General features: G+C 39.7%; 1 protein-coding gene across 1 annotated transcript; it reads right to left on the minus strand.

The window, feature by feature from the left end:
- Positions 1 to 43,250: 43,250 nt before the first annotated feature.
- LOC139220783 (cadherin-18) lies at positions 43,251 to 97,881 on the minus strand. The gene is made up of 11 exons (XM_070852626.1): positions 97,651 to 97,881; positions 86,347 to 86,641; positions 82,472 to 82,591; positions 72,426 to 72,593; positions 71,067 to 71,254; positions 70,068 to 70,321; positions 65,621 to 65,757; positions 62,715 to 62,836; positions 60,334 to 60,451; positions 51,159 to 51,410; positions 43,251 to 43,785 (listed from the first exon to the last, which is right to left on the minus strand). The coding sequence occupies exons 1-11, from the start codon at positions 97,879 to 97,881 to the stop codon at positions 43,280 to 43,282; spliced, it is 2,391 nt and encodes a 796-aa protein (XP_070708727.1). The 3' UTR covers positions 43,251 to 43,279.
- Between the last annotated feature and the right edge of the window lie 46,298 nt (positions 97,882 to 144,179).

Raw genomic sequence — 144,179 nt, forward strand, 5'->3', positions numbered from 1 at the left:
AATAAATACTCCAAAATTACTTGAAATTGCTTTAGCTTTAAAGGAGCATTCTAGCAATTTAGTATATTGCTTTTCCCCACAACTGGGGGACTCACAAAAAGAAATTGCCAAAACGAATGCAGCAGAGATTTTGAATTGTAGTTCCTTGTATAGGCTAAATTCTAAAAATGTTGGACCATACACTTCCCGCTATCCAAATCACTAGCATTAGACCCTCCAAGGTAAATGCACTAAACTAAAATGTTCAGTCTTCATCCTGGAATCTCTGCTTTTGGACCAACATGGATTAGATGGCCTTTAATACTGACTACTTAAGACTGAAAGCTCCAGAACTGCTGCTAAATGGACCCTGGTTCCTGAGGTTTTGTTGGCTGCTGTGCTGAACTTTGAAAGTCATCCACTGTACGGCCTCGATTTGTGATGCAAGCTTTCCCATAGATATTTGAAGTCTGCAATCCTAAACCAAAATAATCACTAATGTTATTTTTTCATACTTGATAAAACTCTCCAAGAGCCACAGAGGACATGACAAAACTGTTTTCACAGACTCAGTAGGGGTCTTCATGTCAAGACCCAAACAATGATCTTGACTGGCCAAGTCAGTCAGCTGAACTCAGTTCAGCATAGCATGTGTGTCCTACCAGTTTGAAGACAAAAAGCTCAAAGCAGTCAAGGAAGATACTACATGTCAGTATGTCTATGTCTGCAAGAATTTACAGCCAAAGATTGAAATGAGAATTGAATTTTTACTTTATTTCCCCATAACTTGGGAACTATGCATTAAAAGAGATCAACTTTCTACGTAAAGCCCCTAAAATCAGAATCATTTATTCATTTTAAAATCCTTACATCTGTCCAAATACTTACGGCCTGCTCTCTATGATGTGATTATGCCAGAACACCAGGCAGCCGGGGGGGTGCCATGTTATGCATGTGTGTTTATATTGCATTTCTATGGCAGACACTCTCTCATTAAACAATCCTCCCAGCAAAAAGAGCATTAACAGTATTTCACCCATAAAACTTTTTAGTACTCCAACTAACAACATATTACATCTCAAATCACAGATTAAAATGCCACACACGGTTCCTACTCTTGAAGTTGAAAAAGTCTGCTAGGTATAATTTCATTTCATTTAAAGCAGTAAAAACAGAGAGAGAGAGAAAGAGTTGCAGCCTCATAAATGTAGATGGCAGCTAGACGGTAGAAAGCGTCGCTGTTAGCCTGTGGAAAACCCTGAGAACAAAAGCATGAGCATCCATCAGGCTGCCGTTGAATAGAGCTCCCTCTGGGGAACCAGGGCAAACAGGCCTCTCTTCTCTCTGTGTCTGCTGCAGCTCTCGCTACATAATAAGGATAAGCCCTCCTAGCTATCCGACTGTGCACGCAGAGTAAACAATTACGTCTCTTTTTCATGTGAGGGAAAGAGCTGGAAAGCTTCAGTTGGTATTCAGCTCCCACCTGGTATTTCTGTGTTAAGAGATACAGAGTATTGGATCGTCACCATGACCTTGCTGGCAGAGATCTCTTGAGCTCTTACATGTCTCACGACAGCAGGAGTAACTATATCCGCTGCACACAGTCATAGGCTAATTGTAGATTTGAATCTTGAGCCTGACCAAATGACACTTGGAACTAGGAATACCAATTAGGCGAGCAGTGAGGACAGCAAAGGGATTTGGAGCAGAGAGTGTTTGAGAAGCGTTTGCTGAGCAGCTGTTTGGACTTTGGACTTTGTTTATACGATGAATAAGTCATGAATGTAGAATTATCCGGCTGGTTACAGTGCAAAAACAATGTGGAGGCAGTTGGTGGTGATGGGAGTGTAGGTGTGAGGCACAAACATTAATGAGCCAGTGGCAAGTGAATAAGATGAATATACAAGCGAAGGATGGGAAAGATATGAAAGGTTGTATTAAGCGGTTTAGCTATAAGCCCTACTGCTTTACTCTTCCCTCTGCAGGGTGCTCCAGTGTTCAGAGAGACTATCTCGTAAGCAAAAGGTTGCAGGTTCAATCTCTGTGGGAGCCGAGAAGGCCCATCATCAGTCAATCATCAGCAGGGTGCTTGAGCGAGGCGTTGGACCTCTACCTGCTCCCTCTAATTGTACTTTGCTCTGGATAAGAACACCATCTAAGTGCTTAAAAGGAGAATCCACCCCTGAATATCCCTTACACTGTTATAGTGGGCTTAGTGAAAGTTCAATCAGGAAGACGACTTCATTGATGAATTATCCCTTTCCTGCTTTAATTCGAGCAACAAGGAGACAGAACCCCTTTCGTTTGCATCATCCAATCTGCTGAGCTTAAGCGGATCCACTCCTTCTCCCACACCCACTGGAGAATTAATCACGAGTCAATGCACTCTTTATTACTTTAAAGTGGCCTGTTCAATATGTTGCTGCCTTTCTAGGTGTTGTTTGGGATGTAAGTGTATCAGCTCCTGTGTGGAGGTTCTACTTGGACCCCCACTAAGAAGACAAACCATTATTTTCATACGCTACTGGAATTTTCAACTAAGCAGCTTCCACTTTATTCAGCCCAACATTTTGAAAATTTTTAATCACAAAAGGTTATTAATATTCTATATCTAGTCCTCCCTGATTTAATTAAATTTAGATGTTGTTTCCAGCCAAAAAGCTCTGGAAAACTGAGTTTCTGTGACTAAATGCAACTCATCTTGTCTGCCTTGCACTGTGGCATTTGAGGCAACTTTTGGCAAAAAATTAGCATCCCCTCCTCACTGATCACGGCAGATGTTGCCCTACATTTGCAAGATAAAAAAGCGGCGTGAATAAAAAGAGGCCTTTGCTCTTTCACACAGAATCTGACATGGACAGGTGACGGTTTAGACAGATGAAACACTGATATAGCTGCAGTGGAAATGTCTGTTAGATCATGTTTATCTAGTGATTTTTGTAGGGACAGCACACAATTAAAAGTAATTGCACCAGAAGTAGTTAGCAGCTAATTTATATCCGTTGCCCCTGTCATGTGTTGTCATGCGATTCATATTTGGCCAGTGATCGAGGATAATGCAGCAGGGCACACGACCAACAAGTATTAGTTTTAGTTGTTCAGGGTGAATCTCACCTTAAAATACTAGCAGATCTCTGTCAGTTTTGATTCCTTGCAAGATAAAATACTCGTGCCTTCTGCACAGTTGCCCCCAGATTTTATTGCAAGGAATATGGCAAATTGTTGTTTGAGTATCACCTTTCTGTTCCCTCTGCTCAATGGCCTCGGAGCTGAGCTGAAAAGATGAAAGAACAGCACGTGTGTATTCTCGCTAAAGATTGACTTGTGAGGCGCAGACTGCGTTGTCTCCCGGCTTCGGCAGAACTCCCATGGGTTTCCCATTATTGTCAGTTTCTTCTGTGTGATAGTCAGTTCTCCAACTCTGACTAGGTGGCTGGAAAGAAGACGAGCCACCACAGAGCCAGAAGAGACGGGGGATGAAATGTGAAACCATTTTGGTCTTGCACACAGCGACCACTTTGACCTTGTTAGGGACCAGACATTTGAAATATTCTTTCCATAAGTCTTGAGTGCTGTGGGAATTTGATTTTCTGTAGAAATGTTATTTGATAAGCATGTTGCTGAAAGACAGAGAGAATCATTTGCTACTCTTGTTTGCCATGTCTAAGGAAAGAAATGACTGATTTCTGGCTTTGAAAGTCATATTGCGCACTCACACCAGCAAGGTTGATTTAGCTCTGTCAAAATAACAAGGCCTCAGGCCCCAGGCTGCATGTTTCCCTGGTTTTAAAAAAAAGGAAAGTCTGTGTTGGAGCTGTTTTTACTCAGACCACAACATCAGAGTGTTGTTACTGCACACACACACACTATGCTGTGAAATGGGGCATATTTCTCTTCTGGCACCCACAGCAACAAGGTAACCTGTCATCAGGAAAATGATCTTACAGGTATTACCTGAGATCAAGCCACATGTCTGGGGTTTATCTCGGTGGAATGAGAATCTGGACATTCTGCTCTCTATGCGGTCTGGTTCATTATTCATTAAAGTGTTGGCTTCTATGAATGCAAACAGGTAGTCAAGTTGATTTAGTGTCAAACAGGATGGCATTAAGTCAGCTGAATTAATCTGGATAACTAGTGAGTAATTGGAGGATGCCAGAAATGTGAAGTGACCTTTTCTGTTGAAAGATATTTTGTTTTCTGGAATAGTGTGACTGGTAGTCTTGATTCTGTTGAACCACGGCCACATCATGACGATGATTCTGAGCACTGCCTTCCAGCCAAGCACTGCTGAATAATTTCAGTGTGCAAAGAATGACTGTTAGAAGTGAAGGTATTGAAATTTTTCTTACCTCTTCAGGAAACCGCTGGGGCCCATGGTTAGGTTAATAAGCTTTTGAGACTGCTGTTTGCATTTTGTCTTTCAACAATGGCCATTGGTGCCTTTTGACAATGACCAAGACCTTTCATTATATAATCCACGTTGTTTCAGTTGTCTCAACATAACCAAACCTTAAGTATTTTATTGTTAAAGGCACTGGCAAGCAACATCATCTTGGAGGCAAGGTTAGAAAGACAATCAGAAGATTAGACAATACACATATGGATTGTTTTGAAATGCAAGGAACAGACAACCATTTTGTCAGTTCTAACTGGTTTCTACTGTGATTGATATCTAATGAGGCCTTGTTTCATCAAATTCCTTCACAATACTTGGCAAAGTTTAGACAAATTGCCGTCAAAGACAAGTCTGTCTTTCCCCTCAAAGTTAGAACATATTTGTTGCCTGATTATTGGCGTTACCATCTAAACATGGGGCTTTACAGCACCCAGTCCTCTGACACAGACAGTAGATTACCCAGGTTATATCACAACATCAAGTAGGCCTAGTTTTACTACTCCTGCAACATTATTATTAATTATAAATTAAGGAGAGAGTAGTAAAAACCTGCTTCTGATTAACACTGATAACCCCACAGAAATTGTACTTTGTATATGTGAATAAAGCAAAGGTCAAGGTCTGTGTTGAGTTTGTCTACTGGAATCTTTCAAGCTAATATATCTGTCCCAAAAGGATTCCTATTTGTCTTTGCGAATAATGAAAGGCCGGAGATTGAAGTAAATATAACTGTAATTTGGTCAAGTTTTACTTTTTACTCACTGGTCACTGGTATTATTGATGACGAGCGTATGTGACACTGTATGTTGTAACCCACGCTGCGAAGCAGAAGTCAGTACGTGTGTCCGATGCTCATGTTTGGTAAGAGAATGTTTCTTTTCTTGATTAGCTACACAATCGTCTCTCACCCTCTCCTGTCAGCAGCAGACAAAATGATAACCATAATCATAACCATTCTTGGGCTTTCATGCATTTTGCTTTCTGTAGTCTTGTTTTTGGTGAAGCCGGTGGTATCTTGAGCTAGAGTTTAATCTCATCAAATGCCGACAACTGCGACTTAGGCGATGGTATGCAGAGTTCTTTTTATCTCCTATCGAGGGAGAAATATTATCCATATTTTATGTTTACGGAGAAACGGGGAAATAAATTGACAGAAGAGCAAGCGAAGATATGAGATCCAGTGGATAAAATTAACATGTGCAGCATTCTATGGAACCGACTTGTCAGACTAATCGGTATATTTCTACATAGTATCATTAATTTCAAAACAACACAAGGCGTCTCAGGTATTAGACAAGTCAGGTGTGTTAGTATGCCAGCCTTCAGGTGAGAATGTGATCAAAAAGTAATTGCAGTCAAAGATAAGTTCCACAGCATACATTTCCAAGGGCTGCTGTTTACATAATTGGTTTACACAATTTTGTTTACGATATTATATAATAAAGGCATTAGAGAGCAGAGAGAGAAGGGATGTGAGTGCCTGTTCCACAATAATGAGGCGACGTGTTAAACTGGGAAACAAATTAATTAAATTCAATCAAATAAAGTAGAAATAAGTGCACAAGTTATGAGTTCTGTTTAAAATGCGAGCAGCAAAGACCTGAAAGCTGCGTGAGGGTTTTTTTCACGGGCAGTCTGGCACCTGGCAAAAAATGTTAAGAAACATGTTGTCTGTTTCCTAAATAAGAGCAGTTTTGTTTTGTGCAGAAAAAGCCATAACTAACACCCTGCATCATTTAGTTTCAGGCCCCTCATTTGGTAACACAAGCATGTTATTAGCAGCACTAAGCGTGTATAACAGCATAATGGACATGAGTGTCTGATAAGGAAAAGGATGCATGTAAGTAATATAAAGAGAAGCAAAGTAAATAATGTTTTCAGGTTTAGTGCTTTACACACGTACATTACAATCAAAAGACAGACTGTATGTGCACAGAAAAAGGGAGGGAAAGAAAATACAGTAAGTTTAAAATAGAAACAAGTTGAAATACGATTCTCAATGAGATTATACGACACGATTATCCTGAACTGAACAGGAGTCAATGTTTCCGTGAGTCTTTAATAACCAGACAGCAGAAATGTTAGCCTGACAGATGCACTTCTGAATAAACCAGGCTGTAAAACTTTTGACCTAAAGTTGCACTAAGGAGAGACATAAAGATTATCATTAATACTGTATGAAACTGAGATAGAGCTCCGAAAATTCAAACATTCCTTTGATCTCAGGAGCAGGGTTAAGGTCAGGGCTTTATACTGGAGAGAAAGAGGGAGTAGGCAAGTGACACTTTATTATTATTATTATTGTTATCCTTACTTTATTCTACTATATAACTCCAGTGGTACTAGCCTAATAAATATTGGGATGAGGGCGCAGGCTGCACATTATTACATAGCTGCTTATTCTTAATATCAAATCAATCCAGAAAAACTGAACCAAGGGGGAATAACCTCTTTAAAATGTGTTTTTGTTCTTGTAAAGGCACCAAATCAAAGCTGTAGAAGAAAATATATATAATAAGTCAGTCCTCCAGTGATTGTAAACACAATTTTAACCTTAACATGAAAAACAAATAAGGGGCAACAAAAGAAAACAAACATCAAATGCACACTCTCCTCATTCCAGTATGATAGTGTTTTATTCTAAATCAGCGGTACTATTTTTCAATTCAGAGAAGAAAATCTTACTCCACAGTCTTTGATGTTGGGCAAACCGTACACTACACAACTTGTGCATGGTCTGATGTGTGTAAGTCAGTGGGAAATACACCCTCAAAACAAAGCAATTTCTGGGAGATCACATACCTGGAGCCAATTCCTCCCCACTAAATCTATTCAAGATGAATAGTGTGTGTTTGCCCAATTGGAAATGTTGTATAAGCCCATATAGTTTCTCTGAAAGCGATGATAAATTTCCATGGTTACTTCACCAAACAAACTCCCGTCCCAGCCTTCCACTGATTGCCCAGCTGTATCAATCCAATTGAGATGTTTTCCTCTTGAATTTGGCTGCTCTGCTGAGTTGTTGTGACCAATATTTTAGCTGGCCTGTACTTTGTGTTTACTGTGAAGCAGAATCATTGGAATGTAAATGGGTGCATTTACTCAGGTACTTCCAGTTACTTGGTGCTGCACTCAGCTGCTTGTACTTCCACTACATTTCAGACATAACCTCATTCTTTTGGCTCCATCACATACATCTGATAGCCGGAGTAACTAGCAACTTATCAGTGGAAGATTTCACATTCGCCACATTACTACAGATTAAGCCAGTGTTTCTCCACCTCGTCAGTTTGTGACCCTGCAGAAAAGTTGTAAAATAGTTGTGGCTCCTTGTCACGTTTCATATGTCTGAGTTATTAGCGGCTCCACCAAAGACAGCTCTCCCCTCTAAACTGCTCACATATTTTCATTTAAATAAGTGCTCTAGGCTCAAGAAAAGGTACTTTTACTTTTAATAATTTAATTCAATAGGAGTTTGAATGAAATACTTTTACTTTTTATGGTGTATTTTTACACTGTTGTATGGATACTTTTATTTAAAAGATCTGAATACTTATTATTACAAACAAAATTTAAAAAAAAACATGATGGCAAGCCTTCTACCCGAACATGTGGGGCTTGCCAGAAGATATAAATTCTTATTTTAATGCACTACCATCACTGCAGTATTAAAATGCAGCCCTGTTCTCATCAGCATAATTACTCTGCTGTGGATAATATATGTGTCCTTTGCCCTTTTACTTTAGAGGAAGATTATATCATGCTTGATGCTCTGACTTTATTGGATCATGAATTTTGAGCTCTAATTGTGCATGCCATTTTTTAATTAGCAAGTTATTATAGGAGGTGGCATTGCAGATGTGCGTGGCACTCCTAGTCCAGCCACAGAGTTAATGTGTTAAGGCGCAGGGAATGACATCTCACACCCCCAGCTAGAATACCTATTTTGGTGGGCTGACAATGACGACACACCCCGTGCACAGCCACTTTGGCAGGTCTGCTAATGTTTTGGTTGTTAGCGATATGGCTTTGTTGAGCAGATGAGACCATTATACTGCCGTGGCTCAGTACCGCACTAACTCACGTTACCAAGTTGAGGGAAGAGTCAGTGAACTCTGCTATGATCTCCCTGCAGTCAGCTTTAACTCTCACTTTCTTTTTTTTTTTTTTTACAAAGAGTAGGCAAAATAATATGGACAGTGATTTCTCTTACAGCATGCTTTCATTGCTGTTTATCCCTGAAACCTAATTTCACAAGCGGCTCAGTCTCAAAAACGTTTAATAAAATGAGCATAAACTCGGAAAGAGCTTATGTGTGGGCCCAATTTGAATATGATGACCCTCTACCAGGGAAGGATTTTGTGAACATTGCAGGAATTATACACGAGGTTGAGTTTAGCAACAAAAGGAGTTTTGATAAATAAAACTTTTCCTGTTAATTACATATGCAGACATGCAGTTTGGCTTATAGCATTCTTTTACATCCCTTAAAACTACCATTTCTTTTTATATACATCTTATTCTATTCAGTCTTTTAACTTTTTTTGTATTAATATATGTTTTCTCTATTGTGCCTCCAGCCAAAGAATTTCACACGAGTGTACTTGTACAACCGGAAACATTGCGAGTCTTGAATCACTAAAGGCATACATTAAGACAGAAATCCTCATTCCACCCATGATCAATCAACAGGAAAGTAAAAGTGAGAAGAAAGTCTGCAAAAACTGTGCCAGCATACATGTGGACTAGTCATACCCTGCATTTATATTTGGCTAAAAAGTTTTAATGACTTCTGCAAGTTCTGGGTTTTTTTTTTTTTTTTTTTACAGTGTATTGTAGTTTCGTCACGTAGTATAATCTCTATGAAGACAGGAAAGTCAGACTGTCTTGAGAGAAGAATAAACCAGTTTCTCCTCACCCATGGCACACAAAAAATATTATTTCTTATTATTTCTAATTTTCAACATAGAGCAGCATATGGTATACTTGAAATGCAGCAACAGATCAAGTTATTTTTACCGTAAAGGTGCCATGTTGCTTCTGTCAGTGCTGCAGCGCTGTCGCAATATAAGAACAATTGTATTAAATGGTTCTGCAAAACCCAGTGACCTCCATTGACAACATTCTTTAACAAGAGCAAGATTTTGAAAATTAAGATTTTCCGCAATATCTACACATGGAAACTATGTATAGTTAAGGTTGTAATGAGATTAAGTTAATGCAAACGTGACTGTATTGTCGATATATAAGGGGTGTGAACTCTAATCTTTTCACCGTGACAATGTTCACACCTTGACTTTCCTCACTAGACAGCACACCCGCTTCTCTCTGTGTTGACACTGAATTTAAATTGCTGGCTGCGGCGTCATCTAATATGGATGTCATTTTTGGCAATACAGGTCTGAAGTGTTGATACTCTACGTGCACTGATGCTGCAGGCAGCTATATACATTTTCATGACACTCAGCAGTTCACTCGCTTCCAGTGGACATTGTATGTACATTGTATGACCAGGTGCCATCATATAGTGCCTCAAAGTAACACTATGTACTCTCAAAGGCAAGCTCTCAAACCAGTCCAACTGTGGCAGATGAACATGATAAGCAGGGTATTATCAGCAGACACACTCACTACATTACTTTCAAAGTGTTTCTACTTGCCTGTCAAATGTGCAAAAGCACTAGGCAAACAAGATTAAAGTGGTTGGAGTACTATCTAGCAACCATTTCTAGGAATTATAACAGCGACTGATATTATCCAATAGCTCGCTGTCTGCAAACAGTTAAATGACAGAAACACAGTAATCAGTTTTCATCATTTTCCTGAATCACTCCTTCCACATTTGGTTTTGAATACTTTCAAGGTCTTGTTGTAACACAAACAGTGTTATCCCTCCATAGTCAACTGAATACAATCAAAACGGTCCACAGTATAATTTCAATTGAAGCACACATATTTAACTCAGCAGTTCAGTCTGGCTAACAGTGCTGCTGCTGCTGCTGCTGCACAGTTTCAAGTTATTCCACGATCATTTTGTGTTGAAGAAATTCTCTGCACGAAAGGAGTTACTTGCACATTAAGACAGACTCTACACAGAAGTTTCAGATATTCAGTCAAAAACATTTTTTTTCTTGTCTGAATTTTGATAAAACGCTGAACCATGGAGCTTATTTTGCATTCCTGTTAACCAGAGGTGTTCCAACAGCAGTGAAATTAACACCAGGGAAGGTATTGTGCTGACAGAGTCACATCAAACAAACACCCCATGACACCTCGGAAATGTCAGTATAAATGCTGCGGTGGCGTCTGTCAGCTGAAAACCTGGGGAGACGATACCTGTCACACTGGATTTTTGGAGAATTGCTGTCACTGGAATCAAGGGGTACACTATCTTTGTGATGAATGGCACAAATGTTATTGCATGTTTCACCATGAATGAAATGAATAACACAACAGGTAATTTTTTTGGAAGTCATCTTATGAAGTACAAAGAAGTTTTGAGTGAGACAAAGAGGAGAAATATGTTTTTGTTTTCACCAAACCCATTTTAACTCTCAACATGCAACAAGTAGAGGGGAAAACATACATGTGTGTCTTTTGTGTGTGTGTGTGTGCAGCATTTGAGCTTTTTTTATAAGGCGATAACTTCGCCCAGGGTGATATACCCTCAATTATCACATTCTGAAGAGTTGGTAATTGAATTGTATCACCCCTCAACACATAAATTAACACCTTTTGTGATTTGTAAAGGACAGCGGTAAAATCATTATTGCTGATTAAATTATCATTGCATATTTATTTCTCAATCAAAATTGGTTATATTTGATATAAACTGCTAAAATCAACTGCGTCTCCTAAATATATTGTTAAAGCACATACATGTTTCTGTGAATATCTGAGACTTCGCACTGTTTTCTTTCTATCAAACATTCTTCACTTAATCAGTTTTACTTGGTAATACAGATACATCCCAACAAGCTGTTTTATCCTTCTGAATTACCTGACCCTGGTTACATCACGTCGTTGTACCTTTTCGTTGCCTCTCAAATGTGCAGCGGGGGGGACTGATTCCCCCTCCTGATGAATAAATTAATCCTGACAACTTCCACATCAAAATGTCTCGATGTGGCTGGCTTGCTGGCTCTCTAAAGAAGTGTGCACATGGCTCACGTGAAGTCCTAATGCTTGTTAATTCATGTGAAGGAATTACCAAAAGCCAAAAAAACCCCACAGCACATTAATTATTCAGACATGCTTAATTGGTTAATTTCGATGGCAGGGATCCGTATCTGCCAAAATTACCTTTTTATATAGCGCTCAAGTGTGTTCTAATGAAAGTGTTTAGCAAATGGCTTCTTATAAATCAGCATCACCACTTTTCTATTCCTCTCAGTGATTGTGAAAAATCCAATCAACTTAACTTGACTTCCATGTAAACATTAAATTGTTTGAATGAAACACCTGTTTCTCCTTGAATTAGCTGCTGTGGATGCATACATCTGTAGGTTCGACATTGGCCTATACTTTCAACGCCAAAAGGATGAAAGCTTCCTAATTATTTATTATAATTCAGCCTGGGCTTTAACCAGGCTGTTCTCAAAGCATTAAGCTGTGTGAAATTAAACATGATCAGGACATTTCTCACACTTTAGCAATATACTGTAGCCAATGCAATAATCACATGTATTATTGAGCTGATTGCTTTCTAGTGTTTGGCAATATTCCCAGCTATTAGTTGTCATGATATGCAGCTGTGCTGTCAAAATTAAGGATGAAGCCAGCTCTTGCTAAGATCTCTCAGCTTGTTTTTACACCTAAGGTGTTTGGTGCGGATAAACTGGTGGGTTTGTGTGAAAGCTACAATTCAAACTCTGTTGTACTTTGAGCAACAACTTAAAATCCAATGCGGGTTTACTTCCAAGCAAACTGACGTGGTCAATTTATGGTGTGAATGCAAAGCACACCAGCCACCGGATTGTGACATTAGTAGGCGTGTGTCAATAGTGTTTAAAAGAAACCCTTGGATGTTTGACCTTCACTGTTGTACGTGCACATACAGAACTGTGTGCTGAGCTTTAATCTGAGGTGTTGTTCCTGCCAACAGGATCAGCTAGTTTTCCCCAATATGCAACTTACATATTCATTTGATTCATTTGATCAATGTGGGAGTAGGAGTGGCTGTAATTCTGAATTTTTTTTTCCATCAGGTAAACTTCATCATAGACACACATTATCACTGAAAGAACAGTATTAGGATTCATAGCAAAGTATTGAAATGCAGATATTATGCAGAATAAATATGGTAACGGGTGCAATTTGACGTGTCAGTACAGGTATTTCTCCTTACCCATTAGAGTGAGGAGATGTTAAATCAAAGGAATATTTTAGCAGCTCTTCATTAAAAAGCGAGTAAATGTAGCAACTACAGTCTATTTGACAGCAGCCTTCTCGCTGTATTACAGTGCAAGGTGCCGCTTTTTCTTTGTTTCTAGCTCTCTGTCATTGTATGAGATCTGAGATTTGCACAGTAATGTACTTCATTTTGATTCAGGTCCATGTAGTGCTGCTGTTTTTCGCCATTCATTTCAATAAATATTGTTGATTTTGTCCACCCACCTTTGAATCTGATATGGCCAGCAGACAGTTCTTAAACTTAAAAGGCTAAGCTATAAATTCAGCCCCAATCTCCTCATCCCCCACCTCTAACCCCTCTGAATTAGAGGGAGGACTGAGTTCAATGGGCCACTGAATTCTAGGGGCTTACAGTTAGCCTTTCGATCTCTGCTACAGCTTCATTAACCACTGACTACAAAGGATTTCTTCTCTCTGGTGACTCATGGCATGATCACCAGCCCCTAGTAGTCAATATTTTTGTGTGTGTGTGCGTATCTGTGTGTGTGTGTGTGTGCGTATCTATGTGTGTGTACGTGTCATGGCTTTATTGTCCTCATAGCTCATTAAAGGTCTCCTCTGAGGGATGCAATGGCAATAACCACTGCAGCAGCAGGCGAAGCGTCTCCTTCCCCCTGTCGACCACCATGACGGCAGGATCGATGGTCTCCGTGGCCGGGGTGATGACCACAGGGTCACTCATCACATCAGGCAGCTGATAACGTGGGAGGATGCAATTGTGGCCACCTGAATGGGTTTTTAATTCAAGCTTTTTATTGGAAAGAGCACTGTGGTATTGCCCTCCAGAAAATACTGCTCAGTCTGTTTTAGATTGACCTTGGCGCAGGGGGGTTGAAGTTTCTTCTTCAAATCTTTTCCAATTTGTACAGAGAAGCTCAGGATGTACAGTAATTGTTTGCCTCGAGTGCTATGAATCACAGTCACAGAATTTGAATTTCAGCTGGCAGATCCACAGGGACAGTGAGACTGTGTGAGAGTGAGTGAGCTCGTAAAGCTATACCAAAATGTTGATAGAAAAAGCTCTATCCCTAAATAATAAACACGATGATAAGCATGCAGCTCCGTGAGGCTGAACTTAGGCAAAGCGGTGCTTTTTAAACATGCATATGTTTAGCAGGTGTCATTTTTACCATGTTTGTTGTCTTAGTTTAATATGTTAACATGATAATATTTGCTATTTAGCACTAATCACAAAGTAGAGTAGAAATTCAACTGGTTTATCAGGTATTTCGTACCAAAGTATCGGACAAATCAAACTCTGATGATGATGACACGACGTAAAAAGTCGTAGGATTACATATCACAGCTCGTCCTGACGGTGGATGGGGACCACCGAAGTCGTAAGGATTCATCCTCTGGGGATCATGAATATCTGTAAGAATTTCATGCAAATCCATTGACTAGTTATGGATGGAAAGATATTTTAATGTGGACCAAAGTAGGGAACTGACAGACCTATATTCCCATCCCTAGAGTCATGCCAGCATAGCTAAAAACCATCTTAAGGCAATGATAATCTTATTCCCAGTGTAAGAATATGGGATAAGCTTATCTAAGTCTTAAAAGGCTTTTGGGAAACTGGGCCCAGATCTGTTTTCAGCACAATGTCACACAGTAATTTGTTGATTCCACCAGCGAGCACAAAATGGAAATGTATTCCACTTTGTGGAAATGCTTGGCAATTACATCAAATTCCGCATAATATGAATAAACACTTTGCTTATACGTTCTCCAAGCAGTAGACATCAAAAATAGTAAACAAAGCAGGACAGGTATGTGCGCTCCCTCTGCAGTCTCCAATTCAAAAAGTACAAGAATAAAGAACATTGTTAGTACAGAACCTAACTCTGTTGAGACAGCCACGTTTAGTAACACAGTCAGCTGTTTCCTTTCGCTGCTGCCCACAAGCTGAGGACTAACCCAAGAGGACATTCTGATCTCGAGGGCATATGTGTTATGTCACCTGGAAGTCCAGCTTAAGATGATTATGCACAAAAATGTGCAGTCCATCTTTTAAATAGAAAGAAGTGCTTGTTTGTTTGATGCAGTCTGGCTCTCGTATGGACTGAACCAGTGACTAATTAATTAGTGATTAATATTTTCCAGCCACCAGCAAAGAAACACACACACACACACACACACTGATTTTAGAATTTCTCTATTCTTTTGATAGTGTTTGGGAACAATCTTGTACTTTCCTCCCATTTGTGTTGAATGTGTGATATTATGTCAATTATTGATTTCAGCCAGCATGAGAAGAAAGCTGCTAACTCCTTTAGTGACAAGTCGAAATGTGTACATTTGGAAATGCCACATAGAAATTACTGATTGACAGTCAGTCAGTGTTCATCCTCTATCTACAGTCCCTGTCATGCTGCTCCTAGGTGCTCATATGTATTGTACATGTGCTAAAGTGGAAATAGTGTGTCAGGAACTTGCCATTACTGTGTTCCTGCTGAGTTGTTTTTAAAGGTTCTCTATAAGTGAGTTTAGCTTCTCAAGGTAAAACAAACGTGCTCCTCACCCCTCCCACTGCACCGCGCTGCACCCCGCGGTCTGGTCTCTGTTTTAACTCAGTAGCTTGGCTCGTTTTGTGCTTGAATTCACTGTGCTACAGTTTTGCAGCCTTACATGCACTAACATGTATGAGTGGCCTCAGCGACTAAACAAATGGCAGAGAAGTTTGGATTACAACACACACATAGTGAGTATAGAGTGTATGTTGGTTCTCTGCTCAGGTTGCCTTTTCTCCACTGTGTCTTTACCTAGCGAGCGGTTGTTTAATGCTCTTCTAATTATGTGAGCGGTTTTGAATTTTGTTCTGGGATGTAAATTTATGTGTAATATGTTAAATATTGCAGAAGAGATTTGATAACGATCCACTCGGATTCAAACGTTGTGAAGTTTGAACATGTCAAAGGCTTTTCTGTAACAATGAACATTGGATTTCTCCATTATAAAAGCATCCATAGGTAAAGCAACTATTACCTTTATGAACTGTTATGTCTGGGCCATAACCAGTGACATGTCCGTCTGCACATTAAAAAACTGTAGTCTTAATTATCCAAGGTGATTAAGCACTGTGAAAGGCTTTCCAAACGCAGTCATTATGCCACATTCAAATTCAATCAACCAGCAGGCAAAGGCTATTACAGCCAGCATGGATTTTGACTACTGATTATATGCTTTGATGACTTCAGTCCTCTCGCCTGTGCATTACTTCAGACAACTGGAAGGAAGAAATCTGCTATTGTTACTGCTCCCTTTATCACCTGCTGGAGCAAATATCCCCCACCAACCTTATATTTTGCGATAATGGACTTCATGGGGTTGTGCAGTTTTTGCTTATGGATGAGGCGAGTTGCATCTGTATGGTGCCCAGTGGAGCTTTCCTAATACAGGAGCCATGCTATGATTGCATCTTTGGTCCTGAGGACGACGTTCAAAGTCAGATGAGACTGAACACGATCTGCCAGCCCGGATATTTAACTGTGAAACAGAAAAAGGCTGACACAAACACACAGGTGGAATGCATGCAGCCTCATGGTCGGCTCGCCAGGATTCACCAGTGCTACTCACAAATAATGTTACTTTAGATATTGGCGTGAAGTGAATCCCGACATGGCACTTAAAGCCATCATGGGTGGAAAGTCATGGTGAGCCAGTCAGAACATGAAAAGTAATAATCAATGGATAGAAGCTTTTCATGGTCCAGCAGTGAGCGATTTAGATAACTCTCCAGAAATAATTTTATCAAAATGCCTCATCTGAGCCGCGGCTGATTTGCACCTCGCCATTTTAGTGGATTTGATGAACCCAACATGTAGTACATTATTCCCATATTAAAAGATCTAACTTTTACAATTGGAAACTGTGTCAATTACGTTCTGATCTAATCAAGAAAGAAGTTAGAGACTACCTTTCATTTGGATTGATAACCTCCTTTGAAGGATGCACAGAAACAAAGCTCTTATCAGTCACATCTGCTACACTTTTTCTCTGTAACTGAGAAGCCCTGGTTGTCTTTGATGTGCTACAAGAAATAGGTTCATAATAAAGGAATGCCATGCCAGTTTAGAATTACTCATCTGCTCTATGTGAAGGTTATTTAGAGCTGAATGTGATAGAAAGGGTAGAAAAAAGGACAATGTCAGTGTCATGTGTGCTTTTGTGTAGATCTAGGCTAACAACACACCAATCTCCAGCTGTGACATTGCATCCTAAGCACAAAAGTGTCCTGCCATTATTGCCATTTTCTCCAATCAGGACACAATTATTGAGTACCACTTGGATTCGATACAATGAAATGCACCGACAAAAAGCTTGATGAGTCTATCAAAAAAAAAAAAAAAGAAGTGGGCAGTAATTTTGTGTGTAAAAATGTGTGTGTCCTAATCTTATGTAATCTACACTGCAGTGCTACACAGCAGTTCTCTTTATCCCTGGCTTTAGGAGGCCCACATTGTGTTGTCAGAATCACATGGATACAGGGAACAGAGTGCACAGCGCTAATCCCATTTTTGCATTTAATTACCCACTACTTCAGAATGCTCACTGCACCCTGGCTGCAGAACTGTTTGCAAAAACTAGGAAGTCGAATAGCACTCCGCAGCACACTCTCCCCAAGGGAGAAGGGCTTGGCTGAGCAATTGTTCACACTCCTCACATACGTGTCACATTAGCATATCTGGCTGCCTGCACAGACATTAAATGCAGGTGAAGCACAACCAGGGTATTATCACTTTGTTTATAACACAAAGACAGTGTGTGCGTGCTCTTCCCCTCACTTCATTTCCCACAGACAACATCAGGCAGCATGCTTTGCATACTCGTTTTTTTTTAATTGCCTGCTAAGATTCTGGATTCTGACCCATAATCTCTGTTCTCAGCTGCTTGTAAGCCATTTTTCTTTTGTGCTGTCTTTTATATAGATGTGTTGTTTTGCTATTGCTCGTCAGAGTGTTCGCACTACACTCTGCAAAATGAACACAGATGTTTATGTGCCAGAGTATCATGTTAATTTCAGTGCTGAGTCAATGAAAGTGGATGAATGATGAATGAAGAGCCGAAATGCTGTCGTGTGTTCATTCTGAAGACTATACTGTATCTAACATAGTCTTTTATATCGTGAGCACAAAACCAACAGCAATCATGACATTATCCTAAAAAAACTGCTTTTGTATCCAAGCAGAATAAGTAATAAACCTCAATATTAAGTCATTTTTGCCTGGATATATCTGTCATTCTAAAAATTTGCATGACATGTGCAAAAGCTGTGAAATCGTCCATCAGCTCAAAAGGGCAAAGGGCTAATATGACAAATTTATACGACAAAATTACCTCCATGGACAACAAAGAGACCTGGAACTGGTACTGAATAACACATCAAAACTGAAGTAGTGAAAGGTGGTTAACAATTTCATATCCTACAATGATCCATTTACAAAGCCAGCAAAGTAAGGAACAGCACACAACCTGAGGCGAGCATTAATTCAGGACAACATTTAAGGAAAAAACAAGCTCCCACTCTTCACTGTGTGTATAAACACCAACTAAAATCCATCCATGCCAAAAAGAGAGAAAAGCATCTTCTCCCTCCTTTAAAACCAACAGACATTCACAACATTAGCAGTGTGATTAGGCTATTTACAGTTCTCAACAGTGGCAGTCGGAATTTACCAACAACTGAAGCTAGGAACATCTAATTAGTGGTGACACCTCTAAACACGCGGGCTGTGATGGCACGCTGATTAGCACACCGCTGACATAGTGCAGTCAGGCTTCTCTCTGCCCGCTGTGTTCCCTTACACTTACCTGATAATGCAATGAGTCATTCATTCATTCATTCATTCATAGCACCTGCTAACACATGTAAACATCAGGCCATTGCCGCATGCTTCTTCTTCATCACTTAGGCAGGTTTCACACAGGTTAATCCACCAAGGGTTTTTGTTGTGGAGCTACAGGCTTGTAATAGGATCTGGGGGAGCATCTGGGTGTGCAGCAACACTCTGAGCTGTTAACTTGTAGGAAACAGGGCGTACCTCAGCAAATCGTCTTAATGGATAATGCTGGATAAAGAAAGGGATAACATTTTCTGGTAACGCATTTACTGAAAGTGAAATTAAATTGGACGAGTTGCTGTATTTGATATGCTGCTAAAAGACATTCCACCCTTGGATTTAGACATCAACCTGTGATGTTAAAATGAAATCCAGGCGTCACTGTGTTTTGTGATACAAATCCCAGAGAACATGATGTATTCTGTATTGTGGCTTTAGATTATCTTTATTACAGGCAAGAAAAAGTGTGAATGGAAAGAGAGCAAAAACAAGATGTGCCATTCACGCTTGTTTAAATTTTAAAAACGCTGAAGTGGATATTACTTTTGATACAATACCAATGAAAAGATTCAAGCGGTGGTTCTTTCACCTCTGGTGCTATTATCAGTCGGACAATCCTGTCTATTCTTCTTTCTTCCCCTTTGCCATCTCTGCCGTTTCTTACTGATTCCATCTCCTCGTCATCGTCCTTTTCCTTCCTCCTTCCTTCTCCTCCTTCGGTAGGATAAAGAGCACTACAAACTAAATGCAAAGTGTTTTATCTCACAGTCCAAGTGAATGATTCTGCCGAAGTCGTTACTGACTTAGACGTTAGGATTTTGAAAATATGTCAACAAAAGTCAGAGGAAAGGGAATTATACTGAAATTATGTATAATCCCCAGTCTGTTTGAACAAGCACAGAGCCATTTCTTCTCTTTGACTGACTGAAAGACAAAACAGGCTGTAGTAATGGGGAACTACGCACTTCACTCTGTGCATATGATCTCATCCTGTGTGCATTCAGGAGACTGTTGTTATGGATCCTTACATGGGAATGTCAGAATTCCATTATGGTAAACATCTCTCACTGCCTGCCCATTCTCACAAATATGCACACACAGGGATAACCGATCCCTTCCACCATCCACACAAGCAAACAGCATCGATCGCAAACACACAGACGGTACATTTATGTTAAAAAGAATACTGACCTATTTTAGACAAATACATATTAGGCTCCAAGTCAAGCATCATTAGTATACTGTAGCTGCTGTAACAGGACTGATACCTGTGTTATAGTGGTATGCACATATAATATACCTTGCCTGTGGTAACGCCTGATATCTTCTACATTTATGATCCCAAAAGGGTAAAAATGACTAAATAAGTAAGTATGTAAAGATTGACTTCACAACAAAAGATACTAAATGCCTGACAGTGAAAGCAGTGACTTTCAAACAGGCAGGATGTTAAACACAAAGCAACAAAATAGAAAAGGATTTGTGGTTGACAGCACTTGTGATGTCATTTAAAGTAGGTTTTGTCACACAATGACAATGCTCCAACGGCAGGGTTGAATTTATGTGAACTTAATATTTTGTTGATCGGAGCCCTTCAGTGTACCAAAGGCAGCATGAACACAACATTCAAATATGACAAAGGGCCTGATGCTATGAAACAAACTATTGTGATTCAAACTACTGAACTGCCCTGTTTGAGGCAGATAAAACTTGAAGTGGGCCAGTGTGTACTTCACATGTATGATTTGGCGAAGAGATTGAACCATCCACAATAATAACACTGCTATTTTATTCTAAATTAGCTGCAAGTTATTCAAAATAATGTCTTTGTCAGCTTGGAGATCAGAAAAATGATCATGGCAGCAGCCCGGCATACATGTATCTCAAACACACACATTTCTGTGCCTCGCTGTCTCAACTAAATAACCCCCATCACTGACATCTGCCTGTTCCATATCCAGCCGTAGATGGCTCACCATGCTTTCAGCACAGCAGACTCTCCATCCAGCAGCATGTGTACATTCTAAATGTATGCTATGTTTATCAATTAGACTCAGGTAGATGTCTAGACGGGGTCAATAAGGCCCTGCAACATGCTGACATTAACGGTGTAATTATACCTTAGATGGATAATGGCTTATTTACAAAACCCAGTCATTGGCGGGGTCACGTTCATTCCAGATAAAGCAATTTGCTTTGATAGACCCTCAGAAGCTGCTTGCGCATGCAAATGGCAGCATTCATTAATATGTGACTTCTCTCTGCGTGGCAGAGAGGCTATTACCACCAGACACTGGGTGCCATTACCAGCCAGAAGAATGGATAGACCTTTCTCTTCAGACTATCCGTGGTTGATTTTATTAATTTGGGTCCTTGTTTGTGGGAGTGGCGTGCTTTTCTAACAACCCTCTCCAAGTTGATAATTGGCTGGAATATCTACTGCAGATGAGTCCCTCTGCTGAACTATTATGATGTTGGGACTGTGCTGCCAGGGTAGATGCGGTAATGGTGAGGGCTGTGTGATGGAGTGCAGGCACACACTGTCAGTGTCGTTGACAGGAGCTGAGATGGCCCCCCAGACTCAATGACTCATTAATCATGGAGTGTGCTGAAAGTGGGATGACAGAAAGCTAAGAGTATACACACACACACCGAATCAACAGCGTAATGAGTCCACAGGAAAGCACTGCACCTATGTGCTCCTGTTGATAGTGCAGCAGAAGTGCAAACAAGCCCACATTTACTTGATAACATTGTTGTCAGCCTCAGGTTGACATCAGTATCAGGAAGAAGCTCTCACTAAAGCTCACAGTACAAATGTTTTGATTCTGTGAACAGTTGTCAGATGAGGGTCCAAGTGCAGAGGAGACGGCAGAGTGTAGCGCCAGTCACTTCATGTTGCAAAAAAACTAACTACCAAACAGAATGTGATAAGGGAATGGTGAATTCATGCAGCCAATTCAGTCAGTTACACATTCATCTATTGACACCAGATGTACTCAAGGCCAAGTGATCAGCAACAAACATGAGAATGAACAATTATTACAAAAACATCATCTCTGGCTGCAGCAGCTATACAGGAGTGAGTACGGTGAACTGTTGGCACTGACAGCTGGTCAGCACTGGAGTGTGTAGCCTTGATGCATACATTTTCTTATTTAAATCAGGCGAGCTGAAGCCGTTATAATCAAAATGCTAGTTCTGCTACTGACCACAGCATATCACAACACACCCACACCAATGCAGCTCCTTGACTTTTTATTAACACGATGTTCTTTCTCAGTCTGAACGCCTGCTAATTCTGCTGATATGTGATGATTAATTGACAGTTTATGTAGTCTTGAAGGGATATTTGGGGTTTTTGGAAGTGGGGTTGTATGAGTTACATTTGCATAGTGTATACTTACAGTATACTTACAGTATCAGCTTAAGCTTAAATACTTAAGCTTAAGTATTTACAATATTTTCACTGCTTTACATTGCTGTCAGAAAGCCCTCCTCATTGGGGAACTGAAGCTGTTATGTTGCTCTACGCTTAAAGCCGCCAGACTTCATTCACAAAAACAGCAATTAAAAATATCGAAAATATAAAAAAAAAATTCTGTATATACATTTTGTATGTTGGAGTTATTTTCAAAAAATCTAAACTATCCCTTTAATTGTTGCCATGTTACCGGTGTGTTTTCCCCATCAGCATTACCTTCATTATTCGTGATATCATCTTGAACCTTGCAGTGTATTGCATATTACAGATTTGCCTGAATGATAATACGATTACTTGTTTTCTTTACAGCAGTCGCTGTCACACCTGCAGTTTTATCCCTCCAGCAGCACTAACATGAGCCTGTGCTGTTTGTTTCTGTATTTGGCATGATATGTTCCACTCCACATATGTTACCACTTACTGTATATGTAGAATAAGACTTAAACATCTCAGGATTCACAAGTTGCTTGTTCGTAACTCTGAATTTTGGTCATCTGTCATCCTGCCTGTTACAGGCTTTGTTGGCAGGGGTGTGTCATAATAAATCTGAGAGCCTCTTTAGCTAAACGTGATGGAGTGTTTGCACTCTTTGCTTTAATTTACCTCCAGTCTTCATACCAATTAAGAACACATTAATCAAAACTACGTTTGACCTTGGTTTATTTCATCATGTATTCTTTCCAGTAATGAGCAAGTGTTCGATATCAGATGTTGACATCTATCTCGTAACCATAATATTCTCAGTAGATTTCATTTGGAAGAGAACTGAAAATGTTTTAGGTGTTTAGTTTTTTATACCAGTGATGATTAAATGAAGTAGGAAGAAAAATGCATTCTCATCATGTTAGAGCAGTTGAGCTTGAAGACTTTGTTGAAATAATTAGTTGATTTATCATAAGCTGCTCAATAGTATGCCAGATAACAGTGTTAGTGCCCTGTCCCACTCTGGTAGAGAAGTGTCTCCCCATGCTGCATTCAGTGGCAGAATATACTGTACTTTAAGTCAGCATTCTCCAAGGACTGTGCAGGTGGGGAGCCAGACAGCTTTAGCTTCGCAGGCAGGGTGATCGAGGAGATGGAGGAGGAGGGTGTGTGTGTGTGTGAGGGAGAGAGGGAGGGAGGGAGGGAGTACTTAAGAGATGAGACACATACTTGCATAGGAGGGGGTAGAAGTGACGGGTATATACAGACAGTAAGCCGAAGAATGGATTGGCGTAGGAAAGCAGAAAGGCAAAATAAAAAAGAGCCTGCAAAACCAGAGGGAATGTATAAAGATGGTCTGGGGGAAAAATAATAATGGGGAAAATTGCTGTGTAATTTCAAGTAAGGTCAGTGACGTAGGGGTTATAAATAGCCCATTTTGGGTGGTGAGAGGTGGCAGAAAAAAGGGTAGACATGAGAGGGAAAAAGACAGCAGAGAGAGTTCAGGGAGGCAGGTGAGACAAAAAAAAAAAAGCCCTGTTTTGGGGGAGATCACAGTGCTAGACCTTGTCACAGACAGCCAGTGTGCAGATGTTACAATGTACAAAAGGTCCCAGTCCCCATGATCTCGAACAGCTTGACTACGGCTGCCAGGGCTCTCCATGGAGTGGTCAGGTGGGCGAGAGATAGATATAATAAGATGGGCTATTGTGTTTGGATGGGACTGCGGCGAGCCAGGGCACTAAAGGTCTAATGAGGCATCGTGTTCCGACAATCACACATAAAGACAATACAATGTGGCCACCCAATCGCTGCAGTTGCACGTCCAGCAGAAATTGAACAGGCTGTCGGAAATAATGGAGTGTGAAAACCTCTGCCCTGGAATATAAATAACAATAGAATAAAAAAAATGTAAAAAACACTGACAGATGTAAATACTCCTTCCGTGTGTGTGTTTGTGTGCGTGTCTCAGTGCTTATTGTATAGAGGCCTGGCAAAGCAAGCTGTCATTAGAGCATTATGGGGTTTTGGATTCACATAACTCAACCTGTGTGTATTGTCAGTTTGCTACCATTTCTGTGTAATATGGCCTGTGCTGCCAAGTGTGCTGTGTTTGGTCATTGTTTTACAATATAACAGGAGGCTGTTTCTCCATTTTTTGTTTTGTTTTGTTTGAAATGGCAAGCCAATTTCATTTATATCAAGGATACTTAAGTTACATTCAATTTGGTGTAAGTCTCCACATGATTTCATAAGGTAGGCAGCGCAGGACTTGTGTGTGAATCTTTTTGTTTCTGGTAAAACACCAGTAATTTAAATCTACATAATTATATATAGTATAATTACATGGGTCACAAGCACTTGCCAGTAAGCATTTAGTTAGATACTCGTTGTTAAAAGCCATGTATGACACCTGGTTTACCTAGACTTCGACAGAGATACATTAAAATGCAGGTGTGATTATATGGCAGTAGTTAAACAGAGACGTTATATTAAAAAAAAAAAAAAAAAAGAGAGCCAGATTTAACCTAGAAAGCAAATCATTAAATTCAAGCATAAACATGTAAGACATTTTAAGTGCATGTGTGATGTGTTACTGCCATGTAGGTTACCTGTGTGGTGGTAACTTAAAGAAATGGAGCAATGCACCAGCACAATGCCGGGGAGGTAGACTGCTTAACAATTCGGGTTTCAAAATATTCAAAAAGAATTAGCTTCACAGATGAAACTGAGTGAGTGTGTGAACAGGTTTCTTGTGGTAACAGTGTCTCATTTCATTTATTAAATGAGCAGTGTGATTTAGCTTTTGTTGGAAACTACATTCTATACTGCACTGGTCTTGGCTGTACAGTAGGTGATCTGTCATGCAATGATGAGTCTGGCAAAAGGAACTCAAATGATATATTGCCCCTCCCATACCTCTCATCATAACAGCACCATTAAGATGCTACATGTCACAAAGTGTGACCATAGGCCTTTTTCTATTTAAGTGTCTGGCTAGGAGTCACTGCTGGTATTTTCAATCTTGCTGCAACAAGGGCCCATGGGTATTTGAACACATTAGTGCTTTAGAGGGTAGCTCTAAGCTGTTACCATGCCACTGTGTTTGAACTCAGCAGAAGTAAGGTATTTCTGTCTGCAGTCATTATTGGATCCATTTTCTTTATAGATATGGTAATATTTCTGAACCGCACTGAGCTGTGATGACTTCAAAAGAGATGACAGAATGTAAAGGTCAGGTATAATACACTCACAGGTAAAGAGTTTAGTGTCAGCGCTGAGGATATAAAACATAAAACACTATTTTGCATTGATGCATTGATGCATCGTAACGCTATCACTCAGAAGACCAACCGTTAATGCTGAAGCGTAAGATTTACCAGTTTATTAATGTTCTCATTCAGATCGACTTAGAATCAGCGGCTAGTTGGTTTTAGGTCTGTACTTCCAGAGGAAAAATGCTGCAGGGTTCATAGCTAAGCTTCGGCCTACAGGGAGTCTCATCTAAAAATGCTCCTAAATGTTAGCACTGTAAAATTTTGTTTTTCGTTTGCACTGAAATATGACTGTAATTTTGAGCCGTTCCCAAAAGGCGAGAATAAAAGCGATGGACTAATGGGGGTAATAAGCGCTTCACTTGAGTGTAACCTAAATGGAAATGAGACAAAGAGATAATGTTCTTGTGGTCCTTTTCTAGTAGCATTACTCTGCAGCCAAGTATCACAAGTATCTGTATCATCACCTGGGCACCTCTTCCAGCTCCTCCATTCTTCACGACACCCTGCCACGTCTCTACCCTTTTCTCTCCGACTTTCTTACCATCATTTTTTTTTTCCCAGACTTTCACAATGCTCACAAGCTATGCAAGATGAGAAGCCAACTTAAATAGATCAAGGGGTGAACCTGGAGGTGGCTAGATTATACAGGCCAATCTTATAAACTGGTGTTGAGATCAGTAGCCCAACTGACTTTCATGTTTTAATGTGCCATACAGACATAATTCTTGCCAACCCTCCTGGTTGTTCATGGGCATCACTATTTTCTCTCCCCTCTAATGGAATCACCTCAGGGAGGAAATTCTCTAGATTTCCATTTGTTATAGCTGCCATCCCAGTGTTTTTCCCTCCTTTACGTCTCCTTTATATTTGTCTAACTGCTCCCTCTGTACAGTCCTGTTCATGGGTACGAGACAGCTCATGCTGCATATTGTCTTGCATTTAGCAATGTTGCCTACACATTTCAGCCATTTTTAAAATAGTTTCTGTTCCCTTTGACTCATGAAATCAAAAATACTAATAGTATTTACCAATTTATACTAAATACGAATATAAGAGCAGACACGACAGTACAGAAGCTGAATGTGCGTGTCCAATGCTGTACACCCAGTTTTACAGCTGTATACTGTGTAAAGCCCCTCTGAAATAGTTCTTCTCTGTTGGTGGATGAAATATAGTTTTTGTATTTTCTTGGTTTGTTTGTTTCTCTGATGCGTTCACCCAACCATACGTACAGTATAGCTGTCACCACTGAACACCAGCTGTGAAATGTGGATGTTATTCATATAGCACAGATGGCAAGGCATAGAATGCTACCAGTCTTCCTTAATGAATGTTGGCAGTAATAAATGAGTCAGTTCTTCAGATATTCAGCCAAGTGGAAGTGTGTCAATATTCCAAAGAAATTGACAACTTACCAACAAATGAGAAAAATAGAAATATATACTTGTTCGGTGCTTCACAATACTATGATGAGCCATGATCAATCGTATAATAGAAAAAAAAAAAAACAATAGTAGTAACTAAGTTGAGTATTATACAAACAGGTATGGATTCAACCTGCTGTGAGCAGACACATGAAGACTATGGCTCAGTTTGTTGTTTTGTTGGACACATAATGAGGGTGTTTTATTTGGCCTTTGCGAGCTGGCTGCCAGCATGATTTCTCTCTAATAGGTTTTAATGATTATAAAGCATTTAATTGGTACTAAAATAATTCTAGATAGTTTTAAAGATATAAGAGGTTTTACCGGTGATACAACATGGCCAAATCTATATGGACAACCAAATACCGACATCTGTCATTCTCTAACACCTCATTCTTAACTATTGGTATTGATCTGTTGCCATAACAGTCTCCACTCTTCGTGTACGACAGTTCACAAAGTTTCGAAACTCGATTCTGTTCAGCCATAAAAGCACTAGTGTAACGGCACTGGTTCATGATTGGTCAGTTCATCCCAAAGGGAAAGGTGAGCCAAGCTTTTCCACATACTGCAACAACACTCATGATAATCACCACAGTCTCATAATTTAGAATTGTTTGAAATGTGGCAGATCATCCCATTAATATTTGACTAATACCAATATCTAAAAAATAGATATTTCTGTAGATAAAGAAATGGTAGACAGGGTTGTTTATCTTCATGTGTCTCACTTGATTCTGCTCTGTGATGAAGACGGCAAATTTTTCCCAAAAAAATGGTGGAACAACCCTTCTGAACATCATCTTTTCCTCCACTAGCTGATCATTCTAAGTGCTACAGAGCTGTAACCCAATCATATTTTCAGGCTTTGAGCTGGTAGTTCAGTTTTGCACATATTCAAACCCATTCAGTTTTGCCTTTCTTTGGTCCGTGAATAGAGCTGAATGCATTTTCTCACTGCGTGTATTTGATGGCACTAGATGAGAGATTAGTTTTTCCGACTTGTAGAACTGTGAAAGATTCTGAGTGGTGCTCCTCCATCCTGCAGTAGATGAGAGGCAGAGGAAGTCGCTTAACTTCCTAATGAAGTAATCAGACCAGGGAAGATGTTTATCACCCCAGCAATCACAGATCCTGAAATCCACTGAAAGACAACCAGATGAATTATATGAAACAACCAAGCATATCTGCAACATTTTGATTTTTTTAGACAGTTTTCTATCAGTTTCATCAGTCCTGTTTCTTCTTGTAGTTTTTTCTTCATAATATGTCTCTTGGCATTGGATGTGAGTGATCTCCTTGACCTTTTTCTGCCATCCACTGACCGCCAGACTTTGACCCATTCCCAGTCAATGCTGTGACTGGTTTTGGTTCACAGACGACATTAAATCTCTTGGCCCGGGTCCTTGCTGTTTCACCACTTGTGTTCAACTGATTCCCACAGGTATTCATACAGCACTCTTCTCCCAGGAGTTCCCGAGGACCCTGGCTGGACTGTAGTTATCTGAACAGCCCACCTATGTAGAGGAGTCCCAGTGAGATGTTACCGGTGGTCTCCTTTGATTCACCAGTGTCTGTCCTGGTCTCCTAAGGCCACGCTGCACTTTCATGCCTCTCTCCTCCTCCTCACTAACAAGATGTTCTGCTCCATTTTGGAAGATTCTCACCACTCATTGATGTTTTTTTCTTCTTTTGCTCTAAGTGGTGGTTAAGAGTTGATACTGAGGTATTGATTCATGTAAAAGTCTTCCCTTCACACTCGGGTCTTAAAGGGATAGTTTGGATTATCTGTCAGCATTAGATACCAACGCTTTGTCACCCCCTTTGGCATCTAATGGACGCACAGAGCACCTTTCTGCCTCAATATTAGATGCTCAGAGCAGGATAATGCTCTGAAACTGTTACAGTTTAGTTGGGTTTGGGCAGTAAAGGGTTAAAATAAGAATGTTGCTCACTAACTTAAGTTTCAGTTTTGAAACATTAATTAATGAATCAACATATTAGTTTGGCTCCATACTAAGTATTTAAAAAAAAAAAACCCACCAAAGTCACACAATAACACAAGCATCGAGGCAGCGGACCAGCAACTCCTTTGTTCAAATGAATGTTTTTGTGAATGGAGTCTGGTGGCCTTGAAGCAAAAGAGAGAAAGAGACAACTTCTTCACTCATTCATGTTTTTTGTTTTATTATTCTATTTTCTTTGGACTTTTTAGGTGGCTAAAATATTTTTCTGCTCACACCGTCCACAGCAGTACATTGCTGGGACTCTTGTCTGCTCCAGACGACATACTCTCCGGGGCCCGAAGAACCCAGGCTCATTGTGTTGTGTAATTTCTAACTCGTACATACACCATACACAATGCACAGAAAGAAATAGGAGGTTGTCTTGCATTTTTGTTCTTTTGGTTGTAAACATTGCCATCACTGTGGGAATACAATGCAGTGGGAATGATAATAAAGTGTTGTGTAGCAGGGTTTCATTTATTTGTTTATTCCTTCTCAAGCTTCATATTAAATAAAACTGCCCGTGGAGATTTGCTTCGTCAGCTGGGACATGACTGTGCTATGAGGCAGCCACCGTGCAGGCTCGACACATTTGCTTTGGAGTAACTGGGACAAGATTCAACACTGCTGTATGATTTCAATATGTCATCCACACATGTGGGTTGCAAACATTTCCCTAGAGCCTTGGAATTGGAGTGTGGTGATCCAATTGTGTTCCTTACGCAGCACACATGATAATGAAAATGATCTTGCCCATATCTCCACAGGGAAATCTCCCAACATTAGAAAACTAGTAATGCATCACCCATGACTGTTTTTGTGTTTACATTTTTTGGCTAAGTTTTGCAAAATATTCTAAGAAATGAACACAGGAGGTTGATGTGAAGCTTTGTTGTTGAAGTGTGTGTCAACAAACAGCAGACTCCCACCTAGACATGTCACAAAGCTCAAAGACCTGGGATTAAACACTTCACTGTGCATGTGGAGCCTTGACTTCTTGACGCGGAGACCCATTGTGGTACGGGTGGCTGGACACACCTCCTCCACCCTCGTCCTTAACACCAAACCACCCCAGGGCATGCATACACACACACAAAAGAAATCCTAGCTGTTTAAATCCAACACCTGCAGAAAGCAAGTAGGGGACATGGCCTTCTGGTGTCAGGAGAACAACCTGCTCCTGAATATCAGCCAGATTAAGGAGGATGGTGGACTTTGGGAAGAGGCTTGGAAGGAACAACGCCCTCTTAATATCAAGAATAGAACATAAACAATCAGTGGTGCACTACTCTGCCTAAAAGATAAGGTTAAGGCTAGGGGAGAAATTAAGAATCCCCACTGCCCAGATTATGGCTGTTTCCTCCTGCTGTGGTCAGAACGGTGCCAGGTGAGGTCACTGCCTGAGAACCATGTGCCTCGTGATTACATGTGACAAATAACTTGACTGATGACGGATGCCTCAGGCAAAAGAAAAAGCCCACAAAAAAATATGTTTTGCAAACAGTCCATTGAAGCTCAACAACAATCACCATCCAGGTTTTGGCTGTTTGATGTTCCTTCTTAATCTCTCTGTGTGTTGTGCTTTTCATCTTGAGAGGTTCCTGCTCATTCTGGAAGGAGGAAGAAGCTATTTAGCTCAAAGACAGTTTGTTCTTGGCTGCAACATGCCAGCACCACAGGAAACATGGACAGCAATGGCAAAAGCACATCCCTAGAGGGTTTATTCAGGTTGTCTTTACCTCCAGATCAAGAATAATATGGGATAATCACAAGACTCCCATGTGATTATACATAAACATGAGCAGTGATGAGCGCAGGGCCTTTGCAATACCTATGACATGCTGTTGTTTCTCCCAGCAGGTTTTCACAGATCACTTGATGTCCCTGCGACACTTCAACTATACAAATAATGTTCCTGTGTTGTAAACATTGGTTGGCAGGATCTGCCACCCTAAGGAATTCTTCCATGCTTTTGATTCTAAATGCTGTTATGGATGTCCTTTTCAGAAATACGGCATTGTTGGTCAGCTCGTGTTTCTTGGAGGTTCCTGGAAGACCAGTGATAAAAATGTTTTGACTTTGAGTTTTGACTCAAATCCATATGGTTATATAATCAACATGTACTGGTTTGATATAGTTAGTATAGTAGCTCTGCTGGTGTCTGTGCAGAATTTAATTGTGGGACAGTTGACCTTTTATAGATATAGCAGGAAAAGCTCAGGTGAAATTAATAACATTTATGACTCTTGCACACTATTGTAGGTACTCCAGTCCCAGTTGTTTTGTACATTTGCCCTGATGGTCAATAAACACATTATTTCGCAAAACATAACATATCATTTCAGAAAACAACATTTTATGATTACAGAAAGGGTCGGACATCAATGGAAAGAATCTAAGGCAATCTAAGATTTTATTCAGTGGTGTCTTATGGTGTTTAACACTCTAAACTCTGCTGCTCTGATTGATTGTTTCGCTGTCGGGCAACTAATGATGCTCTGGGCATGATAACTCCAACATTTTTAGATCTTGATTCTATTTTTAAATATTTTGGTTTTGAAATGACTAGAAGGTACAAAAAGTTTTGGAATTGGTCCAGTAAAACGCCTCAGCCAGCAACCATGGAACAGTTTCTGTTGGGCAATGTGCCCATTCAAATTAGATTCACTAAAAGTGCTTGTTTTTGCTGATGACTTGTTAAGATTGTTATTGGAGATGTCAAAATTATCCCTACAGAGATATACATGTAAGATTCTTTTTATGGAGCCATAAACAGCTGTTACACATTTTCAAAGCCACCAGACATCATTGACAAAAACAGTAATTTTACCTTGTGGAAGACTCTGTTTGGGGAGAGTGATCTAACAGCTGTTCCTGGTCAAGGTAAATCAGTATAGGGGCTGCATCTAAATGTTTTATAAAGAGTTTTATGGGAGACATACAATAACATGTTGCAATTTAGGATTGTGTTCAATTAAAGTCTAATTTATCTCTGTAATCTTGTTGATCAAATTTCCTATTAATTTGCAATATCTGGCCCCTCCCATAAACACTGAAAGGAATTTGCCACAACATCTGGTGCATTTCCACCCATAACAACAGTGCACATGGCACAGAGGCCTGTTAGTTTACATAGGAGCTATCTTAACTCACCTCTCTAACTGCATTTACATCATCAACAACATTAAACAGTCTTTTAAATATTTTGTATGTGAGAAATTTCATATGTCAACATATTTGTAAAAATAGAATATTGCTGCATTTTGGATGAAAGAATATACATATGAAATGAGAAATTAGGCCTCATCAAGTGCATTTTGGTGTTTCAACCAGGACACAACAGGAAACATATCAGTGCCTTGTATTACTTGCCCGTTATCATCTATAATTGTTATCACAAGTGAAACACTGCAGTGTCCTCCAAGCATCAGTTTGATAAAACCCAACAATTTTTTTCTGTTATAAAGGCAAATCAAAGTGGTTTATATATTCTGTCCCTCATTCAGCTGAATGTCAGAAACACTCATCAGTGTCTCCCCAAAGACCTCATTATCCTCTTAATATCCAATTATTTCAAAGACAAATGAGTACACCTGGCATCCAAGCAAACCTGTCAATGATGAACACAGGAGACTGTGCCATCCTCACTTCTCTCGCTGGAGATAAATGGGCTGACGATCAAACCTTTTATTTTTTTTTTTCATATTCCAACTAGGCTACAATTCAAGAAGGACTTCCTTCTCATAGCAGCAATTTTCCCTTCTTTCACCTTCACAAGTAGGATTCCATTAGAACGACCAGATCCCAACAAACCAAATGTGGATGAAGAGTGTGTTTGTTTGGGATGTTACCAGTGCTGAGACATAATCAAAAATGTTGACATTTTTGACATTTATCTTTTGCTTACAGTGTAGTAATTAACACGTAGCTAACATACAAAAATGATTTATGATTATTTATGATGAATGTTTACAAAATACATTCCAATGTGCCAGTTTCAGTTGTTTTTTTTTTGTTGTTGTCAACATCGAGATTAGAGATGCAATTTTTCTCATATTGTGTAGCCTGGCAATGAGAAAACAATGCGAGAAACCAGCAATTAGTACCTTGATTTTGTGTTGCCTTTCCTGTAGACTGTGAAAGAGCACAGACGGAGTCAGGAGAGCAACACGCAATAAGACTGCCAAATCCAGACACTTCTGATCTATTGTCATTGTTGGTACGGCCGTTGATGACAGCCTTCTCTCCTTTCTTCACAGCCATTGGGTACGATCCAGATTTCTGTCCTACGGTGGTTTTACTTGTGAAAACTAGAGCCAGTGAAAATGCCCGATATCATCTCACTGTGTGGGACATGGGACAGGATGTGCAGTGCAGTCCTGCATGAAGCGGGATACCTGCTTGCCCTTGATTCTGTTCTATTCCCCATATCCTACCATGCTGTTGTTTTGGAGTTCATTTGTGAGTGACTTTGTATCCCAATGTTTTCCAACATGTGCACATGAGTTAAACCAATACATCTCTGTAGCAAAGTCTCTAATTTGTGTGCGGGCTTTGCTACCAAAGAAATTAGTAATTCATTCCGTCAAATTAATGATTTCTGGCTGAACCCCAGGCTTCAAAGCAAAGCCTAGGAGTGATATCTCAGATTACCCACTGCTAGAATTATTTTTTTGCATGATATGCTGCAGATATTATTTATTTAGTATGTCACATTAAACCTGGGCTGTGTTTGAAATGACATACTAACGTACTGCATACCACCTACTCAAACAGTAGATTGCTTACTGCCTACTAAATTAACTATTAACTAAGTATGCCAGTAAGAGAGCTGCTGTGCGCATTTATGCACAAAGCACAGCAGCTTAACTTCATCGATTATTTAAATCTCCAGACACGCAGACCGGATCGATCAGGAGCTGATGTTGATTCATGTTCTGTGTTATTCTGCACATCCAGAAGTACAAACACACACAGCACAGGTTCATACAGTGAGATTGTTTGGAGTGAAGCTGCATCCATCAGAGTTCCATCATAGCTGCCTAAAACATTCATTTCAGAAGCTATGTTTAATTATGTTTCCCCTGAAGATATTCCTCTGTCCTGTCAAGTTTATAACTACAGTGTATAGTTTTGCTGCTTAAATGTCCCACAATAGTTGTTGCAATGGTGTTATGTCATGCATGGAAATGTTGAGAATCACTGAAAACAGCCTCTCCAATCTCTGACGTTAAATTGTTAAAGAAAACACTCAGGCACACAAGAAACAATTAAGAAATCATCTAGAAAACTCACTGCCCAATGTAATATAAAAGGACAAAATAATTTAGTGGTGGAAGATTTATTCACACATAATCTGTGCATTACTCCTTGCCATCATTCTTAATTATTTCATCCAGCCATGCCTCACTGTGGTGCTAAAACTGTCTCCCTTGTGGTCTGCCATTGGACAATCTGAAGACACACTATCCTTTTTGGGGCGGTTGAGTATGACCAGTGAGCTCACGCCACATACTTAGAAATTCTTGCTTATCTAATGTATATCAAGGAATTTCTCACCTACAAAAAAAAAAACACTTACTGTGCAGTTGAAACAAACTCCATACTAAATTTAATGTCATACTTTGTATCAATAGTACATTCGGATGCCATTCTGAATACAGCCCCGTTGTAGCTTTTGAGGAATCTTAAGGAGAGATGGAGTGTGTATTTGTAGGTATCAAAGGGGACTTGCCATCACAGATGTTTAATTGAATTAAGCATGCAAACACATCGACATACTCAAACTGTGCTGCCAGTGCACCAGCAGACATTAAGCCCACAAGAGGCCAAAGTCATCAAGTTAAAAACACACCTCATTAGAAGTCAGTGCAGTAAAGCATGATTCTACCTACTGAGCAGTGTGAGTAATGTTCTAATACATTAGCGGTTACACGTGTGCAGTACATATGGCTTATTTCACACTCATCATTTAAACTGTTGTGATTTCCAATTGTCAGAGCAGTGGGGAGTACCAGGGCACCTAGATGAATTGTTAATGTTCTCAATGCACCCTCAGTAACCCATTTGTTCTTGGGGATGCTGACCGTAGGGAAGGTATCACTCTGGGGAAGGTATACTCTCATCAATGAGGACATTGCATGCAGCTGCCATCACTCATGTATTAGCAGTTTTCACATCAAATATGCACTTTCAGAAGATGATAAACTCTTAACTTGGAACTCGAGAACAATATTTGTACTTTAACCACAGGGTCCCATTATAGAGCAGATGATCTCATTAGATTTTGGAACGTCTCCAAAATTTGATCAATAATAGGCCAAATCATTGATGCTCAAACATATGGATTATAAATCAATACTGCATGTGCATGTGTTACGAAAACACAGCAGGGACCAAAACCCTGAGTCTACAATAGTGAACCCAGAAACAAGCCATATGAACAACAAGTAGTAAGAATGTCTTTGATAGTGATGCAAGATTTTTTTTTGGAAAAATAGAAATCAATCATTTTTAAGCCTCTAACTCATCTGATAAATCTATCAATGAAAAAAATCCTATTTTCCTACCCCCTGGAAAGCTTCAGTAACCCCCTGTCTTTAAATCAGGTGAAAGAACCATCCCATCGAATTATGCACCCATTAGTATCCTCCCGATTGGTTCTAAAAGTGCCCGATGCAACTTGGTTTCTGTAAGCACTGCTTTTTTTGTCAAAAAAGTAAAAAATGGTCTTGATGAAGGTGACGTTGTCAAAGTTGTGTTTTTAGATTGAAGGAAAGCATCTGACACAGTATAACACAACATTTTACTTTCAATTCAAATCTTTTTAGAATAAGCGGCAACAATGTAAGAGTAAGTGTGTCTGATAAGTGATCCTCATCTACGAGTTGTGAAGTAGAGGTCCCTCAATCAGTCTATTTTAGGTACACTATGACTTTACCGATGATACTTCACCCATTCAAGCTCTAAATGATGTGCTGCAGCCAAACTGATAGCCGCAATGAGCAAGGTGTTGGATTGGCTGGCTAATTCATGCTTGACCCCTTAATGTGAGAAAAACAGTTTGCATGTAATTGCAATAACAATAATTTGTTGATCCTAACATTTTAATTAATTGAGAAGTCAACACATTTCTGATAAATGTTAAATATTTAGACATTATATTTAACTTATACCCGTCTCTCAAAGAAACAAGATAATAAAGTCATCAGCAATGTTAAATTTAATCTGAATAATCTGAAGAGCATCACGCACCAGTCGTCTCCGTCTGCTGGAAAGATTTGTGTACACACTATCATGTTTTTCCCCGTCTGTCTTACTGCAAAACAACCTAATCACAGGCAGGTGTGACTATACTCAAGCCTGTCTACTCATTCTGTAAACAAATCCTAATAGTAGTAGATAAAAAGCCGAGGGATCATCATCACTGTAATGTCCTAAAAAAGTGATTTCCTTATTTTTCACAACTTAAGTTAAGTTTCTTGTAAAAAATTGTGTAGGGGGAAATATGTAAGAGAAGAAAAAGCTCTGGCACACTGTCCTTTTACTTTATCAACAATGCCTGATGTTCACCCCCCCCCCCCCCCCCTTCCTTTTAGAGTTGTCGAGTAGAGGCATTGCCAGCAGGGCTAGAGCATCTACAAGGAGTGAGTGGGTACCACAGTTCAGAAAGACAGCCTTTGGTCAATCTGCTTTGGCTGCTGAAGTAGTAGAAAAGTGGAATTCCATATCCACAAACATTAGAGACCCAAGAACCTTTGCAGTGTGGAAAACCAGCATCCAGCTTTGGCCGAAGTAAGCACAAAGGTGTCACCACCAAGGATTGCTTTGTATTTATCATACTGATTCTATTGATTATCTCACACTGATGGACTTTTATGTATTGTACTGTTTTATGTAGATTATCTGTGAATGAGAAGTGATAGAAAGTCAGTTTTTGTTGATACATTTATGTTTAAATTTTCCAATTTCAATTGGAGAGCCTATGTGAGGAGTTGTCCACATCAGGGACTAATTACTGCAAAAAATGTTTGAAGGAAATATACAGGTATCAGAATATTTTGGTAATTGTAAAGAATCCATCCTCACTTGAAATAGAACAACCCCTGCATTATGCAGTGGCCCATCATCCCAAAACATTGCGAAAGAAGATTCATTCTCAGGTAAGACGGTGACTGCACATTTGCATCGAAGCCATGGCGGATATGATGAGATTCTAAGCAAGAGTAAGGACTATTGACTTGGATAGCTTTCATGTTGGACAAGCTGACATGTAATATTAACGGTCCCCAGGTGGGAAGTAAAGACACTCCACTGCCACAATGACCTGAGTTCAATCCCCAGCTATGGTGCCTTGAGCTTAATGCTCCAGTGAAACAGACCAGCAGTGTTTGTGGTGTGAGGGTCCTTGTTTGAGCCTTAGCAAATCTCTCTGGTTTGGCAGGGCACCTGTAGGGTGATGGAAAGTAACACAAACCTTTTGAACCTTTTGTACCCTTGTGGTGTAAAGTCCTTCTCCAAAGGTCAAAAGACTTGGTGTGTATCAGTGGAGATATAAGATGGTGTAGAGCCATCTCGGAGGGGAAAAAGCCCTCAAGTTTCCTAGCTGTAATGAGGGAGCTGACTTTGAATAAATACTAACTGAACTGATTTAAACTTCATGAAAAAGAGTTCTCGTAAGTTGAAAGGTACATTCAGGCTTTATATGAAGTGAACTTTAGAGGCAGTGTTTTTTACAAGAAAGCTCAGATGTTTTGTGTAAGATTAAGGTTGCTAAAGCTGAAAATGCTCCAACATTAGCAAATAAAGCTAAATTTACCATTTACCATAACTACTATAGATAGCTAACATCTAACATTTCTATATTCAGCACTTTGCCTGTTTGGCAAACACAGACAGCAGTAAAATTACTGAATAATTTGGGTTAAAACTTAGTGTTAAGCATGGATACCCTTTCAATCTTTAATACTGTATATATATTGGTGATAATGGTGGGAAATTGGCTGGGCCAAATGTAATAAAAACAAAACTGGTGAGACAGGATTTCCACCATTCATTTAACTTTTAGAATGTAATAAAATGAATCACTACTGTTCAATTCTGGAAGCAAATGAAATTATCTAAGTCTGGCTAACACACTGACTGTATTACATGTTAGGACAGCGAATTTCCAGTTCATTCAACGTGCATTAGGCAGCACATGAATCAGTCTCATATTCATGTAGAGGTTTCAATTCCATGATGTAGCTTTATATTAGTCACACGCTGGTGAAGAAAGTCTGCAGCAGCCTGTCCCCACTCCTCCCCTGCATAACTTTTCAAGGCTATGTAGGTCAGCTGTCTCACTGATGATGCTGTTTTGAACAATGATTTTCAAATTCTTCATTGTTTATTCTCTCATGTCATCGGAAATTATGTATTACCGCAGAGGTGAGGTGTTAGAGAGACAAATGCTAATCAACAAATTTAATTTATTTCCTCTTTTCCCTGACAGCAATGAAGGCATATAATACCTCCAACCCTCTCTAAATAGACTCATTTTCAAAGCCCAAATACAGTCTTCTCATTATGTCCTCTCAACTGTCATAAACATCAGTGGGAGAAGATATGACACTGATAAGTCATTTTGCATCTTAAAGCTGAAATTTCAACTTTTACAAAGTACTTTTTAACAGCAAACAAGCCTCTGCAGCTTCCCAAACTTTTGGGTAAAACAACTTTAATGATCGCGAGCTTGAATTTGAAAGGATTTTTAGTCTCTTTGATCTTTTATTTCCAATTCACCTTCACATACTCCAGAGTCATGAACATTTATAATATGCAAAGCCCTCCTCCATTAAATCATACTCAATGTGAAAGCTTCAAACCTTCTTAGAAGCCTCTGACCTCAAACGATATGAAAAGTAACACTGGCTGGCTCTGCTGGCCCTGAGGTCTTAGCTTACACAACCCAATGAAAAATAAAAAAAATTACCCCATGCATACACACCTTACCTCACAAGCAGTCAGATACACAAACACAAATGCACATCCATCCTTGACCTGATATGCAAAGTGCAATTAACTCTGTTTTGATATGCAAACATGGCCTGTAAACAAACTCTACTGTATGATGCATGGCTGCTCTTCTAAAAGATATGAGGATGTTAAGGGTGACAGAGGCAATAAAACATCATGAGAACCATCAGCGCTTGCAATAGGACTAGACTTTTCCAAGATAATCCATTCTCCTTCTTTTGACAAAAGATAAAACCTTAGGAGCTATTTCCCCAACACATATCATCATATGGCTTGTGAGATATTACCCTTGCCTTATCTTGGAAACATATGGGCAGAGCTTTGATAGATTGTGGCTCTATGAGGGAGAAATCTTTATTCAGGGAGTGACGGTTTAATCCATGTAAACCTCACTAGGTGTCTAACACTTATCCAACCATTCATTTTCTGTACGAAAGTGCAATTTGGCACTCCTTTACTTTACACCACCTTTTAATTCATTTTTCAGCTAAAACTTGTTCTGTAAGTGTCATGTATGCTTAATTACCTAACAAATAACTAATTGCCTTGAGATTAGTTTTTTCAGTCATGGATGAAAAATCCCCCCTCTTAAAAAGCTTTATTCTCCACAGGATTTATCTTCCAAACAAAATTGCGCGCCTATCGATGTGATAAGAACATGCTGTGTACAATAGAGTGCCACTGCATCAGTTGAGAAAATTATGTTGATGTCATGCAATTTGTCTGGCAGAGAGATATTACAGTGTGGTGTACAGACCACAGTGTCCATTAAGGTTCAAATTCTAAATTTAGATCAGAAAGGATTGTTAATCATTGCTGCTCCAGGGCTGTGTATTGTCTTAAACATTTTCAACTGTGCAAAAGTCAATTTGTGTCATAAAAGTTAAAGCATCAAAATTGCTGTTGGATACTTGTAGAAAGTTTGGTCAAAAATAAAGCTACAAACAAAATCGTTTAATGTAAAACAAAAAACCCCAAACAAAACTGAATACTATAAAATAAAATAATAATTTGTCCATTTACAGACACAACAGTGAGACAACAAGAGATGTCCATAACAAATCCCCCAAACTGAAAATTCTGTCCAAATAGCCCCATAGTCCATATGATATAATGTTGCAGCAAAAATCTTTGGAATATTTTGCATTATTGCTTGACAAATAAACTGATCGTTCTGTCTTTTAGGCCCTATATTGATAAGGGCTCCAAACATGCTGGATCTTACAGCTCCCTTCCTCCCTCAAGCTCCAAATGCCACTACATTGGTTTATAAAGCAGGCTTTATAAATATCTGTTGAAAAGACAAGCTCAAACGAAGACAACCTTGATGATCAGGGTTATTTTCTCAGACTCGGCAAAACTTCTCTAGAACCTGTTTTTCTCTAGCTGAGTAGTACGCCCAGTAATGAGTCTTTTCACTGCCCCTGGACTGCACCTTTAATGCTAATATTGTTACTGAAACCCATATACAGCTTTAGTTTTTAGGCCTGTGAAAGGCTCCCTCAGGAATCCTATACAAATGCATTGCAGGTCTGTATTTTGCAGTTTTATCATTTGCAGCACTCTGCTGCTGTATGGAGGCAGCCATCTATCTTTCAGAGCAAGGCTTCCTTTTTCCAAAAGTACCCAAAAATTTTCCAGTTTTCACTTATTTACAAACAGAGCCCTCCAGGGCAGGTGCTAGTATTATTTGTTGCCTTGTGAAAGAATTTTTGACACTTGACGAGCTTGAGAGTCATCGGAAAGTTGCAGTTTTGTGGGATATGTCTCCCTTGGCAACCACAGTAAGAGAAGGATTGGGGAAAAAACGATGGCTGAAAGCGAAGAGGATGATAGAGGATGATAGAGTTTGACTGACTGCTGCTACATTCATCTAGAACCAAACCAATGCAGCTGCACAATGCTTCACCTAGAGGTATAGGAAAAGAAATGGCTACTGTATATCTGGGAACTTTGGTGCTTGCTGTTGGCCACCTTACATGACCGTTGCCATGGGCCAGGGCTCAGGCTACTCCCACATTGTGAAGAATTTCTGTCTTTGTCTCTTAGATTCAATTGTGTTGTGAAAAAGACAAAAACAGCCATTCTGTGAGCAGACAGAAATAATGAGCAACAAAATGAGGAAGAAGAACGAGACAGAGGACACACACCACTGTATTCTCTATGAATTGGTTGGCTGGACATCACTAAGCATTCGTAGAAAACAACACTGGTATATTTTCACCTATAAAGCTCTGCTGGGCAAACTCCCAGAATACTTTAACACCCTTCTCACTATCAGCTCTAGTAGTCACCATCAGCGTGCCTCCAAGTGGTTGCTTCCAACCACCACCACTTGGCTTCCAAAACAGCGTTCTCCTATCATGCACCATGGTCATGGAATAACCTTCAAAAAAAACTCTTAAACTAGAAACATTCATATCCATTAATGAGTCTAAGAGTATCATAAAGAATGCAGTGAAGGAGGAATGTCACTGTTTTTCTTGAGAGACCACTATCCTTAAATAGGTGTCAATCTGTTTTATTGTTTATTTTCTATTTGTGTGTCGTGTATTTGTGTATCATGTATCTGGTTATTGATTTTGTATGGCTGATACCTTGGCCAGGTCTCCCTTGTAAAAGAGATTTCTGATCTCAAAGGGACTTCCTGGTTAAATAAAGGTAAAATATAAAATAAAAAAAAAAATAAACAGAGGATTGTTATGGAGAGAGAGGAGTCACGATGTCAGGAGGTATGAGCGGAGGGTCTAAAATATTCATCCTCCCTTTGTCTTCTAAAAACCATCGTCAGCGTTTCTGAAGCAACACTGAATGAGAGCACGACAGCACAGATGAAGAGTCAGGGGTGAGTGGAGATAACTTATCAGCATTTACACAGTACACTTTTGTTTCCTATCATTAGAACACAGACAACTGGACAGTTTTGTTGCAAAATGAGGCCTTTACCATTTGTGGCAGCAAGTGAACTTACAATTTAACTTGATATGGATGTGCTTTTTTTTTAAAAATGCTTGATGGCACAAAAGAAAAGTAAAGTGGTGAACGACACCATTTTGAAGTTTAGTTTAGTGTCTCTTAAACATATTGTGTAACAGATAACTCTTAGTTTCCTGATGGATGTTTCCGGGATCGTGAAGTTCTTTCCATTTCGTGTCACATAAAGTATCATAAAGATGTCACTTTGTAGTACTTTGAATGGGACATTTCAGACAAGATGTCTCATAGAGAAGGAAAGACTTCACTATGACACAGGCAAAAATAATGTCAATTAAAATGTGACAATGAATGTTCTTTGTTCATGTCCTACTTGGCAGGTAAAACATTAATGAAAAATGTATAATTAATGAATTAATAAATAAAAAACTATAACAGGCTTTAATATGCCAATAGAGTTGAACAAGTAGTGCCCTACTTCATGGCAATGATGCACTAACCTGCAGGTGTGTGACTTCTGTTTAATACACTGCTCCAGTGTCAACATTTCACTCTGAAAAGCCTGTTTAAATTAGTGTGCAGTAATATATTTGGGACACATCATCAAAGTACCTCTGTGCCATCTAAAGAGTGCATATCCACATCTCCCATTGCAAAAGTGTCACGCACGAGCAAAATAATGAACTGAGGCATAGAGACTGGCTCCTATAGCGGCGCTCATAGACACCTAATAAATAAATAAATCGTCTGGTATACCAAGGATGCATTTTTTTGGTTGTATGTCTCTCGGAAATCAGTTTGCAGTCTGTTAGCAGCTTTAACTAAAAGATTCTGGCAAAGGGAAAAAGTCAATCACATCCATTATTTTGGATTATGTTAATAACATATACCTTAACTGATGAACATACTGTAGCAGCTATACTTGAAAGATGCTATTTGTTATTACAGTATTCACTTAAAGGTGTATTTCATGAGTCATTCTGTATTACCTTACCCTCTCTTCAGTTAAAAGACCTATATATTACATATATTGATTTTAACGAGTGTTTCATAGATAATGGCAACATTGAATGTGACACAAAACATATTATAAGCTCATTTGACTGGAGGTGTCATTTTTGTGCATATGGCTGGCTCAGCATCATCCTCTGCTTGATGAATCACCAACACCTTTGGTAATGCCTCCCACCATGCTAATCTTAACTGCATGCTGTACTGTATATCCATTTTTGGAGGAAAAAGACACAAACAATTCTTTCACATATCCACTCATATGGATTTCAGGACTTTATTGAGCAATAAAAAATATACACCAAGGGAAATATTGTTTTCCTTTTCCCCCATATTGTTGTTCCTCAATCTCAAAATCTGATTTAATACTTTTGGATGAACGACCCATGATCCGAGGTGACAAAATGAAGAAAAAAAATAAAAATAAAAAATAGAGCAGTCTTTTTAGTTCAACAGTAGAGGTTGAAAACCACTGGAACAGTTCGAAAGCATCGCTGTTTATACTGTTCACTGAAAATTTGAAAAACGGATTTCAAACAGATTTGGTTTGAACAGGAGCAAAATCACAGACTAGGTCGTCACATCTGAATCTGCCTCTCCGTAGAGTTCTGCCAGTTTCTGGAACTCAGGCCCCCAGTCATCCAGGTAGTTATAATCCTGTTCTGATTGCGTGCCGGGAGAGTCTAAAGGGCTGATGGATCCTGTGGGTGAGCCCTGGCCCTCATAAGCGTAGGTCTGGAGGGAGTCGTAGGGTGGCACACTGGTGTCCATGTCAGCCTCCACTAGTCTCTGCTTTATGAACTCGTGCACATCCACCTCGTCCACTTCCACCGATGGGCTCCGGCGGCTGCGGGGCAGGCCGCAGTGCTGCCTGGCTTCAGGGCGAATGTCCCGCCGGAACTTGAGCTCTTCTGCGGCAGCCGGGTTACGAAGGGCGATGATGTCGAAGGCCTCGGTGTCTTCCTCGCCACCACCCTCATCGTCATAGGTGACCACATTCTCTCTGATGTCCTCTTCGGAGATGATAAGGGGCTCTTTCTTGCTCCGCCGCAGTGTAATGAAGAGAACCACAATGGCTACAAGACAAAACGGGACACATTTTAGTATTGATGCTTATATTTAAAAAAGAAAAGTGCTGAAGATAATACCCTGATACCTTTGAAATAAAAATAATACCTTGTGTAACAGTAAATAACCAGTATAATTCTGTAAAATGACATTTAATAGTTGTAAAGAAAAGGTAAATCAGAAAGAAAATTGCTTTTCTTGACAAACCGCTTAGCAGAACAACATATAATGGAACATCTGAGTGTTCAGCCATGTTTTTTATGCTAATACCAATCCCTGTGTGCCTGTGTTGTTTGTTAATTCATAGCTCATGACAGAAAAACATGTTGTGGTTCGTAAACAGCCAACCAAATGAACACACGCTGATTTTATGTGCATATTTATCCGATTTGCTATCAGGACACTAAAACTGGCCAAGCGATGAGTTGTAAATCAATAATACACATGAGCCGACATTAGCGTTGGCTGTGATGATACTCTGAATGCAAGCTGTTGAGATGATGACAATATAGACATTATTATCATCTGTGGAGCAAACTTAACCACACATTCAGCCAAAATGCAATACACCATTGAAATAGAAAGTGAAAATGTGTCCGTACATGGAGGTATGTCTCATGTGATCATCTTTTAGTTTTAGGTGAGGCCAGTGATATAAATAACGAGCCACTTCCGCCACATTAAAGCAAATATAGCATGATGGCGAAAAAATGTCTCTGCAGATAAGTAGCTTACAGTGTGAAATATCTTTTCCAACTGTTAATGAAATCATGAAGCAGGGTAATATTTGATGACATGCTACAGCTTGGAACATGTTCCTACAGCTAATGAGAGTTATACTTTGGTTTAATGATGACCTCTGCAAGATGTTAACACTAATATCTATTTAATAAAATGGCGTCAGCCAGGGAGGTACATTTTACAGCAGGGCGATATCTACTAGGAGTTCATTATGCTACACTAGCAGAGACAAGCGAGCTAGATCAGTGCAGGGGCGTCTTTGATTCACAATCAAATTGCATTGAATATTAGCAGGAGGAAAAAAAGGTTCATATAAACAACAAGCGAAATTCATCTGGATGAAAATGCCTTTTTTAAAATTATATATTAATGCACTCAGCATCTTGGCATTCCACATCAAGCTGTTATAAGCTATAATTATCTCAACCACTACTCAGTACTGTGATAGATCAGCTTCTCCAGGTGACACTCTTTATAACACATACAAGCTGAGAGCTTGCCAGAGAGACAGGAAGGTGATGTGGTGGATGAGGTGGAGGCAAAGGTTTCAACTGTCATAGCATGGAGGATGCAGTGATACATTTGGCTAATCTACTGTATTTACTTAAGCCGTACAGCTATGTATACATATCGTGATTATTATCATGCTACTTTAAAGAGAAAATCTGAGCATTAGAGCAGAGTTAGATTGAAGGTACTCTGACGCGATGCATGATTTGTGGAGCCTTCTTTATTTCGGACTTGAGTGTAATCCCATTGGTTCCCAGTGGACTAAAACAGACCTCTTGTAGGTTCTGTCATGACGAACATCCTGAAGTAACTACAGCACATGTAATTCCCCTTTTATGGGTGCAATCATGGACAGATTAGCTCGTCAGGGAGCCCCCAGGACTAAAATTTGTTGTAATCACCAAGTACCGTGAAAGCAGTTTGTGGTCCCATCCACATTGAATGAGGCCACGGCATTGACACAGTGAGGGTGCCAATGCTGGGAAAAATACAGGATCGCTATGATAGATAAAATAATTGCCACTGTGATATGTTTTATCTCTGTGTTGTAGACTACGGTGCAGTGTTTTGGCATCTGATCAGCCTTCAACCTCATTACTTGAAGAGTAACTTGACATCAGGTTGAAAAGCAGTGTTTTGGAGTTTTTACATCTGTTTCACCTCTGAACACTCCCAACGTGACGTGAGTGTGACTGGCTGTGGTGAGACATGTACTGTTGCACTTGTGACGACGCTCAGCAGTGATGTCACAGGGTCTACACTGCAGCAAGACGAGGAGTTAAATCACTGGAGGTCATTATTGTCAGGCCATGTTACTCTTTTAACTGCTCCTCCGGGATTGTATTTTATCATTTCACCAGCATTGAAACAACGAAACCTCACCAATGCATAACCTGTCTTTTTTTTTTTTTTTATGCCAGGCCATTTTCGATTTGAAGACAAAGAGCAAGGTGATACGATTTTTACAATGAACCAGGTAATAAAGTGTATGTAATTCCTCCCCAAAAATGCACAATTAATCAAGTTACCTAAAACCAAGTAGCAAACTGAATCATGTGGACCCTCCCCCTCAGGGCATTTGACCCCATTGTCCATTTAACAATCCAAACCCTTGGTATGAGCAGCATTTATTAGCACCTTTTAGCCAGCAGTTATGCTTGGAGCCTAAAATGATAAAGTGAACTAACACAGTCGATCCATACGCCTACAGCTATTTCCTTATAGTCTTACCGTTATGTTTAACAGCAGGGCTGGGAATCGAGCTTGTTCATTAAAACTCAGTCTAGCAAATGAACAACACATGAAGCCGTGAGGAATTTTTCACAAGCCCTGGCTGAGTGGCATTTGGATTATGTGAAACTAAATGTAGAATGTAACATTATGAATGGAAAACTCCACTTTGTTCTTGATTCTACCCTAAGACCCCTTTTGACTAAAATAATTATGACAAATGTATTTATCTACATATATTTCATTGTTCAGTGCAGTTATTTGCCTGTGTTTTTAATGAAATGTCCCCCAACCTGCATGTGAAAATTCACTTTACTCCCCCTGGTGCAGTCGCACCCCAAGTGGGGTTAGAGAGGATGAAAAATGCAATTTGTGTGGGACAGTGCTTATCGCTCGACTTGTTTAAAGCAACCAATTACACAATGCAAGAATGTGAGTGTGTGCGGTGTGAGCTGGGTCAATCACGGCGAGCAGAACTGGGAAATAAAGAATGTCATTTTTTCATTTACTTTCCCATGCATATTTTTGAGCTGCTACATTTTTGGCCTGGTTCCTTCTGCCGCTATCTACAGTTTATGACCTTACTGTGGTTTAGAAGTAAACAGCTTGAATATAATGAAAAGTAAAAATGCTACCCAGACATTCAGTTAATGCACCTGTATTATTTACCAGCATTTCATACACTGGAATGCACTTTCCACAGTTCATGATCTACTCATATTTGTAGTATATTCCTATCCGCTGTACACACATTACATTGCTACATTAATGCTCCCTGAATGGTCCATTCAGGTCATTTCATATACCTAGCCGAGGCCAGCTGAGGTCTAACTGTTGCTCAGTGCACCACTTATGGCATCAGGGAGCATTACTCCAGGCTACAGCTATCTATGTGCTGCAGTAGAGGTCTCATTTAAGCTGTATTTACCCTGGTTATGGAAGATTAGACTGGAAGACTAGAGGACTGTTTTGAATTGCAAAATAATGTATCTAATCCAAATCAGAGGCCGTTCCATTAACTTGTCAAGGCGCAGACCTAAGCTCAAACAGGGCAAAACTTATCGAAGAAAAGTAAAAACACTAGGAAGTCACAACTGCAGTAACAACCATTTTTGCTCTAATCGGTATGACTGTGCTCAATATTTAAGCCATGTCATTCATTACCTACATTACGAAGTGTGAACAATCATCGGCTTTATAATTGAGAAATAGAGTCCTTGAAAAGTAATCTTGGCCCAATCAGACTAATGTTGGCAGTTTGCCTACAAATCCTTTAACTTGTTGCTGTGGCACTGGAATGAGGAAGAACTGCTGATTATTATTATACAACATGAGATCCTGGAATTAGCAGAAATCTTATATTTCACCGAATGCATGGTATCACAATTATCATTAGTACATGTACATATATTTGTTGTGAGTTGATTGTAGTTCTAAGTCTAAGTTCATTCTACATTGAGCAGGTTATGGTTTTATTTTTAAGCTAATTCCCCTTTTAGCCTAATTAGTATTGTAATTCTGTACCATTTCATTTGAAACTAAATTAGTACAATCCAATCAATGATCTACTTATGAATATTTTATGTTATTTAAGTTGTGTAGGCCATTATCAACTGAGTCTGCACAGAGGTAGTTTGTATTCCTTTCTGGTTGCTGCAGGCTTAATTAGTGCAGCTTTAAAGGACACAGAGATAAAACATGGAGATTAATCGGACAGACGGAAAACAATCGGACACAAACAAATCACACTGACAAGCAAAGACGAGCAGGAATTGAAAGTGAGAGTCATGTTTTTATAAGCGATATATAGGAGACACTAATGTCTGTCAACTTTGCATTTCTCAAACCATCTTTCACTACACCAGTAGTAATAATACCTTCGCTCTCTTTTTTCTATATCTAGAAAAATTTGTTCATTCAAAACATTTTTAAGATTTTTTTTCAGCGTTGAGCAGTTTGCTCATAACTAGTCAACAATTCAGAATAAGCACAAACTATCCATTCCCCTCGTGGGTGCAGGGAGATGGATGGTTTTTTGATTATATAAATTCATATGATTAAAATTTGTATTTAATTTATTTTGTTCTACAATTTTCAATATCAGTTCCTAAACAATACCACAGTAGTTTTTTTTCTTTGTGTAACTCAGGAATATAAGCATGTTTTAGCTCTAGACCAGGGGTGCAAAGGTAGTGCGGGTAGATGGCGTGACAAAACCTATCATCCCTAATTAGGACTAAGCGGTTTAGAAAATGAATGAATGAATGTATCCTCCCTATTGCGTTTGCGACTTGATTGACATACAGGGCGGCCAGTCCGAGTTCTCTTGTCTATCACGGGCTCGGGTGGTCAAACGCGCTAGCTACTACAAAACTCCAGCGAGCGAAGTGACCTAGTTAGCCTTCCAATTTATATCTACTAAAGAAGGGATACTCTGGGATAGGAAGGGATAATTGACTCTATTCAGTGCAAGTCATCAGAGTAAGGTAGTGACCTTAAATGTATTGAATGTTCCAATTATTCCTGTCACTTGTGTGCAATATTGACGGTTCCATCACTGTTTGTCACCTATGTGCATTACTGCTGTCAGTTTTTATGTGTAATACCAAGGGTTACATTAGTTGTAGTTATGCAGTGCACGCCAACATATATTGTATATAAAAAATTGTCAATGTGTCCGTATAGAGGTCACATGTTAATGCCAGGTGTAAATGGGGCCACTATACAGAGAAGCAGATAGCATTGGATTTTAAACTGGAGATGTTGCAGTGACTTAGTGATTCTTCTTGGACCACTGTTCCTGTAGAACACCCCGTCAATGCCAAAGAAGGTGTATTGTGAAAAATGGTGCAGGCAAGTCAACTGACTGGCTGTTAAATAGAGTGGAATCTGATTTATTTTGACTGTGACCCACTGACAAAATCTCAGACCCCTTGGGGAGACAGGTTACCAAATCTCTGCCCGGTAGCTGAGCTATGTGTGAGACACTTGACTGGAAAGTGTGAATCCAAAACGTAAGACAGGTCAAACAAAAAGAAAGAAAAAAAACAGGTGTGATAGGTTCCTGTTTTTTCTTTCTCTCTGGCTCTGTCCTACTAGGATCTGCCTCGTGCAGATGATTACAGATGTAGCGTGTGTCTCTCAGTCAAGTGTTTGCTCCGAACAGTGGTGATGGCCTTTTGCTCGCCTCAGCCAGAGGGTTTGGCATAAAGGAAGAAGACAGCCAGCCAGTATGAATATGCATAACCTTCACACACTAATGTCCACAGACAATCAGTGAGGAGAGGAGGGCAGAGAAGAAACAGTGAAGCTGTGTTATTAGACAGTTTTGTCTAATCATGTCCTTTTGCAGTTTGGTTTGCAGAGGGAGAAATTGCTCTGTGACATCTCTCTCACCCTGCATTTAGCAGACAGGAGATTGCTGATTTTGTTCAATTTTTAGACATTTTCCATCTCAAACAGTGTGATTATTATTATTAGTTATCTTTTTTTTTTTTCCCCTCAAATTTGACGTGAAAAGCTGACTGTCCACATTTCAAATTCAAAGTGACAAGATCATATTTGCAGGTTTATTCATAATGATTTGCTGTCACTGTGAGGACTGGTTGCTATAGTAACAAGACACGCATCCCTCTTTGACTGAGGACATGGTTTGTGGGTGCTGCGATGAGATGGTATCATGGATGTAGCCCTGTTTATTATCTCCGCCTGGAGGGGATCATGCTTTTGCTTGTGTGTGTGTGTGTGTGTGTGTGTGTGTATCTGTCTGTCTGTCCGCAACTAATACTAAATTTTTTTTGTGCACATTCATGCCTGACTCAACAATCTATCGTGGTTTTGGTGATTCAAAATAAGAAAAAAGATATTTCATTTACATACTGTCAGTCCCTGCTGACTTTCAGCTTGAAATCAGATAGTAAAAATGTGAGAAGCGTCGCAATCGGCGAGGCTAAAAAGTAGCCTTACCTAACCTGCTGCAGGCCACATTTTGGCCATCCGTAGAAAAGATTTGTTTTGAATCAGTGCATCTGCAGATTAATTCCATAATCCATATAAAGTTATGCACAATACAATTCAATAAACCCCCGTTTCTGTTGTCTTTGCCTCTATCTTGACTGTAAGTAAGCTGGTGTTAACGCAGGTGTTGTGTCGATGACTGTTCCTTCATCAGATACTATTTCCCATAGTGCTTCTCTGCAGTTGGGGTTAGTTTTATGTCAGAATATGGTTAGGCATAGCAGAGAACACCTAGTGGAGATCTGCACTCTCCTGAGTGAACTTCCCTAGTTTTCACTGTATTTCTGATGGGGTTTTGTATTCAGGCTGCAGAATGCATCCGTCACACATGAAATCAGCAAGAGGGGTGTCTATGTAGTTGTCAACCACATTCTTCCATGCTTGTCCTTTGCTCATCTAGTCACAACATGCAGTGCCAAACATGCTGGGCAGAGAGTGATGGGGAGCAAGATTCAGTTGCATAGTAAGAGAGCAGATTTAAATTGAAATTCAAATCATGAACAAATGTGATTTTGTTCACTGACCCTACAATCCCCATTCCCCTCGCCTTGGCTGTCATTGTCCTCATCTCTAGTCACCTCTCCTGCAGCCTCCCCTCTCTGTGTCTCTCTCTTTCTATTCTATCCTTCATATGCTTTTCTCTTTCGTCCACCACTGTCCTCTCTCACTCTTTCTTCGCTCATTCTGAATTCTCCCTGTGTCTCCTCACATGTCCACTAATCCCTCTGTCCTTCTGTCCTCCTCTGCCCTAGTCAAACCCTTTCAAACCTTTCCACCCTTCTTTGCTCCTCTATGGTTCATCTCCTCCTTCCATGCCCTCAGGAAATTTGCCCCCGGGCAGCTCCCCCCTGCTGCAGTCCCTGCAGTGGCTGTCCCAACTTACCCAGCAGGATGACGATGCACAGCAGGATGGCAATCAGAGCCCCCGTGCTGAGACCTGCAGAGGAGAGGAATGCCTCTCCTTGGCATATCCGGATCCTGCCATGGCGTTGGCAGGGGCACACCCGCAGGGTCAAGGTGCTGGTGCCGCTCAGCGACGGCTCCCCACCGTCCCACACCACAATGGGCAGCTCATACAGCTCCTGGGTCAGGTGGTTGAAACGCCTCCGCCTGGCAATGATGCTGGCTGTGCTATCTGTAAAAAAAAGAAAAATTAAGGAAAATTACAAACCTTGGCTAGAAAGATTCATTGATGGTTTTGCTTCTCTTCTCAGTTGAGTTTACTATTAATTACCTATTAGTACAGACACAAGTTTGGATCAATTGTAAGATTTGTCAGCCAGACATAAAAGTCAAATCCAATCCACACATTTTTTTTTTTTTTTTTTACCGTCTTACTGGTGCTTGCCTGTGTGCCAAGGCTAATTAATTTCAAAGGTGTTCATTTACTGCTTTAATGTGCTGCAAAAGAGCAACTCACCTTAGCCACTGCACAAACACTGTGTACAGTAGATAAACAGAAAAGACAAGGCTGAATGTGATGAGAAGCAAAAGTAAATAAATGAAAACCCAAGAGAAGGCAAATAAAGATGCAACACCTGTATACATATGCACAAGGCCGGATTGAAAAGAAGCTTATTTTGTTACTTCAGACATCAGCACTCGCTCCAATGCAGACTTTAACCTGAATGCATGGCCTGTGACATAATCACAACGATGCAATGACAAGCACACCTGTAAATACTAACATTAACCATGACTGACTTCCATTAAGTGTCCCAGGAAGCCTGGGACTGGCTCTCCTAAATGGAATACAGCCATCATTAATAACATGAAGGCTGTATTCAACTACTGCAGGCCACACCAACATAACTGATGAAATATGTTCTTATGCTCTGACTTCTTCAAAATGAATTTATGACAGGCACCACGGGCATCCTAATACTGATATGTTTGTCATAAAGATGGGATATCTGTAACATACACAGCAGGATAGTAGCCAGTGCCCTCTATATTGCTGTAGCCAACTGAACTTGTTTACCCCTTATTTATTTTGACAGCAGTGGATTGTGGAGCCACATTGATATGATATAAACAGGGAGTAGTGTGTATATATATATATATATATATACCAATGAAAATACATGTATGTGCTAAAAAACCAATACAACAGTGAGATGCACATACAGCTCACTGACAGAGCCACCATAAGCCATCTGGTGGCATTTATGGTCCAGTTGCCTGCCAGTTCCAAACAGAATTCCCTATGCTGCGTTGACTTTCACCATGGACTGTTTTGTCCATGCTGCTTTGAGAACACCTGTGCAAAAGGAGTGACTGCAGAGTGGTAGAAACTTTCCACCAATACCAACAGGAAGAGAACAGCTGACTGATTAACTATATGTGTACATGAACTGTTATATAATATATTGTAAGATGAGCTTGAAATGAGGACATTTCTATTGAATCTATATCCATTTTCATTTTTTCTTTATTTATACAGGAGGAAAGTGTGTCTGTGTCCTGGACTTAGTGCATGTTCCTGTGAACATTGCTAGAGCACTAGCACAATCGTCATTTGCTTATCAACTGTGATAAAGAACAAATAAATTGGCAATATCCATCCGTCCACTTTCTTCCCCTTATCCGGGGTCGGGTCACAGGCACTCAAGACGTCCTTCTCCCAAGCAAAAATGTCGTGAAGACATGAAACTGCTTCACAGACACTTTGCGGTGCTGAACAGGGGAGTTAATTTTAGCATATACAATGATATAACAGGAGCTGTTTTTTGCAAACTTGTGGAGTACACCTGGTAGTTGGGTTGGATCAAGATCAGAACCCTCCGCAAACGAACCCTTCCACAATTTGTTTTGGACCAGACTGAAACCGCCTAATCTTAAGGGTCTGAAGCTGAGTGTGATTACTGCACTCACGCCAACCCAAATGAATGGCATCAAGGGGAATATGAACCAGAGCCAAATTTATCCAGACAGGTGTGAAAACACCTTAATAAGCTGACACCATCACATGACCGCTTTACATGCTGGGTCTAACATGAAATGCTTACTGGTACATGTGGGCTGTGTGAGAGGAGATATCTCAGCAGGATAGCTTTAGTTTTACAGACTACAAAGGACACTACCAAAGCACAGACTGAACATCTGCACGATATAAAGGAAGGAACTTAAAGTATAGAAAGTGTATGGCTTGGTGAATCAGGTACATGTATGACTAACTCAGGCCTCATGCGACTGACGAGCTACAAACTTTCAGTCGACATATTGCCGGCTGACACATATTCACACCATATTTTAAGTTCTGAAAACGCTAAATCGTGCACAGGGCAACCTTTTCCTTTCCACCCAGCAAAAACACCTCCGCCGTGCTGTACTATCGTGCTTCTGCTCTGAGACCTTGCCTCCCACTCCAATCTCTGCTCCATCTATGAATAATTATAATGATCGACAGTTGGAATGACAACACGTACTTCAAGCTTTATTAAGTCAGACTCGCAGTATCACCGTATCAGCAAGCAGATGGGTGGGGGGGGTTTGAGAGAGCGGAGTGGGAGAGTTGCAAATACCAAGGAAGAGCGATGGGGAGTTGGAAGATGAGAGGACAAGAAGGGGAGGTGAGGGGGTGAATGGAGGAGGTGTGTGTGTATATGTTTGAGCCAAAGAGAGTGCAGAGAGGATGAAGACGGAGGCTGAGGCATAGAGAGACAAATAAGCGTGTGTGTATGTGGTGTTTGCCGTCACAGTCTTTACACTTTGAAGCACAGCGTCATGGCAGCGTGGATCCTTGTACAGACCACAACAAGGAAATGCACGTCAGTTACGTCATGCTAATTTCACATTAAACCACCTTCCGTCGCAGGTGGGGTGGACGAGAGCTGTGCGCTTGTTGATTAATGCCGCAGTGAGTTGTGCTGCCTCTCCTCTTATGAGGACGCTGCGTGGCTGCAGATGGCCCCGAGTTAGCACAGTCACAGTTTAACTGGGTTGCGACAGCTATGCCTGTCACATGCACTGTAAGACAGTAAGACCATCCAATGAAGAAACATACGCTTTTAAGAGCCTTCCACACTTCGGTGAAAATAGTTCTGAATATTTAGATCTGCAGTGTTTTTCAGATCACATGAAATTTATTTTCCATTTTTGTTTTCTGATTTTTTTTTATCACATAACAAATTGCCAATAGGTATATATAAAAGTATTAATAGACATGTATGAGGTTCAACTTAAACTTATGGAGTCCTCTGTGCACTAGGTTTATTCAGCTGGAGTATGTATTACTTACACATTCCTGTCTCTCCAACTCAAAATATGAAGTTCAGTGAGATTTCAAAGCAGCAGATGTGCAGAAGTATGTATGTGATGAAATGTTAAACTCCACAGTCAGAAGCAAAGTACATATGGAAAGTGTACGGAAAACCATAAAATCCCTAATTTGATATTTTTTAAAAAAGCAAACCAAAAATATACCAACAATGGACGCAAAAATATCTCTACAGAGACTTCACACTTGCCTACACATGCACTTAGCTGGATTACTTGTGAACTTTGGTGGGTAGGTGGAGGTGTCACTGATGGGATTCAGCACGAATCTTCTCTCCACTTGCCACTTGGAGCACAACACACATTGTGGTGGCACGATTTTGGAGCTGAATGAATTGTATATTGCATCACTTTCTAAAGACTTTATGTTGGGAATGGGTCAAATGTATGCAGCCTGCAAATGTCAAGAAATTGTGTGTATTGTATAAGTGCCACAGGTATTAAAGTCTGCACCACTGCTCCTTCTGCTTATAGAATTAGCAATATATTTTCATTAAAATGGTTTATATTTTAAGCAACTTGTTACAGATATCACATTTATTTGCGATTATCTAATTTACCTAGACTGCTTTGTGCTGACTGCGTTGCATCAGTGAACTTACACTCATCAGATCAGATAAAGGATTTTGTAATTCTGAAAAAAAACATGTAAGAGGGTTCATAGTCATAAAATGAAATATTTTGTTGTAAGCATCTAATGTGTGACTCTACAGGCCAACTTTGTCACCTTCAGGATAGTTTACCCAAAGCTGATATCGTTAATCCATTCGATAGATATATTTGTTCTCGCTTTAGATAATTAAAGTTCAATTTGAAAATCAATAAAATTAAAATGAATTGAAAAATGAGTCTGATCTTTTAGGAATGGTCACATCAGAGGTTAAGGATATTGGCTAGTGTCAGTGTAATAAGAGCATAGCAGCATATCCACAATTACAAGCACTCTGCATCCCTATAATGTATCTTGTAAGAGACACGTTAAGATTACACGTGACACAATGTAGACTGTAATTAGTCTCTGTAAGACTAATTACACTGTAATTATTTGGTTGATCAGGACTTGCCATAAGTAACATAATGAACTAAACCTTCTGTGCAAACGGAAAAATAGGGCAAATACATTTACCCTTTTGTGTCAAGGTGTTATTCCCGTGTAGGACAGCTTTGAATATTAATTAATGTTACTCAAACAATAATATAATTTCACATGGAAACAATAATAAGCCTCTTATGTTGAGTAAGAAAATGCACATTCTGAGACAACTGTTATCGCTTTTAAAAGAGGCCCTTGTATTCAATGATGATTAGTCTAACTCAGTAAGGCTTAACAAACATGCCGGCAGTGACAACAGACAGCAGCTAGTGATTGGATTGCTTGTAAAAAAAAAAAAATCAATATGTTTTGCCCACTGCATCGGTTTCAGCATATTCACACTGTCACAGCATTGCATTGCATGTTTGTTCCATAAGGTTGTGTTTTATGTATTTGAGTTAATTATGGGTTGGACTGTATGCTTCTGTAGTAACAATCAAAGGGCACTGCAGATTACTATTATTATGTACCTTTGTTACGCAGGAACAAATTGATCCACAGCCCCTATGTGGCACCAATGGCTGCTGAGCAGTTACTGCACAGAAGTAAGGGTTGTGTAAAGGAATACTGGATTATTTAATTAATAAAAAAAATACTATTCATTTTTCTTAAATCCTTAACATCAAGTAATTAATGGAAACATTTCAAATCAAACACTCCAATGTGAGATTGTGACAATTTGTAGTTTTGACAAAACCAGCATGAGACAAACTGCTCTGCCCTCTCTGCATAAATCATGCTGTTTCAGCAGATAATGGGCGTTTGGAAGTCTACAAATATAACACCCCCTACAAGTAATGTGTGAGTGACATATAAGCTAATTAAACGTCCCACATATCAATGGCTTGACAGTGCTTCTTTCAACACAGCTGATTAACTGAAATATTATAAGGTCTTCTGTATGCACACTGGAAGGAGATGCCTTCAGAAATCAATTGATCTATTTAAGTGTGTGGGTTATTTAGAGATCATAGCCTCCGTTTAATTGCCTTTTTAGAAGCAAATGTCATCACAATGTGACAGATAAGGAGATCAAAGAGGCATTCACTTTTCAGTCATTGTAAAGTAGGAATAGTGAAGTTGAATATATTTACAGGCCTTTTAACAGAACAGGTTTGTCACAAAGTGCTTTCCTAGAGCAGCAGAGTGGAAGCATCCTTCCTTGTTTTTCTGCTTTAATGGTGCCTAATACGCTGCAGGAGCTTGACCTGCATTTATTGTAGCACATACAGCATTTCAACTGAATCCACACATCTGCATGACAACTTGGTGTTTCAGGAGCCTTACCTTCATCTCCGCAAACAAAGATTGCAATTCCACAGCAAAATAAAAGGCACTGATCTGAATCCATGGCCTAATCTGTGTTTTCGTTTTAGCCAAAAATCAATACTCAGCCGCTACGCTGATCTGATTTTGTTAAACAGAGCTGGAGCTGTTACAGGGTTCTGTACAAAAAGCAACAATTGTAACAAGATAGGCTCTAACAAATCTGATAAGTACACAAATAGCTTCCCAAAGAGCTTTAGTTAATGGGTTCTTTTAAGAGTCATGATTGTTAAATTACCTGAAATGAATGAGAGGGAGGAATCAATTGCAGACACTATTAGTTATTAAACTAAAAACGAAGTCATTAAGCATATCAAAGTGTCTAAAACTAAATCTTTTATTTTGTAATACAAAAACTGAGCACAGAGCCAGAAAAATCCAAGTTCATGAGGATCCTTTGTGAGCAAACTGTAACTGAGGAGGAAAAGGAGGTCATGAGAGAGTTAGTCGTGTGAGTGACTGAGAGGGATTTTCTTCAGTTGCACAACAACAGAGGGAGGTATTAGGCTGTGGCACAGAGCAGCTACCAACTGTTGGTCTGCTACAACAGCGATGAAAGAAGTTACTTCGAGTGTGAAGAGCTTACTTTAATTATCAGACACAGGAGTCGACAGTATGGTGCATTGTGTGTCTCTCTCTCTCTCACCCAGATATTGTGAACACAGCAAATAACTCCTGATACACAGTGGTAGTAGGACGCTATATGACTCCCCTTTTGAGTGTGAGTGCGAATGCAGACTCCAAGAGAGTGGAAATGACTGAAGCAGCATTAACTCAGGGTGCAGCGGCTTAACATTAAGAGGGAGGTTGGTATTTTGAAACAGAGGATGAGCTACTGTAGGAGGCAGTGAGACAAAAACAGTATATGGATCACATAATATAAATGAGTACACAAGCCATGTACACAGCACAGACCATCTGAAACAGGTAGTGAAAAGGTCATTTTAAAGACGCTCTTCTTAATTGGTAAACTGCTGCTTATAACTGTGGCTGGGTAACTCAAAAAGTAGTTCTTAAAACAAGAGCCACTTTCCTTGTCTAAATGCGAGCTTGCTCTTGAACAAGGCATTTAACTGCTCCAGTGGAGCCACTCTTTGGTCAACACAGTAGGTTGGAGGCTTTCCTGGACCACAGCCTCTCTTTAATCTGGTCAACTAACCGTCCAGGTTGTTGCTTTAAATCAGAACATGCTCCTCAACAGCTTTCCTGGTTAAAGAAAGGAAATTGTAAAAGGAGATACAAGGATTCCTGTATGTTTGAGTGGCCATTTGAATCCCACATCTATGCTAGACTTTTAACGGCAGAAAGCATAAATATGTATTTCAGAATTTATTAGTTTCATGACTTATTTTATCCCTCTGGGATAATTGATTCTTTATGGAAGTTTTACCTTGTGCACTATGAACTACAAGATCCATCTTTTTATTTTTACGAGTTCTCTCTGACAAATGGCTATAACCGTCAAGATATGTATATTTTTTATTTCCACGTCATGACACATGATCAGTCCACCGCTCAGGGGTTTATATCACAGATATAGTTTGAGAAAAACAAGATCCTGTGGGATGGTATGCAGCAGGAGTCAAACCCAAATTGAAAGGCACCATTACTCAAACAGCATGAACAAAAAAAAACAACTATCAATCGTTCAAGAGGGAGGGGTTTCTTTCCTGAGAGCTTTAGGAGTATTTTCTACAGATGGCTCTGTTGTAATAAATCTATTAACTTTTGAGAGAATCGCTTTGCAAGAGTGGGACATATTTGCAAATGGTGGGTATTTGGATTGGATATCTAGAGTGAAAGAGTTTAATTTGCACTCAAAGTAGAGTCTTTCCATCAGGCACCTGCCTGTGAGGCCTTGCTCCAGGAGGGTGCCCCTGTTCCTCAAGCAGACCTTTCCAAAAATACTAATCCAAAGAGGACTTTGAATTGCTCTTACTATGGTCCCTTGCCTGACAACAATTGGGCCTGACCCTAGCAGCAGCTATTACCCCCAACAAAAAAGCTGCCAGGATCACAAGGTCTGTGATTTATTTGGTCAAAGTATTACAGATGAAACAGTAACTGTAGGAAACTAAAGCTTTTCCTTTACCTCACAATGCTTTTACATACTAGTATCTGTGGCTGAGGAGGAAATAATTAGCATTTCATTGTTCAAAACTATGCCTCATATTAACTAGCCGACATCTTACTATACAGAAAGCAGAACGAGGAGCAACAGTAGCATAGGATGACTGCATTGCTGTGGCCAGCTTGTTGTTGGTTAAGAAGTGATTTTTCAGCATTACCTTCTATTAGCTTCCCTTCAAGTCCACTCCATGATTCCCTAACACAGCATATGGCAAAATCAGCAAGAGCTGTATTGCAGGCAATAGTGGAGTCGTACTTCCGGGTATTTCTCAGAAATTGTGGGGAAAGTGACGAACATGAGAAATTTATTTAACAAGTGTTTTTTTTTTTGCAACATGTACAAAACAGTCTCAGTCGTACAGATGCCATTATGACACGCCTCAGATACTTGGGATAAAAAAGGTGGTGAGGTTCCAGGTTTTATACCAAGCCCAGACATTTTAAGCATGGCATCCATGTCATGGCGAATGCTTCTACAGTAAATGTATTTAAAAATGTATTTAAACAATAAAATTACGACTTGAGCACTAAGATTTGCTGTGTGAACAAAGCTTAAGTGGCATTTCGATGAATGCAGTAAAACTTTCCTCTGCATCTCAATGTAGTTGAAGAATGCAAGGGGAGGCATGTGGTGGGAAGCCACTGGACCAAGGGCTAAACAGACTTACCTCCTATTATCACATTGATTGTTTTGATCTCTCTGCTGCTCCCTTCCTCTCCTTTGTTTTTTTTTTCTGTCTCTCTCTGGCTCAGAGATTCAGCTGGAGTGCTATGAACTCCTCCTCTCAGTGGGCAACTGTGAGATCTTCTGGCTGAGAGCTTTTAAAAGCACTGTGATTGCAGACCAACCTAGGGCTAGGTATACACCTGAGAGACTGAGATGGTTGCCATGGTAACACCCACTGTTGGCCCTGCGCTGGCACAAAATAATGCACGCAGGAGGGAAAAGGGAGAGCGCCAGAGTGGGTAATCCATTTGACAACACGATGCGCAAACATGCCAAGCCTTCATGACTCTTATGTTTCGTGAACGGCCGACTCAGAGTAGATCCCAGAGGCATTTGGATCTCCAGTAACCAGTTGACACAGCGCATATTTCAATTGTGCCTCCAAGGTATGAAGAAATCAGTGCAGCTTATTGGATCTTGGAATGTGAGCATTGGGGATGGAGCCCTAGGCAGAGTGCAGAACTCATAAGAAATGCAAACAAACATATTGATCTCGTTAATTACCTTCATTGTCTTTCAGGGTGAAGTTGGGATTAACTGGTAGCTGGCTCGGCAAAGCAAAGGAAAACCGTTGTCCATTGGCAAAGTCGTCCTTATCCACTGCTGTGACAGTCTGGATCACCTGTTGTTCAGAGGACACTGGGTAAATTACTCTTCAAACTTGGTGCCTGCAACATTTAATTAGCCGCTGCACCATCTAGAATCCCTTTTCACTGTAATTACAATGCAGGACAAGGAGTTGATTTAGGTTCTGATGTATGTCTCATGACTTGTTAATCATAATTGGTGTGAGTCAGAGTTCCTCTGACCTACAACCAACTGGTTGTGAAACATTTTCTCCTACCTCTGTATGCTGCGTGAAAGAGAGGAGCTTGTTGCAACGCTAGGATTTCAGAACATTTGGCTCGTACCACGGAGGGAGCTGGCATCTAGCAATGACAGGGGTGCTCTTAGGGCAGCCTCACTACCACTTTTGTCATCTTGTTACCCTTAATTGGTAAAAGACACAGTGAGAGCGGGGAGAGAGTGAGGTGAGAGAAAAATGACCTGATAGCTCCCCTGTCACCACAATGAGTTCTTATCTTAAATGTGACATTTGAGGTGCTGCTGTGCTCCTGGTTTACTTAGACAAGCCTTTGATTTGAGCTGTGCAGTATTAGGATGTAGCCTGTGCGTGCTTGAGTTTACTTATATGAATGTCATGGTTGAAAGGGTGGCACTGGTGGTGGAGCTTTTACCAGAGAAGCGGGTTCTCTATTTTCTGCTGTTAATTGTTCCAAAGTTTACTTTTAATGATTTTGTTTACTATCAGTGTGCAACAGCTAAAGGCCACTCAATTACTCTTAAAAATCAAGATAATGGGAGGTTTGGAAAGCCAGAGGAAGTAATACAAGTGGCTGTTTGCATGAAAATTCCTGCCTGAGTAAACATCACCCCATGGTTAGTTTCTGAGAAGGTGCAAAATTGTTCTCCATAATGTGGGTTTTGGTTTACAGCACATATCATACAGCATAATGACAGTCTCTGTATTTGTCTAAGCAATTTTGTGCTTGAATTTCTTCAGAACTCTGTGAACTTGCTTATACAGAGGTCTGCCTACCAGTTGGGTAAAAATACTACATATAAATGTGTTTCAGTCCAAAGTTGGCAGTCTAATACATGCATTAAGGAATTGAAAATACCATATCCTTGAAGAGTACAGTGCTGTGATTGTTGAGCTGACAAGACTCCTGTCATTGTTAGCTCTCTATGCATTTTTGTAAAAGCTCACTCTTCACACCCACGAACCAGACACAGAATCGGTTCATAGCATTAGTTATTGGCAGACATGTTCCAATGCCCCTCATATATCTTGAACCTGCCATGTGACATTGAGAATTCCCTCTCAAAAACATCAGAATGTAAAATGTAAAAATGAAAATTATATCAAAATGTGAAACGTGATATCCCTACCAGTTGTACAAGGTTATAATTTTCAGAACACCTATTAACTAACCTATCCACTAACCCATTTCGGTCCTTTTAATGCTGAAACTGTTTAAAAAGAATCCAGAAAAGCTGTGCTATTAAGTTTTTAAAGCATATTTGCTTGATTTTGATTAACGGATAGCTCAGTTTAGCTAGTGTACTGTTGCAATGGTTACCTTTTAGTTTAATATACTTTGGGCATTGACTTGGAACAGAGATACTCTTAAGGGGAACAATTATGGCATTTCGTCCATGTCTGTCAATAGTATGAAAATTGAAATGCAAACAGATGATAAAGCATTAATGAGCAGCTCTATTCTTTCAAATGTGCCACTGTCTCATTGTACACATCATAATTCTCCCCACTTAATCCCCTGGGCCACGAACCCTGGGGCTATGAAGCAACCTTAATTCAAATTTAATGCAAACTTTAATTCAAACTTTTCTTCCAATAGCTTGAAACTATTAAAAATGTATTTAGTTGTGTCTAAGTCTTTACTTCATCATCCTTTGCCGAACCAGCTATTTCCATGCTGCTGATTGCTCTATATCTCAAAAACCTTCCTAATTCGAATGAATCAAAGACTACTGAGAGCAAATTGGAATGAGTTTCGATTTAGAGCTGTCATGGTTTGCTGCTAAGATACTCATTTTGAATGAGGGATGATTAAGCAGCTCGAGTCTCTTACTGCTCAGCTCTCAGTGAGCAACCCAAACTGCTGAGAGAAACAATACTTCAGTACCGAATGCATGTAGTCAGGGAGACGAAGAAGTTTAATGCACGACTCCCAACACTTTCTTCCTGAGGTGTGTCGGAGGTGTAGAAAGATTTGAATGTGTGAAGAGAGAGAGAGGGAGTGAGATCCTGATGTAGACACAGATATAAGTGTTTTTCTGGTTAAACTCGAGATGCTCACCTGTCCTGGCCTTGAGCTTTCGCACACAATGACTTCCTCGTCTGTAGCTATTTCTGGCGGATTGTCGTTCATGTCCAGCACCTGGACGGTAACAGGGACGTGACTGAGAAGGCTGGGGTTGTCTGTAGTGGAGGGAGATCAAGCGACAAAGAAGATGAAAGTCAAAAGTAAAGTCTTAATAACAAAGTACAGCAACACTATAACAACACTGTCATTTTTAACTGGGACACCGTGCTCCTTTTGTTAGACTGCTTATCTTAGGCTGTGGAACTATAAAAGCACTAAGGGATGCAATGTCACAGAAGGAAATTTAGTGTATTAAAGCACATCTGATCATCTTTTTGCAGCATTTTCTGGTGCCAACTGCTGTGCCCCTCGCAGTGCGTAAGCTACTCATGATGCATGTAAATCATGTTCCTTACCTCCTCGCATCTTAATCACAGGTAAGGCAACAAAATAGACACCTGCACCACTGAAATGCAGGAAAATGTGTGTGTGGTGGACACCTACTGTTTAAACATGAGACAAGTACACTGAGACCAAATACACAAACTGTACAAATGTGGACAATCATAGATTTGTGTTCAATATTGGTAGGATGTCTTTAATTAGACATCATAGCTAAAAAGTTCCACTTGTCTAGTTGAAGTACCATAGAGTGAGGTGTTTAACCCTCAACCCGTGGGACGCCTCAATCCTGAACAAAGCAGGACTGGTTTTACTGGATAGCTTCCAGGTGCGAGTATGCTTTACAGTATGAGTGTGTACCAGGGCGGTGCTGAAAAATATCATGCTCACTCAGCACATCCTGCCTTGAATAAAAAAAAAAAGTCATGCAGGTGCTGCAGTCCTTCTATTAAATTAATGTTTCACAATTTTTATTTATTTCATCTTGTGCATTGTGGGTTTTGTGTGTTTTTTTTCGTGCCAAAGGGAGATCTGACACTGCACCTACTGCATTAGAAAAGGTCCTTGTGCTTTCACATGTTAAGTACCAAGTTGATCCAAAAACTAAAATTCAATCAGACATTCATTCTCTGCTTCACTCACACAGTAAGGGCTATCTACTCCTGGTGGCCATTAGAAGGCGGGATAAAGTCTCTGAAGGGCAGTTTGCAGTTAATTGTGCAGGGTGCTTTTTGTCTATGACGGTGTGTGTCCTTGCTCATTCAGAGTGCTAAAAACGTATCATTCTACCTTCTGAAAATGTCTTGGCATGTAACTGTATGAATACTTGTAACCTTGAATACTAAGGAGAGTTGAAGAGATAATGGAACATTAGCATGCAGCACCTCTGGCAAGAGATTTGCTTAATTGTGATTACAAATTATCCAAGTTACCTGATAGCAATTCTTGAAGTTAGCAGGGCCTGCATTTATTTAATTAATGTTCAATGTAGGAAAGGACATTGAAACAATTGGGACTAATTTGATTTGGTAATTAATTGTAAGAAAAATACACTGTAACCCATTTGAATACATTCTAATCAATATGCTAATGATCTCCTTCATTCTTGTTTTCTCCAGACTTCAATTTCACTATTAACTCACCTGGTATTGGGCAGTGTTTAAATATAGTTAATTATTGTTATATTGCTGTTGATAATGCTACCAAAACACCTTGCTCCTTGAGGTATACGTTATTATATAACTATTGACCAGGAACGGACTATGTTATGATAAAAAAAAACCCAGAGTAATACAATATACAACAAATCCTTCTTCTCCTTGTTGGAAGCTTTACTTTACCGTTTGAAATGGGATATTTTCACGACATAAACCAGATAAATAAGGTATTTTACTCTCTAAATTAAAGAAAATAATTCAGCCACTTATTTCAGTTTTGGTGAACCGTTATAACCCTTATTTTTGTTCATTCTTTCCAAATATGTAAGTGGTGGAATTGTGGACTGATAGTTATACTGATGCTGACGAGTCCTGCTGCAGTGGATGTGTGTCTGTTAGCATGTACAGTATCCTGTTGAAGTGTCTTTGATCAAAGCATTCAGCTGAATGTTGCAGTAAAACCTCCTCAGTGCCAAAAAGGTGCTGCTGATAGTATTCAGTAGAGGGAAAGTGTGCATTGCAGATTCTTAAAGCCGTCTTTTTTTATGGAACCTTTCTTTTGTTGATATTGATTTGGACTCCAATTTTACACCCTATGAATTTGAACCTGGACTGCTCTCTGACTATATGATCCCCCCAGGGCATCTTGTTATCTTGGGTAATGGAGAAAAAAACCCTGGGTTGAACTATAGCACCTACTTCTACCATTTCATTTCTTCTCCTTAAATCATGCTGTTGTGGCACAAAGCTCACCAACGACTTGAATGCAATTCTGATAACAATTTATAATGTGTCTTATTAGCTTGGGGCTAAACCAGATGAGTGTGGAAGGAGAGAGCAGTCTCTTTTAAGTGCCTCATTCAGGACACTGTTTAACAGTATTGCATGAGTTAACTACAGTTGCCAAAGGTGTCAGACATGGGAGAAATATACCCTGGTTATTTAAATATTTATATGTCAGAAGGTGAAGAGAATTCTATTCAGAAGGTGTAATATATGTACTGTATGTGTCCATATCTGCTTATTCACATACACTATTACAACGTTTAATGCCAGTTGCTAAACCTGATCAAACTGTACAACTAATGTTATATAGTTATACAACTATATTTTCACATTAGCACTGACAGAAGAACAGGCTTTTCAACTTTAAGATCAAAATTCAATTAGAATCTGTTTGTGCAACAGGAAATGGGAACCGTGTTAAAATGTCAGTAAATGTAGTGCTCAAGAAAACCTTCATCTGCTTACTAATGAACGCTCACATAAGGGCAAACATGATGCAGCAGGTACATTACATTTGTAAACATTCAGTTTATGGAAAGCCACCTGGGTACCTACCAACCTCCGAGGCCATCACAGTGATGTTGTGCCAAGGCATGTCCTCTCTGTCCAGAGGCTGTGTGGTCCGAATGACTCCAGTGCTTTCATCGATTCTGAAGTACCTCACTCCCTCCTCTTTGCTGTTCAAGACATACCTATTGGGAAAGGAAATTGTGATCTTATTAATCCACTTCAGAAAAAAAACTGTGATGTAAAAAAATAAAAGGTATGAATGGTCATTATGATGGCAGTGGACCGTCTGGAGGCTACAGTGCACAGTTATGTGGGGGTGCAGAGTAAGGGTCAAAACATGACTTGAATCATAATTGTTATGTTGTTGAAATGACAATTAGATATAGTTTTACAACAACAGTTAGACCTAGCAAAAACAATGTCATCATGTTTATCCCCCAACGCATACGATCTTTCCAGCCCCACCTGCTTACAGACCATAGACATTTGATAATGGGCTCAGTTTAAGTTTGGCAAATATTTAAAATGTACAATTTAAATGCTCAAAATGCAAAGACACATTTCAGAAAGAATGTTCAACTACACAACAGAGACCAGGATATATAGTCAGTGAGCCCTTATGGGCCAAGTTCCAAAAATACTAGGTCCTGCATTTCCCTGATGCAACCAAATGGATTATTTTGTTTGACCATCCCTGCTTGGTAAACACAAATGTAGTGCCCCTAGTTTGTAATGCAGGCTTTCCATTAGCAATTAGCAATCTCCGAGCCCATCCTGAAATACCTAATGATATCCTAAAGGTTATATTTTTCAAAAGCTTCCACTAGAGCCACATTATACTTCTCACAGAATAAGCAAAACAGCTCACTGTGAGTACACAGACCTTTGCATAGAAATGTTCAAATGCCTTTTTAAGTCAAATAGTACAATAGAACACTGTTTTTTTTGGCCCTTGCTTTAGTTCACCAATTCCAGTGAAAAATATACACAATTATATGCTTTTATTTCAGTCATATTTTGTAACACAGTGTATCAAAACAGAAAACCAAACCTTACATGAATCAAAGGAGATTCAGTCAACAAAAAACATGCAGTGAAATAGAAGGAATGCAGAACCAACACAAGCCAAAGGGGACGTTCTTATGCTACTGTGATTTCTAAGTCTGCTCCCATCTCTAAAGCACACTGTTCCCTCCTGCTTTTAAATGGACTTCAAGTCGAAACAGAATGTTCTGAAAATATATATTTTTTAAGTCCAGAGCAATTATCTTCAATATTTAATAATGACAAAAGGCCATGGCAATGTTTACACAGTTGTAATGGCTTTCTAGCAACACTTCAAACTAGAAGTAAGGCATTCTATGGAATACAAAACAGAAATGGCCTCAGCTGCTTCACATTAATTACACCACAAAAGGAGAATTGACTGTATATTCCCTAATTTATCTCTTAATGACCTATTTACTCTTTAATCCAGCATCCATTCTCCTGAGTAATGTAACTGAAGTAGACAATTTTCAACTGACTTGAGAGATGGAAATGGTATAGAGATATTAATGCCAGGATTGCATTTATGTGAAATAATGAGCCTTTTATTTTTCAGCTTGGCTTACAAGTGCACCCTGCACTCTCAGTAGTCATGTTGTCATGATGTATTAGATGCTCAGGCTCATAAGAGCATGAAGGCTTTTCATCTGTAAAAGTTAGAGTTTAGGTGCTAAGTAATTGCTTTGTCAAGGAAAATACAAATAAGAAAAAAAAAACAACCCTTTTTGCAGTTGTGTTAGTCACTGCCACTGTTGAGGCATTTTTTTCTTCTTTGGTGGTCTATTCTCTTCTCTTATTCCTGGAGATACTAGTCAAAAGTACACAATGTCACCACATGTGATAATTATTTTTTATTATGATCTTTATAGCAAAAAAAATACTGACTTTTCTTCAGTAAACATTAGGTTTTCTTAACAGACCCCTGAGTCATACAATGCGAAATGCTGCACATGGATATAATTCAATATGTATGGTAATACCCCACTTCTTTGGCATTCTGGGGCAACGCATGGAATTCAGACTGAAACTGAAATGTGAGCACATCCAAAGAGTGCTTGTTTACTGCAAAAGCCTTGGAGTGCACTGAACATCAACAAGACTAAAAGTCTTGTATAGCGTTGCAGCCCAGTGAGGCAGTAATGCTCATTACACAGCACGGAAACACAACTGAGGAAAGTTGCTGTTCTTAAATGGGAGCAATATTTAAATGTTGGCATGAACTTGGTTACTAGAGATATTACCATGTTGCTATCCAATTCTGACAGGTTTATTATCAGCAATGTGGTCATGCTATTCATTTATTTCTCCAAAGTCATTAAAATGTACATTTTCCTCTGGGGACTATGGCTTTTTATATAACATTTTGAGTGCAAAGATGAACTTATGATGAAGTAGATTTCTACAAAATTATTCATATATGTTCAAACTGAGGTGAGATGTGAGTGCCTTTCCCCATTTCATTTAAAAATCACCACTTTCACCATTTCATTTGATGTCATTGCTGTTTAAACTTGAAGGGAGAAAAGTCACTTAATACAAACTGAAGATAGGGCTAACTTGAATCCGTGCAGTGCTTTATGGTAACCAGGCCAATAAGTTCCCAACTGTTCCCAACGATTATGATAATGTATGTATGAGAGCGACCAGAGGTAAAGAAACATCTAGACTTTGTCTGGCTATTTAGATGTCAATTTCAGAACCATATTTGAAATGTCACTTCAATAGCATGTTTATTTCATTGCATGCATGGGCCTCTGATGATCAAAGACAGCCAAATACTGATCCCTGCTGCCTTCTGCATTCAGATGCCAACACAGGGAGCAGTTGTTTAGCTTTTTTCTGGGTTCAAGTGGATGTCATCGAAATACTTCCTGCTGCCTTCTCCTTTATGTGGTGAATATTGGGAGTGATGTGCCAAAGGAATGGACGAGGAGGAGGTATCCCACAAGGAGAGCAAGGAAACTTTCATATGCAGATTACCTCCTTGTTTACTACCAATGTTTCACAAAGGCACTCTTCCTCCAATTTGAAATTTTACATCATTTTCCAAGAGCCGCAGAGCTCACCTCTCCAAAACAGTTGCATGGTCATAAGTCTCTGCTTAATGCTGTTTAGAAAACCCCAGGGCTCTGCAACCTGTGTCAGAGCTTTAGAAATATTCGATACATATTATATCATTAGAAAATAGCATCTTATTGATATATCAACAATGCTTCATCTCAGGAGGTGTTCCACTTTTACAGCTATTCGATCATTTACAGCGCAGCTATAGAGGGAATTCAAACCAAGACAAGCAGTGCAGAGCTGTTTGAGAGTAATGTCATGAAATTAGACACCTGTGCAGAGTGAAAACCAAGGATTAGCCCACTGCCTAAGGGCAATATCATACTTTTTTCAACAGTACACAAGCATGTGTTTAGAGTGCATACAAATGTGCTAAACAGTTGTATTGCCCCGGGTTACTTCACAGGAGACAAAATAAAACCATTTATGTGATAATGCCAACAAATGAGAAAGATCCTATTGCATACTGCTGATTTTTAGAGGTGATGTGAAACATGAAGGGCATGTATAGGATCAGGAACAAATGAGCGGTTGTAGAACAACTTTCAATCTATTCAACATTTGTTTTATAATGTTATGACCCAAGAAATTTTAAAGCCACCTGATATACTACTACAGGTGTTGCACATGCATCCTGCATTATTCAATATGTGAATATCATCAGATACATGTGCAAACAGTGCTGCAGTGTCAAATATTTATCTATAGAAGGTACAATAATACGGGGCAGAGGAATGACTTGCAAATTGGAGTTTTAGTTGGACAAATATTACTTGGAGGCAGAAATAATCTTGTTAGTTGACTAAAATGTCAAGGGGAAAATCCGATGTACCTCGGAGATATCTTATTGGTAAACCTGAAAGCCAAAAAAACCAAACGCTGATCAAAAGATGAATAAATAAGCGGGTCATTCCTAATAAGCTGTGATCAGTTTGGTAAAAACTGACTTTCTCAGTATCAGAATTCTTGCATAGCAGACGTATGCTTTACCAACTCAGCTAATCCGAACAGATATGGCAACCAGGCTTTAAGGACATTTTTAGAAAAATCCATCGAGCAACACTGGTATGCTTCTATAAAAATACGATTTTGGCAACCAATTAGTTGACAAAGAGGCAGAGTTCCATTGGCTACCAGTCACATCTGAAAGAGCACTCAGCCTCAAAATAAGCCTCATAATATTAGCACCCTCCTCTGTTACCCTTTGCTTTTGCAGTGGGCTTCTCTAATATGTCTTAAAAAGAAAAACTGGAGATCTTCAGTTCTCTCCTGTGATGCAGAACTAATAAGACAGTATGCCTTGAGAGCGGCTCTGCCTCTGAATATTTGTAATCATCTCTGCAGACTGTACATGTAGCTGTGTATGAGTTAAGTGTCTTACCTGACAGGACTGTTCCTGCTGTCAGGATCTCGAGCCGTTACAGCGCCCACCTCCGTGCCACTTGGTGTATTCTCATATACATCCATGATATAATGATCTAGAGAAAATACGGGGGCTTCGTCCACATCCCCAACTGTGATTTTCAGGGTAGCAGTGTCTTTGAAAGAACCAAGATAGGAAAAACGAGGATCCACATGTGTATTAACCCCCTCAATGTGGAGGGTGTAAGTCTTCTTTCTCTCGTAGTTCAGAGCCTGTTGGGAAAAGGCACCATAGGGAAATGTGATTAGGATGCTCATAGTACAAAGTAGTTACGCTTTCGCTTTATCTGATGGACTGAGTAACAAGAAGTGAATGCTAACTGAAGTTTGACTTAAATACAGTATTTGCTGACAATGAGCCCACTCACTGTGTGGCACGATGAGTTTATTCCTTTTAAATCTAATTAACCTTTTACAGTTTAACACATGATGTTTTCTGCTGTTGGGGGGAAGACGTTGTTTTCATCAATTTGAACTATTACAAAAATAAAACTTACTGTAAATAGACAATTCTTTACCAAACTAAATCAAATGCAGTTAAAGAATAAATGAGCTGTTGTGAGATCCACATTTATACCACATGCTTTGACAAGAAATCCAATCATCCATCAGTGCATGATTTGTTTAGCTACATATCAGTTAGTATCCTGTGCACAAAACCCCTAACAAAGCATTTTGATTTCAATTATTTGGAACTTGTGGTACACAAGTGGCGTTCTTCTTCTACTCCTTTATTGGTGCATTGCTACCTTTTTCAGCACATTACCTCCACCAACTGTTAGCACCCTCTGCAGATGGCGGAATTGTGTCTGTACAAATGTCCTCATATGCTTGTAAACTATTTGATACAAGTCATATGAGAACATGAAACCACTTATGGTCAAACCTCTGCTCAGTCAGTGTCCAAGCAAAAGGCTGATTGTTTTCCATTTCTGTGTTGTACAGAGCATGTTCTTACTTTTTTGAGGCTGATGATTCCCTCTCTTGTGTCTCTGTCCGTGGATATCGAAAACATGTTGGCCCCCTCTGAGTTAATGATGCTGTACTTGATGTCTGCGTTGATGCCAAGGTCCTCATCGTTGGCTTTGATCTTCCCTACTGGTTTCCCTACTTGAGCTGATTCAGGGACGTACTGCTGGTAATTTTCTGTGGATGAAGATTGATGTGTACCCATTCAGAGACAGCTAAATAACAGAAGCTGATGTGCCCCTCATCACATGTTCTACTAAAAGGGCTTAGCTAAGCAATGTTATTCTGTCACCATTTGTTCCTGCGGGAATGTCATTAGAAATCCTCTGCAGTGCTGTAATTGGCATTACATGCTAAACTGGGGTTGACAGCACTGAAATTGGGCTGATCAAACTTTAAGGCCGATTATTATTATTATTCAAAAAATGTTGATGGTTTTGAAAAAGTTTGTCACTGCAGCTCAAAAGGGGGGGGGGGCTCTGGGGGACTGTGCTTCATGAGGCACTTTCAAAGACAAAGAATCACACATTTATCATTACTTAACTGTAAAATTTAAATAAATAAAATCCAGACTGCAAAGCAGAGGGTTGTGATGAATGCTACACTAATTTTGCTAATTAGGGAAAATGTAACTACGATGTTACTATGACAACTGAATCACACAGGAGAGAAGTATAATACTTTATAGTGAGGAATGCTGGGTAGATCTGGTAGGGGGCATCTCAGTAATTGACGACTTGCTCTCTAAAATCTCTAAGAGTGACATCTGGTAAATCAATGCATGCATGCAAAAAAAAAGAAAAAAGGTAGAGGATGTAAAGGATAATTAACTTGTCTTTCCTGGGCAAATGTGTTAGAACTTTTGCTCCACAGTGCAAACGATTTTAAAAATATCATTTTTCTTAGAGTTCTCTTTCCATTTCCACAAGAAAAATACAGCACAGGACACTTTATAAATGCCTTTCAGGTAATATTACTGCCTCAGGCATCCGTAGTGGAGGTCTTCTGCTCAAGGGCAAAAATGGCTTTAAAAAGCTGATTATATTTTGAGCCTCAGCTTTGCCATTTAATGTAATAGAAGCTAATGTATTCAGGTTAGTGGCAGTAACGATTACCATTGCTTATTTTGCTAAATTACCCTTCTGGCTAGTCAACTAACACAGAAGCCACACAGCAATAATTTTCTCAAGGTGAAAGGTTTTCAAATAGAGGCGATGGCTGCAGACAATGTTGTGTCTTCCAGTCTCCCTAAATCTGAAGCACCTTATTCCAGCACAAACAGTTATCTAATCTAGTTTAGCGAACTTGGAAGCTGGTCTGTCAGTTTTGGGTAAAGTTGTGTACATACTTTGGGGAAACTGGGGCGGGTTGTCGTTGATGTCTGTCAGAGTGATGTTGATGGTGGTGGAGCCAGAGAGGCCTCCGACCTGGCCTGCCATGTCTTTGGCTTGGATAACAACGGTATAGTGTTCTCTGGCTTCCCGATCCATGTTAGCTAAGGCAGTCCTGATGATTCCTGCATTGTTGAAGGAAGATGAATAGTGTTGGTACATTGTTTTTATATTTGTATGAAAAATAATAACAATCAGTTTGTGGTTAACAGCATCTATTAAAGTCAAATGCATAAAACAAGAGAATAAACACAACAAGACACGAGCAAAAGTAGAAAAAAGGATCACTGTTGAGAGAGAGAGAGAGAAGATAACACTGTTGCTCTTCTCAAGATGCTGCTGTCATTGTCTTAATATTTGCCTCATCAAAACTTCTTCCTCTTATGGGCTACTCATAAAGTACATTGCCTTTGAAGACTAACACCATAAAACTGTGCTTCTTTCATCTTTGATTCTCCTGGTCTCTCATTGTCAAGGTTAGCCTTTCCTCACTTTTCATTATATTTAAAATGTCTACGCAACCTTGGATCTGGGCAGAATGTAACTTTCTAAGGCACCCACTCAATCACATTTATTACTACAATAACACAGCAAACACAGCCATGAACTTTCACAATGCTAACTCTATGATATATGACTGCACCTCTGTCCACTACAGAGAAAACGGTACACAGGTAAATTGCAACACAGTAACAAACCTAAAACACAAGCAGAGTATTTGCTTCTTGTGTTGTGGTGTGGAGGGTGATTTACTGAATGTAATAGCTGAATGTTTAGCACATATATTTGTCTGTGTGTGTGTGTGTGTGTGTGTGTGTGTGTGTCTTTGTGTGAGGTCTTAACATGTCTGTTTGTCCATATTAGTTTTTTTTTTTTCTTGTGCGTCTATATCTGTGCCAGAGGGTTAATTCGCCATCTTAGCTCCTGAGACCACATCACAACATGGAGCCTGATTTAATATGTTCAACCAGTTACAACAGTGTTTATTGTAGATCTGGCTTTTTCCCCAGAGCCAAGACCCTCTGGCTACCATTGAACTTATGTTCTTGTGAACTTGTGAACCCTGCAATAATACACAGCGGTTGACCGGGAGCGGTGAGACCTGGGTGGAAATGCGATGGTGTTGATCACGATAGCAAATGGACTGCAGCTGTTGCCTCATGTTGTGAGTGGAAATCACAACAGGAGGCAACGTCTGATAAGATGGCTTTAGAGAGAGAATCGAGGCATCACAAACATGGTGCAGAAAGTGTGTCACTGTCTGAAGGGGTTTATGTTGACAGCAGAAAGAGCTAATCACATGATGCATGACCAAATGACATTATATTCATTATAACCATTTTTGTTTAGAACTGTACATTCTTACTTCAAACTCACTGCTCAAGCAACATGAACGCAACACACTGCAGTTAGCCCTTTACACACACACACAGCTAGGGAGCGATGTTTACTATGTCTTGGCAGGCAAAGTATCATTCTCACTATTACTACGTGTCTAAGTGTTCTGACTCTGTTAATTAGTTTCAGACTCACAAATAAACATTTCTAGCGTACCTTATCGCATCATGCAGGTGCTGTCACCACCATATCTTTCTGTGTGGCTAACCTTTTAAGCCCACCCTCTGCTAAATGACTCTATGATAGACAGAGTAGCTACTAGCTGGTTAAATTAGTGGAGCGTTTAGCAGCTAAGGATTCAAATATTCTTTCTAAGGAGTGGGTGGAGATTAGAGCTAAAAGGAAAGCAACTATTACCATTTGCCTGGTGGCCAGGAATATGACTCTAAATGAATGCTAATGTGTAAACTGTTTACTAACCGGTTCACCACATCTCCCTTGTGTTTACAGCTTGTTTGTGGTGCTCCCCAGTGGACAAAAAAAAACCCAGTGATTACAGATTAAATACAACTGTAGAGTTTCATCTGAAAGTTGTACATTTTCTACCAGGAGACATGAAAGTCCTCCGGCACATCATGTCAGTTGCTAATATACACAGCATCACCTTAAAAAGAACGTCTGACACTTCATTACCTACGATTACATGAACAGAGAAACCATCTATAAGGAAATGACTAAAGACCTAATTCACTGTGGGTCTTCCTTACAGTTATATCATGGTCATTAAAAGATCCGTAAGTGTATGTAAGTTAAGTATAAGTCATGTGGCAGCAGGTTATAACCCTTTCTAGTAGTTTATTTATTTTTGCATTCGATTAAATGCCAAAGTATGCCAATAGTTCTTAAAATGTGTTTACCTCATTAACTGACTGAGATGCCACACTCAGTTTCCCATTCAAATCATGACAGCTCGAATTTCACAAAGAAATAATTTCAGAGTGAATTAATGCAGTTTTATGATTTCCTAATTTCACAAAAAGAGGCAGCTATAACTGTGTTACACAATAGGTCATTTTCCTCTGTCTTTCTTCAAGACTCTATAGACAGAAACTAATCCACTCGCCTCAGGCAGAATAATCATTAAAAGTGGGTCAGGGAGCAAGGCAGCCAACAGTATTAAGATCCAGGGGATCTTAGGTTACACATCATCTGTCACACTGAGTTGTGGCTGAGGTCCCATGGTCTGCCTGTGAACCTGAACTCATCAGCTGTGAATCAACACAAATGGAAATTACAAATGGCATAGTAGACTGGGTTGGAACAATAATATCTAACAATCATAGGCATTAGGAATAAAAGAGGAGTTTTATGAGTAGAGGGTGTCTGTTTAGCAGGAAATTGCACTCAAGACTTTCTAATTTCTAACGTGTAACATTTAGAAATATGAACTTAACAACGTGAGTTTCTATGAATGAGTCATGAATATATTTTCTACGGCTGAATCCACAGTGGTATGAATAAACTTTTAAGTATTGATTCTTCCTGTTTTTTTATTTCTCTAGTGGCGAATGCATTTGGACTTTTTGCATAAGAAGGACAGGATCAGTTGACTGGTGAAGAAAGAGTCTTTCAGTGTAAAATGTCGTGGTATACTGTTTGCCCTCGAATTCCTCTTCAAGGCTACACAGAAATGCTATTTAATGGATGTTTTGAGATAAAGCAAAACTAGGTTTAGCCACTTCTTTTGTAACGTACTTCCAAACTCACTGCAGTGCTTCAGTGTGTTTTATGCACCAGCTCTGCTACTGTCTAATACTCTTATGGTGCCACTTTGTGTGCATTAGTTCTGCTTGCAAAACAACTATTGTTAAGTGGGGCAGCAAGATAGACGGGCACTAATGTATTTCAGAATATCAAAGCAATTACATTTATTTTGACTGCCAGGTAGATTGCTCTCTGACACTGTATTGAAAATGCAGCTGCATCTGCATTTTCCCTCTGCACATGCCATTTATTCATTTAATTGTTCAATATTGGAATTATTTCTTGATTTAAAAGTAGTTACACTCTATATTGTAACTCTAGTGCCAGTTGATTGATTAGCCTAATTAAATGGGTGCCAGCTGACCTGTGTGTTGGTGGGGAATTATATTTTTGTACAATTTGCTTTTCAAATGCTAAGTAGACAGTGACAGATTGTGTTGTGTTTGATCTCTGACGGGACTGATAAACATTATGCTGCCCTTCCTTTTGGAAATGCTAGCACTATGAGTTTAATACACATAAATATTAATCATCTGTGTTAATACTGGGACTGCTGGGATTCTCTGTGATCTCAAAAATTGCAGGAAAAATAAAACAAAAGCCATTTTTGATAATAGTCCAAAAGAGGTTTTAAATTGTGCGTTTACAGTCAATACAAACACAACTTTGACTATCAGTTGGTGACTCTTCTCATGTTGCTGACTACTTTATTTGTTGGAAACATATATAAATCAGACTCTAGAGCCTATCAATTACCAGAGGAAGGTAACAAACTGTAGATATGCAACAAGAATCCGAACAAACACATTTACTGTTGCCACATTGTGCTTTTAAAATGCTACATCTCAGCATGAATCTGCTGCTTTTCTTACATTTAAGTGTTTGCAGCCACTTTCGTGTAATGATGCAGGTTTTAGCATTACTTAAACTGGGGTCCTTGAGACACACAGACCTTGGCAAGTGGCCACACTTTCCATTAAAACAACACCAAGACGGACAATCTGACCTTTCAAGTCTCTTATTACCCCTTTAGTCAAGCATTGCTCTTAAGCAGTATTTCACATTAGTGGGTTTAGGAACAATGAGCACTAAACTGAGAGTGTTGGGTTTTCCTTTTTGACTTTGTGAATTCCACCATTGTCCAGTGAAAATGATGTGTGAATGAATCAAATGGAGAAAGAAGCCCTGACCCCTCAGAAACAAGGACAACACTGAACAGAAGGAGAGATTTGTGAACAACCACGAATATATGGGAAAAGCTACATTACAAACATACAATCCTGAACTGCATTCATTCTTAAAAAAAATTCTGTAACAATACAGAGAAGGCCACAGAGGTATTATTTACCTGAAAGGTATGTCAGTACTTTGAGCATCACACCCCTGAACTCCCTTTCCTGACCATTTCTGAACCGTAATACCTCAGATAGTCTCCGCTAAATCTCAATGGAGCTCGTCAGTTAATTTAGAAAATAATTGAGAAAGAACTGACTTCCTTGAACCTAGCCCCATTTGACACAGTGAGGTGGTTAGCCTTTTCCTCAACCTCCCCAGTCTATTAGAGTTGATACCATCACACTATCCACCTCTTTGTCTGGCTAGAAACTTCTAAAGGAGGACAATCTCTTGGGTGAACAAAAAGGATTATAGGAGATTACTAAAGCGCTCTTCAATCTCCAGCGTCAGGAATCTTGGTTTTTAGCCCATCCAATACGATGTTATCCTTGTGTGTCTGCACTCTTACAGAAATTCTGCTAAAAAGGTAGATAACACCGACAAAAGAAGCTCTAAAAATCATAGAAATCATAATATTACAACTCTTCTTTTTACGTCACGAAGACTTTTCTGCTCATATGTTGGATCATATCTGGTTGGGCTGCTCCAGCCTACATCATGACTAATTGACAAAGTGAATTTGATCTTGATCTAACCAGAGGTAAGACTTAATCCATGAACCGCAAAAAACGTCTCGATCTGTGTCAGCTCCTTCAATAAACTCGTACACACCCAAATCCCAGATCAGCAGAGAAATTAGCCTATTTAAAATGCAAAAGGGACTCACAGGTTCTGCAGTGCGCTGTGTCTTTGTATGTGTGTGAGCGGGTACAGATGTGAGGTGGGGTTGGGTAGGGGGGCAGTCGACTATGAGACTCAAGAGGAACAACCTTGATGTCTCTGCGGGTAAGTGACAGATGCACAGTAGTGAAGGGAAAGACAGGAGTTACGACCCGACTATAAAAAGGATAAATGCTGTCTCTGTCTAAGATGTACTTTTGCTGAGATATAGAAAGCTCTTAATAAAACTGCAGGCTTGCAGTTTTGAGATTTGCAAACCATATAATCAAGAAAAAATCCATTGCAGTGAATGTTCTCACCACAGTTAGCATATCACTTAGCGGACATAACTAGTCGGGTATGTGGCAAGCTAAAGTGACAGAGCTTTCCCAGAGTAAACCTGTCACATGTACATCCAGGCACCAGGTTCATTTCAATGTGTATCCTGTGTGATCCAGATTCAGTGAGCAGATAGAGGTTCAGTCACTCTAATGCTCTCTTGTCCTTGTGCACCTGCTCTTGTTACTGGCCCAAATCCCCATACCAGTCACAACATAAGCAGCAGGTAGGGGGCTCAGGGTCCTTCTGAAAGGACACCTTGCCAGGATTTGTAGCTCTTGTTGGAAAACTCTTGACTGAAGCAAACATGTGTTACCATCCAGCTTCGTTAGGAAGCTTAAAGGAATAAATTGACATTTTAGGAAATGTATTCACTTAATGTTGATACAGTCTCTCTTCTGCTCATTTTTAGTGTGAAGCCGTTTTAGTCTGGCTACCTGTTTCTACCCGTTTCTAGCCTTTATGTAAGGCTAAGCTAATCGCCTGCTGGGTCTGGCTTCATATTTAGCCCATGGCCATGAGATGGTATTTACCTAAGAGTCTTTAGGTGTTCACCTCAGCCCATACTGCACAAGCTGATTTCACTGATTAGTCTCTCCAGTCTTTTTGAAGGTGTGATAATAAGTGGCCTTTACTGCTCTAGTGTGAGGTTGGAACGGAATCCTGCAGAGTCTCTGTGCTTCAATAAATAAGTGGATAATCTATACACACCCATAAATTACATTTCACTGGGCTTTAATTTGCTAGGGACACCTTCTAATTTTGCATTTGCAGAATTCTACAAGCCATCTGAGAGGTTTAAACAAATGTTTTAGGATTTTGTGTGCCATTAATTGCTTTATTATGTACCACACATTTTGAACTAATTGATTTTATAGATTGAAGTAATTAAATTATTTATTCATCAATTCTCATTTTAACACGCTGGTGAAAGCGGGTTGCTGGAATGTTGGTTTCTTAGTAAGTAATTATAAATTAATGACTTAGTATACAGCTAATTCATGTAAATGCAAAATTATCTGACTCATACTTAAACATCTTTTCTTTACTTCATTTTTTCGTGAATACATTTCTTATTTATTAATAAAATCAACAAGACCAGTAGCCAGCCACACTCCCCACCTGTCAATTAGTGTTCACGATGACGAGCAACAATCTTTTTTGATATTCAAATGTCAGTCACACATTACGTGGACTTGCAGACAACTCTGTATGCTCTTTATGTACAACTTTGGAGACATTATTCATGAAAAAGAATTGCAAGACCATACAAAACACTTTGGAACATCACATTATTATGTGCAAAGCTGCCACATTTGTTGTCTCCTGCCCACAATTTCCCCCTCAGGCCTTCCATCGTTATCAGATGTATCAGTTATATTTCTGTCTTTATAAATTCTGTGTCATGCTCATTTATTTCTTCAGTGAAGTAAATCTAATCCTAAACTCCTATCTCTCCTTTTTAGCATGCCGCATGACGCCATCATAGATACATCAATTACAATTTTACATCCATGATTGAATCTTATTTCCAGTGGAGGCAAGCAGCTTGCCTTAATGCTGTTCTCTGAGTTAATTAGTAAGTTAAGAAATATGAAGTCAGTGCCATTTTATATTGAGTCATAACTTCTCTGTCAGTTAGTTGTGAAATTTGCCTCTGGTTTGGTCATTGGTGACTGATTGTCTGGTGTAGTGTCGGACAAAACACCTGAAAATGTGGCAAACATTTCTATTTATCTGTCTGTGTTTGTTATGGATGATACAGTTTAGCAATGTCATAGTTTGGTTGTCACAATGTGAAAACCTTGTGCTTCACCAAATCTTATGATAGTTTTACTTTGCAGATCTTGTCTTGATGAACATGAATGATCGTGTTTGATGTCTTTGCATCTCTCGGATGCCTAAATTAATCTTAGACTCGCTGATATGGATCTACAGGATCGGCAAGAAAAGGTGTGAGGTCGTAAGCTATTTTAGTCTGGTTTTTCTTTTGTTCAGTCAGAAATCTGTCTAAATTTAGGTGTGGTACCATAATTTGCTAATTTCAAAGTAAAGATATTTAAAGTGATTATGTTTGAAGACAGTTCACTTCATATGACATGAGCATCTTCATTGTATATGAATAGCATTGTATTTGTGTTCAGCCACTGAAATCCCTAGCCATTAGCAGGAGTTTTGTCCCCCCAATTGCAGCATTGAACAAACTGTCGCGGTGACAATGTCGTATGCTGGGATGTATGAATGTATCTATGGGGTCCACATTGTCTTCATCTGTATGCCACTGTGTTTCTATGTTGAACTTGTAGTTAAAACAAATATCCTTCCAGGATAATAACGAGTAAATCAAAATCTGCAGTTCTTTATTAGGGTTTTTACGATGGTAACAAAACTTTTCATCTATATCAAGAAGCAATTCTAATGCCAACTGCAAAAGTGAGATTGTGTATAAGGTACAATAACTTAAAGGGGTCACTGAAACGAGTTTACACATGAATGCAAGCTCACTCGATGCAACCCTAATTAATAGCTATAGAGTGGTAATACAGCCAAGTCTTCACATATTGTAGCAATACAGGCTGATTTCCTTTAGTGTTATCCAGGGCATTGATATACAGTATCTTAATTCTGCTGCAAGGCATCACAAATACTTAATGGAATATTTGTTGAAAGCTTTAGTTTACAATCCATAAAAAATGTACTGTCCACGCAGTCAGGCAGATCTGTCATTTCAGTCACTGGTGTGTTTGACATGATCAAACCACTAAACCTGGGAGAAGAAACAAGAAGTTGCTTGCTGAGGATTTGGGTCAAGTCTGAGACGATCCTTTGGGGATTCCTTCAGCACCATATGTGCAGGCCAAATGCTATCATTACCCCCTGTCCTTAAACGATCTTTTCTTCTACCTCATGGGTCTTGTAAAATCTGTCACTGCTGTATCAGGCCACCAGACCAAGGTCAAATGGGAAGAGGTGGATTTGTCCATGTGTGTGCGCTCACATGTGTCCGTTCTTCTAACCCTTCTAATAATATATGACTCCCCAATGATGGTGTCCGTGCACTTTAAGCATGGTTTGGAGCCAGGTACATGTGGTTATGAGGTGTAAGTAAGCTACTGCACTGTGAGACTGATGCAGGAGCAGCTTCAGCTCCCCAGTGTGGTTCTCAAACGTGGCAGCTTGCCAACACAACTGCTTTAAGACCTGGGCTTAGCATATTAAAGATTACATGCAAATGCTACTCTCTCCATGTGCACATTTTCCACTGACCGCTGGAGTTCCTTGTCCTAATTTGCGGGAGAAGGGTGGTTTGCCAGTGGCGAAAACAACAGCCAACTTGTATAAATTAATACGAGTGGGTGGAAAAGTACTGTGCAAAGAGTGCAGCTGGCTAGGCCTTCAATCATGTCCCTACTCCTCTGCACGCCCCACGCTGAATTACAATGTAGACAAAATGCAGAGTCAGCTCAAGCAAAACAAGCCATCTGATGTTTCCAACAACACTCTGCATATGGAAACACGAAAGAAAATCACTGTAGAATAATCATTCTTCCAGTCAAAATGTGATAACGTGATTTAAATAGATTTCAACTACAATAATGTTCAGTTGATAGAACAAAGTATGTGGCGTTCTGCGAAAAAGCCCAGTTTTCTTTCTTGCTTCAGCCTCACCACACTGAAAATGAAATTGCTCCATCAATCCTCACTGCCTTCTCCCATGAGGGAAAGTCAAAATATTCAGTGATTCATTTGTGTTGCTCGTTCAGCAAAGAATTCATGTTTTACATGGGCGGCATAGTCTCAAAGGGGCCAATAGTTGTACCAAACAGCAATGAATCAATTCATAGATGGATTGTTGTTCACATTAACCAACAGCAGCAGCAGAGCCGAGCATGCAAAACTTCAGACACGCGCACGTACACACTCTTTTGTGAGACAGTGGGCTATCAGACATAAACGGACATGCGCTCGCTCACAACAAAACATTTTTCAAATCACATAAAAGTTACATTTCTTGCACTTTAAAAGGTTTATTAACATTTAATAGATTCTAGCAGAAGCCTCTCAGACAAAAAAATGGACTCTGAAAAGACTGAGTACTGCCTGTTGAGGCTTTTTAGCTCCTTTCAAAAGGTAGGAAACAATGGCTTTCTGAAGGCATCTCCACAATTGTCTCCTTTGACCCTTGAAGAGTTAGTTATGGCCCACAAAGAGTGGATTGCGTGCTCAACAATATAGCAGTTGTATCTGTCGTCCATAACTCTATTGTGTGCTGTAGGTTTTATGATGTCAGATGTGCTGCAATAACAGAACATGATGTTCCCTGTAAGGAGCGTATGGTGCACAGATTTCACAGCATGATATACACATCACTTTAGGTCACTTCAGGAGATCAACAAGAGAGATTAGAATCAAGTTATTACTCTCATTTATAGTTATAGTATGCTCTCAAGAGTCTCTGTACTTGCATTGTCTGAGCATTTTTCCCAAGCATGCAGTAATACCACACCTGTTTTGGGGTCGACAGAGAAATATGGCTGTCCTTGTAGGATACTGTAGACTATTCTGGCACTGTTTCCATAGGTGGGATCGTCGGCATCAGTTGCTGTGACTTGCAACACAGAAGTGCCTAAAAAAGAACACAGCAAAATTATTTCTTGAAAATTACTGTCTCAAAGGTTCTCAGATGAAAATGCAAGTATAATTGATGTGATTTAACTTTGCAATGGCAACGTGTCTGGTGCCTTTAGATCCGAGATGAATTGATGTGCATAAAACCTTGACATATGATAGTACATTTAGAAAGACAGGGATAGTTAAAATGCTGGACACTTCCTCAAAAAAAGAAGAGCTGAAACATACTGATTGAGCTTTCTTTAGCAACTTGCTAACTGGCTACCACTACTGTATGTAAAAAGATACAATTATCAGTACAAAAATTAACTGTCTATAAAATATAACAGAGTAATCGTATAGAAATACATTCACTTATTCAGATGCATAGTTGCACAAAAGCTGACTGCAGTGTGTGTGTGTGTGTGAGTTGTTACAAATGAAAGTTAAATTGCTTTTTCAGGAATTTATTTTAAACCTTGAAAGGAATGGTCTTAGTTTTCAATAGTTTTTCACTGCAGAAGATGACAGAAACAAAGACACATGATTAGAAAACTTAGAGGGATGGCTCATGATTTGCGCTGTTTTCAGTGTAAAAGCCCTTGTGGTTCAATTTAACACTTGAAGTGTTGCTCAAACAGCATTACAGGGTTCATTAAGCCATTAAATTGCATGATGAGTGCATTGTAATTGCATCACAAGCTACTATAATACATTAGTATATGTAAGAATCAAAGTTTGATTGTGTTAAAAGACATATGATAGGATACATCCCAGGGCCTGTAAATCTCCTTGACACTTGCTCTATTATTTTCCTCTGAGAATTAAACTTAATTAAACAAGTGAAACTCACTCCACTGTGTCTCACCAGATTTTCTTGGAAACCTAAAAGAGCAGAGTGAAATGCCACCCATAATGAACCATACTCTCCACAGTATGCTTGGGCACTCTGAATCCCTGTCAACCTTGCAGCCAAAATTGCACTGGGACTTATTTGGACTTAATCAATTCTGGGATTGCTTTGGAAGCTGAGCCAGTTCTAAATCATCTGTCTAGGAAAATGTATTAGTTCACATAATTTAATTGCTGAACCTTGAATTGTTCTGTGCTAATGGCTTAAGTAAAGCAAAATGCTCATCTGTGACCTTGTATAACTGTTACTACTGTACAGAGTTGTGAAGAATTTGGCTGTAAACTGGTACAGTACACCTTTATCACATATATGTATTTATATTATATATACATGTTTATCTTCCAGGTTTTTCAAACTGTGGATTCCTATTATTGCATAGTCTGACTGATAATGCACTCATTACAAGCTCCTAAAAGACAGTACAATATGTTTAAAGCTATTAAGGTGATGAGAGCTACATTAAAATGAACTATGGCTGAAACTACTCAAATAGTGAGCTCTCAATAGGTGCTATGCATGAGCTGAACATTAAATTTAAATATCAGTTTCGTAAATCCAAATCCCAAACCCGGTTTTAAGATCACAAAAACTTTTTGTAATGTTACTGTGTGGCATTTAATAGAGGGCTGCCATCAGGTACAGGAATTGATTGATTTGGAATTTGAAAGCAAGTACATTTCATAAAACATGGCACATATGGGGGAGTCAAACAAACCTAGTTTGTGTTTTGTGATGGATAGCAGCATCTCCTGGAAACAACATTGGAAAGAGTCAAGTGTGGGAAAATAAATCAAAAATATGTGCTCAGTCCTTTCTATGTAACCCTTAATGTCTGTTTTGTAGTGTTTATAAAGGGCTCGACACTTACCCATGTGTGCAAATCTGCTCAATTTCTGTACGTTGTTTCCAATTATGCTCATTTAATTATGACGATTCCTCTGCCTTTGTGTTTTGAGACCACCATGACACAGGGATTTTCCCCAAAGTGAAATGGTCGACTGGAATGCAGAGCTACTATCTCCAGCATGCCCATTTACAGACATCTCAACTGGGAGATATACAGTAGCAGGAAATTGATATTGTTTTCATCCCGCACTCTCAAAATATGACGATTGGAAGAGTGAATGGTTCGAAACAGTAACGTTGGACTACCTGGCACATGCCCAGCTAATCAATTTAGACAGGAAAAAGGAACATCACAACCAATTAGCTGCCACACTCCCAGACAGCCCCTTCCTGCACATGGGAGCACCAGTATTGACAAATGCTGGGGGATTAGTGCTCTGGAGTGTGAGGACAGTTGATTGTTACAGCCGATTTGACGCAGCAGACACCGAACCGAAGAGGAATTACTTTAATGGACATCAGCAAAAGAGGGGGCGGGAAAAAAAGCCTAATTATTTTCCCCTTCACAGTCCTTGATTTCCTCCCTTGGGTCATCAATGGTGATTGATTCTTTTTGTGCAACCGATGATGAAGTTTGCAGTGAACATTGAAACTTTAAAATGAGTAATCTCGTTAGAACTAAACGAAGGATGCCAATACACAGATTACTGCTGCAAGTATACCCTCATTCAAAGATAAAGACTACAGCAAGTCATCGGAATCATTTCAGGCAGGATTTAAGACTTACAGTAGCAAAAGCACCTTCAACTAAACTAAACCTAAAAATATAATGTTCAATACACGTTAATATACATTATCCTTAAGGCAAAGCATAAGAACATATAGTGCAGCACCCTCACAGGAAATTAAGACATGTACTTGACACTTCCAGCAGAGAAACAAATATACTGACTAGCAAAGTTGTATGTGTGTCAAGTGTGTCTGTTCGTGAATATTCATGGACGGAGCCATGAAGATATTGACTGTTTATAAAGGGGGCGCCGACAGGTCTATCGGGGTTTGCATATTTAATCAATTGTGCACATTTCCATCTTCTTGCTGCAAGAAACTGATGAAGCTGTTCATTTTCTTTTCTGCGATGCTTTTTTCTAATAAGTATTTCTGCTTCTTTTCAACAACTGGAGGGATTATTTTAGACTGACAGATATAAATGGAATGTTTTCAACAAACTGTCAGCGTCACAAATTCACTATCATATAGTATATTTACAGCGAGATCGCTCTGACAGCAGCTTGGCCACCCTTTAGACAGCCTCCACATATGTTTTGAAGCGGTGCTGTGAAATATTTGAGCACCGTACTTTTGAGCTATTGTGCTGTGAGGCAGAATCCACTGGACTGAGAAAAGGGTGGCTTTTGTTCACCAGAGCTAAAAACAGAACGGTACAATAAAGAAATAAAAAATAGATGTTTGCCACATGATGCTGGGCATACGAGGAGCTGCTGTCTCAGAGGAGGGTGGATAGAGGCTTTTCTCTACTCTATGATGTGGAGGACTCCAGTCTCGATGGCGGGGATTGCTATGGAGGCATTATTGAGTGCTTTACAAAGACCTGCCCACCCGGGAAACCATCACAGCAATAAGAAAACAAAGATGAAAAAGAGGACTCGGCTGGCTTACAGAAGATCAAACATTCTGGAGAACATTATCACTGAGAGGACAAACCGGAATGCTGCATGGGGCAATAACATGTTTGATCGTGGGTCTTCATACTAATACCATCTTTTAAACCAACTTGGAGCAGTACGTGGTCATGAGTCTATTTGAACATAAACAACATTAAGCGGACTTGCTGTAATACTTTTTTTTTCTTTCCTGCAGAGATAAAGGCATTATAAACACGAAAATATGTAAACAGCAAATAAATAACACTCAAGTTCTGATTTTTTTTCATCTGCTGACAGTAAAGAGCAATCATTTGAAGGTCCAGTTTATTTTGCAGTGCTACTCACCCACTTCAGACATCTCAGGCACTGTAGCTACAAAGGGTCCATCTGGAAATTTGGGTGCATTGTCATTGATGTCTTGTACTTTGATGATGAATTCCGACTTTGGTTCCAGGGCCTCCTCTGTGTTGCGGTCCAAGGCTTGTGCATGCAGGACATAATGTGTTTTCCTTTCACGATCCAGGCTCTTAGTGGCATGAATATCTCCTGTCACTTCGTCGATGATAAATATAGTCCCAGCTCCTTCCCCGCTCAGAATGTACCTGACGGATCCATCGCCTTTATCTGAGTTTGAGTGAAGCTGCAAGGAAAAAACAGACAGTGTGTTAATACAGAGAATAGAATGTTGCCAACACCATACCTCTTAGGGTTGCTTTTGATTCAGTTTTAAAATATGATTCATGGTTTTAAGATTGTCATTGGCCACAGTGCACTGCCGGAGAAATGCACGAAGAGGGAATTCAACCGCTCTGATCATTAGTGCTAAAACAATTGGTTAATTAATTCAATTAGTAAATTAACATAGTTATAACGGAATACCAAACATGATCTAATTCCAGCTTCTCCAATGTGAAGATTCTCAGTTTTACATCTGAACACTGAATGTCTTTGGATTTGGACTGACAAAACCAGAAAACTGGAAATGCTACCTTGGAATTGTGTTTGCATTTTTCACTATTATTTGACGTTCTTTAGATTACTATTTGAGAAAATAATCAACAAAACAATTGCAATATTGTTGAAAAATGTCAGTAGATGCAGCCCTTGTACATGTGCCGGCACTGGGGTTATAAGAATGAATTACACACCTAAACCACCACACTTTGATATAATCTCTACCGAGCCCATTGGAAAGCAGACACACTTTATATATCAGTAACCTTTGCAACATTACTGCACTGCATGGTGGCCCTCCAGCCCATGTTTCATCTTCAGAAAACTCCCAACATCTATCTCAGACACTACATTATTCAATATTCCCCTCTCAGGCTTGACTATACCGGAGACCCGAAGAAATGCATCTTTAGAGATTAAAGTTTTGGGGGGAATCCTTACAAGACTGTTAAAGATGGAAGAGCGCTGCTTCTTTCTCACCACGAGAGAGAGAGGAATAAGAGAAGACCAAGCCTCATGTTCAGCCATAATTGACACCAAGAGGATTAAGACTTTCATGCCAATTGCTCAGCTGGGTTGTGGTCTTAGACTATAGAAATATATTTTACAATACGAATACATTTCAAAACCAGGGCACTACAGTAACATCATTATTTAAACAATTTCATTTTCATCCATGAATAAAACATAGGTGTTAAGAAACACTGACTTGTTTTTTTTTTTTTTTTTTGCTTTTTCGCCTCAGGGAAATATCACAGCTCAACATAACAGAACTATCAATTTTCATTGTGCATTGGCAACGCTTTACATACTAGTGGTACTGGTGGTATTTTTATATTTCATATTTGTAGATGCACATCAATGAGCTGTGAACAATCTTTGAATTCCAGAGCGCACCTCACGTTTTTTCTCAAACCAGATATATTCAACTCTTTGGAGAACATAAGACGCACACACTCACCAATAAATAATTCATGTTATGTATGTAAGGAGATAATGTTAGTCTGCCTCACATGAAAATATATATACATAGTCCATAATCTGTTTGCAAAGTATTGAAATGTAGAGAAAAAAATAGCAAACAATGTAAAAAATGGCATAAAAAGCGACTTAAACTTGGAAGTGAAAGATCTCAATTACAACTATTAAAACAGTTCAATACAAATTAGCAGCTCTGTCACTCAGCAATTTGATATGTGAGTTTTCACAACAACGTCAAACACCTAACAGGGCTCCAGAGAGGCTGTGTCACCCGTAGGTGCATCAGTCAAAACAATAATAAAATGATATGTAACATTTCAAGTTAAGTAGTTAAAACTGAGCAACACACACAGACAGCAGGGGTACAGCCCAGCATCTGTGACACCCTGACTTAATATTCAAATTAAAATATGTACTCATAGTGTAATAAAGTACAACCATACAAGGCTAAATAAAAGCTAGCACACCCTCTCAAAAGCCTTTTTAGGATTCTTTTTTTTTTAACACCTAAATGAATTTCTAAATGTTCAAATTTAAATGTCTCAACACATGCTGGGGTCGGGCAATATAATCCACAGCACTACGCTGTAACATTATGTGCTTTATATGCTGTTGAATGTGTGAATGCAAAAACCTTTTTTTATTTATTTTTTTTCATGATGTCACTCAGCCCCACATCTAAAGATTTACATAATATTCGTCTGCAAAGCTTGCAAAAATAACTGACCAACCAAATGTTATGACTTTGTTGTGTAGTCATGCTTGACTTGTGCAGTCCCTGAACTGGGACACAGCTACAATGTTTTGGAGTACGGATTAGAGCTGCAAACAAGACAGTCACTTTCACAGTGACCCAAATTTAGAGACAATCAATCATAATACTGTTCAGTTTTATTTAGATCATAAAGAACTGCACCCATTATTGACCAAACTACATATCAAATCTTTTTTCTCTTGTTTTTGTTGCATAAATAATTACTATTTCAGCTAATCATCCAATGGATGATGGATGGATGAAGGATGGATTTAATTGTGTTACCTTCTAACCCCGAGTTCTGGCCAACCAGATTGTATTTTCCTGTTACGTCACAATAAATACAACCACAGAGGTACATTTAAAAGCAAGAGACTATAGTACAGACTAGTACAAAATGCACAACCATTCACTGAGACAAGTTACTTGACAAATTGAAGTGCAGCTGTCCTCAGGCCACATCTAATCAAAACCTGGACTAGCAAATAAATTACTAATTAGAAAGCTGCTGTTGATTGCAGACACTCAATGAGAGGCAACTGTCCTTTCAGTGGTAAATATCAAGCCTGTAATTAGATAAGGAGTCAAAGATCCTGTTGAATCAGGTAGTTAATCAGTTGCTAGATTGTACTAGTATGAAACACGACCTTCAAAGCAAGAAATCAGAATATGTTTACACATCAACGGCAAAGTGTGCAGGCCAGTTACTTTCCTGACACAGTTTGGCCCATTTCTACATATTTTATCATTTAAATGGAGAGAACAGGAGATATTACTTACGGCTACACCACTTCCATAACTACTACAACAATATACCTATCTCTGTCCAGCAGCATTCTACTCTAAGTCCAGCTCATAAATGAAATTACGCCTCCAGTCAGAGTGCTAATTTAGCCATTGACTTCCTTTGCAGGAGCCAATAAATCATGCTCGGCAAAGTGCAAACCAATGATGCATATGGCGAGTACTGGCTTCCAAAATCTATTGGTGATAAAAGTGTCAACAAGTTGCAGGCCATTACACAAACATCATGGGCTGAAAGTACAGCCGTTTGAGGCCAGCTGAGAGTAAGACAGCATGCGGATACTCAACATTCAAACCACAAAAGAGATACTGAGCGATAAGGATCCGTACTTGAGTCTGAGTATTTTCAGGTGTTCAGGTGTGTTGTAGCTGCTTTGAAAATCTCTCTCATCTTATATAAAAACAAATCATGGTCCATTGTGTACTAATTACATATCCTGAGTGATACATATTGTTTTCATATGTATGAGGGAGTATTGAGGGTGTATGGGTTTTTTTTTGGCTTTGAATTACCATCACTGAAAGCATGATAGCCAATTTCATGTTAATGTGTAACTTGCTAGGTTGAGCCTGTGGCTGACAGCCTGGTTTCATTATTTCCCATTCACTTCACTTCTCAAATCAAACATACACCCTTGTAATTATTTAATAATATTTGGGTATGACAGAATCCGGAGAATCCGTATCATGTTGGCGAAGAAGAAAAGATTTAATGCATTCAAAACATTCAAATAATTCCAATCAACTGCTGCCTTAACAACCAGGAACACATAGTTTTCTAACCATTAGTGACAAAAGATACAAAAGAGATGAGAAGAGGCGGAAAAGTGTCCAACTTTCTCAGACAGAGATCTCCCTCACTGTTTATGGGACAGTTTGTGTTTCACATATTTCCTTTCTTAGTCAAAGCTCATTGTACAAAACTGGTTTTGGGGCAAAGTTCTGTCACATGATTTCAAATGCAGAGCTCCATGTCTCTGCAGAGGGTACTGCTACTACCACTTTTAGCTTAAGGGTTGGAATATTTTATTTAAACTTCATTAATTCTGATCACACAGACAATTTCGTGACTACCCGCCTTAATGTAATTAGTGTCAATTTTGAGCTTAACATACATGAGCACTATATGTGGCAATCGGGAAGTGTGTGTGTGTGTGTGTGTGTGTGTGTGTGTGTGGCAGTATTGTCCAGTCCATGCAATAAATAATGAAGGTAAATTTATGGAAATCTCTAATGCACACTGACCAGTGAAGTCCATGAAACATTATGAGGAAGGTGAGACGATGACCTCTGCAACCTTGTTGTTTTGTCATCTCCCACACAAAGACTTAGAGGAATCCTTTTCCTCTCCAGGGCATCAAAACAAGGGATTGTGTTTATCTCTCTGTCTCTATGGGCGACTTTATTAAAGACTAGTGGAATAGATGACTGGCATGTGGCTGGCAGCTGGCAATGCATTTCTCGAGACTTTAAAGAGATCAACAAAGTCTGGGGCTGTAAAAGTCGCTGACAAAAACACTCCTACCTAAAGGAGAAACCTCACTTATAATTTCACTGTATGCTCAGAGGAGCAACCTGAGTGAAAGTGTATCTTCACTTCCTTTTGTCAACATGCTACGTTCCTTCACTGTTTGGGATCTGTGTGCTCATTGTGAAGAGTAGCTTTAAACTGTTTGTGCTCACAAACTAATTGGTACTAACAGCCAAACAGTCTAGCTTTAGCTCTGTTGTACCACTTGTCAGGTGTCTAAGTCAATTACAAAGAGAGGAGAGATTTAAGAAAGAAAGCAACCCTCTAACCGGGCATTTATCTGCCACTACAACATCATTTGAAATACTATTTTGTCCTCATATATTGCTGGGTAATATTGTTAAGTTAATGGGTCACAAGGGAGAGCTGTAACTTGTTATTCAGTCAGTCATTCATTTAGTCTGTCAGATTTGATGACAAATGAAAACAAATCACCAATTAGGAGTTACTAGAGCATGGAGTGAAAATTGCACCAATAAATAAAATTAAAAGGTGTAAGAAAAATGTACCAGCTCCTGTATGGCTGACACAATTATCCACATTGTATGCAATTATCTACCATATAAGCCAATGTATATTGTGTCGGTAATAACATTTCAACATGCCTTAAACATGTTTCTTCACATTTTAAACCAGATCTTTCATTACAAATGAACTAGGGCTGGTAATTACTCATTATCGATTATTTCCTCGAGTAATATCTATCCCCACTAGGGTCAATTGATTCTGAGGAGTATGATAACACTTTTCTGTCTGTTGACTGATCAATGAATCAACAAATTGTTTCAGTTTTAATGTTGGCAAGTAATTGCATTAACTAACTATTTCTAGCAGAACAGATCTTGCAACCAAACGTATACAACAAAAGAATAACTACGTACAGCAGACTATCTTATCTTGTCTCTATGAATGGATTAACACAAAGCTTGTGGCTGCAATGGATGGCCAAAAGCATAAATCTTCTGAAACAATGTGTAACCACCAATAAACCTGTTCACCCAGAGCACATAAAAGAAGATTCAAACTCTCCATTTCTGGACCAATGGAACAACATGCACGATTACAGCCTTCAGTCTTGGTTTAGACATAACCGTATTGCCAATTATTCTATTTCTGCCAATTTTTCTGCTGAACAAATATAGAGCTGACTGGCCACATGGTGCTGAGATAATCAGCCAAAATGCTTCGTAGAGGCTGCAATTCAAAAAGACATAATGCATGTGTATCTTCAGGTAGAGTCAAGACAATGACTTAATCTCCTCATGTTGGCAAACTTCAATGGAACAACATGAAATATCTACTTTTTGAACAAGTAGTACAAGACATGAAACACAGTCTTCACAATTACATAGCACCACCGACGGAGTATACGCTCTGTTGAGTGCCATCCTGATACATTATTAGGTGCCACACAGCTTGACCTTCATCTATTTTCTCTTCCCAGCTACTTCTCTCTTCTGCACTAGGTTTGTCCTTCTTTATACAAATCCGTATAATGTATGTCCCTGGTTGTATCACATTATTGGTGAATGCCCTTTGTAATGGCTTGGTTGTATTCCATTTACGGATCCACATAATGTATGTGCCTAGCTAGCTTTGTTTGGTCTCTGCTTGCATTAAAGGATGGTGCTTTACTGCTTTTCACCCATTATGGTATTACGGTGAACAAAACAACTATGTTTCTGGTGCAGGCAGAAAATGAATAAGCACAACATAAAAGTCTGCATTTGACAATTATATGAAATCCAGGATAACATTTTATACCAGGCACAGAGCTTAAAATGTCAAGATACAACCAAGGTGGCTACATTTCACCCGGTTGATCGAACGTGGATTTATCACCAAGCTTATGACACACACAAAAGGTCCTATGGGTTACTGCAGGGGAAGCACATTTGTTTACATGTACCGAGGCTACAAATAGCTGTACTTGCTTTACTACAAGCTCAGCATCTTTGATTCTGTGTGGACTTTTTGGGATTTCACAACTCTTGTAATCAGACCAATTTCATTTTACAAATATTTATTTCCCCCAGAAGGCAATTCTGGTGAAGCATTAAGAAACTTGGGAGATGTGCTTGACATGTACTGTAGAAACAATCAGGAGTAAGATTTACTTCATTACTTGATGGTGGTTCCAAAGATTTCATGAAAACTGTATTGGTTAAAGTTAACAGCAGGCCTTGTCGATGCACAAATGGGAGTTGAAGGTGGGAGCGTTTATTTCATCAACAATGTGCATGGTGAAGGGAGCTGGGGGGGTTGAAGAGCAGCAGAAATGAGCAGGCTTCGGGCCCTAGCTGATGATCAGTGCCTTGGCTTCATATTTGCAATTAGTGAAGGGGGGTGGGTTCATTTTTGATTAAATCTCAGCTCTTTTACTTCACTCAAGAGGACTTAATCACTTTTTATGTGGGCGTGCTTGATTGTCTGATTATCACCACATTTTGGCCATGCATCCTCCCAATCAACTCCTCTGAGCACCCCCTTCTCTTCAATTGATTTGTAACAGTCACAGTAAACCCTGATGATGGAGCGCCTCACTAATGACCATACATCAAGAGACAGTGATGAGGGGCGTGCTGAAGACGTGCCGTTGATGCACATCCCAGAGATCCGCCCTAATAGTTGTCCTCTGTTTTGACATCCGCGGGGAGAAAGAGAATGAATCGTTGTCTTCCCAGCAGGATGGTTGACTTCTTGATGTACAGTAATGAGATTATTAGAGTCCTGGAAGCAACTCTGACACTCATTTAATGGCTCTGCCTCTAACTGCTGCTAAAATTTCATATTTGAATGAGACAGAAATGAAACCGTCAGCAGATCAGCTTCAGAAAACATGTCTCTCCCTTGTGCTCTGTCAGTGAATGCAAATGGTTTTAGTCGCCAGCGTCTAAATGGTGCTAATATGTTTGAACTTTTTAGCCAGAGGACAGCTTACACAACACTTAAGGAATGTACATATTGATGCTATATTGCTTGCTAAGATAATTGATTTTGATCGTCATATATTGTCTATAGCTGCACCAGTCAATAATTTATATTAACAATGGTTTAAATGACTGTGTGTATTGTGGCAGGTGTCAACCCAAATCTGCAGTCATATCTTCTGCAAGGCTCTGCAAAGCTTTTTAGGGTCATTTGGCTTATTGTTTTGGATTGAGAGCAGTTTTACTACAGTTTTACTTTTAGGTTTAGGTTGGGTTCATAAGCCTCATTGCGAGATGCAGCTGTTTTCTGCAAACAAGCTACTGCTATATGCTGCCTGCCCAGCACTTAACAGCAGACAATGTTGGCAGCTAGCTGGTAACCACAGAGGAGAACTTAGCAGCTAGCAGCTGTGTCCAAATGAATTTTATTGTCACTCTTGTGCCTACTTGATAAGTAAATAGTCAACCATTAGCTAAAACATTTAGCATAGAACTTCATAGAAGCAGTAAAATGTAAATGTTATACTTATTGCTTGTTCAAATTGGCCAAAGGATTAAGGAACACATGGTTTTTGAGTATCCTTAACACGTGTATTGTTAAAAATCTTTGGTTTTATGACTGACGGTCAGATAAAATAAGCAATCCAAAGACACCACTTTCAGCTCTGGGAAATTACTATTGGTCTTTTTCACAGACATGTTTTTATGCATCTGAACACTAATTAAAATAGTACTTAATTATGAGAAAAAAAATCTGTAGCCCTACTACACTTACAAACAGATGCACTACCATAATGTGCATGTCTCACATTTCTCAGTGCTTGCTGAGAATAATTTCTGCCATTTTCTGGAGGATTTTCCTTGCAACACTACAGCATAATAATGTAACATTGGCTGTGAAATCTTCCTTGTTATTTCATCTAACACTTCACTGGTTTAACACTGAAAACATTCCATTCTGAATGCACGTATTTTCTGCAATGTGTGGGTGAAAAGCAATTTTATGTAAAAGATTCACTTCACTTTTTTTTTCTTCCAACTGTTAAGCTATTACTGTACATACAACAAGACAGTTGCCTGATTCTGTCACAGTACAATCCATTTTTAGAGGCATGAATAAAACATTTAGGCACCTTTCTTAGAGGTTGCCACTTTGCTCTGCAAATGAACACAGGATAAGACATGGGCTATTCCTCCTAGTCTGGGCTAATGCACCCATTCTGTCAAAACACAATTAGTTATTGTATATTTTAGCAGCACCCAAACACCCAATGATGGTTTGATTCAAGGATTTATGACCAAGGATCTTTTCTTTTATCCAACAGCTGCACCCTGTCCTTCAACAAAGTTACAGCACACTGAGGTTCATACTCATTCAGGATTTGGGGATTTGCATCGTCTTCTATAAATTACTATCCAGTCTGTAACCTGCCCAACTACTTCAAAGCACCACGCTGAGCTGATTGACATGAAGACATTCACACCTCCCATTGGGATAGTGGGTTGTCTCCTGTCTCGTATCTGGACAAGCCCTGTCCCCTATCAAGCATTTGCGTCTCACTCATGCACAAAGCTGTCATTTCCCAACTGCATCAGCCCCCCAGAAAGGTGTCACTGGGGATTAGAGCATACCTCAGGGGGATTAAAAATGTTCTTGACAGACTGGCCGCTTCACTTATTCCCAGAAGTCACTCTAGTCACTATGCTGTCCTTTATGTGAGAGTATTGGTAAAATGTACACGTAACATTTCTAACCGCTAGGGCCAAGTCTTTGCGATGCTTGTTTGACACTGCATATTTCTACACCCCTGATTTTCACGTTGACTATGCAATGATTAGAATTCCATCTCAGTGAGTACTATTTCACACTTCTTATCATGAAACGTCTGTTTCAAAACATTTTTTTTTTATGATAGTAATTATCGACAAAGAAAGTGTTGGCAATTCCCTGTAGTGGAACTGCTCGTTTGCTGCTTGCTAATGTCCAGAGTTTTTAATCAAGCAAAGGGAGGAAGAAAAAAGAAAAGAATACAGCGCAGTACGTGCTGGGTGCATTAATCCTCCTCCTCTCCTGTCTTTGTCTAATTAAGGGTCATTCTGTCTCATGGCCACATTAGGACACTGCACACAAGTCCCAACCCACATAATTAAATGTTTTTTTTGTGCTAACCATCTGGAGACCTCATCTCTTTAAACATGCATGTCAAATTGATTCCTTAATAATGTTTATGTTTCTTCTCAGTGCTTTATTATCATCCAGGATAAGTTGTTTATGTTTATTTTGCTTTCATCAGCGGCACCCACTACACACACACACACACACACACACACACACACACACGGAACATCAACACCCTTAAGGTAGGAGTAGAACTAGCACATCAGCCAACCAGTCGGTGAACCAAATAATCATGAACTTCAAAGCAAGTGGACAAATTTAATGTTCGAGTGCCTACGTCCTCGTGCAGTTACTGCATCGACAAACTGACGCTTTGAATATGCTCCAAACATCTTAGGTATTCTCCAATAGTCAGTACACAATGCCTCATAAATGCTGAGGGATAGTTTTTGTTTGCACTGTGGGATTTGATGGTTCATTCATGCATCAAATAATATTAGCAAAAACGTATTTCACCAATAAATAACCTTTCTTTCTTGCATGGTCAGCTTCACAAGGACATTTGTGATTAAAACTCCAGGTTTATTCAATAAACAGACATTTGAGGTGAAAAGTGATATTTGCTGTTGTTGTTTTCTCCCTCTCATCCTTTTCCATGCATGTCATCCCTCTTTTCTTTCTTTTCCCCCCTAAAATGGTACCGTTGCTGAAATTCAGACATATGTGCAGTCAGAGGAGCGTTCTCATTCTCTTTCTCTCGGAGTGCGGTTGAGGGGATTAGTCTGTGCCTGAGTGCCTAGAATAATGATCACTGCAGCGGAGAAACACATTTCAGGAGATAAGGGCAGGCAATCTGCAAGCAAAGGACTTAACCAGCTCCCTATGGCTTATTGTGGAGCTAACAGAAAAGTCACCACCAACAACCAGGGCTACACTGCACCCTATGCACAAGCAAGAAGAATATCCACTACTATCTTTCCCACCGCAAGGGACATCAGTCACTCAACAAAACGACACTGAAATTGCATTCATAAAATTTTCTAACGATGAGGCACCCTGACTTGCTATGTCCCCATTGCACTACTGTCCAATTCCTTACTGTGGTGGTTCATTTCCCACCAAGAGATCAAATCTGGGTTCATTTCCCACAGAGAGACTAAATCTAATATTTCAGTTCAAAGACAGCTTGATGTAGAGGGCTATTCTCACTTTCAAACTGAATCCACTCTTGTATAGCTGGCTTCCCAGAGTGGCAGACGTGCTGTGAGGCACTCCTTAATTACAGAGAATAAAACATTTTTTGGACATTATCATAAGAGGGATTCAGTCAGACATCGTAATGACACCTTCACAAATGAGACCCAAATTTCCACATCAGAAGATGTAGAAAGTGCGCACAATGCCGACGTGGCAATCTCCCACAATAGAACAACCTGCTCCTGTTGTAGCCCATTTCTCAATAAACAAGAGGAGAGAGAAAAATGCCAAGTAAGCTGTTCAAAAGCAAGTTCTCTGAGATCAAAAGATTTCTTTTTTTTCTTTTTTTTACAGTTAGTCAGTTCAATAAAAATCTTACCTTTCCCACATACTGTGCATCTGGTCCCATGTGTTCTTCTAAAACAAAGAACTGGTTCCAGATCCAGCCACGCTTAGGCCTGTGGTGCACCTCCGTCTCCCCGTTGGCCAGTTTGGTCTGGTTCTTGGAGGGCACTTTGGCGGGGAGGTGGTGGCCTGCCCCGTAGCACCTCTGGATGAAGCATAGGCAGACCAGAAAGGGACAGAGACAGGAGGTGGCGGATATCCTCATGGTGGTGTGTGCTTTTGTAAAATGATCCCCGTGTTCCAAGGTGGTATGGTCCTCCCACCTCCGCCGCCGCAGCCACCACTACTAGCCACCGCTGCAGACCCGTGTAGTAGTCCCAGCAAAAGAGGAATCTAAATCCAAACTAAGGAAAAAGTTGTCCCAGTAGATCCCCTAAGATTCATGGCCCAAAGCCAAAGGTTTAACAAAAAAATAAGCAAGATACATTTACATTATGGAACTTTCCAGGCTGTGAGATGCTGTGCAAATGGACGTGAACTTCTGGGTAGTTCTACCAAGAGCAGAGGTTAATCCCGGAATCCATTCTGGATTTCCTAAGAGAGAGAGGAGGGGAAAAAGAAACACAGAGTTGGAGATTAATTTGATGGATATTAGAAGCTAAATGTCCACTAATTCCCTCCAATTAAATTGGAACTCATAAATCCGTACAGATGAGGACATGCACTTCAAACTGGTTGACTGTGATAAAGTACAAAGAGGCAATAAGAAATCTAGTTTCAGTGTTACAGCCATTTTTGCCATTGTGCAAATGGTACAAACAGGTTTAGACTTGAGGAGTTACAGTGCTATTAAAAGGTTGCCCATGTCTGTAAGTCAGAGTCAGACTGATATGCCCTGTGAGGTCACAGCCACGTATCAGAGCAGAGCAGCACTGACCCTGTGACTCAGGATGACTTAGCTTTATTAAAAACATCTTGAAAAAGGTTTGATTTGGGTGTTTTAACATGACCGGGGCATACTGCGAGGCTTAGTGTGTGCCTCAGTGTGGTGAATAATAAGTGTGGCAGGAAGAAATACATTTTCTATGATAAGGACAGACATCAAGTCACTCAGACAGAAGGCAGAGGGTGATTTTTAGAAGGCAGTGGAATGGAAAAGACGGAAGGAAACTGTTTTTCTGAACCAAAACTATAGTTCTGTCAGACTCCTGTTTGCAAGACTGTGCATTACACCTACATGTGTCACTCTGTGCTCTTTACAGAGGATGCATTACAGATAATTGCCTTGTCCAGGAGTGGATCTTAAATTTAGATATGTAACTGAAGTGCTCATAATCTCTGTTTTTGGATGTGAGGGCATTGCATCATTTGACCTTGCTGTTCTGAGATGCCCTCCTGTGTGAAGGAAATAACGATTTTAGAATCTCATTTAGGTTTCTAAAGAGTGAGATATGAGGGATCTCTCAAGAGGAATTTGGCGTACAAGTTTGAACTGGAGGACGCAGGATGCTCAATTTGCAAACAAGCCAAAAGAAGTTCTTGCTGACATTACCAGCTCTGCCATGTCCTGCTGATTACACAATAGTACACCTGCTGTGTGACAAAACAGTATCCGCTCAAAGGTCCACTTAATTGGCTTTGTTGGGGCTTTCAACCGTCAACAGATATGCCCACTATTGTCAATGCAATGTATCCGAACAGTGCAAATAAATGATGATGTCTGCCAGATACCTGCAGATGTAAAATTGTAAAAATCTGTAAAATTTTATGCGTTTGTTAATTAAGTGTTCGGATTAAAGCGAAAGCATAAGTCGATCACCGACCACAACATCTTCCGCCATCCGGCCAGACACAGTAGGAGGGGCGATCAGCCAAGGAGAAGGGGAGAGAGAGTCGGGATAAGAGCTAGGCTAACCGAGCTTGTACCCAAAAAAAAGAAATATCTAGAAAATTCTGTTTTTTCCCATGTAATTACAGATCTGACTTCATCGCACCACCCTGGATAAGCTACTGTTCCTGGCAAGCTTAGTACCAGGCCCCAGTAACAAGAAGTGAAAACATATTTTTAAAACAACACTAAGACATCAGTCACATAAACCAATTAGTTTTTATAATGTAATGACTATTTGACTGTTTGAAAATCACGACCCATCCCTAATATGTATAATGCTGTTTTACAAATTAACAGCTGGAGTGAGACTTTGGATAGGAAAATGTCACTAATGTTCTTCTTAGATATGCAGTAATCATACCAAGTAATATGAAAAATAGAAAACGGCCAGCTCCTTCTAAATGGAAAAACAACTCCCTGCATTACCAAGTGGAACCAAAAAGCAAAGTGAGTCAACACTGTAAAACAAACAAAGGTAAAAGGAGGTTTCGGTACTTTTTCCCTAAATAATAAGAAGCACCACTGGCTTAAAGCAGGAGAGTTGGTCCAACATTCAAAGCTCCAGTAGAATAGCAGCTTCGTGGGGATTATCGAGAGGACAAACACATGTATTTGATATTTAATAGGATCTAGGAGCTGACAGACTTCAAAGGCTGCTGCTCTCTATCTCTTACAATGTATGTGACAACATTAGTGAGAAATGCTAAACGAAACATTAATGCAACTTACAACTGTCACATACTTTGAAGGATAATCACTGAATTATTTTTTTCATAAATGTAAATATTTTTTCATATATATGGATTAAGATGTGCTTAGAACCCCTGACTAATCCCCATGTTTCAAATATCTCTACAAGCAAATTACGCAGCTCCACTATAGTTGTTGGTGATGTTGACTGAGTGCAGTGGATGTAATGTGTAATACGTACTGCCAGCCCAGGCAGTGAAAGGGAAGGCAAAGTCTGTTCTACATCAACTTGGATAAAAACTGGATAAATACTCAGCCGCACACTACACATGTAATCTGGGAAAAGATTCTAATCTGTGTAGGTATGTCTACGCCCAAATCCTGCTTTCCCTGTCCTCTTCCAACAACTGAGGAAATGATATCAAGCCCTGGAAAGGAACATTGATGGATTAGTTCTTTTGAATATTTCTTTTCCAAATACTACAGCAAATTATCCTACGCAGTCAAAGCATCGGTGAGACGGTTGTGATACCTGAGTCAGTCAGAATGAGAAAATGTTTTCCAGTGCTTTCACTTTCGCCTCCTGGGGTTCTCTTCAATCAGTCTCCTAATTGTCTGATTATCATGCTGATTCTAAGCAAAATACATTTCAGCGAGACACGAAATCAACAGCATCTGGCTGTCAATGGAAATAATTTCCCCATTTTTTTATGATGATGATATTGTTTTCAGCAGCCTTCTGCCCATGGCATGTTTCTACAGTATATGTGCAATGTTTAACAGGTTGGGTGAAGCACAGTGGCACCCACAAAGATTTTGGCAGGATGCAAAGAGTGAGTACATTTAAAAAAAAAGTAGGTATGTTTACACATGCATGCAATTCTTTCTTCTACAAAAGCATCTGATTGTTCTTTGACAGTTTTCCAGAATAAAGCTGGCAGTATTCAGTAGTTCATATTGTCAACAAATCCCATGAAAGGACCAAAAGCATCAGCGACGTGATCCAACTAAGAAATTATTTTGGTTTTTTTAGTAGTCATAGACTGATAAAGCTAATTCCTCTTTGCCATAGAGCTCCATTGTCGTCCCCACCACACAAGCCTGTAGTTTACTGTCCCTCACAATCCTCTCTGCTGCTTGAAACACTCACTAGAGCACCAAATGTGTATTGATCGACTGTTGAAAATAGTCCCAGACAAATTCACTATTTACAGCTGTTTGAGCAAACTAAAATGTCAGTTTCCTGACAATACAATAAATATAATAAAAAACAATACATGTTTATAACTATACATGTATATGTGCACAAAAATAAAAGTCAAGTAAAGGATATTTACTAAAACTAATCAATGATAAAAATGTTACTTACTTCTACAACCCACTGCATAGTTACTGGTAACTAACTAACTATTTCTCTGACAAAAGCTCAGCTGACAAAGATATCAATTAAACCTTTTCATAGCATGTATAATACACATCATACACTCAAATTCTTTAATATTTTGAGCAGAGTTACACCACATCACATATAGAATTTATAGAATTGTGTACACTTGCACAAAAATATGTCCAACCGGTGTGTTTTTCCCAGAGAATCTTTCCCTTCCCATATACCCTTTCCTCCATCTTTATGCTCTCTTCCCTTCACCCCCAGTTGTACCTTGAACCTTTTCATATTATATATATATATATTTAATTTTTTTGCTGGTGGACTGTTCAACTTATAGCTGGGACCATAGGCAGACAGAAAATACTGTATCTCTGTCTCCTGTTTTATTCATGGAAAGAGGATTGCAGGGAATCAACTGGTCATGTTAACAATATATAAAATTGAATAAGACCTAAGCCAGAGTAAAACCAACAGTTTCTGCATGCACACACAGCCACTGATGAGACTGCAGGTGGTAAAACACTTAAAAGAAAACGGTAGAAAGATAAAGTAAAAGAGAGCAGGGAGAGTTGTTAAAGCAGCAACAGAGACGCACCTCTATTCATTCTGGCAGAGAAGCAGAGCAGGATCCTGTCACCTGCCGCTAATAGCTAATGTTTTGGACTCCTGCTGAGATCTCACCCACTGCATTCGATTTCACAGCATCAGCTTTCTACTGATGTCAAACACCAGATAGCAGAGGACTGGGGCGGGTCAAAACACGTATCACTGAACCACTGTTCTATCCTCAGAACAAAGAGGACCAGTCAGAGAGAGATGACTACAGCAAAAGAGACTCTTGACTTTTCACCTCATCCGAAAGGAGCAAATACAAACATTTCCCACCCACTTATAGTGCCCGTTTGTTTCCTGTGGTCTGAAGCTGCCGTTTCACTGAGCCGAGGTAAATAAACAAGTACGGGAAGACAACAGCAGCAGAGACAATTAGAGACACAGCAATGTGTTTTATGAGAAATCAGACTGTAGCACTGCTGGGACATGCTGCTGACGCCTGACCATGAATTAATGTTTCTGCTCTGTTGTGTCTGCTGAATCAGAAGGACCTCTCCACAAACCTGTTGAAACAGATACTTAAATGGAGGCTGAAAGACATTTTGTGCACCAACAGATGAATAATGTATTCTGGCATCTTATCTAGAACCATTGCGACAGTTTAATTGCTTATGGCTTGTAGGTTTAATAATATAGGCTTTTATACAGAGTATACTGTTAACAGGGATAGGCAACAATCAATCAACAGTGAGACAATATCTACCATCAAAGACTGGTGGCTACTGTTTTAATATGTCAGGGTATATTTTGTTATTGTGGGCAAAGGTGCAAATCAATGAGCAGGGCTGCTGGATAAAAAAATAAAAATAGATTTTTATATGATTGCTCACTCAGTGTGATTAAGCACTTTACGTTTTCAGGTGTTTAATTTTCTTGATTAGCCAAAGACCAACAAGTATGTTTGGTACTTTATCTAATTAGACGTTCTTAATTGAATTTCCAGAAATCTTACTATATCACATTATATGTATACACAATATAAATGAGAGTTGTATCCATATGACCCACTCCTATAAGGCAATAGTGGAGTCTTTAGTTAATTTATTTGTCCCAGAGAGTCACTTTAGTACGCAGGAACGTTTGGAGGAACATTTGTCTAGAAAGTTTTTCTACATTCTTTTCCTTCACTTTTTAAATCCTGTGTGTGTAAAATTTGTTTCTGTGTAAAAGCTTTGCAGCATTTCGCATTGACCCCAAACAATGACTTTGGGTTTGTTTTGATAAACGTATTTTAGTCCCATGCCAGAAAAAAAAACAGTATCTTGTTTCTAAGCGATGTCCTGTTGCCAGCTCTCTCTAACTAACTGTCAATATTTATCTGAAGTTCTTTAAGTTCATGCAACTCAACTAGGAATTCGGTCCATTAAATATAAAAAAAAGCAGCCCCTCACAACAAAAAGAAATTGTCGTATTTGGAGATTACTGAATTCAGCCCTTTTCTCCTAACCCCCTTTAGGAGAAACAAGGTGCAAAGGAGCAAAAGAATAAATCAATCCAAAACAAATTATCCTGTCCAGTTTGAGAATAACAGTAGAAGCTTAAGAAAAGACAGGTGCTGTGCCCATAGGCTGATAGAGGTGAAACAACTCTTAAAAACAGATCAAATACAGCTGTGAGTTGAATTTCTATTATTGTGCAGGCTCATTTATAAGCCAATCAAGTTTTCTTTTGAATCTCACTATTATCCCAAGAGCTGATTATTTCAGACAAATAAAAATAAGTGCAGTGAGAAAAAAAAAGGAGTTTATGAATGAAACCATGATTGGGCTGCGATAAGAGGAAGGCTGTTTCTCAAGAGCTGGTTTTTTAGAAGAAAACGGTCAAAATCTCATATTGATGACAAGGTGAGCACAGTTTTGTTTAGAGGAATCAGGCTGGACAAAGATTTTGAATGTTCCTTTTCTCTGGGGCTACACCTGTCATATACCTTTAGCGCTGCACTGTGAATCTAACTACTCTTGGACTTTCTCTATCATGATCTGTACTTTTGAACAAAATCCTGTATAATAGAACATTGACAAATGATAACAGCCACTTTTGGCAGAACTGTAAAAATGCAATTGATTCATCTGTACCTGTACTAAAACTAAGCGCCTTTTCCCGGAGTCTATTGGGTGATTTGACCCAGCTCATTGTTTGTGAAAGGAAGAAGATTAGTCTGATCAGCCTCACAAGCAGGGCAATCCTCTGAATGTGCGGCACACCCTGGAGGTTCCACGAAATTGGAGGAGATAAATAGGCTGAAGAGAGGTGCCAGCAATTCAGGGATTTAGCCAAGCAGACTGTAGTATTTCCACAATGCCATCTTACTAGAAAACGCATAGAGTCATGGCTGAATGAACTGTTTTACCAGTTATTTTTCCCACAAAAACAATCCGAACCTGTGAGCACCTTTTCCACTCTGATCTAACTCAGGATTTGTAAGATGCATGATTTAGTAATATCACGATTTTTTGGGTTTGTTCGCAAATTAGGACTACCCACTATTAATGTGATGAAGGTTCTGTCCGCACAGCAACATAAGAACAGGTTTTTTGCAATGTAACCTGTGAAAATCCCAGTTTTCTCTGGTGTTAAATGCCTTGGTCACCTTGAGAGTAGTTAGCCAACAATATGTCCTGAAATCCAGACCGGCAACACACATGGCACGGTCACCCACATGCTTCTCTAACCTTCAGGCTTCCCGAGACTAAAATTAATTGCACTCATCTTCATAAATCTCATGTCCTACTTACAACTGCTCTCACTTGCTTTTAATTAAAATTCACAATCATTCTACATCGATTTCTGTACTTTTCCAGAGGCGAACAATTGGTATTTCGCTCTCCAACTTAACTTGAGCACATAACATCACCTGTAAGTGCACGACTTTGATCATATTACATAACCCTAGGATGGTTGGCAGATAACAACCATAGGATCATCTAATAATCATGACCCGAGCCTACAGATAACAACTCTCTGTCTTCTTCCCTAAAGTGATGATGGGGAGAGTAATTTAGTTGGCAGGGTAAAAAGAGTAAATTTATGTCTGAGTAACATTTTAAATTAAGGTGTAAGCTGTAAAAAAAGAAAATTCTTGGCTGTCAAACACTCGTACTGTAGAAAACGATGACAGTTAGCCCTCCGTGTAAACAGTCCAGGAAATACAGAACTACACTCAAGCTATAATTAAGCATCTGAAGCTTGAAAATATGACATATTATAAAAGAAATCTGCATTTATTTTCTCTCTGTCATGCACAAACAAATGCTGGAGCCTTGGATTTCAATCTTTTTTCAACACTTGTGGGTAATTAAAAGCAAAAAACAGCAGGTTTTTAAACACAGATTAGACCTGAAGGTAATTAGGCCCATTGCAATAATGACTCCCACCGAGTCATGTGGGCAGGATGGTTTGTCAGTCACCCCCTCCCACCATATCTCCCAAAGTCAACAGCAACTCGTCCTTGCAGTAAGCTACTCTCCAAACGCCATCTGTCCTAACCCTCAGCTCTGATTACCTCAAACCCAAAAACGCACCACTCCTCATGCAGCTCGGCAAGGCAAGGGTTGTTGAGATGAGAGCAGGAATCCTCTGATGGTTTCATCTCCTCGTGTTTACAAGCCAAGTTAAACAACCTCAATTATATATGTGAAGGAGGAGTTCTTTCTCACTTTTTCTTTTGCTGTCACATTAGAAAACATGTCTCTACCCGTCAACCCCACTATATGTTGTTTCGCTCCTTAATGAGAGCTGGGTGGAAGATGGAAAATGTCCCATCTGTTGTGTGTTTAATGGCTGGATTCTTGAGCTCTAATCATACAGCAGGAGTGCCAGGATGGAGCAGACAGAACCCATCTGCTGGCCACTGCAGGGAAAAGACACACATTTTTTCAACTTGCATCATCATCATCATCTCTGTCCGCTCTTACTGAAGCCTCTCCCGCACCTCATCCACCTCATACATTCAAATGCCCACACACATTCAATTTACTGTGATATGAAAATATGTTAAAAGCAGCAAACACTCACATTGTAGGGCCAGAATCAGTGAATATTGGACACTTTGGATAATTAACTAAACTAATCAATATTTTGCAGCAAATTCCAATTATTTTTTTCAATTAGCAGATTAATGGTCTGTTCTACAATATGAATACAATCATGACCATTGTTTTTTTTCCCTGAAGTTAGGTCTGAGGGCTCATTCTGGAAGTATTATTTTAATATGGACATTTCCTGTTATCAATATTACTGTGGTACGGAATGTGAATACAAAATTACATTGGAAATCATCAAACCAATGTTCAAAGCATGACTCTTCATATTTGTGAAACTGAAATAAGTTTTACAAGTTACTAGTTTTCCTTTTTGATAGAATTTCACAAGTCTGGCAAGTCTTTCAAAATCTGGCAAAAATCTGTAAATGTTTTATGGGGAAGGAAAATGAGTTATCATGTTTAGCAGGCCTAAAGGATGCACACAGAGGGTTTGGGTGAGAAGTACATATCTTTATTTCTTTACCAAAAAACTCCATAGCATACCTTTAAAAGCATGAATTAATTGTCCTGTGATACAGAACAGAACAAGCAATAAATCCTAAAATATCACATATCAGAAAATATCAAGCTGGTCTGATAAATGACTCTTTTTTTTTTTCAGTAAAAATCTAATCAGTCAATTTCTCAATGAACTGATTAATCTTTTCAGAACTACTTGGATAAGCTTGTAATACTTTGGGGATTTAATTCATCCTCTGCCAAACAGAACAAGAGAAAAAGACACTAGGTAGATTCAGGATGGAAATATATTCATATCACCTACAGCACTTGGTTCTCTTCATGTCTGAGAAGTCTAAATTCAGGTTGAGGCCAGCGGAGTTTGGCAGGCTTCACCGTTTCACACATGCTAAAACACACAGAGCAGGTGGGTTTTACAACAAGGAGCGTGCCTGTGTGCTCTCATCCACAAAGTAGGGCTGAGGCTATTCACATTAGCATTTCATACACAGATAAGCTTGCTTTCTTGCTGCCAGGTAGATTCCCACATGAGAGGATGAAGTGCGAGAGATTTGGGGGTTTCGCAGATGCTCGCCACGCTGCTTTTCAAGTGCCCACAGAGACTCGTGGGGGGGTGTTAGGAGCAGCAACAGACAAATATGCCACCTCATCGTCCAAATAAAGAATAAGCTGGTGATGTAGACGACAGAGGAGGAGGTGGGGAGGAATAGTCGTAGAGAAGTGTGAGGATGGTGTGCAGTATGTTGTGTGGGCTGGGAGACAAAATGTCACGCTGACATTTTTTTCTCTTTATACATCATTACAAATGCTGCTAAAAGCTAAAACTACTGCAGTGCCATGAAAACAGAGAACATAATGCACTGAAAGAGCGCATTTCTGGGCAAAATGAAAACCACAACTTCCTCATTTCAACTGAGATTCAGATTCTCTCACAATGTGTTTCCACCTTTCCTAAATCACCAGGGAGGTTTCCTTGGTTCTGACTCATTTTGTTCTTGTTTTTGTTGTTCCTCCGAGGCTTTTCTGTGTTACTTTGAGAAATTCATTTGGGAGATTTGAAAGATATGTTTCATTTTTGTTCTGTGTGCCTGTGCATAAACAACATATGGCGTAAGAGAGTTTTTCATTTGTTGATCCAACTTAAAGCACAATACGAACTCCACTTTTTAAATTGGTGAATTACTGTGAATGTTGAATCACTATTTCATTCAATAATTTGGTTCATGGTCTGCAGTGTTCATCGCACGAGCAGTTTGTTTGACCTTGTCTGAGTGATGCTGCCACTACTACCGAGAGAGCAGCAACTATCAGCTATTTCTATTATTGATTAATCTATAGATTATTTTCTTGATTGCTTGATTTCTTGATTCTTGAAATGCTCATCACAAGCTCTCAGAGCCCCTGATGATGATGTTGAAGATGATTGAAATGTTTTGTACGACCAAGAGTCCAGTGTGGTGCTGCATCGTAATCCAGGCACCAAAATACAAAGCAACAACATGTTTACTCCAAGTTTGGCTCTATCAAGGCGTAGAGTTTATACATAGTAATCAACTCCCAGTTATTTGCAGTGCTTGAGCTGTGATTTACGAACAAATCTGGATCTTAATGTATTTTTCAAAAATGCGAAGGGGCCAAAGTTCAAATTCAAGGTGTGAAGTTGTTCTTTAAGTCTTTAAATGTTTCATGTTATTGATCTTTCTGCAGGTGTGAATACTACAATACATTTGCCATGTAGGAGTGAGAAAAGTAGACACATGAATATATATATATATTTTAGCATGGTTAATGATGCAGCCACACTTATATGATATGAAAAATAAATACTATTTCTGGTATTAGCTGAATGCCAAGCTTGAAATTAAGCTCTTGGCACAGGGTGTTCGACTTGTTTGGGCACATTGAGATTCATTTCAATACACGGAGAGCTGTTTGACACTTTGGCACATGCTTTGACAGTTTGGCAACAGTGCACTAGCTCACAAGCACAGTCCTTGGGGCAAGGCAGCAGGCAGATGTTGCTACAAAGTGAATGGTTCAATCACAGCTCTGGAGACTGTTCTAAGAAAATCTGCTTACACACTACGCAACTCAGCTCAAACATTAACAGCAATGGTAGCAATGGAGTACAGCCAGTGTTGACTGACAGTATGAATTAACCAATATTTAGTATTATTTCATATATGTAGTGTAATCGCATCAAAATAAAAAGCAAAAAAAACCTACATGTGTTAAACTGGAAAATTGAAAAAAGGCAAAAGATGCAAAACGCCATTATTTTTTCTGTGTCTATTCCCACACACACACGCAAAAACACTTATGTCGAATACTGCTTGTTTGGAAAACTCAATTCAACCTTTTGCAGAGGTATTCAAGCTGCATTAAAATTCCAGTTGTCGTCTTAACTCTGGTGGACAGCCCCCCGCGGCTCACCTCTCATCCACCTCAGATCTGTGAATCAGTAGGGACGCTCTGTCCATCTCCCCACCTCTCCCTCGCACGCTCATAAAGCGTGGCCATGGTCCAATTAACATCTCTCTCACATTTCCACATCGCAGCGTTGCACGTGAAGGGCAAGCAGGTCTGACAGGCGCACAGCACACTAATGTTTTATCAGTGCCACACATCAGGGTTTCTCATTGCACTGTGACACTGACAACTAACTGACGTGACTCTGCTTTTCTCTCTGCCAGGGTACTACAAGACTTTTCAGTTAGAGTCCCTATTTCACTGGAAGCAACATTGTCAGGTGGTGCATGTAATGTCTCTCAACATTAGAAGAGTAAAATATGATAAATAACCCCTGCAGGTTTTCACTATACATTTTGTTTTAATCCCCTACTTTTAAATATCTTGCACAATGTGCTAATGAAAAAAAGCTTCCTCATCACTGGAAGTATGATCTCAATATATCAGCACACTTGTATTCTGCTGAACTGTCTTTGAGCACGATGCCGCATGTCTACCATATTATTCTGTGTACATTGTTGAGTGTAAAAGTGTTAGTGAAATGCCTGAAGCTTAGAATGTAAATCTAGAGTGGGATAAGTCTGATAAAGGATGTGCCCAGGTGAATAAAACGCACTTGAAAAAGCTGAAACCTCCCGAATATGACCAAAAGGCATACCCGCCGCCCTGATGCTTTTGAGCAGAGAACAAAATAGAATACTCGAAGGCAGCCCCCAGGATCCCAGGCAGAAACGTGCAGCGATTACATAATGACAGTTCATCTTTAAGAGCTATTTAAAAATGGGAGAGTCTCTGAGCAAACACTCACCAATATGAGATGGAAGCCCAACCCCTTAATAGTACATTAACTATTCATGCAGCATATTGCCAATTGAATGGCCCTGTTTTCATGGTTTGCAAAGACATTCTTCCCATAAAAAGCGAACAATGATGCAGACATTTTCATCTACATCCCACTGCAGCTGCATTTTTTTATTTTTTGCCTTTACATCACAACATGTTGAAGCCTCTGCATGATAGATTTTTTTTAAAGTGTATTTTACATCAAACCACACGATGCTAAACTCGAATCCACCCAAGGCCTTTCATTCGTGTAGGGCAGAGCAATGTCTTTGTTAAATGCTTAAAACAGGAATGTGTTGCAGACTTAGTTGAAGTGTAGGACGTTACGATGCTGGATGATGTTTTGTAAATGACTGGAAAGTTGTAAGTGCCCTATTCTGGATATTAGTAGGAGCACACATTGATTTTCCTCAATGAAATCGTCAATGTTTGAAAAGAAGCAGAAATTCAACACTATATCATGAAAAAAGCCCTCAAAAAGAGTAATCCACTGAAAATTTGAAAACCTTCAACGTGTTCAGCCAATTTAGGACATAATTATATCTTGGTTTGTTTTGATTAAATGAAAATCACAATGCTCTAATGCCATGGTCTTCTTAAACTCTCCGTCACAATCAAACTTAAAGCTCCTCTCGTGCTGCTGAGTGTTCTTTAAGGAAATGCTTTGCTGCTCATTCGTCACTGACAGTGAGAGCAGGAGATGAATCATTCTAATGTTGCTTTCACCCATACTGAAAAAACCCAGAGTGCAATAATGTCAGTGTGATGCAGACTGCTCTGTGCCCCACTGTAAGAAATGAAAGTCTAAATCAAAAATAGAAATAATGCTAGATGATAACAAAGGCCTGAAACAGCGAGCTCAAAGTATAGAACTGGATATTTTCTCTTCCAAACGGTGTTGATGAATCATGTGTTTCTGGTTTCAAATGACAGAATTCTCTCTTTTTCTTCGAAGCAAGAGAAGCCAAATACCTTCAATGTGTTCTCATTTTCTGAATGATTATCATGAAGGCCCTTTGACCACACCTGCCTAGCTGAGGAGTTCATGAGAAACATCTTCTACCTTTTACAACCTGTTTGTCTGGCAGCCTATTTAAGTATCTGGAGCTACATGCTCGGTAAGTTGTGCTGACCGTGGCCCAGTGACCAACGCTTTCACTCCACTTTATGCTGTGATGCTTTGCATTTAAAAAGCCAGAATGTAGGCTTTTCTATGTGGACTGAATGGCAACAATACAAATTCACAACAGGAAGCTATAAGCGAGAACGGCAAAAGAAAATAGCTGAGTATTGTATCATTCTATCTTTGGAGGGGATTTGACCCATGAAAGAAATGTGCCCATTAAAAGAGAATACTGCTCGTAAGAATAATAATTTCAATTTGGATTAATATGATGGTGGCAAGTGCACTTTATTGGTATTCCTTCTGACAAACAATAGCTTTTGCAGGTAGGGTTTGCAAAAGCATGATTAATGTGGTTACCTCACTCAAAACAATGTAACTGAAAATCTTAACTGGAATCAGTTTACCTGGACACCAGGTCAAGTGACACATTTAAAAGGTCCATGGAGGCGAATATCCTGCGTGATAGCGGAAAATTGGACTTGAATGTCAGTAACATTGAAATCTGTTAGTCTTAAATGGCAAGGCACAGCAGCTCTTATCCATTTATAATCTTCCCTAACAGATATAAGAGAAATAATGCTTTTCTTTCAGGCTGCAATCAGCCAATGACGTCTAATTCAGTGTCTTGTTATCACTGGTTGCCATGCATTTTCTGTGCAGCTGCTTCTCTGTAGATTGAATGAGCCACACAGGTAGATAAAAGTTGCAAAATGAGAGATTCTTATGCAATAGAGTTTGATTATTGCTTCAAAGGTGATGTAAAGCAATAAAAGCTTTAGGAACAATTCTGTAGATGAAACAGTAAGGCTGTCCTTTTATTTCCTGTTAATAACTTTACTTTCACAAGGACATGATCTTTTTTTCCCCTCAGCCCTACTCATGCTAGCTACCACTTTCCTCTTCAGCTTTTTCTAAATGAACACTTGCTGCTGCCAGACATTTAAAATACAATATTTCCTAAATGTTTAATGTTCAGTGTGAGAAGTGTGAGAAGGCATTTTTAGTGAGTGTGTGAGTGTGAGTGTGTCTGTGTGTACATTCCCATCAGGGCAGCACGTCTGATAAGAAATTTAATGACAAAATTCATCCATCATTTATCTTTTGGAGTCGCACAATAACACAACACTGTAGCATGAGAAGCAGGGGATTATTTTACCTTGTCGCATCCTGGATTTAGAAGAAAATGGTATCGCTGACAAGACCATTCAACACCATAATTCTTGCAGAAAACAAACCCCTACATTGTCAATCTTGGATGGCAGTCAGAGACAGTGAATGACCACTCTTTAGTGGCTATATGTGAAGACACTGGTAATGTTCGGAGGAAAGCATGATTCATCTTTTGAATGGCCCTTTGAATGTGCTGTTGGAACAATAATCCACTGTTCTTTTCCCTGTCTAGCCTGCTTGTAATATGATTGAAAACACAATGGTGGCCATCACACTGTAGCCACCTGGAGTGTACCGTTTCTGCATGGGCCATTACTTCTTGATGCACCTTTTTCGGTTTTTAAGATTGATTTGGCACGATCAAGCTTAAGTGTCACTAGTAGGTTCCTAATAAGGGCTGCAACAACATTTTGGTTTTCCACCTCTAAGAAGCTGAGAGACAAGTGAGCAAAATCCAAGCATTGTATGGGTCAAACATGTCCTGCAATTCCCATGAAACAATATGATAGCATCTTTTGTTAGAGACTCCCCAACTGCCAAACACCTATGTTTTCTGCAGTTGCTGTCTGAGAAGTGAGATTAATAATGGTGTAATTAACTTAGTGCCCTTTCAAACAAGGAAAAATCCACAGGCTGAGCAAACAGGCATGCTATTATATCAACAGAGACTGCCTAATAAGGGTATTGAGGCCGTCTTTGTCCTTTCAGAACATCTGCGGTTTGCATTGAATTGCTCTGAGGCAGGTGCTGGCCTATGTATAGAGGGGTACTCCATCTATTTTTCAAGAAGGGAAGCCTACTAGTTACTGATGCAAGAGGAACTGAAGATCAAATTGTCCTGTAGGTAAAATGATTATTTGTTCTAGTGAATGCTGGGGCAACATGTATTTTTTTGGTAGTGCTGAGAAAACCCAGTTCGCTGTAGGGCTGAGATAGATTTCATTAAATTATTATTTCAAATAAATAAATCAATAAATAAGAAGTATAAATCAAAACTGGCTTCAATGTGAGAGTTTTCTCTATCATCTTTTTTTAACATACATACTTCTCTGTGGTTTTCAACTAAACATGACTCACCTCTGTTAATGCTTTAGAAGATGTGACTTTTGATCCAGTGTGTTTAGGTCAGTACGAATGTGGAGCTTCTGTCTTAATGTCCAACGTTTCAAACGTGGAAAGGGTGAATGTGCCAAACTACCACTGAAAGAGAGGGTGGACAAGATGGATGGAGCACCTGGCTGATGGCTTCAGCACATAACATGCAGACCCATGTGATGCATGTTGCATGTTGTATGTTGTTGTTTGCAACATCACCACATTCCTGATGTTCTGTACAGTGTGGAAACGGATCTACAATGTGATCGCTGGTCATTTATTTATAATAGTCATTAACTAAGCATGGCAAACGTTTGATGCAGATTCTCAGAAATGAGGACTGGGTGATTTTCTGCTGTTTATCTTATTAGAAATGGACTCTGGCACATTGTGGAGGATTTTCTCTTTTCTTTTTACAAATTATTGATATTGTAGACAAAGCAATTGATGAGTCAACAAGAAAGAGTCAACAGATTTACTGATACTGAACTAGTCATTTTTTGCAGCCCGAGTTGATCACACATGGCTAAATAATTCTATGGCTGAACATCACTGGAATCGCCACTGTTACAAATGTCCCCAGGCACCAATTAGAAAAAGAAAGGGAGGAAAAAAATCATCAAAACTTCTCCCTCAGCACATTTTTCCAATCAGGAGAGCAAAAAAAAAACATTTGCATGTTGTCAGAATCAATGTCAGAGCCCACAGCAGCCAAATGGTTCCTATAGTAGAGCCCTACTGTAAACTACTCCGCTGAAAAAAACCACCTCATCGACAGCTTTTGAGCCCAACAACATGCTCATGAATCACATGACACTTGCCATCTTTTTCCCTAAACATTTGCAAACACATCACAGAGGTGATCACCTTGCAATAAAAAAAAAAAAATGCATTGCTGAGGATTGGCAGCCGTACAATCCTCTCTGTGCTCACCAGATGCCAATCAATGCAACATTAACGGGGACAGCCAAGCATCTGGCACTTGGCTCGCGCATCTTTCTACACACAAGACTGTCAGAGCATTTCAAAGCAGGCATTCACTCAAAACAGGTCTTGTTTTCTCTCCTGCTCCAGAGTCATGGGGTCTGATGCAGGGAGAGAAAGCCCGACTTATAGAGAGGCTGCAGTCAATGAGTGGACTCCTGTTTCCTGCAGTGCGCGTAAATTTCAGTCTGGCTACACTGGTGCGGCACGCGCATCTCAGGGATCGGATAGCCTCCAACTCCCCCAGTGTGAGAGCAGCCCGTCTATCACTCATAACTCCGCCGTGGCGCTGAGAGCAACAACACCCCCGGGGGAAGAGACGAGCCAAGTCCTCTCAGCACACCCGAAAAATGACTGACACAAAGTGCGCACTCCTCCACTTCTTCAGCTTTCTGCTGACACCCTCGTTTCACAGGCGCAAATGCAAATCCGCACACAGTCAAACTCGCCGCTTACGAGTGCGCGCACATGCTCTCCCGCACAAGACCCCCGTTTATCTCCCGGCTCGTTTAATCACAACTCAGTGAGGCGGGGGCGCACGCCCGCGCCACAGACAGTCACGCGCACAGGTGCAATTGCAAAACTTCCACTCCATCACAGATGACAGCGAGGAGGCAGAAAAAACTTGTTTCTCTCTCTTACCTGTCCGCGCGCACCCCCCTGGACACACATGACAGCCGACTAACGGAGAAAAAGATGCAGTTTGAGCTTGTTCCACATTTCTCCTTCCTTCAGTCTCTCTTCCAGTGTCCCTCCCTCCGCGGCTGTCCTCCTCTCCGGGGCAGAGCTTCACTGCGCGGTTTGCGGAGAGACGTTTCTCCCAGTGTGAGTGCGCGTGTGTGCGGGCGACGGGACGAACGAGCCGAGCCGAGCCGAGCCGGTGCTTGTGTGCGCATCTCTCCTCCGAAACATCCGCCAATCCTGCCAGGCTACTGCGGCGGCTCAGGCCGAGGGAGGCGCCCGATTGGTCGGTTTTCAGATCAATCCGTGGCTATCAGGCTCGGACCGGCCTCCCTGTGCTCCCCTCTGCCTCTCTCTCCATTATCTCCCCCTCCTCCCCTGCTCCTCTCTTTCTCTGTTAACACGTGATTATATAAGATAGTGATCAGGAAGCGTGCGTTATCCCTATCTCATTTTCTTACACACACACACACACACACACACACACACACACACGGAGTGCCAGACACACTCTACCTTCCTTGACTGTCCCAGGAGGATATAGAGCTGTGCATAATAACGTGTTTTTCTTTGCTTTGAGACAACAAATTAGGGTAATTTACCATTTAATAACCTTTATAAAGTTACTAAGCATCCATCTAAAAATAATTTTGTTATCATTTCCTTGTGGAAAAGGTGGAAAACATTAATTTCTCCATGAAAATTCTATCAGTGCACGACACAATGAGGAAGTTATTTGAGGTTTTTATTTTTTATTTTTTTATTTTAAACTGCAGTTTAATAGTAAAGCACAAGAGAATCTGGCTCAAACTCTGGGCAGCAACTCACAGTGACGTCCAGAACTGTGGGAGCTGCAGACTAAATGCTGTACTGATTTTGCTCATTTTAGCAGCAAAACTGGGAATAAGTGTTTCTAAACCCTTTCACTCCTGTGCCCACAGCTGTGTTTTTGTTCAACCTCCGCTAACTGCCTCTCAGAGTATCTCTCGAAGTTTCCTTTTTTGCAGATTGACTGTCTTAAAATGAAGAAACTGATCCGATATGAGTGATTAACAAAAGCAATAAACAAATAAACAACACAAGGAACTATTTAACAAAATCTTTTCACTTCACTAATACTGTAATGGCTCATTTTGCTAATGAGGACCTGAGGTAGTAAAGTATGCTGACTGGCTGAGAGATTCACCAACTGGTTCATGGCAAGCCTCCATTAAACAAGGGGAAGAACTGGTGTGATTGACAGGGTTAAACAGAGTGCACATGCAGATATGTGGGAGTAAATGGTTACTGTAGAGTGAAATAATAACCCATAACTAAAACATGAACACAGCAGTGTATTTAATCTAAATGCCTCCATATTTTAAAGGCATAAGGATAGTTGTGCTTCAGTAATTATAGTTTAAAAGGTCCAGGTGAAAAATAAAAGGAATGAAAGCAATCGTGTCAAGACAGTTCAACCCTGATCCATTAGTTTTGGCCGCAGTCAGCATATGAGGGTTAGGCAGTGACTTCTGCATTTGTCTGGTTTCTAACAAAGATGGAAATCTGGGGTTCTCTATCACAAGTTTTTAACATATTATTCAGAGACAAATAGTCTTATAGTCAGATATTCTTTAAAAACATCAAGTATCTTCTAGGTTCTCTGGTTGAGATTTTTGAGTTACGGAGAGTCGAGTGTCTTTCATCCCCCAGAATCTTAATAGCGCCATCAGCAAAGCACTGCTACCAATTACTCCAATGAGTTCAGACGAGTTAGGAGACTGAGGTCAACATCTAAGCAGTGGAATTCAGGAAAAATGGTCGGAAAATTCCTAAAGTTTAATTTGCTCATGCGGCTTTGCACAAGAAGAAAAAAATGTGTAGCCTTCAAGAAATTCTTCTCATCGTTAAGAAGAATTTTTTGCATACTATTTCAGGCTTTTGAGAGTCTCAGATAAAGGAGAGAGTGCACCAATGTGCTTCAACACAACTTTATCAGAAAGGTTTTGAGCACAAAAGCTTTTTTTTCAAGTCAAACTTGACACTCAAACTTACACTCCCAAACGCACAGGACAAAGGGATGCTACAGGCACATAAGAGCACAGCACATGCACTGATCAGCTGGCTGTCACACAGCTTCAAAACACTCTAAAGGGGGTGTGCTTAGTAAATGAAAACAAGTAATGACTCTCCTTGAAATTGCAGATAGGTATCGGATAGGCAGAGTGGCATAAGTACCTAGTTTGAATGATATTTCAGTGATATTAAAATGATATTATACCAGTTTGCAACAGCAAAAATGTTCTGAAGGGAACTGGTTTTTACTGATACATATCAGTAAAATGTTCACTGACAATGCAGTATCCCAGTGTAGCAACTACAGCGTTATTAAACCTTTTACAGTCGCGTTGAGGCACTCAGAACAGTGTCAGTGTTAGGGAAAGAAAAATAGAAGCACGAAGCCTAAACCAAAATGTTTTTTCTTTTGTCTAAACAATAACCCAAGATGGGACTCAGGATGCAAACCCTGGTCTCTGGTGTCGAAGTCCTGAACTTCACTTCCTGTCTAGGGTGTCTGTGTGAAGCACTCCCTTCACTTGTGTTGCCAGGAAACATAATCCTGGCAGAGATTACATTTCACACATTTTGCATACTATTTTGGGCTTTTTAGAGTCTTAGATAAAGTAACAAGTGCGTCCATGTGCTCAACAAACCTTCATCAGAGATGTTCAGAGTGTTTTGTTCCTGTTCAGGTCAAACTTAATACTCAGACTTATACTCAGAAACACATCGGACTAATGGGTGCGACTGGGTCTTTGGCATTATGCACATACACCGATCAGTCTGTGTGTGTTTGAGTGTTTCATTTGAAATAACATTCCTTGCTATACAAAGCTTTTCATGAAGGCAGACAAAAGAATGTAGCATAGATCATAAAACTGATCTCAGCTGTTCAGTATCCACTTCTCATCCCACTAAATTTACTCCGCAGGCTCCAGTAAGTAGCTTGTGCTTACAGGCACCCATGTATGTGTCTATAAAAACACTTTCCTTCTCAAGTGTCTACACGTCTGGAGCCACTGACTGTCTGTCACAGGGTCTCTTCCCCAGGGACATTTCTATCATGTTCGGTGTCTGGCCATAATCTGACTGGGGACTGAATGCGCAGGCTCACAATCGTAGCACTGAGAAGCAACGCTGTACATGTCCAAGCCTTGTTTTTAACGGCACAGATGTTCTTCTGCAGGCCACAGAGATGTGATCCACGTTAGCATGTTTCCTCAAGACAAAAACCTCCTTGAGCACTATCAACTGGCAGGTCTGCAAGCCCACAAAGTCATAATTAAAATCTATGGGTATAAGTCAAAAATACCCAGCTTACTCTGTATCAGACATGAACTATATCCAGATTACATGCTAAACATTATAATTCCAATTTTATATGTGTCTGGTGATCACTGTGTTTTATTTTAAATGATGGTTTAGCTAAAGTAAAGGGTAATCCCACTAAATGTTGTACAAACGTACTGTGCAGCTGCTGCAGAATCCACTGACATTTGTTATTCTTTGCGCTGAATGTTACCCAGCATACAACACACGAGCCCTGTGGTGCTCATATAGGTGATCAAATTGTTCAATTGTAGTGCGTGCACTCACCCCCAATACTCAGGCAGAATATTCAGAGTCTGAATATCATCCCTTGCTTCTGTTTTCTGTGCAGTACTTGAATAAATCTAAATGCCAGTTAATGGAGATTAGTTTTCAATTTCACCATGGTTATGAAAAATATATGTAGGCTCAGTGATGTCAAAGGATGTATCATTAGGTGAGATTAGATTTAAAAAGAAAAATAGATTAAAATGAAACCGCACTTCTTCATGCCACATTAAATGTTAACTCTAACTCTGCAACAGACCATCATTTTGTACCGACTACAAATAAACAAAAAAAAATAGCCGATGTTTGATGCCATGATGGAATAATGACGGCATCATCTGCAACGATTCACATCTAATGTGTCCTGATATAGAAACTTATCAGGACAGAGCTTGGCTCAGTATCACTTACAAAATATCTCGGATGGATGACTTATCCTATGACACACTTAACAAGACTTCCACAAAACATTAGTTTTACAACAAAGATTCAGATTCTCTTTGTTGTACCTTTAGTCTTGCTCATACATTCCACTTCTCAGTGAGGCAGAATTGCCTGTTGTTGGTTTCAAAATACAATCAGCTCCTGCAGCCAGCACTTCTCAGCTCAGCCGCTCTGCGTTTCCTGGTCTTATTCAGTAGGGTGCTCCTGTTCTTTCTTTCTTTCTTTCTTTCTTTCCTTCCTGTCAATCAATTAGTCAGTCAGTCAGTCTGTCACGCTCTTTCTACCTCTCTTCCTCCCTCTCTTCCACACACACACATACACATTCCCAGGTACCCTTGGGCCAGCTGTTGAGTCTGCCTATGAATTCAGCCATGCTCCGGCTCTCTTTGGATCCAAAGGGAAACTTAATGAATAATGAACAGAGCAGTGAAAGAAGGTGGGTGGGGGTGTAGGAAGAGGAGATGGGCAGCGCAAGAGAGAGGGAGAGAGGCCCTTCAGGACCATGATGGAGAGATGGAGGGAGGGCAACTTGTTAGTGTTCACCCATCAATTAGGCCACAGAGGAGACATGAAGAGAATGGAGTGTGATGCGTCATGAACAAGGAGAGAGGGAGGGGGAGGCGAGGGTCTACAAAGTAAAGAGCGTGCTTGCTGAGGAGACAGATTAGGCATCAGAGACAAGGAGGCGAGCAGCGAGTTGAAAGTCAGAAGGAGGTGGACATGGAAAGACAGGGGTCTCGGAGACGTCAGAGGATCCTCAGCACATTTCCTCCAGCTTCATCTATCATCCAGGCCTAGTTCTTCCTGCCAACACAACCGTGTCTCTGGTCCACATCCAGAGTTGGCATCCAGCTTCAAAAACACTCTAAAGTGGATGTGCTCAGTATATTAAAACAAGTAACAACTCTCCTTGAAAGTGCAGATAGGTATCTTCATTCTTAGCACTAAAAGGAAAAAATAAAGAATCCTACTTCCTGATACTCAGATTTTACATCCCTGCCTAATGGTACGGCTGGATTCTATAGAAGTGAGTGTGGCACAAGTACCTAATTTAAATGATAATACTTCATGAAAAATCAGCCCAATCTCTGCAAGTCGTATAATGTTGTATGTAAGTTCAGCTTCAACACAAGCCACTCCTGTCTTTAGGAATCTGTTCTATACTACCAGTTTTTCAACTCAAGACCTTAACTTTAGCTCTAATGCAGAAATGTTTAGGCAAACCCTGGTCTCTGGTGTCAAAGTCTTGCACTTCACAACCTCCCTAGGGCTTATGTGCCATACAAGAACGTAACCCTTCCTGATGTTGTGAGGCACTAATTACATTTCTTAGCACAACATAATTGGGGAAATGATGTAGAGCTACATAAAACATACTTTCTGGGAGAGAGTGCTGTTCATGTGGTCTGCTAAAATACAGATGTGACTGATAAAGTTGTGATATATATATATATACACACACACACATATATATATATATCTATATATATATATATATATATCTATATATATATAGATATATATACACGTTTTTCAGAACATAGTCATTTAATGTGATGAAGGGCTGCATTGCTCTGGCAAATGTTTTGGAAAAACAACATTGCATAAGTTAGTTCATCATTTGATTTAGTTTTCATTTGATTTCGTCAGTTTCATCATCATATCATTGTTTGTTCATTCTCTCTAAGATGAGAGTTTTCATACCAGCGCATGCTTTCAGACACAATTCATTGACTCAGAAAATATTGTCAAATCTTTGACTGGATGAGGAAGGTTGGGATGTGTTATTTTGGCTAATGCTGACTGATAAAGCAAGCACTCTGTCTGGAAAGTCCCAATTAGTATTCTGCCAGCCTCTGTATAAGAGTTTTGACTGGTTTTCTGATTTAAATATTTCTTGCCAGTCATTACAAGCACTTACATGAAATGATGCATAGACTGTTTACTTAGCTTCAAAATATAGATATATTCAGTTGCCTAGAACCTCAAATTAAAGTATGACAGCACAGCTCCTTCCTTATTCCTTTTAATACTTCATGTCTGTAAAAAAAGTCTTACCAGATGCTGTGCATCATCCAAAAAATGTGCATTAACCAGACTATGAAGATGTGTGTCACTACAGAACCATCCTATGTAGTTGGAGGCAAAACCTTGCAGTAATAGCTGACATCTGCTGTAGTTGAATCACACTCAGCCTCCTGTCAATTACTTGATATTATCACCTTGCAAATCTGCACATTTGTTGGCATCTTTATTAGCTGGAATAGCAATTTGGTTCAATCTTTAAAACATAGTGGATGAATTTCAAAATGATTTGACAAACGGTGAAATGGTAGAAAACCAGCTATAAACCGGTATGACACTGGTGCACATTGCTGATGTTTTATTAATGACGACCAAGAGTACTTCCTCGCACAAACAATATGTGAGTGTGAGACTCTGTAAACACAAATGCTTCTCCCTAATGACAAGCTGCACAGTGCTTTAAGGGTTACTGGGATATCGATCCAAAGGGCCATTTCTCTGCATGATGTCTATTTCCCTGACAGGTTTTTAATGACAGGTCAGTAAATCATTTTGCCGGGGGGGCTAATTGCTGAGGAGCCTTTAATGATACACTAAGATTGCAATGTGTTCTCTGGACAACTTTGCGAGTGCTTAACTTGCCAGAACATTTTTACGGTGCATGCGGTGAATTGCCAGTATGAGGTTGTTTTTTTTTTTAAATATAATGGTGCAAGCTTGTTCTGTGGACCCTCCATATATAAGAGACATTTGGTCAATTAATCACAGCTAAGCAGAATTGAGGGATTACGCACTTGAGTGAATCTCATTTCAAGCTGCTGGTTTGGGTGGGTGTGTGAATGGGAACTGCTGTGGACACAGACAAATGGTGGAGGCAGCAGGCTTTGCTGGAGCTGGTAGACACATATCAGCATGGTGGGACTGGGAATTTGTTTGCTTCCTGCAACAAATCTCATTTGTATTTGGGTGACGAGCATCAAGGTCACGCCACGCCCCTCTATTAAAAATACATATACCACTCTTCCCACAGTGTCAGTACTGTCACCCCCGTGCACTTAACCAGCCAAAACAAATTGCTGCGTAGGAATCAAATGAATAGTTGTTTTTGCCGCTGACTCTGAAAACATATTGTTTCCTCTTAAGCATGCATCAAATGTCTTGTTGAAGAATATGCTGTCTCTCAAAGGCTTGTAGTCTCTCTCATGCACAATGGTTTAAGCTGTAATTACAGCTGCATATGAACAATGACTTTTTCTACAGTTATATCTCAGGAAATTAGCTGTGAGCAGGTGGAGGATATGCAGAAGTTCTAAAGGTACATGCATGTTCTGGTGGAGATATTGGCGTTATATAGTGAACTCAGACTTCATATTTCAGTTTTTCCAACCTAATGCCTGAATGAAAACAGCAGATGAATATATTTTTGTCGTTAAAACACTCAAGGGTTTCAAATTCCCAGCCCACATTTTATGATCTCATTAATTATGAATTCTCAGGATCTGATTTACAATACAAACACAGGCAGTGCTGGGTGGGAAGGAGGGGAGAATGTCAAGAGTCAATCTGTTTTACACAGTGGGAGGTTTACATGCAGCTTATTTCCATCCAGCTCATACACACGATGAAAAGAGTGAAACCGATAGAGAAACTGAAACTAACTGCAAATCACATTTGACACGAAATATTAGCATTGTAATTGGAAATATAACAACTGGAACAACTGACAAGAAATGAGCAAAAACAACTGAACAAAAAAATCCATCCTATTGACTTTCAAATCCACATTTCTTTGTGCTCATGTATCGAGTAGCGGCGTGTGGCTCAGCTCTGTTGCTCTGAGTGATGACTACACACAGGAAATGGTGTGAGTAGAGAGACACTGTCAACAGTTAGAACCCCTAATGGACCAGGTGCACTCTGACTGAACGGTGGTGCAGCAGCTAATGAAAACAAGAGGAGCAATTATAAAAGTGGGTCAAGACATTTAAGTCCTTATGAAAGTGTGCAAAATTCTCTCACATGAACTCCTGCAACTAATGATGGATTGTTCATTATTGACTGATTTTTTTTCTTTTGATACATCAATTAAGGCCATCAAATGCTAAAAGACACTGTGATTCAATGTTTTATAGACTTATTGACAACAAATATTTTTTTGAAAGACACTGAATACCACCCAGCTTACATTTTAACATAAAGAGGAAAACATAAAAGAGGAAACATTTTTAATTAACTGAGTATTTGTCAAAAATCTGCAAAGCATTTACTTCTTTACAACTAAGTAATAATCAGCCTTATAGTTATTTCCATAGTTATCTCTAGGCAACTCAAATAACCTGGATAAGGTTAGGAGAAGATGGTGATCTCGGCTGAATTCTAAAAAAAAAGTGGACAACTTGACTGACAGGATCTGTTTATAATACACAACTGTGATTTCTCCACAAACTTAACAAGCGTTACCTGATGTAACGAGTCCTGTGTTGTATATCCCCACCGTTCATTTACCATTAAACCATTTAATACCGCATGAATGTTATTTTACAGTGACAAGGTTGAAAAATGCACCCAAGGAATCTTCTAATTGCTTGTTTTGTCTCACCTACAATCTTATACCCAAACAGATTCAATTTATAGACGTATATAAAACTACCCTAGCAAATACATTTCAGAAGCTGGAACTGGCAAATATTCAGCATCTTTGCGTCATCAATGGCATAAATGAATAATTTAGATATACAGTCTGCAGTCATGGAGCACTATGCCCAGAAATAAGTCATTCATAGTCAAAAAGTCAGAGATATATAGTGTGTTTACCACAGTTTTAATTCCTAGTAGTTGTGATGTGTAAGAGATGAGATGGAGGCTGTTGTTGGTGTACGCTGACCTTGAAATCCTCTCTAATGCACAATAATAAGTTAGGCTCCATTCTCGTCCTACCTGAAGGCTTAACCGAGGGGCCAAAGGTCTCTCTGTAGGCTCAGACCTTCACTCTGCCCTCAGAGATGCCATGACAACCTTGTGTCTTTGAGATGTGAAAGAACAGCAGATATAACTGGAATGCTGTCCGCCTCTCCCCAGCTCACCGTCTCCTGCGGGAGCTTTTTCACATCTTGTTAAGCTCTAATCAGTGGAGACTTTGTAAAAAATCGACATGTGAAGACATTTTCATCTACAATAAGGAGGTATTTCTCCCACTAGCCTTCACACTGAAAAGGGTGAAAGTCTTGTCCAAATTGCAGGAACATAAATAAAAAATGAGATTGTATTGTCCACTATTGGTTTTGCTTGGTACATTTTTTTTGTGCACTATGGATATTATTTCAGAAGAAAAAATTAAACAACAAAATATGAAATTTAAAATATTTGATTGCAGCTGTTAAGCCACAGATTTTTCTCTGAGAACAATAGTACACTAAAATTTTGAGGTAACTTAATTTATTTTTTTCAAATAGATTAATTTGACAAACTCTACGGCTAAAAATATGCGGACACCTCTATCCACATGCTTTTTTGTGCTTTTGGAGTGGAGCTGAATTTCATGGTTAGATCTTGGCTCCTTACCGTCCAGTAACGATGATATTCATCACCACTACCGCACACATTGATACTTTAGACATCAGTCTGATTCCAACGTTACAGACATGCTTTGTGCATGTGCCAGTTTGGCAGAACTTTACTGGCTTACTTGGAACTCCAACCCAAACTCCTTCGAACATGTTTGGGATGGACTGGAACAGCCACTGTGAGCCAGGCCTTATCACCCAAAAGCAGTGACCGACCTCATTAATGCTCTTGTGGCTGAATGGGTGTAAATCCCTGCAGCTAAGTTCCAAAATCTTGTGGAAAGACTTTTGCGAAGAGCTGAGGCTGTCACAGTGGTGTGCCAATACATAACTTTGGAGTGATTAATTCAACAATAACATTTGAGTGGACCTTTCATGTGTCGTTAATCAGTTTTATTGTCCGTAGATGTTTGGCTTTCAGGTATGTGGTTACTAGCTCACCTGTTTTTCCAAAACACGCTTGAAAATACTGAATTTTTACAGATTAACTACCCAGCATGCTTCTTACTAATGCCAAAGTAATAATGATACAGTAATATGACAGACAGCATGGAATAATAAAAAGTCTCCAGAACACTTTTGATACATAAATATGTGTTGCTAATAACACAGATACACTTTCATTTAAGAGAAAATTAAAATGTCTGATTTTACTGAGGTATTTTTCTATTGGTGCATTACAGATATTTCCACCTAAGTAAAGCATGTAAATACCACTTCCACCATTATGTGTGAAACATTAGAATTTTTATTCTTCCTTGCAAAAAAAATTGCTGTTATTTGATGTTTTTTACTTCTTACCGAAACTAAAAGGTCACATTGTTATTTCTATAGCATGTTATTCCAGACGCCTTTGCCCATTGATTTGTTGAAAAATGTAGATGTTCCAGCTACAGTTTCTGTCTGACGAGACTGAAATATAGCTTTGAATGAATTATTTAACATTTCACAAGACAAGGTATACACCATTAGATAAGCACTGTTGTGTGAAGCATGTTTGTGGGACATTGCAGGTAGATGATTTGCTTTCTTGCAGTTGTGCTTACATGAGAGTGAATAATGGTACATTTGCAGCCAGATGATAAAATTATAACAGTATGTCATAAAGTATACATGTTTGGCAGGTTAATGTTGGAAACTCTCCACCACTGTGTGCTCCTGCCTCTGGCAGTGCCCCAAGGATCTCTGTCCTCCCATGCATAGAGATCTCATTTAGAGAACCACAGTAACCAGTCAGGACCGACTCAAAGTCTTGTTTCACACTGAGACGCTCAGCATTCGAAAGCATGACACCTCCTTGTAAAAAAAATTAATGAAATTCTGGAAAATTTCAGATGAGAGTTATGCTTATTTGACAAAATAACCTAGTTTTTCACACATTATATATATTTCATACCTTATGGCAACAGTAGATGCACAGGATGTGTGTGTTGCTGTAAAAGAGAATACTTACTCTTATTACTACTTTGTATTAATAAAAAATTACATGATAAATAAGTAACATTATTTAGAAAATCACATATACCCTGACAAAATGTTGTACTCATGTTGCTCATCTCTACATGACATTTCATCAACCTCATGTATAATTTGTGTGTCTTTATCTTCTTGCAAAGAGACACAGCGGTCAAAAGACTCACCTCTCTGCTTCAACACAGTTCAGGAAATCTAAATCTCGAATACATCCCATGAACTACAGTGAAGCTGCATTATTGATTGGACTGCCATCAGCAGATTGTCATCAAGACAAATGCTCAATAAAAGGGAAACTCTGTATGTTATGTATGAAAAAAAAAAGACTTTCCTACCAATAACCTTCACTCTCTTTTACAAACGAGGGAGTAAGCACAGTTGTGGATTTGTACCGGAATGGACTGTATTCTTATGGGACCCATTATAGCCAGTGTAATGAGCCTGCAGTGTCATGTAAGGTACCCAACCACGATATTACTATGTGACAATGACAGGATATGAGACCATTTAACACAACATGAGCACTCCATTGTGCAGACAGTGCTACCTCAAGATGTTCCTGAGTGTTAGAAATTAGTCAACCTATAGTAAATACCTGACTGATAATGTTTCAGCTAACCTACTCAGAAATCCCAGTGGTGAACTTAAAGAATATCTATTTGAAAGATAAGGAGCCGTAACTCATAGTATTTAGACTCTTATAAATGCATAAATCCAGTGCAGTATATTTTTATTCTCTTAAGAAACTTGCTTTGCAGCACAACTGGCTGCTTTGTGCTTGTGACAGTCCAGGCAATGGAGCTCATTTAGCAGGATAAAGGGGCCTACACATCTGTCCTCTCAAACTGTGGGTAGATCAGTTTCCTTCCAAAAACACACAGAACTGACTTGAGCTACCAGAGGTCTGTTGACATGGTACTGTGGTTATTTGAGAAATAGGACAAACGTGCCGTCACTTTCCTGAGAAGTCATAACCCAGGCAAACAGCACACGACCCTCTTTGAAAGGATCCACATCACTCCACTTAATTAATCCTTTTCTACGAGCAAGACAACCTATAGAAATTTTGTCATAGCTGACAAATAAAATAGCTCCCTAAATGTAACACTATTAATAATAGTGTGTTTGTTTATTATTGTCATTTCATGGATGCTTGTAACTCACTTTGCCCTTTAAATTGTTGATGCGATCAATACCGGGTCCGAGCACTGCAGCTGCAGATGAAATCCAAGTCGGACCTTTAATATCAGGGCAGTCACATTGACCACAAGGCATTGAATCATCCATAATAATAGCCGGGTGAGAGACTGCATGGCGGATGATGGTTAACATCTGATGCATTAGGAAGGATGCTGCAGAAGAAGTTAGGGCTGGAAACATGGATTCATTTCATCTTTTGGGTCAACAACCTTGTAGGGCAGCCAATAATAGTGGAAATCTATGACTAAGTGAATCCACAGGAGGTGACTCCACACATGCATGACTATATACGTACATACAACCTTTGTCATAGCTCACTTCGTGCTTATCCTGACGCTGCACAAATCAGAGTGTGCGGTGAGTGCTAGACAGTGAGCAAGGGAGAAAACAGCAGGCCTGAAGAAGTGATGAAGGCGACAGATTTACTGAATGAAAATTACTTGTACGGAGTTATGCCAAGGTTGCATATTGACAGAGTTATACACCATCTGAACAATGCCTGAGTTCGTACAGTACTGGCACACAGCACAAACAACATGTAGAATTTGAGCATAACTCAGATGATTCATTATTCATTGGCACAGACAGGGAAGTTTTACCTAGCTTGCAAATGTACCTAGAAATGTTAGTCAGTGCTGTTTAGAATTTTTTGACAGAATGGTATTGTACATGTAGGGAATATTGCTTGGGCCCACTGTTTTTGTTTAATCACTTAACTATATTTCACTGAGGACAGTCACGTTTTGAACAGCACTATTTTTTTATCTCAAACTAAATCATTGAGATTTCGACTATCACACACACTAGTATAACTTGGAATACGTTTAAGATTTCGTCCCCTTCTTTCTTTCTCTTCTCATTTCCGATCTGCTTCTCAACTGTATCCTTATAAAATAAAGGCAGAGATGTTCAAAAAAAGGCTCAAGTGTATTTAGTACTATATGTGTGAATTCAAACTACATCACATTCTGGATTTTATACCAGACCATCATTTGGCCACAGGGCATTGCCCAATACCCTAAACATTTCATCTTACATCTTACAGACTTTCAGAAGGGAGCAAGAAAAATCTTATGGACCTATGTGAGTAAAAAGTCCAGTAACATTAATGGATGGACTTTGTGGAAAGTCATGGGTCAAAAGGTTCCACTCTCTGGCAGACGGTGCCTGCCACAGGCTGTCTGCACTGCAGCTTTACTATGCTATACTACTCTTTAACACATAGCCCTGCTCGATAAATATATAAACTAAGTGAAGTCGGTGGCAGGTTGTAGCTAACATCAAAGAACATGTATTACTGTTCATGAAACATGGTTTAACTCAACAAAATATTCAGAAACTGACAGATTTTAGGCAAAGGTGACAGATACCCAACTCTTATTGTACTGTATTATGCCAAGTATCACATTAAAACATAGAATAATACCTTTTAGATGGGAGGAAATGCAGACAATACTATCTCATACTTGTTTTAAAATGGGGTACTTTTTGAAACGGCTATCCCCTGGCTCAGTGAGCACTCTGGAGCTTTTAGCGGGTGTTGTGTACCATTAAACAATGAAGGTAATATTTAGGGACAGTTGAGTTGCAATGTTTTCTTAGAATTGCAGCGATACATGGAGATTGTAGCATTCAAGGGACCAATTAGAATAATGTCCTTTTACCGCTGACACAGTCACACCCCCATCTCAGCTTGTGCCCTACACACTGCAACAAACCTATATGAATGCTAATAAGCCTGAGGATTGTTTTCAGTGTCTTGTAAACCCTCTCAGATGGTTAAACCCAGTTAGTTCAAAGGCATCACTGGCTTGGACACAAGTTACATTTTGGTAGTGGCTTTAAGAGCTTCTCTCATTATGCTGAGTCAAGAGCCTTTGATAAAACATGAAGTGACAAGTGTGTTTTCTGCAGCAACACCACCTAAATGTCTGAAAGGGATTTGCTGCAGACGAGACGAGCAGAAAGGTGCCCGAAGCCTGAACCAAACTGTTCAGTGGAAATCAACACTGTCAGATGTCATTCACATGAAGAGGAGGCAATGTAGAGACACCTGCGTCACTCAAATTGTCTGAGACTATAGGGCCACACAGAGGAAGTGGGGACAGAAAGTGATCATACAGGATCTCACACAATGGAGGAAAACACTGGATTCCTTTCAGCAGACTGGAGTTTTAGTTATGCAAACAAGATACAAAGTTACATTTTGAAGAAACACAATTTTCTTGCGATTGACTGGCGAACTGTCCAGGATGTACCCTGCCTCTCTCCCAAAGTCAGCTGGGATTGGCTCCAGCCCCCCCCGCGACCCTGAAGGATAAGCGGTATAGACAATGGATGGAGGGATGGACAATTATAGACTGAAGACGACTGAATTAAACAAAACAGGAATAAGAAAATACCTTAGAGTGTAAAGTCTCTAACACTCGTAGTACCATTAAAATACAAAGAAAATCTCACTGTTTGAGCCACAGCTTCTGTAGTTCATGACTGAATGAAGTCACTTGTATTCTAATTAATATGTTTACAAGACAGCTTGTTTTCAATATTTCCACCAATAGAGCAGCTCTGCCTTCATACAATGTTCACATTAATCCGACGTGCCTCACTCGGAGTACGCACTGCACTCACAGCCAAAGTTGTTTCACTGAAGTTTACAGTAAGTGTGCTCTGCTAGTGATGGTAGAAGTTCAGAAAAAGCTTCTGTTAAAAGAAAGGAAAGACAAAAATGGGAAATTGAAAATAACTTGCTCATTAGCTGAGACACATTAGCAAAGTGATTGATAGTGATAAAGAGGTGGTGTTTCTTCAAATGGTATTTTTAAAATCTGATCATAGAGTTAAAAAAAAACATAGATATTTAACAATAATTACAATAAAACCCAATGAGCTCTGACCATAATGAGGGATGAGTGTTGTGAACTCAGGAGTGCAGATGTTAGACAACAATGACCAATACTAAGCTGAAACTATAGAATCTCTATATCCACCTCACCATAAGTATATCACACCTTCTGCCAGTCAACACCATTCACCAGCCAGTCATCGATGTTATTTCACTGTATGTGTGAGAGCTGCTCTGTCCCTCAGGTTGAGTGTTTATTGAAACAGACCCAGAACCACACAACACCTGCAGAATTAGGATCAGCTGTGTTTTCTGACCTTGTACTTTCTATACAGTTATGCCTATAGTGCCCAGAACCAGCAGCTTAAAGTTTAAGTGGGTCTAAGTGGGATAGCTGGCTCTGCTGACTTGTACCTCTGAGCTGAGATGTGTTATGCACAATATTATCAACAGTTGTATGCTAAACAAACAGCAGATTGCTCAGCAGATTAGAAACTGAAGCGCAAAATTATATCACAACACAAAGAAAAGAGAATTTTATGCACTCTAAGAATCATGCTGTCATAGAAGATGTATATAAATGACTTGCTTTTAATTCATGTAAATTACATTCATACTCAAACTAGATAGCAATAACTCTTCATCTTCATTCAGCGAAAACAAATTTGCATTTTAAGTGCAATTCTGAATCCAAGAAGACAACAGGAACACAAAAGTTTACTCCACTCCGCACCACATTTACTCTGAACATCAGGCGTGGTTTACAATGTAGCTACAACTACACAAAGAATTCAGTCATGGCTGCTTTGGCAAAGCGCACTATCTTTAGCTTTGTGAGGACAAAATGGTCTCCCACTGAGAAATAAGACTGTTCACAAATATTCCAAGCTTCTTCGTGCGTATGCAGGTCCTGCTTCGGTTTCTTGTCTCCCACAGAGTGTGTTGTTCAGGAGGCAGCACTCATTATGTTCTGTAAGGCCAGAGTACACCAAGTTCATGGAACTGTCACATATACAAAAGAAGCCTGCCGCCGACATGTTCAGGTAGCAGTGACTCCCTATTAACTGGAAAAATGTCATGAGGCATTTTGTTATATTAATAAATTCTGTATTTATATTTAAAGTAGAAGTCTTTTTTTTTTTTGCCAAACCAACGAGACTTTTCCTCCATGAATGTGTCTTTAATAAGATTTTATCATAGCCATTACAATAACATGTCAAATAAGCTTTCCTGACCTGCTTAAGGTTTGATTAAGTTAAATTATTATTATTTTACAGGGTATAGTTTGGTTCAGATAGTCACAGACAATCCAACTGTTATGCAAGTGGAAGCAAAGATGTAGAAATGACGTGTGCATGGTGTTTTTGATGGACTGATGTAACCGAACATCTTGCCTCCCTCCCAGGTTTGTGGGAAAAATCATTATCTAATGAGAGAAATGTTTGGGGAAGCTGGAAATAGCTCAATGAATATTTTAAAGCTACTGGCTCCAGCAGCTATTTACTAAGAGTTTCACTAGTTTCAGTGCAGTTCAAGAAAGAAAATATTAACAAACAGTAGGGTGGGAGTTGTCTGTGGGGATGGTGGGGGGGGGGTGCAGTTAAGGCGTGTCACTTCTCAGCCTTCCATGTGGTTGATTTCCTCTGTGCTAATCTTTGCGAGACAGATCTGGGATTACAGAATCAGGAACGTATCACCAGGTAATCCAGCTTGTGTGTCTCGCTGGCAGGGGTCAAGCATGTCAGTGTCTGCTGCTAAATATGGCCTCCAGCCGGCGTGCTACAGAATGACAGCGAGAATCCGGTGGGATAAGCTTCTCACCCACCCTAACAAGCAGTGTTTGTGAGTCAAGCCACTGAAACTGGCCTTGTTTGTTGGTCCACTAATAGATTTATGAAAACGCTGCAAGTGCACATTCCTCACTCGAGACCTTTACATTTTCAGTTGACCCTTTGGAAATTCCATAAATCCAAACAAAAGTGCTTCACTCACCAGAGCGGTGAACATTTGATATAATATAATCAATGCTAGAGCTTATGAGGTCAAACCCTGCTCTTTAAAACACTGATTCCAAGAAAGCTATGAGGTCATTCTTCATATTGTCACAAAGATCAAGAGTCCACATCTCACACGAGAGCCATGAGGAAGTCTTCCTACCCCCCTACTCCAAGAAATCCTGACCTCCAGACATCACGCTAAATGACCAGAAGCGTTCTACAGAGAACATCCACATCAAGATTGGAGAATTACTGTATCTTGGTTGTGAACTCCCATACCAGTTGCCTTTACACCAAGCCCAATCAATACTACCCACCCATAACACCCCTGCAGCGTTGTGATGCAACACAGATACTGGGTGGCACCCTGACCTCTGAAGGCAGAGGCCTTTACCTCCCAAGTTAATATAGAAGCTGAAATAAATCCTTTTCTTCAGTCTGCAGCCACAGCTCTGGGAAAGCGTGCTTTCTGCTCACGACACCTCTGAGCTCTGCAACTGCACAAGGACGAACGATGACAGGACATTTATGTGGTACCATTAAGAGCATTCATATTTCAATATGATTGGCCTCTCTTTTATTCTCTCTTTATTATGTTGTAAGTGTGTATAGATGAGCAATTTGAATCCAGGGCAGGAGTGGCGCCACTAACAAGGAAAAGGCAGTTAGACAATGTAAGTGCAATGAATGGCCAGTGCAAAAACATGTTTCTGTCAAAATCTTAAAAATTTTAACATTAATAAGGTGTCTTTTTTCTCACATGAGAATGAGAACAAAAATGTACATGTAGATACACTTGATTAATAAAAAAACCTCTTCTTACTTAATGGGAAAGTTGCCTACAGATTATTTTAAAAGTACCAGGACATTGTCATAGTATAATTACATCATGCAATAACCTCTGACTTAAATGAAATGAAAAATGTCTAGCCTACCGACAAGGTCGAAAGAAATCCCTGTCTACTAACTCCAAACTCCACAGCTAGAAATGACGTCCAAATTAGAGATTTGTGGAGTAATCACCAACCACTCCATCACTCTCACCCCAAACAATGCCGCAAGAGGTAGCCGCCAAGCACACTCATTTTGAATCCGATGTGCTAATACAGCCTTTGCAATGAGAGGGCAACATCTTAATCTCTTACCTCATTAAGCTGTATAATGTGCAATAAAATTCTCATTCCAGGCACAGAAGCGAAGAGTGTTGACTTCGGAGTCCAGTGTTACTGCCAGTAGTACTTGTGCTAAAATCCCACATGGGCAGCAGCAGCAGGCTTGTTGTGTGAAAAGCAGCACGCAGTGTGTGTGAGACCATGCACTTTTACCAGGGCTTTATGTTAATACCTGGATAATCCCTCTTTATCAATTTACGGATAAAAACACACGAGGAGATTGCCTTTTCATAAATCATTTCTCTCTTTTTGGTATGGACCACCTTAGTGCTAATGATGTAACATTTCTGACAAATGTTACTTACATTTTTTTATTGCGCATGCAGGATTTAAATGGGTGTTGAACATGTAATCTGCTGGTTACAGCACAGCACTGTACTGGTTACACGCCAGTCTGTCTCACCACTTAGCTGCATACATTATGAAAAATAAACAGCCTGTGTTTCTTTTGACAAATATTTAGCATGTAAGATCAGATAGATACAGAATTAACACAGTGACAGAAGATAATGTATTTTTCAATTTTGTCAAATTGTGTCAAATGTCATTTCACGGCTGAAAACCTATTTGTATGTGTTAACCACATGAGGTGATAATTTTTTGAGTAAACTGAAAGCACAGGTTTCTCTACCTGAGGTATGCACATTTTCTAAAATATATAGAAAAGTTATAAGTTATAGTGAGCAACGTGTTTATCTACTGTATATATATTTGGATGGCTTTTGAGCTTAATCTAATTTTGACAAATCATCATCAACACATCAAATTAAATATTGAAATGCATTGTGCATGCTGCCATAATGTCAGAATTTATTCAAGCTGTGTTTTGTTCTGTGATTGAATTACTTCTCAGTGTCATCAAGCTGCAGTCATGCACAGGTCACACAATAACATTCCATCCTGAGATATGGAATCACTTGTCAAATATAATGCATTAGGACACAAACGGGCCGTCTCATCGATCCAGTCTCAAGGGTGCTTTAAATTGTTCCGTGACCACTATATATTATAGCAGTAACAGCAAGAGGGGATGTGTCCGGCTGACAGCCTCCATTCACCATCCTTATCAGTGAAACATCCCTAATATACCCCAGTGATGGTAATTAACAAGCGAGATTTTGAATCTTACAGAGACTGTTTAGGATACTCCAGACAGCCTTTAGTCCGGATGTCTTAGATTTTCCCCGCTTGCATCGCCAACACTCTCCCCAGGGCTTTGCCTGCTCCAGAAATTTCTGTAGGAATGTCTACGCTTCTGCTCTGTCAGTCCTAGTGATCTTCAGGAGGAATGGCCCTGAAGAGATAAGGCAGCCGGACAATGAGCATGTCCACCTGGCAAGGCGAGATGCTCCATCACAGGGCCCAGGGTTAGTAAGGTGTCAGTAGCTCTCGCGGTCTGCTACATTGAAAAAGTGCCATATCCTCAATGGTCCCTGGCAGATACAGAAGACCTCCTGGCACGGTAAACGCCACTGACTTTGCTGACTGCAATGTCTGATTTTATTCTAAACTCTGTGTCCAAAATTAAAGCTGCACTAAGCAAGAATGTTATGTAACAAGGACACACAGTGTCATGATGTGAACCACCTGAAGCCAAGCCCAGGAGAGCTGCAGTGCTTTGCACTTTGAAAATACCAAGTCTGGACCTGCAGTTCATGGTTAAACCTGCACTACACGCAGGAAATAAAAATGTACAGTTTGTGAAAAGAGCAGTTTGTGTATATGTATATGCAGATGTCTTTGAGGTTTTCTTAAATCCTCAAAATCTTAAATCCAAAGATTTATTTGTGAGATTCAGTTTCAGAATGCATAACGGTTTCTGGTTACACATTTTCTTTGTCTGAAGACATAGAGTGTGCTATGTAAAGGCAAGATTAAAACAGATTATGTTTAATTAAAAACAAATGCTAACCTTGCACCAACTTTGAGTTTGGTGGAGATATTAAAGCATCCACATCTGCTGTGTTCTTTTCCTGTATGTGGTAGAGTTTTAAGGTATACATGTCGTACACTAATTGAAGAGCTCCTTCAAGTGTAAAACCTGCATCCTGCTAAATAAAGAAGCTTGTAACAAAAAGTTTGTTAATTTGTGAGTTACATCTCACCACAACATGCTTTGAATCTAATAAAAGCAAATCAATCTCATCAGAATAAGTCAAAAAGTGGGGCTGCAGCAGAGAACTCGGACTGTGCTGATTAGCTCTATGAACCCTAATGACCCACAGGCATATCAAAATATAAGTGAAATACAAACTCTGAATAAATCTACTGAGCTGCAGTGAGCATAATATCCATCTATTAAGAGATGGACCCATCAAATTAGATATTTGGAGAGGGTTGGTGTTTGAAGTTCATGCTGACTTTTTAATTCTTTTTCACAGTGTGGCAGGTTTGTCACTCATCTTCTAATGACTTACTGAGAGGAAACACCGTTTCTGATAACATGAAGCTACTTGTCTGTACAGACGGAGGAGAAATAGACGATTAGATACCATTTTGTGTCAAGCCAGTATTATAGGTCGTACAGAACCGTTGTTTTTCATTTTGATTTCTTTGGCTCATCATCAGGCGGAGTGAACAGTAGCCAGAGGGAAAACTTTAATACAGCCACTCCAGCAACTGCACATAAGTGCTCTGTTCAAATAATATCCTTCAAAAATGTTCCAGTTGAAAACTGTGACTGTTCACAATGGATGACAACATTTTTTAACATTTTCCATTGTCAAACAAGGACACATTGTGTTTTGGAATTCATTTTCTCTACTTCTATCTTCAAACTAATTATGAAATATTCAATAGAAGCACATGCATCCCAGTCAGAATTCCCTGCCATACCTCACCTTAACCTTATTGAGTGTCTGCTCCTCTGTGTTTTCAAAGATTTACAGATATAATGCACCATTACTACAGTATATATGCAACAATGAATGAATACTGTTCCTATGGCAAAAACATGAAATGCCCCAGCTTGATTCACAGCATAGTAATCCAGTGCATTTGGACAGCATCCTCTTCTATTCCACTACTCGTCAGGACACTGTAAGAGGAGAAAAAACTAATTCTTCAATACAGTTTATTTATTTTTTGGTAATAATTCGCAGCACACTCACTTCACAAATATATAAATAACAAGAAAAATCTAGGGAACATATTAAGCCACTAATAGCATTTTGCTCTTTTTTAATTGACTGAGTTGTAGCCAAATGATTTCTGAACCGTTGCCATCCTTTTCTTTGGTCCGGGAGGAGCTCGTGTTGGAAAAAAAGAGTGTTGCCCACTGCTTAAATCACACCAGATGGTTCAAGAAGCGACACAAGAAGTAGGTAATCTGGATTTATGACCTTGCACATATGCTGAGTGCAGGGGCATCTGCTGTGATGAAAATGGCAGCTATTTTAATGAAAGCAGGAACTTTGTGCTAAGATGTCATAGAGACAAGGCTGTAAAATTACAGCACATTACTCCAAGGTTACTTCGGAAATGGCCCTGTGTTTGGCCTTGCAATTATAGAGCAGCTTTGAATCCCACAAAATAAATCAAACTCACGTGCTACTTCTCCTGAACCCTTCAAATTATTTGTGTGGTGAATAATGCATGTTATAATAACGACAATTATAGCATTTGTTGTCTCCATTGTTATAGCAGCTTTGAAATGCTCTTAGTTTGGGGTGTTGCTTTTCTTACATCAGCAAGTCTTACTAAGGTATTATTAAGGCTGCTGCTCTTTACTCAGGCAGGAATAAACAACTGTCAGGTGCTGTTAAAGTAGAGGGGAAGGAAAGATAGATAGTCAAAGGAGACGTTACAATGTGCCCTGTTGGGGCTGTGGAAACAAATGTCATTTGCTGTAAAATGTCATTTACTTTCAATGCACTGCCACTTTAATATCAAATGTTGTCAATAACCAAAAGACTTCCTGTGCACGCTCATATGATTACTTAATTATGATAATTTCCTTGTTTAAGGGATCGTCTATGCTCAGTTTCAGGTCACGGCAGATGGCCTGTTTAATAGATCCAGCTGCTTCAGCTACATTTTCTTCAGTTACTCAAAGGCTGTTTCTGCCACAGGAGTGAGTTGAACTGATTTATTTCTCTCTGTCACATAAGCATTACTCATGCTGCTTTTCTCTCTACAAAGTTGCAATTTGGTATGACAGCCTTAACACGTAATCCTTGGACAGAGATGACAAGAGAGTGTAAGTCATGTCACTTTGAATCTGAAATAGAAACTGAATCAGAGGCTCCCTGATTGTCTTGCATTCGAAATAATAACCTGTTCCACAGAAAACTGACAGTCATGCTGGTTACAATATGTACACCATTGATTATGACCACTTTATTATGATGAGAGGATTTGAGCCTTTTCATACCTGATGGTAATGTTATTTTGGCATTAAAAATGAAAGCCTAAGAAGTAAGACAGTTCCTTTAATGCACCCGGATGGGGGGGGCTGCGAGCTCTCATTTTGTCCATTTGAATTGTGCTTAAAGCTTAAGCTTTATGACTAATTGGTTGTTAAACGACTCGAACACAAACAGATTCCCTTGTTTTCCTGCCCCCTCATCAGGGGAAGTGACAAATGCAAACAACATCATCCATTTGATCTGCGATTGTTTGAATCTGAATGGGGGCGCCTTAGTCAGAACAAAGCCAAATCCTCATTAGTGATCTGAGCTGTCAGCCTCAACAAAGTCATTCCCCGCATTAAACTTGTAAAACAGTCTATTAAGTCCGTGCTATTAGGTAAATGGAAACAAAGGTTTTGTTTTTCTATCCATATTCACAATCTGATATGATTCCTTTCTTATAGGTTCTGTGAAAAATAAATTGCCATCAATATAAACTGCTTGACATTATCAATACCACCAAAACTAATCCGGGTATATTTGAAGTTGGAGTACAGTTGACAAGGGAAATGTTTAATGAATGAAAAGGATGTTGATAATATACCTGGAATGGTTTTCTGAGCAAAGATAAGAGTCACAATTTTTCAGTGTCTTCAAATTCCCCTATTTTTCCCTGCCTAAGTGAAGGTTGACTGCCACATTTGCATGCTTACAACAACAAACTAATTTACATTTAATTAACCTTAACCCCTAAGGATTTGATGCTCTTAATGTGTAGCCTCTTGTGTACTTCTTCAATCCCAGAAGTTGAGTTTTGAGTTTGTTTGCCCAGGCCGTGGAGGACTGGGACCACATACTTGGGAACCTTTAGGATTTACAACACATCAGGATTACAACACAGCGCGCTGATGCAGTGTAAATTAAAGGAGCCCATCCGGTCCAACTGACAACACCTTCACCCTGAAACGTGATCCACAGATGGCAGGTCATGAATCTTGACTGATAAATACCCTTGGCTCTATCAATTCTGCTTAGCCTTCTCCAGTCAGATGTAGTTTATGTGGAGCTACTACAGGAACAACAAACTTGGATAGGAAGCAGTGTGTTTTCCTGACACACAACAGACCCAGTTGTCATGCCTTTAAACTGCAAAAACTGAGTCATAAAGCTTTTGGATACAGCCATCCGTCTTCTATTTTGCAGAGCTTGAGAATGTAATTTAGATGGTTCTAATTCACTATGTCCAAATGGTGGCCAAGTGTTTTAACATTTTGTAATTTTTCCGAAGGCTGGCTTTTTAAGATTGCTTTAACCACTTAGAGCCTGTCAGATATGCCTGTTTCTCTCTCTGATGATGAACGTGAGCGAGTGTGAAACCAGATTTTTAGCCTCATCTTGCATCCATGCTGTTTTGTTTTCTTTTTCTTTTTTGTGTTTTTTATCTTGCTCTTCACTGCTGCGCCTTAGATGCATGCCCACTACCAATGTCCTGAGCTATCATGGAGGATCCTTCACTCTTTTCCCCTCTTTGAAGTGCAATTACTGTTGATGACGATCCAATGCAAGCTGTGTAACTGACAATCAAACCGCAGCAAAGTCAATTTGATTTAATTGGTTAAGAATTAACTGTGGAACCAGCATCTCAGGGCGCTCCGGCTTTAATTGTGGCATTTCGGCCTCCCAGTAAAAGCGATCGCTGGGCAGTCGCTTACACAAACATCCAGGGTGACTGCTGTTCATCCTCTGCATGAGTCCGCAAGCTGAACACAAAGGTAATGACACCTTTCCCCTAATATTTGAATGACGAGAGCACCGCTGTATGGCATATGCTTAAAATTTGCTCTAAAAGGATGAACAAGCTGGCAAATGCATGTGACCGGGTGCCCCCGCAGCTACAAGCTGCACTGGTTACCAGACAGTTAAATTAGAGCTTGATGCAACTCGATCTAACCTCCCTAAAGAGCCTGACTTTGTATTGACAATTTGCTAATCGAATTAGAGGATGGATTACGAGCTGAACATCTGGTCTTTGTAATAACACTCATTATTAAGCTCCAGTGCGTAGCAATGAGCAGACTGTTCAAGCACCTGCATTGCTTGTGTTCATATCCCAGTATGCTACATATATAATATACTTTTACATATGCATCTGCAGAAAGTGAAAATATTTCATTTCTTTCCTCATATTGTGGACGATGGGACACTTCAGCCTTTCAGAGCGTTTATCATCACTGATGATAACTTCAGTGGAACTAATGATAGCATGTTTTTATCCTCCATACTTTGGAGCCATGGTGAATTATGCTCAACCCAATTTCAGAATCATAATTTCGTACATGCTAGTCTGATTGTCTCTTCCAGGAAAGAGGTAGCACTTCGTCCAAATAGCCGTGGACCTCTTAGCATTCATGTTGTTTAGGAACAGAGTTTCTAATCATTAGTATGATTTACCATGAATGAAAACATCAAAAAGGCTTTTTTTTCCATTGTGAAACAGAATATATCTAAGGGAAATTTTTAAAAGTGATAAAGTGGTTAGCTTGCTCTCTAGCAGCTGAAGTGGCATTCATTTTGCAAGCACAGAATTTCTAATCAGGTGTAATTGGTTATAGTTAGCAGGCACCGCCAAGGCCTTAAATGTACAATAAATATTACCTAATGTTCGATTAGTGGCATAAAAACAAATGTTCCCAAGGTTGTGACGTTGCATTGCTAAATTACCACCAAAGGAAATAAAGATTTAGAGTAATTACATTTTTCTCTTATTCAGCATCAGCACTGCACACTGACAGTCATAAGGGGACTTACAGCTGGGATTACCAAAGTAAATCAGAAAGCTTCTTAGCCCCAGGACCTACGACAGTGCTAGCACTCTGGAAATTAGTGTTTGTGTCTGTGTGTGTGTGTGTGTGTGTGTGTGTGTGTGTGTGCGTGTATGACTTAAGTCACTTTCAGGAACACATGCCACACTTAACACCAGCTGACAACTTGTGCAATTGGGGTCAAAAGTTGTGTCACCAGTTGGTAAAATGCTAATTTTTGAGTCAGTGGTCAAGCTTAGGGTTAGGTTAGGGAGAGGTTAAGGTTAGGGTTAGGCAACTAGTGGTTATAGTTAGAGTTTGGACAAGTTTACAGGTGTGTGTGTGTGTGTGTGTGTGTGTGAGAGAGAGAGAGAGGAAGAGTGCTTTGTTGTGCTGCAGAGATACATCCTATGAATTCAGTGGGGTGGCTGTAAATGAGAGCAGTTGTTCTAAGGGACTGCTCTATTAATTCATTTCCCACTGATAGATGCCATCTCATAACAAATCACAGAAACCACAAGCTGCTGTGTTTACAGTTTGCTGAACCAAGAGTTCTCCTCTTGGTTTGCTCTACAAAAAAAATTGGCTTTAGTCTCCAGCCTTGTTAATGGCTTTACTGTTACTGTTTCTCTAATATTGACTGGCCTCTCTATTTGCTTTTGCTTAAAAATAAATTGTGCAAGTATTTAGTCTCTCACTGTGAGCCTCAAAACAAGTGGCTTCATGAAATACTAATGGGTAAACTTTAGACTTTTGACACTTCAAACCAAACCTTAGGAGCCATCTTACAGGCTTATGGCATAGTCATCACATGTCCTAGCTGTGGGACCCATATAATGTTGTTTTCATTCATTGATCATACAGTATACCAAACTGTCTGATCAAACATCTAAGGGATAGTGGAGAGGAGTAATTCAAGAACCACAGGACAGTCTATCCACAGTATCAGTAACCATACCAGTCAAAGTTATGTCTCGATAATGTAAGACAATTCTTGTTTCCTATTTTTGATCGGACTGACATCACAGTTCCACTCATGTTTTGGTTTATTCAAACAGGGGGTGTCGCAGAGTCAGGGGCCATGTGGTCATCATTATGATCACCGTTATTTGTTTACATTTTGGTGAGTCTGCACTTGTCGATTTTGAGGCGAGATCTTAGGGTGTGATGAGTGCTGCTTTGCTCTCATGTCTAAATGGATTCATGCGCACGTCTTATCATCTTAGTGAAAAATCACTGGAACAAGTTAAGTTGCACTGACTCCAGCAGCATGTGTATGACATTCTGATTAGATGGATTTAGGGCTCTAAGAAGATGAGGGTGGGGGGGATTTTTGATGCAAAATGAATTTAAACAACCTAAATACCAAACTAGTTGTCTGTCATTAACTACCATTTTGACAAGTAGTAGCTCCAAACTCCAGCATTGCATTATCTTTTTGGTTTGGTTTCTTATTAATGAGAAAGAATTACATTTCTTAAGCAGAATGTGTTATTTGTTGCACCAGTTTTGCTGTCAAACATTTTCTCTGCACCCATTAAATCATGCTTGCAGGGCAGCACAGGCCACAGATGTCATCATACTTGGGAGGTAGGATTGGTCAGCTTCTATAGCAGTTTGAAGACACCATGACATCCTGAGTGAAAAGTGAATAAACGAGTGACCCATGTGGCCTACAGATGTGACCCTCACTGGGGTTGTATGGCACAGCAAATGGTCCCCACCATCATTCTCCTGTTAGGGTAATAGGAGTTGGTGAGTAGCTCTGCATTGATTTGCTCTTTGCTGAACTGTGTCTCCGCCATGAACAGGTCTGGAAGTTAAACCAGCTCTCTGCCTCTCTGATTGTTATCTAAAAACAACAATCACCCACTTTTTAAATCGTCTGACTGACCACTGATTATTGTCATTTCATGAGCACATAATGATTTATTTCTGTGGGATCCCCCTGGTGCAATGAGCATTCAGAATCATCATATTCAGTGTGTTTGTGCACACAAACCACATGACTGCTGAGGGAATCCAAACAAGAGCACATTTGCATAAGTTGCTGAGGTTTTCTCTGCTTCCAGTGTGGTCTGATGAGACTTGTGCTCTGACAGCCTGGGGCCTTGAAACAGAGCTGAGGTCTTATTGACATGGAGCACGCAGCTTTGCTGTGACCGCCACCGCGGTGGCCAAGCTCATCCACCAACCCTGCCGCAGAGACACAGATGCCGATGTTTAAGAACACAGCAGGGAACAACGGAGGGAGGGAAGATAAACCAAAGCCAGACAGTGAAAGAGAGGACACAGTGAGAGAAAACTTTTTATTTCCCTCACTCTGAATTTGAGACAGAAGCCACTTAAGACAGATAGGAGTTAAGAAGATAGAAAATTTTGAAAAGCTCTGTTCAGAGAGGCCTCCGACTGTTACCACACATACAACATGAGTAGCTGAAACAAAACAGGGTTCATTTGGAATCCAATCTTTTTAGCCTACAATGAGATTTTAAAATGGCATTTGCAGGTTTGCACATGGTATGGGTTTTTGACTCCCCCACACACAAACACATGTTTGATGTCGCCCATTGGAACTCAAGGAGCAAAGAAGGTGGAGGCGAGCCAGCTAAAGAAAACACACTGGTGCCTGCATAAAGGACATTATTTCAGTTCTCCCCAAAAGCATAGCAGATGTCAGCCTTCTTTAGTGCTGATGTTTACCTTGTGTGACAAATGCATTCTGCATCGTGACTAGGAAATGCCACCATGGAAGGTAGTTATGAGCAATGGTTAAACTTAACACATTATTAGCCTGTGCTGGTAAAAAAGCATATAAAGTAGTTAGCGAGTGTATGTCGAAGAACTCGTACATGAGAGTAGCCTCTTGTCTGCTCGACCATTAGCAGGATTGGCTATTTAGCGGAAGCAAAGGGCAAAGGAGAGTTTGCTTTGATTAAGAGAAAATGAGCTTCTTGTGCACCACAGCAGCGTACATCCCAGACAGTAATTTATCTAAACTTAAATTCTAAATCTTTTACAGTGATAAGATGTTAATGCAGCATGAGATAATTATGATCCTCAGAGTCACAGCCACCTTAAATAACTTATTCATATTGATTTTTGCAATGCTGGGTACAGAACTGTACGCCCTCTTCCCTGTGTAAATGTATTATTATTATTCTACCCACAAAAAATCACTTTCTTGATTAATTGCCTGATTAATTTGCTAAACAATTATGGTCACAAATGCTGTCTGCCTTTCCATCTGGAAAAAACAGCGTTAGTACTGTGTCCTGGCAGCGAGTGAGAAATATCACCATAAAAGGCAACTAATTGTTTCATATTTCACATTTTATATTCAATTCTTATAACTGGCCTATGTTGAATGTCTTTAAATCTCCTTCTCTCACTACATGATCATGGGGATCCACACATTCTCTATTACTGTAAGTGCAGACGTGTCAGAAGAGCTCTAACACACTGTCTGAATGAATAGAATCATTTTATAATCTTCTTTTTCGTTGACTCGTGTCTTTCTGTGTGAAGAAAGCATTCACCATGCAACTCTTGAGAAACAGCAAAACTCATCCTCTGTACTATAACCCCCATCTGGATGCATAGTG

Source organism: Pempheris klunzingeri, chromosome 21 (assembly GCF_042242105.1).
Source record: "Pempheris klunzingeri isolate RE-2024b chromosome 21, fPemKlu1.hap1, whole genome shotgun sequence".
NCBI lineage: Eukaryota > Metazoa > Chordata > Actinopteri > Acropomatiformes > Pempheridae > Pempheris > Pempheris klunzingeri.

Coding starts and splice junctions, on each gene's coding strand:
- LOC139220783 (XM_070852626.1), bottom strand. CDS start 97,881: ATGAGGATATCCGCCACCTCCTGTCTCTGTCCCTTTCTGGTCTGCCTA. Junction 71,255..72,425: donor CCCGCCCCAGTTTCCCCAAA/GTATGTACACAA, acceptor CTTCATCCACAG/AAAATTACCAGCAGTACGTC. Junction 60,452..62,714: donor AAAGCTCAAGGCCAGGACAG/GTGAGCATCTCG, acceptor TCTGAACAACAG/GTGATCCAGACTGTCACAGC.